Source organism: Apiotrichum porosum, assembly GCF_003942205.1.
Source record: "Apiotrichum porosum strain DSM 27194 chromosome Unknown scaffold_23, whole genome shotgun sequence".
Taxonomy (NCBI): Eukaryota; Fungi; Basidiomycota; class Tremellomycetes; order Trichosporonales; family Trichosporonaceae; genus Apiotrichum; species Apiotrichum porosum.
The window spans coordinates 1-129,007 of record NW_021167130.1 but is presented as its reverse complement, the minus strand read 5'-3'; the positions used below and the strand labels follow the sequence as shown (position 1 = coordinate 129,007).

The window sequence follows — 129,007 nt, the reverse complement described above, 5'->3', positions numbered from 1 at the left end:
GGATAGGAGGTGGTCATGGTACGTGGAACCGTTGGGAAGCGTATGCAGGAGGTCTGCTCGTACTTGGAACCCGTTCTTGTTGTAGAATCCGATCTGGGTGGTGTGAGCTTAATTTGGCGCCACAATCAGCTCACGTTCTTGGCACTCTGGGTGTTGAGTCCCACCGGCATACCGCCTGCCTCATCGGCCCGCTTCCTCAGCATGGTCAGGAGGGCCGATCCGACGCTCTTGCCCTGCATGGGGGGGTCGACACCGAGCATGCTGACATACCACCAGTCCCGTTCGGCATGCGGCTCGACCTGCTTGAACAGCGCCTCCATGCCAGGGAACAGCTGAACTGTCAGTTGTCCCGTTCATGCCATGAGCACAACTCACCTTCTCCTGGAGGTACGTTGACATGTCTGGGGACATTTGGGCAATGGCTGGGCCAAATATCTTGCCCAGGTCCTCCCTACGCGACCTTGTCAGCGGGCCATCATCCACGTCTGCAGCTCAGCATTGCTCCTATTGCTCACTCGGTACAGAACTCGGCACCGGGAGGTGCGACGAGGACAACCCCCACAACTTTCTCTCCCTCCTCTGCCACCCAAGCCTCATGATACTCGAGTGCGTGGTCGACAGTGGCAGTGAAGATGGCCATGTTGGGCTCGCGGGCGGCACCCCAAAGACCAACATACGGTGGGTCTGACGTCAGTTGATTGTGAGACCGTGTCAACTAACAGGTCATGAAGGCGTCATACAGCACTTCTATCATGCGTGTGCGCTCGCATTCTGCCATCAGCATGGTAAAGACTGACATGCACACCTGTTGCATCCTTGACTTGACGTGTGGTGACCATTGTTGATGTTGATGGGAGGAAAGACAAAGAGATGGATGATCCGAAACCGTATTCAGACTTTGCTTTAAGCCTATCGCATTTCGCAGATGCCGAAGCAGAGGCGAGCGGATCCGACGCGACGCGTCCGTTGCAAGTTGCAGTAGTTGGGAGCACGCGGGACACAGAACCATACAATGCAAACAACTGGTTGGGAGCACGCGGTACACAGAGCCATACAATGCAAACAACTCAATCTCGTGTGTCATGAACGCCCCGATAAGGGGGCATGGTCGTCGCTTCTATCAACGGATCGTGTCTACGAGAGAGCCTGCGAGTGACAGGCCTTGACTCCCTGGTTAAAGGCGTCGGTGTACTGCCACCCCTCGTTGCCGAGCGGGCCCGAGTAGTGCTCGTACTCCCACTTGCGGCGGCGAGCCCACTGGTCCACAAAGCCAAGCTCGTTCTGGCCCTCAGAAGTGAGGAAGAGCAGCGCGTCATCCCATCCGCGAGAGAATCCGGAGCTAAACGCATGGCCATTGGGGTTGCCGTTGTTTTGGCGCCAATAGTTGCAATGTGAGTCTGTGAAAGCGGTGTCAGTCTACGCATATCGGGTCATAGATAGACTCACCAGTCGCCTGGCGACACATGGTGTCGCGGGCGCCGTCGGGGGGCGGGTTGAACTTCTTGAGCACTACCGTGGCTGGTAGGATCTCGGCCTGGCCACAATTACGTGCGCTCCATCCCGAGTCCCAGTCGCGGTCGGTCTTGAGCGTCCAGAAGAAGTAGCCACCCGTGTTTTCGAAGAGCTGGAGCTGCGATGCAACAAAGGCGCGCTTCTGGGCATCACGCTCGCCAGCCGGGGTGTCGTGCGGAAGACAGCTCTCGTCGAGGCCAGCAGACCACTCGCCCACGACCACGTTGCCCCTTGCCTGCCCGACCTGGCCCAGGAAGGTTGACGCAAATTCGTGCTGCAGCTTGCCTGCGTGCTGGTAGCCGTTCAACTGCTTGTCCGGGCCGTCAAAGCAGCGGTACAGGTGGTGGTCCAGGACCACAAAGTCATTACGGTGACCAACCCACGGCGCATAGTGGTCCGTCGCCCACGAGTCGGAAACATAAATGGGGAACTCGGGTTCGGCGACCTGGCGCACCTCGTTGAGCGTCGACTCGTACCATCCCTGTAGGCGCTGGTTGTTGGCCGGCTCGTTGAGAATCTCGAGACCGATGACCGCCGGGTTTGGTGACAGCTGCGAGGCGAGGAAGCGCAGCGCCAGCGACGTAGACGCCAGGTTCTTGTTCGAGTCCCAGAACCTGACCTTGCCCTCTGACATGCCCGAGTGACCTGTGAGAAGCCCGTCAGCACTGACCCTCCGTACCTCGGTGCTAGGCGAGTCCCTATGACGCCGCCGCCGCCGCCCCGTCCCGCCTTGCGATGCTTACCGTCAGTGTTCTGAGCACCAGCCGCCGCGTGAAAGTCGACAAGCACGCCAAGACCAAACTGCGCAGCCTTATCGATGGCACCGAGGATACGAGGCCAAGCACCCGTGTACACGTCCGCATAGCGCTCATAGTCGGTGCCGCGAAGCACGTCTGGCAGCACACCAGCAAGGTGGTAGTATCCGATCTGGCCGTTAGAACGTGAAGGGGGAGTCTCACTCTACAGGCATCCCAGCAGAGACTCACCGGCAGGCGAACGCTGTTGAAACCGCGCTGCTTGATCCAGTGCCAGTCGTCGTCAGTCATCCAGGTGTCCCAGTGGTGCTCCATGGCCGCCTTTGCGTCCTTGCCGCGGGCAAGGTCAAAGTCCGAGCCCTTGGGGTCCACTGCTGTTGAGGCATACAGCTTGGTGGAGAGCCAGCTCTCAGTCACAAACCACGAACCCAGGTTGATACCTCGCTGCCGGCGGTAGCGGGCGAGGCTCGCTTCGAGAGGAGGAGGAGCCTGGGCTGGAGGGAACGCGTAGTTGCCCGCGGGCGAGCCTCCGTCGTTGCCGCTGTCGAGCTTGTTTTTGATCTTGTCAAAGAGACCCATGGTAGTGTGTAAGTGTACAATGACAAAAGCGGTGTGGAGCTGACGTGCACACAGAAGGGAGAGAGGAGCGTCCAGGCCACCGGAAGGGAGCCAAGAAGGTCAGGAGCAAGCCATGACGCCGCGCCTCGCAGCAAACATTTCGAGGTGCCCCGCAGACGTCATGTGTGTGAGTCCCCCTGCGGCGGGCAGCGGCGGCGTCCTGGAGCGAATAAGAGAGACACCCCCGGGTGTAACATGGCGTTTTGCCTTCCACTCTCTCACTCATACAGTCCACAATCCCTCGACGTCGAGGTCAGTCAACATGGCCGACATCAACAATGCGACTCTGTCGGCACACTTGCACCCGGGCGCAGAGGACCAGCTTTCAGTCACGAGCGTCTTCTCCATCCGCCCCGACCCCGACACTATCACTAGTGAGTTTTGGCCGGCAGCGCAGTGCGGCGGTCGCCTCCCCTCGGTGGTGCATCCACTAACATCCAGAGCTCGTCGGGCGCGTGCGTGCCATGGCCACTCGCCTTCTCCCCGTCGAAGTTGAGCTGGATGTGATCACCGACGCCACTGGCCCAGTCATTACCCCCGAGGTCGTCAACGCTTTCCGTAAGGCTGGCGGTGACTTTGAAGAGGCGGTCCCGTTCTGGTAGGTCACACGACCTGAAAGGATAAATGGAAACAATGCATCCAGAAAACACTGACCATCCAGTCTGCTCCGTGCACGCCACCTCTTTATTCGCGAAGGCATGGCCAACCCGACCGACTATGAAGAGACGCTCTGTCGTGCCACGGCCTGTGAGGTCATCGCTCGTCGCATGGTCCGCATTTTCCCTCATGAAAGCCTTCGCAGCGTCATGAGTGCCCGTTTCCGGTACCGTGACAGCGATGGCGATGTGTCGGCCGCGAGCTGTGCACTCGAAATGGCCATTGACGGTCACTGCACCGTATGTCTCACTCCCATTGCACATCTGGTACCTGACAATTCAGATCTTCCTCTCGTCCAACGAAACCCAGGAAGTCGTCAACGCACTCTGGTCTGGCCGTTGGGTGCAGGAAAACAACGAAGACCAGGACATTGACTACGTCGAGTACCACCGCTCCCCCGACCGTGCTGGTTCGTTCTGGGACCACCTGGACCCCCTCCGTCTCTCCGTCCCGCGTTACCAATCGTTGCTCCGTGTTATCATCTGGCTCGTTTACCTCTTCGTTTACTCGCAATCGGTCAAGAGGTGGGTGCCACACGTTTAAACCAGGTGCTGACTTGCCAGTCCTCTTGATGCTATCAACCGTAGCGAGTTTGATGGTTGGGAGATTGCGCTCTACATCATGACGTTTGCCTTCTTCATTGAGGAGAGTGTCAAGTTCTTCAAGAACTTGCGCCTTGCCAACAACCCCCTCAATGCCATCGTACGTGATAGTGGCTGTGGTTTGCGCTAATAGACAGAGTTTCTGGGTTGTAGTCAACTTCCTTATCGACGCCCTGCTTCTCACTGCGCTGTCCCTCCGTGTCGCCGGTATGCGCCTCGACCTTGACGACGACGCAAAGGCCAACCTCATGAAACGCTCGTTCCAGGTCCTGTCCTGTGCTGCGCCTCTTATCTGGATGAAGCTGTTCACCGTGTTTGAGGCATACAAGACTGTGGGAGTCCTTGAAGTAGTCGTCTTCCGCATGCTGTGAGTCACGTGTGCTGTTAACAAGGCTTGGCGACTGACATTGCAGGCGCGAATCGGTCATCTTCTTCATCCTGCTGGGTGTCCTCGGTCTTGGCTTTGCCCAATCGATGTACGCTCTTGACGCTGCAGATGGCGAAATCAACGAGTTTATGCGAGGCTTCACCTTCTCCGACGACCCCGACAACCCGGGGCAGGGAAGCACCACTATCCTGCTCAACAACCTTGTCCAGGCCTTGCTCGGCTCGCCCGAGTTTGGCATCTTCGAGTTTGACTCTGAACGCTTTGGATATCCTTTCGGTCTCATCATCTACTACTCGTGGAACTTCTTCACTACCATTATCCTGGTCAACGTCCTGATTGCCCTCTTTGGCTCGGCGTACCAGGAGATTTCCGATAACGCTACCGACGAGTACCTGGCGTTCTTTGCTGGAAAGACTATCGACATGAGTGAGTTTTGAAGTCGGGAACCGGCAGCTGACCACCAGTTCGCGCGCCCGACCAGTTTGTCTATGTGGCACCTTTCAACCTCATTGAAATCGTGTTCATCGTCCCCCTCGAATTCATCCTCCCGACCAAGGACTATGCCAAGCTCAACCGCGTCGTCATGTCGGTCATCTTCTTTGTGCCCCTCGTCTGCATCGCCATCTGGGAGGCCGGCGTCGTCCACGCGCGCCGCGGCGTGCTGTACGACTACTTTGCTACGCCGATCCCCGAAGACGACGAAGACCCCAAGGTTATTGACCCCGAGACCACCGACCCGGCGGGCGTGATCTCAAAGGTCCCCTTTGACGAGCTTGTCCAGGCCTTCCCCAACACTTCGGTTACGGAGAGTACTGTCATTCTTCGCGAAATTCACAAGATGCGCGAGGCGCTTGACAGCCTCGAGAAGAAGATTACTCGTTGAGCACACGTCGAAAGCAACAAGTGTTTTCCTATGAGTGTCTTCCTCTGAAAATCTGCGTAGTTTGTCCCATAACCATAAGTAAGCAAGCACACGATGTATTACATGGACGTTGCGAATGTTTGCCTTGCAAGCCCTGGTCGTCCAAGTGGCTGCGATCAGACACTGTCTGGCCCCGCGTTGACGGAATAACTCCACGTGCGCACCTGTGGCCTGTGGACCAAGTGCTCCCCCATGCATGGGCTACCTTGCATGCTGCACTTTTTCCCTTGGCATCGTTGCAGCTGACACATGGAGGACATGACACGGCGAACCGAGTTCTCTGGCACCCGAATTCGGCTGACCATGACATTCGCGGGGTTTCCATCCACGTTCCGCACCTGAGCGCGGAATGTCATAAAACGGCGGCAACAGGGGCCATACGTCATTGCCAACGTCCTTGTGAACACTGAATCAGCCGCGGTAGTCGGCGACCACGCAAGTAACACCCATATCTTCTCCAAGCTCTATTAATCTGACAGCACATCCATCGTCTGTACTGCGCTTCACAAACAGACCCCAATCACAACCGCTCGTCAACAATGTCTGCACTCAAGATTGTCATCTTTGGAGTGACCGGCAACCAGGGTGCGTCAGTCGCCCGCGCGTTGCTTGCCGACGGTGCTCGGTTCAGCGTCTATGGTATCACTCGCAACCCAGACAGCAATTCGAGTAAGAGTGAGTTCAACAATGTGCTTGGAGAGACGACGGCAGCACGTTTCGGGGTGACTACCTGACGTGGCTTACGCATGACGACACCAAGCTATGGCTGACGTGACAGAAATGGCCTCCGCCGGCGTCAACCTCATCACCGGCGACCTCGACAACCCAGCTACGTACGAGAGTGCACTCATGGGCGCGCACGGCGTATTCATCAACGCAAACTGTGGGTATCAGGTGGGCAAGAGTGCTGTACCATGCAGGCGCCAGCCGTCACCAACCGCGCACGGGGCTCCGGCGTTGCGCCGGGCCGGCGTCGGAGTGAGCTAGCATTGCTGTTCTGTCCCACGCCACCATTCAGAGGGCGAATCCCTGCTTGCGTTCTGCGTTCCGGTGATCCGCTGACAGTACCACAGTCTGGGCACACTACAAGGGCAATAACTCGGACGAGGCTGCCGAGGCCGAACAGCGCCAGTCCACCGAGGCCGTCAAAGCCGCCGTGCGCGCCAAGGTCCGCCATGTGGTGTACTCGACACTTGAGTCTTACCTCCCTGACCAGCCCCTCCCTCACTTTGACGCCAAGGCGAAAGGTGAGTCTTGATGCCTGGTGACAGTTCTTTTGCTACCTGTTGGCGGTAAAGGAGTGTGGCCTACATGCTGGCTTGCCTTTCCGGTCCATTTCCTCGCCGATTCGCTGACACCCTGGGCCAGTTACCGAGTACATGAAGAAGAACGACGTTCCCGCCACCCAGCTGTACACTTCATACTTTTTCAGCAACCTACTCATGGCCCAGACTAGCGAAAAGGATGGCAAGACGATCATCAGCTTCCCCCTCCCGGACGACACGGTGCTGCCGGGTTTCAACGTCGAGCAGATCGGGTTGTGGGTGCGCGCTGCGTTCCGTGACCCCGACACTTGGATTGGTGGGTAGCCAATGTGGGAGGACGATGCTCACCTGCCTAGGCAAGGACATGTACGCGTCCGGCGACAACATTACGGTTGCTGGGATAGCCAAGGTCTTGTCGGAAGTCAGCGGAAAGCCGTTCGACACGGAACACCACACGCGTGAGGAATTCCTTGCTCTCAAGGACAAGATGGACCATGAGTTGTGGCTCAACTACTTCGCGTTCCTCAATGGGTGAGTGTAAGAGCCACATAGGGCTGGCCTCCCAGGGGTGGAAAATGCCACACACGTGGGCGGTTGAACACCTTACTTTGGAACACGCTAATGAGCAGCAAAATGAAGCGCGATCCCGCCGAGAGTCGCAAGATTGTGCCGGAAGCACAGGACTTCAAGGCCTATGTGCAGTCCACACCTGCCATTCGCGAGCACTTTGGCTTCTGAAATGCCAGCTTGTTGGGAAAGTGATAGCGGGAGGCGTCAAGTAACAGAAGACTGAGTCTGCGGTGTCAGTCTCTGCAGATTCGTTCACTCTAGCCGTCGGTAATGCAGTCATTTATCGAATCTGCTCTACGCTAACGATGGGAAAACCTCGGGGGCTAGCCAGCGGTCAGAGACCATTGGCCAGTAGCCAGCTATACATAGGCCTGGAACAACATAAAAGCACTTGGAACTTCCGTCACAGACAGCGGAGTCACTTTCAAAGCCTTGGCATGCCACACTGGTCGTCAACATGCCCACACTGCCGAGGCAAAGTCAGCCAACATTCCTCTTTCCGCGCACTGCCGGGTCACCGGATCATATGGTGTTGACGTACGGCAAAATGCTAGGGTGATTGTCAATCTGCGCGAGCTGGCTGGCAAGGTGTCTAGGTCGGGGATCAGGTCACCCAGTTTGCAGTCGTCGCCGACGTTTCTGTGGTCTACAGTGGCCCGTAACCACTTCGGAGCGACGCCTTGCAGTTCGGCATACGATTTCTGTGCCGTCAGGGTTGTGATCTGCTGACACCGACGTGACGGCGCTTCCATGCTCCTGGCGAACAACTAGCTACGTTGACGTGAGGGTGCAACATACCTTTATTTCCCCTACTGTTGTGTTTCCAAAGCCCCATAGTGTGGTGGGAAAGAACTGGTTGTCCGTGATGCAGACTTGGATATCGCCTGGAGGGGACGAAAACAGCACTGTCATTAGCAACACAGCGGACGAAGTGCACGAACATCCTGCACGTCTTGGCGGAATGCCTGACTCTCCAGGCTCGGTGGTCGTTCGGAAAACGCTGGAGACGTCCGAAGTGTTTGACATGGTCTTGAGGGTGTCAGGCCGAGCAGTAGCGTCGTCGTCGACCGCTGAGCCGATCGAAGGGGGACATGTTGGTGGTAGCATGGTGCTAACTTGGGTTGCGTGATGTGCCAAAGCAATGGCCATGGAAAAGACATGTTTATTATAAGGCTGGGAAGATTCCAGAAAACAAAAAGAGGTGCCGCGGGAATCGCGGATGAGATACCAGTCTCAGAGATGTGCCACTTGCCAATTAGGCGTCCACGACAATATACAGTAGTCGGCGTGAAAACATGAACAATGTCAGATTGCGAATCACACAGTATATGTTTAAGAGTGTGTGTTCTCACTGCCTTGAATCGAGGCTCTTCATTCTGTGGGATGCAATGTGTTTCGGAGTGTCGCCACTGTGAATGGTCGGTTTACAATGTCGGCGTTCATTACGGCTGCATCAACGTTCACATAGCCGTAAGTGCCATCTGAACATGTGCTCCGTGCGAAAGGCCCACCTCAGACATCCGGTCTATACTTACTAGCTTCCGTACATGATTCCACAAACCAGTGGCCAGTCGGGTGCTGTTAACGATGATAGAAAACATAGGAAAGGTGCGGCAAATCCGTGGGACACTGTCTTAGTATCGGGAGTTTTCCCACCACATGGGGGCTGAAGCGAGTAATGTGCGCTGTGCCAGGAATTGTCTTCTCAATCTTTGGTTGGCCCGCGTAGAGTGTCCCGCTGTTGGTGGACGCTTCGTTTCGTGGTCAGCAACCCTGTGTGAGATGGGTGACACCTGGACGACTGTTATGGGCAAAGAACGACATTCGGCCGACTCCGAACCCCGTCTGGGTGTTACCAGCATCTATCTACCTCGGTCTCAATCTTGACTTCGGCAGCCAACTAGTTAACTAGAAAGCCAAGCAATGCTCCCTCCCTTCCCTGTAGTTCTGGGCCGTCTTGTACGTTTTAGAGGACGATTGTGTACAGACACAGGCACACATATGTACCACCATTCGTGTGCACCGTTCCGCAAGCCTTCCGCGAACCTTCCACAAGCCTTCCGCAAGCCGACACCCAACTCAAGACGGTCAGCGGCCTCGGCCAAGAAGTGCCCGTCTCCCCGAGCCGCGATACTTGTGGCGTGGGCTTCTGAGCCACTTTAAACTCGGCACACCTGCCCACCTGCAACAGCGGCAATGTTTGGGCCGGCACTGTCGCTTGGAAAGCCTGCTGTCGGTGATGGCCGAGTGAGATTCCGCATACCGAGATGGCGTCTGGCGGCAATGACCGGCGACAGGTTGTCATCCACCCGGGGGCCGGCGGCCCCGCAGCAGCGTCCCCGCATCCCCACCTCCCCACCAGCATGTGCTATGCTCTCTGGGACGTACCTGCTGCGTCTATTCGCATTCGCATCTCTCTTGTGTGTTGTCGCCATCTTGTGAGCTCGTGACATCCTTCACATACCTCAGCAACTACACAAGCAGTATCAACGACAATGTCTTGGCCAGTCAAGAACATCCCAATCACGGAATGTGGGTTGGGAACGCTGCCATGTGGGTCAAGCTGACCGTCAGGCGACCGTATGATGTGCCAACCGGGCACGTACTTTGAGCTGGAGACAGCGATGATTCAAGGTCGTGAGGAGAAGGTCTGGACGAATGTAAGGTGCCACATGTGATGCGTTGTGTCTGACGTTAGCTCGCGCCCTCCTTCCGTGTCTTCCTCCTCAAACAGTTGGAGCAGTACAGCGATCGCATTATGCTCAACGCACCTCTCGACCCTACAGGCAACCTTGGCGAGCGCGAGGACGTGACGTATGGTGAGGTCGCACGTCGCGCACTTGACCTTGCTGCATGGCTCCGCAAGCAGGGTGTCACTGCCGGCAGCTTTGTTGGCCTGGTCGGGTACAACAGCATCGAGTACGTTGATCTCGCGTGTGGAACTTGTGGGAATGAAACTGATGGGCCAAGATGGGTAGTTGGCTTTGTTGCGATTCAGCTCCTTGGCGCTGTGACCGTCATGGTTAACGCGGCCGTCAAACCCGACTCGATGGCTCACTGCCTCAACCTCGTCAAGCCCGTCGTTATCCTCGCCGACGGCCCCTGTTCATCGTCAATCACGTTGATTCAGGATGAGCTCAAGGACTGCGGCAAGGTACGTGGCGACAGGCTATACGAATTTACAAAAGTGCTAACTCGCGTTCCAGGTTTACGCTTGGTCGAAGCTTGGTGTTACAGGCAACGTCGAGGTTGGTTGTGGCACGAAAATCACGCTGACGCCAGGTTCTCGACTTTAAGAGCATGAAAGTATCGCCCTCGGACGCCGCCGACGTGAAGAATGGCGTCGGCATCAAGGACATCCACCCCGACAGCGACTCGACCATATTTTACACCTCCGGCACCACCGGCTACCCCAAGGCCGTGCTCTCGAGCCAGCGCGCTTCGCTGCACAACGTCATCTCGTCCCAAATCCGTGAGCAGCTCGCCGTCTGGATGAACCGCTCTAATCTCTACAGTTCTTGGCCGAGCCGCCCTTCGTGCCGGCGCCCCACTTGAGATGGTGATGCCTCTCATCTCCAACCCACCCCCCGATCAGCGCACCATTCTCATGGTTGTGCCCTTCTTCCACGCTACTGGATGCCTGACCATGCTCTCCAAGGCATTCTGGGAGGGCAGCAAGCTCGTCCTCATGCCCCGCTGGAACGTCGACGATGCTATCGACCTCATGATCAAGTACAAGGTTAACGTCATTGGTGGCGTGCCCTCCATTGCGACAGCTATTATTCAGTCGCCCCGCCTCCCCAAGGACCTGGACCTCCTGGGCTGTAGCTACGGCGGAGCGGCACCTGCGTCGCGCCTCCCTGGCGACCTTAGGAAGCGCTGGCCCGACTTGGTCTCGTGAGTATCTTGGTTGGATAAGAGCTGATCTGTTAGGGCCCATGGTTGGGGCATGACTGAGACCAACGCGCTTCACACCAGTAACGCCGGAATGGACTATGTGATGAAGCCCAAGAGCTGGTACGTGGCTTTGAATGGCTCCCCTTTGTGTGTTTATTGCTGATACGTCTTGCAGTGGTGTTCCTGTTCCCATCTGCGAAGTCAAGATCATCGACACTGATACGCGAAAGGAGCTCCCCACCGGTAAAGTCGGCACGATCCTGGCGCGCGGCTCCAACATGATGAAGGAGTATTACAACAACCCGAGTACGTGAACGAACCGGGGGACTCCAAGAGGACTCCAAGACAGGGCTAACGCTGGCAGAGGCCACCAAGGACGCCTATGAGAGTGGCCGTTGGCTCGACACTGGTGACGCGGGATACCTTGATGATGAAGGGTTCCTTCACATTTCGGACAGGATCAAGGACATTATCATCCGCGGTGGCGAGAACGTGAGCTCGCTGGCTTTTGCAGGCTGAGCTGACCTGTCAGATCCCCTCCGAGGAAGTTGAGAACGCCGTCTTCCTCGACGACCGTATTGCCGAGGTTGCCGCCGTGCCCGTGCCCGATGACATTCTTGGTGAACTGGTGGCCATCGCCGTCAGTCTCAGGGCCGGTGTCAAAGCCACCCCGGAGGACATCAAGGCGCAAGCTGCATCTCGGTAAGCGGCTCAAGAACGGCCTTGGAAATGGACTACCAAAACGCTGACCTTTTTGCTTAGCCTCCGTGGTCCTGCCCGTCCCTCGTTTGTGGTCATTTACGACGGGCTGCTTCGTGAGCATACACTTTGAAAATATCAGTGCTAATAGCGTCAGCGCGTAACATCAACGGCAAGATGATCAAGATGGAGATCAAGAAGACCGTCGGTGACCTGTTCGCGGAGACGAAGCAGGCCCCGAGGGCCAAGCTCTAGATGAGGTACCGTTTGGTTGTTAGAGGAAGGATTGTTGGGTAGCTGGGAATCTACGAAGACATGCAAATGCAGCCGATTTGATCACACTTTATACATGTGGTATAGACAGCATAGGTTCACAGCTTGCGCAACTTGCACAGCCATACAGCGACAGCGTTTACAGTATGTCTTGAATGGGTGATTCAAAGAATAAAAGTGCGGTTCTTGTCGAACGCTAGTTATCAGCTGGCCTGTTGTGTGACTTGGTTACATACCGTGCGCAGCAAACATGCGGGGACTCTCATTGGTTCCCTTATTCTCAAGAGCCTTCGTCAGCGCAATGAGGAGCTTGCGGTGGCTGAGGGCTGGACTGGTGTTCATGACGTGCATGAAGACCTGGGACATTAGAGGGGTTGGCCGTGGATCTGATGACTTACTTGAGCCAGGTAGCCGGGGACTCTGCGAACCGGCGAGGTACGACACTCCGACCACTCGGCATAGTTCTTTGCTCCGTCGAGGACAATGACGTCGTGGAGAGTGAGTTTACGCTCCTCAAAGTGCCATCCGCAGATGTCCTCGTCAAACGAAGCCTTGACCTTTCCGCCGTCCAGCTTGCGGAGTGCTTCGATCGCGTCGGTAGCGTTCTTGTTCTTGTCGTTGTACTCGTTGGCCATGTTGGTGAGTGTAGACTCAAGAGACTCGGCGTCGCGGACCAACGAGCCGTACGTGTAATAGTAGGGAAGGACAAGGGCCTCGTTTGGCTTTGTATCAAACAGAGCAATGAGGCGGCAAGCCCGGGGGATCGGGTCGATGAGCAAAGTGCGCCTATGTGGTCAGCGGAGCCGGATGGGAGGACATACACTGTAGCGAGGGTCAGCATGAGGGCCTCACTTGTGATACAAAACAGCAACGTACAGGTCTCCTGGGTAATCACGCCTTCGGTACGATGGTCAGATGGCCAGAAGCCTACAAACGGAGCGTGTCAGCATGACTTTCGGCCCCAAGAGCATGGACGTACAAGTCTTGCGAGTCCCCACTATCGTCATCAGCGTTTGTGTGTCTATCCCAGTGGCAATGTGTGCACCCACAAGTAGATGAACAGAACGTCATCGCGCTGTACATCCTTGGTGAGCCAAGCCAAGCCGGCCACAATGTTGGCGCGAGTCGGCTGGGACCAGTTCGGTCCAGCAGAATCTTTCATGATGTGAACATTGTACGGGGAGAAGGAGTGCTTCCCTGCGGGTCTCAATGTCAATCAAAACCAGCGAACCTACCAATAAGGAATTCCTTGAGGTGCTCCACATCGCTGTGACGGGTTTCGAGGGCGGGGAGACCGTAGGTGATGCCAATCTGACGTCAACCTTGCCCCACTCTTCTGAAACCAGTGTTCCGACTGTAGACGCTAGACTCTGTCCTTACTCACGAGAATGGCCTTCTTAGTTCCAGTACCTGCTGTAAGCTACTGCACGTGTCGATAACTCCTACCCTTCGAGTACTCGTAGTCCGTCTGGAAGTCCTCCTTGGACACTAGAGCGTCTTTTGAGCCTCCGGTGGTAGTTGTCGTAGCGATTGAGCTTGGGTTGCTGCGTCGAGTACCTCCCATGTTGGCCGTTGTGGAATGAAATGAAATGACTAGGTGTAGGATATTGTGGGCCCACAGAGAGAGAGGAGAACAAGAAGAAGGTGTGGTGGGAAAAAGAGAGAAGCGTGAAGCGTATGCGAGCCGCTACGACCTTCAATTGGCACGCGAGGCAGGCAACTGAAGCATTACGGTGAGCAAGGGCCTGTGCGCCCCAACCCCAACGATGCAACGAGCAGTATGTCACACACCCCGGACGTTGAGGGCGTGGGCACCGCTGCACAGAAGGCTAATGACGTCGATTCCCAAAGCATGGGTGCCCATGGAGTGGTAGTTGCAGCCCGTGCATGATCACCATGAGCTTTTTGCACACCCACACATCAGCTGCCACAATCGAGCCACATTCGCGCTGCTATTTCTGCTTCCGACCTTGCGACTGTAAGACTGTTATATGAAACTGTCTCACGTGACGTCAGTGAGCCAGTGCTTACGTTTCCATGAGCATGCACTGCGTCAGTGATCAGTGACGTTGGTACCAGTTGCCAGCTTGGGAGAAGTGTCAAGGCGATGATGACCTGAGCCAGTGGACGGGATTGACTCTCTTGCTGTTCCGTGCCCATCCGGCTCGTCAGCTGTCCTTGCACGATGATGAAAACGACGGTCCAAGAGACCCAGAGATGAGCAGGTCGACAGACTACGAGGGGCATAACCATGGGTTCTCAGCACACGATGCAACCCGTCTTTCCCGGCATCATTCTCCCGGCGACTGTTCATGGGTTCACCCACGAAGGTGTCTCACTTGCGTACTTCTCAGTACCACCATCTAGATTCCAGCTACCGTGGCCCGTGGCGTCTGGACCTAGCCTAAATGTTCTTCGCACTGCATAATCTCTGCAGCGTTCCTGAGTAGCCAATGTAGATTACTATAATGACCGGCTCAACAGGATGCCGGGCTAGGTTTTGCGTGGTGAGCCGAGTTGCCAAGGTCTCGCCCCCTGCTGCAAATAGTCCTTTCCTCCCCGCAAGTCAAACAACCATCATGGTAGCGTATCCAGACAGGAACTGGGGTCTCCGAGATTATCGGTCCATCATGTTGCGATAGCGGCAATCGATATTGAACAGTTGAGCGCTAGTTGCCGGTTGGACGACGACGGCATCTATGGAGACGACACCACGAGATCGTGAGGTTTGTCGGCGGCGTGCCACGAGTATCGCACATGGACCCGCCTGGGCCCCTCACATACGCGACGGCGCCTGCCGCAGTAACGCGCGATCGGAAACGTAACCTCATGCACGTTCTCAAGGGACGTTCGCAGTAACAGCAACGAGCAACAGAACCTGCATGTCCTGAAGGAAAGGTTAGAACCGCAAGAGGCCGTTGGACCTAACGAGGCAGTCGGTTGGACGTATCCATTCAGTGTACCACCGTGCACGTCTGAACCGCCGCAGGAACGGTTGACTAGGCGTCGCAGCATGTGGGGCTCGTCTGGACGTGCCGTCGTGGACTGCGGTGCGCGGAAGGTTCATGGGTTCGACTGCTGTGCATCGGGACTCCAGCCCACTCCAGCCCACCTTCACCTGCCCAATGGGCGCCCAGCCACTTTGCCCACTCTGGTACTCAGGTCTGGTGAGTGGCTGCCACTTGGCCCCACTGGCTGCCGTCGTACGTCGCGACTGGCCACGCACATCGCAGTTTTCGCAGCGCGCGCAGTCGCGGAACGGGGAGCCCAGCGCTGCGGCGTAGCTGCAGTATGGTTCGATTGTACTCTGCCAATTCCAAGTCCACCTACCACCTGACGAGACGAGGAGCCAGCGCGTGTCCGCAGACGCGTCTTGGCAGGGAGGTGCAGCCCACCGACGCGTTCTGACATGGCCGCCAGGTCCTGGTGTTTCGAACCGCCGCCACAGTCCCTTTGGTGGTCCGTGTTGATCCAGCCCTTTGCAGGAGGCGGCGGGCAAGAGCTAGCGCAAGGACATGAAGGAAACGCTCTCGTCGGTTTGACGAGCGCACAGTGGCATCCTAACGTCAGCCCTGCCTGGCACGTTGCGCCATGGAGGTTTTGATCGTGTGCACGGACTCGTGAACCGTTGCCAGCTGATGCAAGAGCCTTCTGCGTTTGACCAGCGGCAACCACCAGTCACCCAGGCCGTGGCCATCCAGGACGGCTGTGAGCGTACAGCACGGAGCTCCAGACGTCATCGTCATTGCATCCCGCTTCGCCGACGACGGCCGCCGCATTCCACGGAGGTGTGGTTGACATCCAAACATGTAGTTGACGTAATTGTAATGTACGACCTCTGGGATTTCATGGACGTCGACAACGGCACCGACCAAGTCAGTGGTAACAAGAAGAGCATGGTGCCTGCTCCTGAGGGACGGACGTCGTGCGTCGGGGGTGAGTCGGAGGTCAGTCTCGGATGTATCATACGTGTTCCAACGGAGTCCCTCATATCCTCAAAAGTACTCCATTTAGCATATACCTGCTGCTGTCAGCACCACCCCGGACGGGTACCACAGAGTGCTCACATGTTCGTCTTCGCTGCGGGGACGCCCATTTGCGAGATGCTATCCTGCTTGCTTTTCACTTCATTCACCTGGGACGCGGTCAGAGCCGCGATGGTGTGTCGACCGCACTGTCAATTTCAATGACGAGCTTGCCAAACTGCTTGCCCTCATGCATGTCGTTGAAGAGGCCCTCAATGGCGTCGAGGTTGTCGAGGCCCTTGACGGTCTTGCTGATCACGGGCTTGATCTTGTGCTCGCCGACAAACTTGAGCATGTCCCTAAACTCCTGGCGCGAGCCCATGGTGACGCCGCGCAGGTCAATGTTGGCGAGGACGGCGCTCATGAGCCAGTCCATCTTGGGGCCGACGGTCATGCCGTACTGCGAGATGACGCCGCCGGTGCGCAGGAGCTTGACGCCCTTGCTGACAATGGCGCCGCCGGCGCCGTCGATGATCGCGTCCAGGAAGGGACGGTCCTTGGGCAGCTGGGCCTTGAGCTCCTTCTCCCACGTGTCCGACTTGTACGACACGCCGCCCTTTGCGCCGAGCTGCTTGGCCCTTTCGAGCTTGTCGGGCGAGCCGGACGTGACGTAGACGTTGGCGCCGTGCGCGACCGCCAGCTGGAGGACAATGAGCGCGACACCGCCGCCAATGCCGGTCACGAGAATGTTCTTGCCCGGAGCCGCGGCGCCCGACTTGGTCACGAGCGCGCGCCAGCCCGTCAGGCCCACGAGGGGGAGCGCGGCGGCCTCGACGGCTGTCAGGTGCGCCGGGGCCGGCTCGACGTCGTCCTCGCTGAGGAGTCCATAGTCGCGGCCGGTACCAGAGTCCGATGCCTTGGTGCCGCCTAGGGTCTGTCAGCGGAAGATTCACACTGCGATGCACCCCCAAGCTCCCCACGTGCACTCACCAGAGACATGGAACTCGCTGCCCTCGGGACCAACGGGGTCGCTCGCCCATCCCCTCATCGGCGCGGCAATGACGGGGTCGCCGACCTTGACGCGGCTCACACCGCTGCCGACAGACACGACCACGCCATAGCCGTCCGCGAGCAGGGCCTTGTTAAAGTCGATACCGGGGTACAGGCTCTGGCGGATGAAGAGGTCGCGGTGGTTGAGAGCTGCGGCCTTGTAGCGCACGAGGACCTCGCCGGCGGCAGGTGTCGGAACGGGCGACTCGCGGATGATGAGGCTGGCGACGTCAGCAGGGGGAGGCAAACGGCGTGAGGCAGAAGCAACGTACGGGTAGTAGACCTTTCCAGGCTTGCCCTCGACGTGCTGGATGAGGAGCTCGCGCGAGACGGACATGGTGTGCTTGTTGGTTGGAGTGAAGTGGTTGGAAGTGCGATATGGAGATGGTCGAGATGGAACTCTGACTAATCCTGTTGGGGGTGTCGGTTATCCCCGTCGTACGAGTTGCCGAAGTCACCGACGTGCCGAAATCCGCGTCATATCATCGTGCGACCGGTGAACACGATAGTAATCTCTCGTCAAAGGACCTGCTGGTCGTCATCGCAACTGGCGTTTCTGGATGCCTTGGGACGTGGTGTGAGGATGTTGGGTGACTTGTCTGCTGTGTCTGGAGAGCATGCGTGTGGCAATGGCTGTTCTGATTTCGCAGGGACGGAATAACACGACTCCGCACGTCATGGTTTCGAGGACTGCCGCGAAAGTGAATGTCCACAGGCTCGAACGGTCTGCGGACGAGCATACGCTCCTCCTCACAGATCCAATAGCATCGACCGACTTGTGCACACGTGAGCGCCACGAGGGTTGGGAACCGCAAAGGCCACTCTGCCAACAAACCAAGGGCCATGGGCCACTTTTATGATCGACCCGGCCGATCTCTTGAGCTGCCTGATGACTCCCCATGTCGCCCCCTTAATACATCATGGTCATAGAGGACAGTCTCACCTGACGGTGATGAGATCCATTTACAAAACTGGCCCTTCTCTCAACCCCACACCCCGGGTCTCAAATGGGGTGGAGCTCAAATGAGGTGGAGCTCGCTACAAGACATCCAAACAGCCACGGTCTGGACATGAGCTCCACCCACTTGGCCCACTTGGCACCGTTTTTGGTGACATTGGCAGCAGCCTCGGTTCTCATTTACGTCCGGACACGAGGGGCACGGGTACACACTGGTACACTGGCACGTTTATGAACACCAGAACCCACATCCCGGGCCGGACTGCAAAGGCGTTGCTGGCGCCATCCATCGACGTCGGCCGAGGCGTGTCGCTGGCTCTAGCCCCATCCATCGTCCTGGGGACCTTTCCGGGGCCAACAGACGCCGTGCCGCCGCCTCCGCCGCCGGCGAACCTATGACCGCGAGACAGAAGCCACGGCGGTGAGAGGGAGAGGCGTGGGGACATGGGGACATCAGCCATCGCTGGCGTGGCGGACAACTAAGCGGCCAGAGCCCCAGAAATGGCAAAGTGTCGACCGCCGGGCCTGGCTTGGCTTTCTTCGCTGGCGATCAGCGTGGTTCCTCGCGTGTCCTCATATCGCCATGTCCTCATATCCTCATGTCGTCGCGTCCGCGTGTCCTCATCCAACATCGCCTCCGTGTGTGCGTGGGCTTCCTGTGCAACCCCCCCCCCCCGCAGTTATTCATTTTCCGAGGTGTCGAGCACCTCATCGTCATGTAATGTTCTCTTTCCCCGCTGCGGTGTCTCGGGGCCTGCCTGGGTTCCCAGTCTGTTCCCTTTTGCTGGCACGGACGGACACATGGTGTAATCCCGTGCACCGTGTCCCCGGGATCTGGATGGAGGCATGGAGTGAGTGGGTGGTGGAGTTGCAGGATTTACAGGATTTACAGGACTTTGACAGGGTTGGATAAAGAAGTGGGGTCCAGCAAGGAAATATTTGGAGGGCCAGAGATGCGCGTGCCGGCGGCACACAGTCAGCACACGGCGAGCACAGGATCCTGGCCATCCTGCCCATATCCTGGACATATCCTGGGCTGGGCCAGACCGTTGTTCGTTTCTAAGGGCGGTGTGGTCCTTGGCGTAGTGCTGTAAACGGGGGTGCTTGCTGGCTCTCGAGTCTGCGCTCTTTTGGCATTCGAGACCATGCGGATTGCGGGGATTGGGATTACGCGATAGTTTTTCGCGGCCGGTAGGTGTATTCGGCCGCCAAGTGAAAATTGTATTCGGCTGCGGAACACCGCCGCCGGCCGCCCTAATGTGGGCCGGCCGGTGGGCTAATGCTTTCTCGTCGACCCCGCACCCCAGATTGTGCTGTTGCTCGCGTTGCTCGCTTGGCGCGGTCCCAGTCCCAGTCCACCTGTGCTGCGGGACGCGGGACACTGCATTGAGATCATGTATGCCTACGTTGTCTAAGGCTAAAATGGTGGACGCAAAGTGGACATGTGGCGCGGGGACGTGTGGTCGTGTGCAGCCGATGGCGACGGGTTAATGGGGTGCTTGCTGAGAGAATCTGTGCTCGGTAGCGATGCAAAGACAGGTGTCCACGCCACAACCCTCAAGGGACGAGACGGCCGTTTCTTCAAAGTCACCACAAATTATTTGCCTATGCCTGCTTCCACAGCAGTGCCCCGCTGCTTCCTTTTGCTTCCATGAGTTCCTCGAGTTCCTCGACGCGTGTGCGTGTCGCCGGACCTAAGCCTGGACCTAGGAGCGTGCGACTGCGGGACGGGCGTGCACACAATGCTGTCTCAGCCCGGATGTGAAGAATCGGAAAGCCGCGTGTCGAGGAGCCAAACAGCTTAACCGCATGCCGCTGGTGTCTTCGTCTGAAACTCTGGCCGGGACTGCGGGCGCGGGTATGTGTCTAACTTTGGAATGAGGCAGCACAGATCCACAGAGGCATACGTCGATATTTGTGTTTGTCTATTTTCAAGTACAGTACGTACTGTATTTACTTACTGGTGCGTTTGCCGTGCAATGCACGCATCTGGGATCTAGGTCGGGCGCGCACAACACGCCCGCAGCCACGCTGGGCGGGCACATCCTTCGGGTGCCGTTTCCACGAGGGTCCAGCGCACGTCCAGCAAAGGTCGTCATGCACACGGGGTGGGATGTTGCACAGCACCATGGTCATATGGTTGGAACGTTGGGACAATAGGAACTGGGACAAACATTGCAATCAGAGATCTCTGGTCAGAGACAAACACAAACACTGCGCTTATTTTGGGCCTCGCTTGCTGCGCAAGTGACAATCCCGAGGACAGTGCAATCACCTTGTGATACATGATCTGTGATCTGTGACAAGACCAAACGTGCCCGTGGCCAAAGGCCAGAGGCGAGAACCTTGGGGTGGATCATGTATGAGGCGTGACGAGGCGGTGTTGTTGCATGCACTCTCAAAGCGCTGCATGCAGTGATCTCCGCCACACCAGAAGAAAGAGAGAGAAGCGTTCAGACGCGCTGATCGCAGGGGGGCAGTGCGGGCATCAGACGACGCTGTGACGTATACGACACGTCCAACGAGACGACCCAGAACGTATTGGGTTGGCGTCGACCGAGACGGATTGAATACTAAATGCGATACATTGACCACCGGGTGACACGGTAAAAGCGGTTTAGAGTGAACGCGGTGTCATTCGTCTGAATTAACCAGTGTCCGACACGCGTCGCGTCCCAAGGATGACGTCGATCTAATGTCACGAGTGGTTTCCATGTGCGCAGCCTCCCTTGGCCAATGCCAATTATGGGCGTGTGCATACGCAGAGGAAACCCTTGGCACAGGTGTGTGCAGAGCAGGTGTGCGTTGGGAGCACAGGGCCATGGTGCGCGTCTCTTGCTCGGCTGTGGATGCGTGCTTGGTGTGCGAATCGATTGATGGCGGATCGGGCTCTCGCCCTTGAGTGATCAGAGAGAGCTACCACCCCTGCCCAGCCAGCGCGTCAGCGGCCAGCGTGTGGGTCGAGGCCGTCTGCGAGCAACGAGCAACGTGCCACGAGGCAGCCGTGTGCCGTGACATGTCATGCATGTCGTCGTGCCAGACCCACAGACCACTTGTTGCTATGGCACTGCACGCCCCCGCCTGGGCGTCGTCGCATTAATCGCTCAAATGAGCGCAATAGGAAAAGCCAAACCCTTGTTGTCGAGGGACAGGGACGGTCTATTTTTTTTCGCTCCCGCTTTGAAATTATCCTTACAGCCAGCCAGCTTTTCTGGCAGCTTCCCATGCTCTATGCTTTCTGGGCGTCGCGACATGTGGTACCTTGTCGTCCCTGCGGTACCTGCGTGTCTGATGGGCCTTGTTCCCTTTGGATCCCACCCACACTCGCCCAGCGCGCGCAGTCGGACGCCTGCCCCCAACACCAAACCGGGGTGGTAGACCTATTTTTCGTTATTTTCCCGACAGGCAAAAGGGTGCAAGGTGGTTTTGTGTGTGTGTGTGTGACGACGCGGCGTGTGTGCCGTGCAGTTGACGCCGCCTGTAACCGTTGCAGCCTCTCTCGTTGCTGCGCGCATTCTTGCGGTCCTTGCGGCGCTCACCGTCCAGGGCCGGCTCAATCTCCGGCAGCGCCACTGGCAAAGGGTCTGCGCGGACCGAGGGGTTGGTGGGCCATTTGGCCATTTGAGACCCCCCCGGCGCGCGCGGGGCGGCGCCTACATGGATTGCCGTGCCGGGGCCATGGGCCATAGGTGGGCGGCGGCGGCGATCATCGAGACGCGCCAGCGTGTGCATGAACGTGCAGCAGTACTGCTAGTGCATGAGTGCATGCCCCAGTGTGCGTGGAAAAGGAGGGCCGTGGGGTGGGTGGGATCTGGACACAAGCGGCGATTGCGCAATGGCGGCCGCTCGGTGTCCTGCATGTCCTCGTTAAAAGTTGCAGCAACAGAGGACACACGCCCACGGTCGCCTCCTGGCTCTCGCTCCTGGCTCGCTCCTGCACAGCTGCGCGCGCCCGGGTGTGTCGGGCAGGTCGAAAACCGGCCATCTGTGCGCCGTAGCTCCGGCGAGCTCCAGCCTGTAAGTGGCAGCACACGCGCACGATGTGGCCCCGTGCGTCGAATGTGGCTGCAACGCCGTTACCGGTCACATCCCTATCGCCTGCGGATGGGAGAGGCCCACCGTCGATCGCTACATGGGACCTGGGAGGAGCAGGCTTATCGACAAGCATGGACCTATCTGTATCTACCTGCAAAGGTATCTCTGTAGCACTCTGGAGAGGTTGAAATGATGGCCTTGTTGCGTCTAATTCTCGGCTATTACGAAAATTCATACACACCTCCAATAGACGCCGCGTGTGCCGCCTCCATGTCGTCCAGAACACCGAGAAGGTGGAACAACGTCGGTCCCCCTCTACCTCCTCGTCATCGGCCCGGAGCACGATTGGGGTCTGTCTGTCCCAGCATGCTGTGTCGGTGTCTTACCTTGTCGGTCCACATCGTGCACAGGTGTTAGAGCGGTAGACGTCGCGGCAGCGGCCATGTAAGCGCTGCGTTGGAATGGAACACCCCACTCTCGGCCGAATAGAAGGGGTGGGTGGGTGGAATTATAATTTTATTTTTCTTAATAGTTTTTCTAAAACACTGTTGACGTCAGACACCGGCCTGCCAGATCTCAGTGACCTTGGCCCGGAGGGATCCTGGCCCGAACGGCCCATTATCCCGCCCACAACGTCGCGTTCGGGTATGCCGGAGCAGACGGAGTGCGTATGCATGGCAGCAGGGAGTGGAAACGAGCAATGGCACTGAATCAAGCTCCGGTTGCAACCAAACAACTGTGCTAGGCTGGCCCACCTCATAGCTCCGTATTAAGAACACCATGTGGGATACTGAGGGCCCAGGTGTTTGACTGGGAGGGGCTCATCCAAATGGACGGGTCGGGTGTGGTGTTCTGGGAAGGGGCCCGAGAAACAGAAAACTATGCATCCGATCAGACATGTCAGCAGTCACCTCACCACCAGCCGGTGACAGCAGAAACAGGCCCGATACATTGCTCGTTTACCCGCGTCGGGAAGCCAGCCTTCCGGCATTGTATGCTTGAGTGTGCCAAAATCTGCTGGGTGTGGCAGGCGCAGCGACGCGGTCTCGGGACAACGACGCGAGCTGTTTCTGTTTCTGATCCACCGCGCGCGCGATGCTTGGACGCATATACACTCAGCAAGGCCCGGAATATTTCGTCATAACAACAAACGTCGTACACCCAAACACTTTGTTAGTCGACAATGCATGCGAGCAAGGTCCCGCATGGCACTCCCGCCAAGGCCCGTCTGCCGTATCCGGGCACACCCACCCTCATTAACTGCAACTTGACCCATCTAGCCATGCCACAGAGGATTGAGGCCTAGTCGGCTAGCTGCTGGATCCTCCATGGTGTGGTGGACTGTTTCTCGGCCCAATACACACCCGTACACCCGGCTCCGTTGCTCCATGATCCATGAACACATGTGGAGCTGGAATTGGGGTGCCGGGGGTGGTTGCCGAGTCTAGCGGGAGAATATGGCTTGGGTGGCAGTGTTCTATGGCCGAGGGGAGGAGAGCGGTCTGGACCGAGTGGAGTGTCCTGTGGGCCTCTGAGTAATAATGGCGCCAGCAAGTGTGTGTTCCGAAGATGATCCATTCCGGCCGCGGCCGCATTAGAGAGAGAGAGAGAGTAGTGTGGTGGCAGATTTTGAGGGGGGAACGTCATTTGTCTTGCCCGCTAATTAGGAGGACTTTGTGGCATTAGGGGGGGGCCGACGGAGGGGAACATGTGCCCTTAGGAATGGACAATACAAAAGGAGGGGGGACCAAATAGGAAAATTGCACCCACACACCCCCTTTTACTGCGCAGAGGCCAACCCCCTGGATCCACAGGGATGGGACACACTGTGCACAGGGACGGGACGCGGCGCCATGGGTGTTCCCTGGTCGTCCCTGAGGCACAGTCGCGTAGTGTGTGTGTGGTGTGCGGCATGTAACCCCTGGGCACACGAGCCAAGGGGCGCAGCAGCGCGGGCACTGGGCCAGAGACGGCGACACCCAGTCCCCCCGATTCAGCGCGCGCAATCCCTCTCTCACTGTGGGCCATCGTGTCTTCCTTCTTCTCTTCCACTCCGTCTCTCTTTGTCTCTCTCTCACTCTCTCTCTCGCCTCCTCCTCTCCCACACACCCACACTCACTCACCCCCCCCCCCCGCCGTCCTCCCCCTCGCAGACCCCGAAAAACAGGGCCACTCTCACTCAACACCACCTCCCATCAACCACCCCCCCCACGCACTATATAGGACGGCCACCACTCGTGAGTTCAAGTCTTCCCCATCCGTCAAACCAACACACTCCCTCCCCACCCACTCTTCTCTTTACCGTTCGGAAAACAGCTTGACGCTGACCACCACCACCCTCTCTCGACACAGTCTTTAACCCGGTTCGACACCACCAAACAACACAAACCAACAATGTTCGCCAAGGTCTTTGTTACTGCCGCCATGGCCGGCCTCGCTGCCACCGCCGCCCCCGTCCGCAAGTCGGTCCCCTCGACTTGGGCCACCAACTACCTTGAGGACTACAACACCTACCACGTCCGTTACCTCGCCCTGGACTGCCACCTCCAGCACAACACCACCTTCTTCGAGGACTGCTGCCACCCCCTCCAGGCCAACGGCACCCTCGCTGACCGTGCCTCGTACTGCACCCCCAACGCGACCGCCCTCGCCGCGGCCTCGTCCAAGGTCGCCGCCCAGGCTACCGCTACCATCTCGGCCACCGGTGCCGCCGCCTCGTCGGACGCCGCCATCGAGTCGGACCTCGAGTCCGAGTGGTGCTCCGCCACCTCGTCGGTCGAGTCGTCGGCCACCGCCGCCGCTGTCGCTGCCTCGACCACCGAGGCCGCCGCCTACGTCGCCCAGACCTCTGCCGCTTCCACCGAGGAGTACTCGTACGAGTCCTCGTCGGCTTCGGTTGAGGCCGCCTCTTCGTCTGTTGCCGCCTACGCCGACTACGCCCAGGCCTCGACCACCGAGGAGGCCGCCGCCGCCGCTACCACCACCGCCGAGGCCAAGTACCAGAAGGCCGCCGCTTCGTCGTCGTCGTCTGAGGACTCGTGGTCGTCGTCGACCTCGTCGTCTGCCGAGGCCGCCGCCACCTCGTCCACCTCGTCTTCGTCGTCGTCGGGCTCGGGCACCACCTACTCGGGTGAGGCTACCTACTACTACCAGACTGAGGGTGCCGACGCTTCGGGTGAGGGCTCGTGCGGCTGGACCAACACCGACTCGGAGCTCATTGCCGCCATCTCGACCACCGACGGCTCCACCTGGGCCAACACCCTCTGCGGCAAGTACGCCGTTGTCACCAACACTGCCAACTCGAAGACCGTCACTGTTGAGATTGTCGACAACTGCCCCTCGTGCAACGGTGCCGACTCGCTCGACCTCTCCCCCGCCGCCTTCCAGGCCATCGGTGACATGGACACCGGTGTCCTTGACATCACCTGGCAGCTCCAGGCTTAAATGGTTTGCACCATTTGTGAGTAGCAAAAAGAACAAACCCGAACAGAGTGCGCGGTGTATGAGTGAAGGGCGAGTGCCACACTCGTCGTCATTCATTACACCCAGGTCCCGCTTTTGATGCTTAACGCACCAAAGCCGCCTCCTCCAACGGAAAAAAGCCTCCCATTTAATAGTTCCGACGCTGACTGTATTCTCAGAGCCAAACCCCCCTATCGGCTGGTCCTTTAGGTACTAGGAACTTTGTCAACCCCTAGTTATCGGTCATCGACAACACTACACATCCGACCTCCTCCTCATCCTCCTCTTTTCATATATATGGGTCGCGTATATCATTTCACAGTGAACCACCACCCACCCCCATCCCCCCTGTTTATAGAAAAATTCACCCCGTCTTGCTTTTCGCTCTCTTGTCGAACTGGGCTTTCGCTCTTCCCGCCCGTGCCCTAGTGGCATCGACGGCAAGGTCGGGGGGAGCAACGGGTCTTCTGTAGACAAATGGAGGCGTGGCTTCACGCGGCTGCGCTGCTCGTGAAATCAAATATGCATGGAGACTGGCTCTCCACAGGGTGTATCACTAGTCCTGTTGAGTTGCTGTTGCACGAGAGTCCAAAGGAGCTGACACGTTGGTGGGGAGTGAGCCTGACATGGGACTTGACATTTAGGGTCCTTGTGCCTGACACACCAGTGTTGGCCGCAGTTGCAACTGCGTTGGCCGCTGATAATGGTGGTGGTAGTACTTTGGCGGTGCTTTGGTTGTGGTCTGGTCCGCTCACTGGATCACTGTACCGCTGTCCAGCCTCTTCTCGCAACACAGGCCGCCTGCATTGCGAGCATCTTGGGTAGCTTCTCACAAGTCCGTTTCTGAGTCTTGACGTCACAGCGGCCCACACACACGCTCGTGTATACCGCAAGTTCCCCAGGCCCCAGCTGCCGCCCCAACCAGCTGCCACAACCACGTCCATTCCTTCTTCCCATACAAAGCCAGCCCTTCCATCGACACTTTACACTACACTACACTACACTACCCGTCCCCTGCCAGGTACACTCTGCTCTACACGTCGCCCTCGACGGTGAGATTGATGATGCCGAAAAGGGGGTACACGGGCCAGAACGAGCTCTCGTCGTTATCCTTGAACGCCATCTCGCTCGTCCAGTGGTGGTGCACCGACCCGTCGTCGAGCTTGCGGAACACGGTGAGGAGCGAGTTTTGCCCGCCGGCACCCCCGCGCGCGCCCTGTGCCTCTTCGGCGTAATAGTCCGCGTTGAACGTCGTGCCCGCCGACGAGAGCAGCGTGAGGTCCTTCCACCCCATCTTGGCCGCGTACGCGGCCACCTGGTCGTGGGGCGCTTTGGCCACGACGACAAAGTTGGCGTGCGTGGCGCCTACGGTGGCAGCGACGCCCTCGAGCCCGTTCACGACGTTGGTGCAGTGCGGGCAGGGCTTGCCGTCGGGGAACATCATCGAGTAGATGACCAGCGACGAGCCCTTGTCCTTTGCGAACAGGTCCGAGAGCTTGATGGGTGTGCCCGACGTCGTGTGGAAGACGTAGTCGTCCTTGATGGCGCCGCCGGGCGGGAGGCGCTGGCGCTCGGCGACGACGGACCGGGTGAGGGCTGCGAGCTCGGCTTCCTTCTCGAGCAGGGCGGTGCGGGCGGCGCGGTACTCGGGGGTCTCGTTGGGGAAGGTGCGCGTGGTGGTGGTGGTGGTAGTCATGGTGCTGTATGCTGGGTGGGGTTTCTGGTGGGTGGCTGTGGAGGTGGCGAGGAGCTGGAGGTGTGAGCTGGGACGAGGATGGGCCGTCAGCTGCTTCTTATGTACGATGAGTGAGAGGGTGATCGAGATGTATTAGCAAAGGTGACTGGATGTCGGTCAACTGCAGCCCATATGGTGCTCTGTCGCTTTGTATTGCGACGACGGGAGCGACCCATATGGTGTGTCTCCTGGTTGACTGGACTCGACGTCATGGCGCGGGGAAGGGCTCTCACATCTGGTGCCTGGATCCGGCGGGGTGGAGGTGGAAAGACGACTGCTGGTGTGTGTGCATTTCGCATCCGTCAACAACACTCTTCTCCTCCGGCCGCGACGCATGTCCCTCACGTCATCGCGCTCTTTACGATCACTGTCACTGCACATTCAAGCCCTGTGGACACTGAGCAGCATTCGCACCACAAGCATTCACACCACCGCAGCCGCTCCCGCCAGGCGCCGTCGGCATCTCCAAAACATGTGAGTCGTCGCCCTTCCCTCTTCCCAGTCCTCCTCCCTCGTCTCGCTGACATGCAGGCCGCCCAAAGCTGGATACTACGCCGTCAGCCGAGGCCGCAAGCCAGGAGTGTATCGTACGTGGGCAGAGGCCGAGGCGCAGGTCAAGGGCTTCAACGGCGCCAAGCACAAGAAGTTCGCCTCCGAGTCCGAGGCCCGCGAGTGGCTCGCACCCGACGCAGGGCCGTACACGGGGTTCATCCAGACGCCGACTCAGACGTCAGCGGCAAGCTCGAGCCATACCGCTGCCACTTCCACTCCCACTGCTTCGTCGTCGTCGGACGCTTGCGGCGTGCGCGGCGAGTCGCCGGTCGCCCAAGCCGACATGGCGCACTTGCCCCCCGACCTAGCTCGTCTCGCGGCGCAGGGATACACCTTTTCGCAGAGCACGCCCCACCGCTTGGTAGTGTACACGGACGGCAGCGGCCTGAGTAATGGCCAGTATGGTGCGCGCGCCGGCGCGGGTGTGTATTGGGGCTCGGTAGGCGAGGCGTCCCGGCATAACTTGGCAGAACGCGTGCCCGGACCGTTGCAGACCAACAACCGTGGTGAACTGCTGGTGAGTGCCGTAGCTAAGAACTTGAGGTCGAAGCTGAATGGTACAGTCCATCATCCGCGCGCTGGAGGAGTGTCCCCTGCCGGACCTTTCGCTTGAGATCAGGACAGACTCGCAGTACTCTATCAAGTGTGAGTTGAGGAACGTAACCGAAGGCATCCTAACTCTGCAGGCATGACCGAATACGTCCCCAAGTGGATCAAGAATGGCTGGCGCACAGCGTCCGGCGACGTCAAGAACGCCGACATGATCCGGCACCTGCTCGTCCTCCTCCGTCGGCGCGGGCCGCGCGCCCCCGTCCGCTTCAAGCACGTTCGCGGCCACGTCGGGCACGAAGGCAACGAGGCCGCAGACGCGCTGGCGCGTCAGGGAGCGGCCATGCCGGCCGTCACGGACCGGCGCAAGTGGCTCAACGAGCATGACGAGGACGAGGAGCGGGAGACGCGCCGCGCGCTGTCGCGAGCAGAGAGCCCAGAGGTCGACGTTGAGGTGAGTGGCCGCGCGCTGAGTGATAGTTTCCGTGGCAGCGCTAACGGTGTGTGCAGGTTGAGGAAGACTGGCTCATGACCGCGGACGAGATGGCTGAGCTCGAGAGGGAGCTGGCAGAGTAGACCGAGTCGCACATACCCGTTTGCATAGATAAGCGAATGTACGAGGTAGCTTGCGGAGTGTCGACACGAGGTTTCCTGATACCAACGACTTGCCCTCAGGCACGCGCGGGCTGGCACCATGCGGTCAGCTCCACTGCCGGCAATGTACAGTACTGTCAACTGGCGCTCTGGTCAACTTTTGGCAAACCGTGTATGAGGGCAGCAGTCGACATGTCAGCTGTCGAAGAGGTGTGCGAGGGCCAAGACCGCTCGCAGCACCTGGTCAGCTCGAGTCAACTTCGGTACCGATGGCCGGCGCTGATGAATCTTGTGCGCGCGGGCGGAATGTGGTCCGCGTGGTGCTAGGTGCTATCGAAACGCCACCATCTCGACGCGGGCCGACGACTTTGGAGGCTGCCGCCGACGGGTCCATTAATCTCTCAGTGTTGCAAACATTCGTTCCATCTTCTCTCACCTCACCTATACGTCCTCCTTGGCCTCTCCGTCAGAGAGCAGTCGTGCGTACTGGGCTGTGAGAACCTGTTGAACACCACAAGCACACACACTCTCTCTCTCCCATTCCTTATCCTTCCAATCACACGCTATCGCCTTAGGCCGTCGCAGGTCCGGCACACGACCACACTGCCGCCGCGCACCTGAGCCCCGGTCCCTCGGTATCGGCGTGTTTTCCCCTTTACACATCTTGCTTCCTCTTTTCCTCCCCACCACCAACCTCTTCCTTTGTGCGCTCAGTCATGGGTGTCATGGACATAATGGGCGTCGCCCAGACTGTCTTTGACGCGGGCTACCTCGCCGACTCGGTCAAGCCCAAGGCGCCGAAACCAAAGTACGTCATTCTCAACAAACGTTCTTGAGCACCATGCTGCTGATCGTTTGTGCTTGTGCTGACTTTGACAGCCCCCCGCCATTCCTTTTGAGGCACACCCTCTTCTTCCTGCCCATCCTCGTGATTTTGTCGTCTCTCTCGCTGCTGGCCCACTACCTCTGGCCCAAGCTTGTGCGGTTCGTCAAGGGCCGCCGTCAGCCCATCTTCCTCGACGACGATGACATCCCAGACGACGAGCCAGAGCCAGAGCCGCTCCCGCCAGCTGCCTACATGCCCACACAGGGCCTGTGGGCTGACCTTCGCGCCCACCTCTCCTCGCTTCGCGTGTACGGCACTGTCATTATCGCTCTCGACGTCCTGCGTACCTTGTGTCTGTGCGCACTTCTTGCTCTCAGCATCTACGCCACCATCCAGGCCGAGTCGCCCGAGGACTCGAAGGCTGGTGACGCCGACGGTGCCGAGAGCCTCCTGGACGCGCTCAAGAAGAAGAAGAAGAACAAGAAGAAGAACCGCAACACTGTCGGCGACTACTCGAGTCTCGAGTGGGGAGAGGCCGGCGCGTGTTTCTTTTATGTGGGTGGGGAATCCCTTCCAATCACTTACCCGCTCAGCTCTACAACCTTCTCTTCTCCTGCCTTCTGCTCCGTCTGAAGCGCGACAAGTTCCGTCGCCGCCTCACTCGCCACGTCGACATCCTCCTCCTCCTGGCCTTCTGCCTGTTTGCGTACCGCGACATCTGGCCCAAGCTCACCTACTACCTGCGCCCGTCCGACCTCGACAATGCCATCACCTGGTCGCGTATTGCCATTCTCGGCGTGGCGAGCATCATCATCCCCCTGCTCCGCCCGCGCACCTACGTCCCGGCCGACCCGCTCAACCCCACGCCGCCTGAGCTCGTCCACCCGGAGCAGACGGCCGCGCCCATCTTTTACATCTTTTACGAGTTCATGACCGGTCTCGTGTGGCGCGCGTGGAAGACCACCTCGCTCCCATATGAGGACTTGCACCCCATCGCAGACTATGACCGCGCCCAGTTCCTGTACGACAAGCACATCAACACCCTCGACCCTGTCCGTCGTCGCCAGGCCGGCAAGAAGCCCCTCCACCTCTTCTGGGGCATTGTCCGGACGTTCCGCTACGAGCTCTTCATTACTTGTGAGATTTGGCCCTTGTTTCTGCACTAACTCCCCAGGTACCATGTGTTTCTTCTCTGCCGTCTTTGAGATGATCCCCACCATCGCCATCAACCAGATCCTCACGTACATCCAGACCGGCGGCGAGGGTGCGCGCATCAAGCCCATTGTCTGGATCCTCTCGCTGTTCTTCAGCCCCACCATCTCGTCCCTCGCGATCCAGTACTATGTCTTTGTCATGACGCGCTGTCTCGTCCGCGCCGAGGCCCTCCTCACCCAGGTGCTCTTCGACCATGCCCTGCGTCTCCGCATGACCGACAAGGTTGGCGAGGAGGAGGAGGAAGACGAGATTCCCGACGTTCCCGCTATCCAGATTGACGACCATGACGTCAACGTCACCAACGACGTCGACCCCGAGGTCCAGGTCGAGGGCCATGAGGTGCCCGCGTCTGCCGACTCGGAGACCACGGCCGCTGCCGACGCTGATGCCAAGGAGGCTGCCGAGCCCGCCGCACCAGGCCAGGGTATCGCCGGCAAGATTAACGTGCTCATGGCTCAGGACATTGAGACTGTTATTGAGGGTGAGCTCCCGTTCGCACATTGTAGCTGACAACCAGGCCGTGACCTTCCCCTCACCCTCGTCTACGGCCCCACGCAGCTGATTCTCTGCATGGTCGTCCTGTACAAGGTTCTCAGCTGGAGTGCCCTCTTCGGTGTCGCGGTCATGCTCCTCACCTTCCCCATCCCGGGCCTCATCACCAAGCTCGCTACCGACCTCCAGCACAAGAAGATGACCGCTACCGACGCCCGTGTCGACGCCGTCACCGAGGCCGTTGGCGCGCTCCGCATCATCAAGATGTTTGGCTGGGAGGACCGCATCAAGGCCCGTATCTCGGTCAAGCGCGAAGTCGAGCTTGATCTCACTTGGAAGCGTCGCCTCATGAACCTGTAGGTTATGGCAGAAGGATCGTGCTAACCTGCCAGGCTCAACCTCATGGTCAACCTGTTCCTTCCCGTCCTCACCATGGCCGCCTCTTTCGCGTCGTACACTCTTATCCAGAAGAGGCCCCTCACCGCTGCCACGGTCTTCACCGCCATGGTCGTGTTTGAGATCCTCAAGAGCGTCATGGGTCTGATCATTTACATGATCAGCGCGTACGTGACTGCTGGCGTGTCGCTGTCGCGTCTCAACCAGTTCCTCCGCGAGAGCGACATGATCGACGAGTACTCGCAGGGTCAGCGCGCCACCGTCTCCACTCCGGAGAAGATTGAGGCCGAGAACAACGGTCTCGTCCGCTTCAAGGACGCCACGTTTGCGTGGGGCGAGGACACTGGCAACAAGAACATTATCAACTTCCGTCTCCGTGTCCCCGACGTCACGTTCGTCAAGGGCAAGGTCAACCTTATCACGGGTCCTACGGGCAGTGGCAAGAGTACGCTCCTCAAGGCCCTCTCTGGCGAACTTCACTTTGAGCCCAAGGACGAGACCTCGTTCTTCCACCTCCCCCGTGAAGGCGGTGTCGCGTACGCCGCCCAGGAGAGCTGGGTCCTGTCCGAGACTGTCAAGGAGAACATTATCTTTGGCAACCCGTACGACGAGGCCCGGTACAAGCAGGTCATCCACGACTGTGCCCTCGAGACTGACCTCACGCTCTTTGACGACGGCGACCAGACGGAAATTGGCGAGAAGGGCGTCACCCTCAGTGGCGGCCAGAAGGCCCGCATCACCCTTGCCAGGGCCATCTACTCGAACAGTGCCGTCGTTCTCCTTGACGGTGGGTGCCCTCAACCGGCGTATGTGCTGACCCAACAGACATCTTCTCTGCTCTTGACACGCTCACGTCGCGCTTCATCATTGACAACCTCTTCCGTGGCGACCTCGTCAAGGACCGTACCATCGCGCTCGTCACTCACCACCTGCATCTCGCTGCTCCCATTGCCGCCTTCGTCGTCACCCTCGGCGAGGATGGCTCCGTCGTGAGCTCGGGTTCGCTCGACTCCGCCGCCATCTCAACCGTCAACTCGTCCGTCGACATCCTCAAGGCTGCCGAGAACGGCACCTCGACACCCGCCGAGGCAGAGGACGGCAAGCCCGACGAGAAGGCTGCCACAAAGCTCATCAAGGACGAGGAGAAGGCCGAGGGCCGCATCTCGCGCCGCGCTCTGTACTCGTTCTTTGGCACGTTTGGTGGCCCCACCTACTGGTTCATCTACTTTGCTCTACTCGTCGGTGGACAGGCCCTGGCTGCGTTCCAGACGTTCTGGCTCGGTCTCTGGGCCAAGGCGTACGAAAGGGCTTCGGACCCGGCCGACGTGTCGCCCACCTTCTGGCTCGGCCTGTACGTCGTCTGGGTCACCCTCGGCCTCGCAACCACGGCCATCTCGGCGATCATCTACTACGTCGGTGCCACCAAGGCGTCGCGCGTCATCCACCGCCAGCTCGTTGACAGGATCTTTGGCTCGTTTATGCGCTTCCTCGACTCGACGCCCGTGGGCCGTATCATCGGCCGCTTCACAAAGGACATGAAGGCCATTGACGGCCAGTTTACCGACACGGCCTGCGTCGTCGCGGACATGACCGTCGCGCTGGTCGTCCGCTTCCTCTCTGCAGTCGCGTTCATTCCCCTCTTCTCCATCCCTGCCATCGTAAGTGAAAGCTGAGGTCATTACCGCGTAGGCCACAAGCTGACATTCAGGTCATCGGTGTCATTGGCGGTATCCTTGCCGAGCTCTACATGCACGGCCAGCTCAGTGTCAAGCGCGAGATGTCCAACGCCAAGTCACCCCTGTTCTCGCACTTTGCGTCGGCTATCAACGGCATCGTCTCGATCCGCGCGTACGGCGCCGAGGAGCAGATGAGGCTCGAGGCCCGTCGCAAGGCGGACAAGTACACTCGTGCCGCCACAGCCTTTTACAACCTCAACCGCTGGGTCACTATCCGTATCGACATGCTCGGCGGCCTGTTCTCATGCCTGCTCGCCATGTTCCTCGTGTACGGCCAGCACCTCGACGCCTCGACCTCTGGTTTCGCTCTCACCCAAGGAATCGCGTTCTCGGGCGCCATCCTCTGGTGGGTCCGCATGGTCAACGAGATGGAGGTGCAGGGCAACTCGGTCGAGCGTATCGAGGACTACCTCGTCATTGACCAGGAGCCCGCATATGTCGACTCGAAGAAGCCCGCCGAATCATGGCCCGCGTCCGGCTCCATCGTCCTCGACGCCCTCAGCGCAAAGTACTCGGCCGACGGCCCCACCGTCCTCGACTGCCTCTCGCTCAGCATCAAGGCGGGCGAGAAGATTGGTATCGTCGGCCGTACCGGTAGTGGCAAGTCCACTCTGGCCCTCGCGCTCCTGCGCATGATCCCCACTAGTGGCAGCGTGTGGATTGACGGCGTGCGTACCGACAAGATCAACCTGCACGACCTCCGCACACACGTCACCATCATCCCCCAGGACCCCATCCTGCTGTCGGGCACCCTCCGCTTCAACCTCGACCCATTCTCGGAACACGACGACGCGTGGCTCAACGAAAAGCTCCAGGCTTCGGGTCTTGGCCAGGTCCGCCGTTCCGAGACCGGCACCGCCACCCCCATGCGCATCACGCTCGACACGCAGATCACCGCCGGCGGCTCCAACCTGTCCCAGGGCCAGCGCCAGCTGGTCGCTCTGGCGCGCGCGCTCGTGCGCAACAGCAAGGTCCTCATCCTCGACGAGGCCACCGCCTCGGTCGACTTTGAGACGGACGCACTCATCCAGCAGTCGATCAACAGCCTGCCCCCCTCGACCACCGTCCTCACCGTTGCCCACCGTCTCGCCACAGTCATGAACTACTCCAAGATCCTGGTCTTGGGCGCAGGCAAGGTGCTCGAGTTTGACACCCCCGACGCGCTCAAGAGCAACCCCGACAGCTACTTCTCGAAGCTCGTCCAAGCCATGGACGGCTAGGCGGACCGTGGGTGTATCTTGGTGTAATATGTTCCAGAGAGGAGACATTATAGAGAGCATTTCTCCCCCCCCCACCAGTTTTTAGCGGCAAGGAGTTTGGTTCGGATTCAACTCGAGACTATGCCCCCAGGGTGTCTCCCCGCTCGCGCACGTCTTTTCTTTTTCGTGGCGCCGTGTCCCCGCCTACGTTCGGCGGGTTCAGTTTTGTTATTTGCTTGTCCACAGTAGTACCCACCGCCTCAGATGCATGAGTTTGGATTCTCACAGGACTGTTCGTAGGTTCTGCGCGCGAGTGATGGAGGAACTGGGCTGGCAAGTGATGCGAGGATGTCAGGTCCCATCAAAGTGGCAAAACCGTCCACATTCCGGCCTCGCCTTCCTACCCCACTTTCATCAATCCCCCTCCCTTTCCACCATCTTCCTTGTCCACCCATATCGCATCATGGCCCCCCAGCCCGCTGTCAAGACACCCAGAGGTAAACCACCTCGCGACAAGAGGGAAGCCGCCATCAAGTACAACGAACGCCGCAACTTCCGACGCCGCATGGCCCGCGTCGAGTCTGACAACCGCCGAGCCGCGGCCATGGAAGCGGCCAAAGTGGACCACATCACCAGCGCAAAACCACGTACACCACCCGTCCACATGGGCCGGGACTACTGGAAGAACAAGTCCAAGGTGAGCTGGTGGCGACTGACGCGACTGACCTGTCCACTTTCGTCGCTGATGTGTTCCAAAGCACCTGGAGAGCAAGCTCAAGGACAAGCACGTCTTCCCCATCATGTGCGATGGCTGTATCGAGAAGGGTGTGAGCGAGTGCTTCCGTGAGCGTGGTGGCAAAAAGCGCAAGTGCATGCTTTGCGGCAACAAGGCCTGTTCGCATCACATCAGAAAGTCTCAAATGTAATCATGACATCCATGTCATCCAATTGTAGAAGCAGAAGGCTTTCGTGTTTGGCGCGTACAGGCATAGTTGACCACATATAGGACCCTGCCTGCCACTACTGGTGGGTTATGCAATCCCCTGGCCGTGCTGTAGTATGTGGCTCACATGAACCCAACTGGGGATATGAGCCGATCACGATGCCGCTCAGCTCCAACGTGTAAGAATGGAACCGGCTACCTCTCCTGTGGTAGAGGGAACATACTCAATTGCCAGGTCCTGGCCATCATGGGTGTTAGGTCTCCGGTGAGATATCATTGGATGGTGGCGGGAATGCCTGTCCGGGGGGTTTTACGATCGAGAGCCCTCAAAAGCGAAAATGAAAACAAATCAGTTAAAACCCATTGTGAGCTGCCGTAGACTCAACGTAGAATCAACCAGTCCATTCATTAAAAGCCTATGCTGCTACTGGCCGGGACAACCTTGCTAACCAAACAACTACTCGACAACTTGGGAGAAACCCCTTTACTCTAAAATCTCCCAAACACCTAACCACCGCCCGTGTGATACAACCCAACCACGACTTTTTTACACCTCGGAAACCGTGACGTCGGTGAGGTCCTTCTCCTCGACGGGCGAGCGGCGGCGGAGCTCGCCGTTCTTGTCGGCCGCGCCGTCGCGCTGCCTGTTGACGCCTCCGGCGTACGTCTCGACCTCGTCCTGGGACCACTCCGCGAACTTGAGCCCCTTGTTCTCGAGGTAGCTGGTCTGCGGGAAGAAGCGGGCGAGGAGGTAGTACGTGAGGCCGGCACCGGTGCCCGATGTGATAAAGGCAAAGTAGAACGAGCGCTGGACGCCGATGCTCACGTCGAGCTTGCCCATGTTGTTAAGGAAACCGGCAAAGTTGATTCCGATGCCGACGAGGTAGGCGACGACGGCACGCCAGTTGATACCGTAAGTGTACCAGAACTTGCCGCTGCGGTCGGCCGTGTACAGCCACGCGAGGTCCATGCGGCCGCGGTTGATAATGTAGTAGTCGACAAGGAGAATGCCGGTGATGGCGAACAGGAAGATCTGGTACGAGGCGAGGAACGAGATGAAGACGCCGGCCGAGCCCAGGAGGTACCACGGGTTGATGGCGATGGTGAGGATCTGGCAGATGGCGAACGCACGCTTCATTGAGATGTACTTGGGGAGGATGGCCGAAATGTCGTTACCGGCAGGGAGGACGTTCTCGAACGCACACGAGAAGAGCGACGAGTAGGTGAAGCCGAGAGCGATGAAGAAGGCACCCGCACGGTACTTGGCAGAGTACGAGTCGGTGAGCATGCGGTCGAGGTAGGTGAGTGGGTTCCAGATGAGCTCGCCGTAGGTCTTCCTTGACGACGCGGCCACAATGTTGCCAAAGAGGGAAACAATAAAGTTGGACATGGGGAACCCGAAAAGCTGGCCAAAGATGGGGTCCGAGGGCTTGGTAGCGTTACGTTGCCAGTCGGAAGCGTTGGACGCAAAGGTTGAGCACGACGCCGCCGAGAGGAGGGTGAAGCGCGCAATGAGCCACACGCGCTCCGAGCCGTGAACAGTGGACTTCTCCTTGAGGATGTCGGACACACCGCCCGAGTGAACGATAGCCATGGCAAGCATGGCGCACGACGAGATCACGTAGGCAGCGAGCTTGATGTGGATCAAAATACGCCACTTGGGCACAGACAGGAAGAGGATGGCGGATAACAATGCCCAGAAGATGACAAAGCCCATCATGTTGGCCGTGTCGAGCGCTGATGAAGCGGGCATCTTGTTTGGGATCCTGGCAGCCGAGGGCCAGATGCAATGAATCATGATGTAGATACCTTGGCCACCGGTGACGCAGTTGACACCGTTCCACACGACGGCACTCATGGCACGGTTGAAGGCGGGCCAGAGACCACCAAAGACGCCCCAAGAGCTACGGGCGTAGACAGGGAAGGAGATGTGGTAGACAGCACCGGCACGACCATTGAGGACCATAAACATGGCGATAATCAAGTAGCCAAAGAAATTGACAAGGAGACCGTCCCAGATACTGAGACCGTACTGTTAAGTGTCAGCTACAAATTGAAGGGATGTTTTGAGTGGATTGGAAAAATGAACATTTCATGTCCTTTTTGTGTCCAACCATGTCCGCCACTCACACCAAGATAAGTTGCACCGCCCGTCCAGTTAGCTACTGTTCCGACAGCACTAAACCAGAATATCGTGAACGTCCAGAAGTCCCAAGTACTGATGTTGTGTGAGCACAAGGTCCGTCATGGGGGGACAGCATAACTCACCGGTTCTCAAGTGGGATCGGCAGCAGATCGTCGTTTTCCAAAGCTGCTTCACGCGACGGTGCGCCTTTGACTTCAAGGGACGGAAGACTGAACTTCTTCATTGTAGAGCTTGAGAGATGGGTTGTGCGAGGAGGGGGTGAGATGGGTGGTAATGGGCAGGACGAGACGTCCTTGACGGGTTGTGGGGGGGATGGGCGATATGATGTTCCTCTTCACCGCGGATGTGCCCAGACTTATATGCAGACAAGGAGCGCACTACCAAGCCAACCGTGCGGCAGGCGAGTGCGGGGCTGGCTGATCCGCTGGCCGGCCTGGCTGGGCGCGTACCGGGATATGGTGGCCTGCGCTGCCGAACTCTGTTCGCTGGCCAGAGCAGTGGCGCCGTCATTTGGGACCTTATCGCACCATGCTATCACTTGGTAAAAGGGTGCTGCGCCCGGGGTTGCCTACTCTTCCCTCTCGTGGATCCTAACATGTGCTCTTCACGAACGACACAGACTGGCTTACCGGGGAAATGGTTCATGACCTGCCGGGGATTGCCGAGCCACACACCGCCGGCAAATTGGGCACCGCGTGGTGCAAATGATAGCAGATGCCAAGCCCACTGCGGGTGCCCTGTTGACCCAGCAGGAGGCGTTGTGCTCGTCCCTTGCAGCAGCTCTCTTTTTTCGGTGCAGCACCGAGGTTTGGTTGGAAGGGCAGATGGGCTTGGCACGACTGCGGAGGGGGCCGAATCCTCAGCTGTCCGGCGGAAGTGATGGTGAGAGGGGCATAACAGCATCTGCTCTTGACATCTTCAGGACAGTATCACAAGATAAAATCGACCCAATGAGCAGGGGCCTGTCGTTGCCCCTGGTGATCGCCGAGCACTTGGTTGGTGGAAGACACAGACGGACTGAGACGACTCGACACGGGGCAGCGAGGAGATACATATCGAACAGAGCCGTGCCTCCTTCGTGATCCGTGCGACGTCTGCCACCTCCTCACGAATGCCTATCGCCAACAGTCACGGAGGGTGAGGGTGGAAGGCGGTTCGCATCCGCGGGCAGTACGAGGCACCATCCGCGACCCACAAGACACTAGGTTACAAGCTAGCCTTCCCGCGTGAGCCTGCCAACAGATATTTGGCATGCGAGCTCAGAGATGAATGACCTACACGGCATGACTCAAGCATGTGGCGGTCGACTTCTGCCACACGACTCACTCTGTGGCGCCTCGCACTACTCTAGTCACCTGCCCAGAATCTCTGCAGCACACCCACCGCAACATGCGTGATACGGCCGTCGGAATGCCACAAGATAAAACGGACCCCGAGATACTATTCAGCTATCAAGGACATGTATCGGCGATGTCGACGACGTTCAAGACCGTTCGGCGTACCCTTGGCGACGTCTGATCCGATGAGAACGGATCTCGAGGCAGTCTCCCCGGCTGTCTCCACAATCATCAGAACACCGACCGTTTGTTATCCTAGCATCTATGGAGGCCCCACGAACGTACAAAGCATTCTCCTGTCTGTCCCATGACGTGCTTATGGTACGGTGGTCCGACCCCATCGGACCTCCGCACCGCATGTGACATATCTGATCTCGAAGCGCACGGCGATGCTTCTACGAAAGCGGAGGTGCAGGCGGGTGCGAAGGTTCTCTTCGTATAAGGGGGTCATTGACAATTGGTCCTGCAGCGACTTGACACGCTCGCACCATGTACGCAGCATGCATGTGTTCACCTGTGAGTCGATGGTGATCGCCCATGGACAAGGATATTACAGTGTTTCGCCGAGAACCAGCAGCCTGCCACGGGGGGGGGGGGCCTTCCCTTGGCAGGGATCGCAGCACGCCTCGGCCCTTGTGGCGGCCGCATCACCTGGTCCCACCGACGATGGCAGCACGCTGCACCAGCATCAGCGCTTAACGAGATAGTGAGAATAGCCGCCGACACGTCTGCCGAGTCGAATCACGGCGCTCGTGCATGTCGTGGTTGGCCAGAGACAGGCAAGGGCCGCGGAACCCGTTCGGCTGGTCGACATGGGGTGGGCTATCCGTTCTTCCAAACCGCCGGCGTTGCGGTTCTTCTGGCACTGCAGACGGACGATCGGCCAGCACCGATCGGTGGTATCTGGTATGTGCTGTGTGTTGCTGTACATATGCGACACGACGTTTTCGTCCTTTTCTTCTCTTTTCCCTAAGCTCTTACTCTTCGAGTCCAGTTGCATACGCGCTGCATAGGGCATAAACACCCCACACTCACATTTTGTCCACCTCGTTATTCACAGCCCTCCCTCCCTCCCATCGCGTGTCTTGACCCCCCATCTCCAGCCAGGCATTAGCTACCACCCAACCAACCGCTATTTACAACAACAACAATCTCACTATGGCCGCCGTCATCAAGTTCACTCTCCCAACCGCGCGTCTCGACCACGACCCCGAGATCTACCTGACGTACGACCCGACCATCTCGCGCCCCACCGAAGACCTCAGCCTTTCGCTCACAGACCTGCGACCTGAGCTCGAGGGAGTCGTACCGGCTGTCGCCGTGGCCGACCAGCTCAACAAGCGCGGATTCGCAGTGGCCAAACATACGAGTGGACACCTCGATGGCCTGCCGCACGTGGAGGGGACCAAGCTGTATCTGGCGGAGACTGCAGAGTGAGTGTAACGTGCGAATACATCAGTGTGTAGGTGTTCTGGATATGGGCCCAAGGGTTCGGTCGGTGTCATCCATCCGAAGATAGCACTGCTGTTCACTCTGGTCCACCAGTCTGCGGTGTCACTGCCTCCTCCACATTCCATTCTTGGCCTTCTGCTCTCCCTACCACGTTCCCCGCAGCGCTGGGCGCAATGACGACGGCATCTGCGGACCGTATCTCTCGCGATGGCGGACCACATTCCTTCATGGCTCCACCCAACGACACAGCGTGCCTGTGTCACTTGGGAGACCACCCACCCACGTTGGTTGACAAGATCAGCGCCGAGGTGCTCGGCGCTGCGCAAGGCAGTGTACTTGCACAAGTGGACGCCGAGGCCTTATCTCGCGCTCCACTCCACTGCGGCCGCTATCAAGATCACATTCCTTGAATGTCAGGGAGAGGGATCCCCCAAGTCCTTCCCTGCGAGTCTTGACGGACCCCCTCCACCCACATCTCACACACGTGCCCCGACCGACCGACCCCACCCACCTCGCTGCTTAACTACGCCATCCCAATCCTAAGCTGACATGCGTGCAGGCTCCTGCGGACCCAACTCGGATGTACGCGCGTGATTGCGTGGAACTCTGTGTGCCGCAAAAACGACGCGAGCGTCGAGCTCAAGGACGTGCCCAAGCAGAAGGGGCCCGAGGAAGGGTTCGTCCCGACCGAGCGCAAGCAGCCCATTGCGGGCGTGGCGCATGTGGACCAGGACGAGGTGAGTGTGGGGGGGGGGGGGGGGGGGGGGACGGGAGGCGAATGGAGAAACGTAAGGTATCGGTGACTGTGGACTGACAAAACGCAGGTCTGGGGAGCCGAGCTCGTCGACAAGGCCACGGGCGGGACGGCGTACGTCCGCGCGCAGATTGTCAATATCTGGCGCCCGCTCAGCGGACCAGTGACCAACGCGCCGCTCGCCATGCTGGGCTTTGGGGATATTGGACCCGACGACCTCTCCAAGCACGCGAGCATGTTTGGTGTCGGCATGGACCTGCACCATTCACAGGGCCAGCAGTGGGCGTACATCCACCACCAGCTGCCTGACGAGGTCATCTACCTCAAGTGTTTCGACTCGTTCCAGGGCAGCGACGGCAGTGCGCTGTACTGCGGCCATGTGGCGGTCGAGATTGACGATACGCCAGGTGTGGACCCGGACAAGGTCGTGCCCAGGGAGAGTGTCGAGGTGCGCCTGGTCGCGCTGTGGGAGTAGGGAGTAGGACGAGTTCAACTGAACTCTTATTCGGTAGAATCCTAGATTGCGATGCAGCAGTACACTTGACCGACAGCGTGAACTATCGCTCGACTCGTCGCCACAATGATCCGTGCGTGCGAGGGGGGGGCAGGGTGGTTGAGACGGCTGTGCAGGGAGAGGGTTAGCTGATACAGAGGGAGGAGGAAACATGGGCGTCCACTCCTGCCTGCCACAATCGGGCCGCCGTCCATCTCTTTCTGGTTTCTGTGGACCGCGTCACCCAGTGTGAGGCAGCCCAACTGCAGGCTGCATGTACCAGGTGCCAGAAGGCTGACCGACCAGCCAACCGAGCTGGAGCACATGTACTGGAAGACGCACAATACACTCGCTGTGAAACACATCCACTCTGCGCGTGGTCTGTGGCGGCGGCACGGTCAGCTGTGTCAGATGTGGTTGTGGTTTCCAAGTTCCGGCGCGCGCCGCGCGGCGTCGGATGCTGCTGACAAAGGCTGGCTAATGAACGATGCCTCGCTGTGGCAACTGTGGCCTCTGCTGGGTCCAAAAAAAGTTGCACTCCACCCACACTAGTGCACCCACTTGTGGCGAGCCGGGGGGGCGAGGAGGCGCGTGCGTGCACGCCTCCGAGATGTGTGGCGTCCTCGCCGTGGCTGGCAGGCAACAACATAATGTTCCGGCCAACCGGACCGCAAGCACCAACGCAGCGTGGTGGCTGCGTAGGCTACGCCATCGTCCACAAGCCCCAGAAGCGGTGGGCGCCGGGAGGCGTAGTCATTTTGAACAGAAGACTGTGCGATTTCAGAACGCGAGGAACAGAAAAAAAAAGTTGAGAACGAGCAGTGGGTTGCGTTATGCCGAGGTGCGTCCACTGGGATGTTGCAGCTTCCGCCACCGTGTCTCTGACGTCTCTGACGTCTTGGCTCGATCGCTCTCGCTCATGCGCACCCGAGTAACAAGAGTCCTCTCGAGCCGTGTTTTACAGTCAGTTGCGCCTCTTTCGGTGCCATTGGGCGTTTTGGGCGTCCAGTCAGTCATTTGTGCGCGGTGTGTCAGAAAATACCTCACGCTTGAGGACACACGCAAACGCAGTTCGCAGCCTGTTGCAGGCACGACCCGCACAATGTTCGGTGCGGATTTGTGGAGTGCCATGCGCCATGGTCGACGGCACGGCGCCAGGAGGCGTTTTGTGGCAGGGGCCTGAGACGGGCCACACCAAGAGCAAAAAGCAAGATGTTGGAAAGGAAAGAATGAGCGGAACAACCCAGGCTGCGTCCATCTCTTTTACGCACCCGCAGCATACGCCAGCTGTGTGCCCACCGTCGGCAAGAGTGGGTGGTGCAATTGGCGGCGCGGGTCCTCCCAAGACGTTCCAACAGGGGTCAGCGGCCGTGGCCCCGTGGCCGGTCAGGTCCTCGCTCGTCTGTGTCGTCGGCATGTCCTCGTCGTGTGGCACGTGACGGCCTTCGGCATGAGGGTTTCGGCGCGCAAGCGTGTTCTTGTCTTTCTGGGACACGGCTGTGGACATGCGCCGTGCGGTTGCAGGACACACTGCGAGGCGAGGGGCTGGAGAGATTCGCCATCTGTGGTTCGTGGCGGGGTGGCGGTTGGTCACCTGGTTGGCGGTCCTCTTGCAAGAGTCAAGACCAGGCCAAGAGGCCAAGAGCAATGAACGATTCCGGCGCGCCTGTCCCCGCCATCTCCGTTCTATAACGTGGACGGCCTGATGTCATAGGGGCCTGCAAGAGACCCGTTCAGTGATCAGTAGGGCCTGGCCGCGGTGCTGGTTTCGCACTATGATATGCTGATGGTGCAATCGTGCATTCTTGTCCTGGGTGTCAGTCTGCTTTGCAACTGGGCCCTCAACCGCAGTTCTGAGATCTGATCTGGGCCTCTCGGCGTGGCAACAAGTCAACGCGTCGCGCCGTGCCGCACCATGCTCTAGCGGCAGCGGCAGCGGTAATGAGATACCTAGCGTGGGTCACTCACTTGCCTCTGCGATTATTCTGTCCAATGACGTTGGAAGCGTGGTCTCCGCAGTAAATGACGCACATTACACAATTGCACAAAGGGGGCTCTCTCCGCGCCGCCGCCAGCGGAGCGGAGCCGTTGTGTGCCGAGGAACCTGTTGGTGGGCCCGGAGCGAGGTATTGAGCATGTACGGCGGAGGAATGCGACAGGGAAGGACGGCGACTAACTCGGCATTGCGTTGTCGGTGGCTCTGACCCCCCACGGATGAGCTGGAGGTGCGAGACAACGGGAAACAGAAAGCAGTACGAAGGTACGCAGTGTGTACAAGAGTGATTGGGAGTCGTCGTTGCGCAGTAAGCAGCATGGGACGTTTTGGACAGAGTATCGTGAAGGAAGGCATGGAAGGTGGGGCTGGCGATCATTGTCGCAGCAAGAGCGGGTCTGTGCACCCAGTCGCCAGCGGCCAGCGGCCAGCGGAGCGAGTACGCCCCGGCCAACGGACCGCGCGGCTCACGGACCCGAATAGACTCTAGGGGAGGTGGGGGTGGGAGTGCCGACTGCAAGCGAGAGTGAGGCTATTGCTCTCTTGTGCTGGCGATCGCGCAATGAATATGATGCTCTCTCTCTCTCCGTTGTGCGGGGCGGGGGCCGGTTTGAAAGTATATATTCCAACGGCTGCTGGGTTATTTGAAAGAGCAGTGAAAGAGATGAGGTTTGGGTCCACATTCCCCCCCCCCCCCGGCGGCGGCGGTGGGGGGTGTGCGCTCGCAGTGACGTCGGTTGTGCCTCTGTGTGCCTGGGCGACAGCGTCTCTCTCCCTGTGTCTGAATGCGGGTCACGGGGCCAGAGTCTCTCTCTCGTTGCATTGTGTGTGGGTGGGTGCTCTGGGCAGAGAGCAAAGAGCACACAGTTGCCCGTAGAGGCAAATCCATGTTGCATGCTCCCCCCCCAACGGATCTGTACACTTGTGTCGCCTGCACACGGATGCACACAGATGGGGGGGCCAGACACAGACACTCATTTTGAGCCGGCCAAACCCTACAGAGCGTGGGCAGAGCCTGCAGCCTGGCCGCAGAGACTCGCTCTCTCTCGCCCTGGGACATTTCCCTGGTCTGCTCCTCCTCTCCCACAGCCCACAGCCCCCGCCCCCCATCCTGCCTCTCCTCTCTCTCCCATCCACCCTCCGCAATAGCCAATCTCCATCCACTCACCGCGCCTTGCACACCCCACCCCCGTCCTCTGCCTTATCCAACATCTCTCTCCATCACACCCACACCACCCCCTCTCCCCTCTCCACATCCTCGACGCGTCCATCCTCACCACCAAGCAAACACATACACATACAACACACCGTTTCTCTCCCTGCAAGTGAACGCCACCCAGCGCGCACTCACTTCGCACCACCTCCGTCGTTCCCACCAGCTCCGATCTTATTCCACCTCCTCGGGGGCCTCTACCTTCTCTCCCCTCCATTTGGCCACCGGCGCTCCCCTTTCAACCCTCTCCCCTCTCGTCACCCACACCTCACTCGCCCCATTCTCGCTCTCGACGTCTCCTGGAACGTCATCGACGCAACCGCCTGAGCTCTCTCCTTGACAATCACCGATCGAGCCGACAGAGCCCCCCAACCCATCCCCCGGCCCCCCTACCTTCCCTTGAACCCTCAGCCGCGACTCCACAACCCAGCCGGCCCAACCCACCCAATCCACACGTGCCGCTTGCTTCATCTCCAACCACCTCATTGTTGCAACCACCATCACCACCATGAACCCCCACAAGGCTGTGAGTACAAACTGCATGGCGGGGTGTACCTGTGCCCACCTGGTTGTTGCGATCATATTACATTGCCGGACCAACGCCGCGCGGAACTTGGGAGCTGACACACCGTCCAGAACAAGATTGACACCTCGGTGCGCCTTCCCTCCACATTCCCCCCTTCCCCCCCTTCCTCGCCTCCCCTCCCAGCCTTCCTCGTACTGACCATGCGACAGCAAATGAGCGAGCAGGAGCTGAAAGCGTTCAAGATGTACGGCAAGGTGCCCGCCAAGAACCTCCTCACCAAGATGCAGAAGGTGAGTCGCAATGGTCGCGTCGTCAGAGTCGTCAGCGGCGACAGGCGACAGTCGACAGGGCAAGATCGGTGCGACTGCGACTGCGCCGTCGTCGTCGACGACGACGGCTGTGCTTTGAGCTGCGAGGCGCGCGCTGACCCATTCACGCAGGAGAGGAAGTACTTTGACTCGGGCGACTACATGATGTCCAAGGCCGGTGTCTCCCCGCCCCAGCCTCTGGGCACTGCCATCCCGACGCCCGAAGGGTGAGTGTGTCCGTCGCAAGCGGCGATCATCGGCTTCTTCTTGTAAAAACGCGCTTCTGCAACGCCGAACACCGAAGAGCAGAGCTGACTCTCCCTCCCTACAGTGTCCCTCACGCCTCGCCGCCCCAGAACGGCCACCTGTCGTCGTCGCCCACCGGCCAGCCCATCCCTTTCCCCATGGGCGACCGCCGTCCCTCTGTCGCACTCGTCGGCGTGGGCATCAGCCCCGACAACACCAGCGACCCCATGGCCATCCCCAACAGCCACCAACGGCGAAGCTCCGAGAGGCGAGTGGACCATCATCACCCCCTAACCACTCCGCGTAACCTTCCTCTGACGGCCTTCAGCCACATGCGCATCTCCCCACCCGGTACCCTGCGCGAGCACGCCCAGCCCCCTTCCTCTTACCCTATCCAGCACGGCAGCTTTGGTTCGTCGCCAGTCAAGACGTCGGCCCTCGCCCGCCGTGTCGACGAGGACATCGAGGTCTAGATCCACCCGACCCCCTGCCGCTGAAGAAGCCCCCTCTCTCGCAAGAGAAAGTAGTAGGCTCTCGCAGCTGGTATTGGGGGGAGGGGAGGGCCCTAGACTACTCTTGGCGCAGCATACCGAACGGATATACATTGGCGAACATTGGCGGAAAGCGACTTGGCGAAAACGAGCTATGACGAAACGGGCGGACAGGGGCAAACGAAGCGATAACAACCCAACCCCCCCTCTCTCGATTGGGGGGTGACTGTTACTGCCACTCACCTGTCCCCCTCCACCCAGCCCTCCCCCGCGGTCCTTGTAGTTGAAGGGCTGCGGGGGAGGGAGGTGGAGCCCTTCGCGAGCCAGTGTCCCGGGCGGGGGAGGTGCATGGTGTCGTTGCCGAGGAGAGCAGGAGGGAAGTTGGGAGGTGGGAGCAACGATTGCTTCAAAACTGTCGAAAGCCCCAGAGGAGAAGCGTGTGTAGGAGAAGGCGTCCCAGAGTCTCAAGAACCTAGCATGGGAGGGATGGAGGAGAGGAGGGGTGACGGCCAGTACACGCGAACACGAGAGACGACGTGGGCTCTGTGTGTCCAGTGGAGTATGAGGGTGTGTATGGGGCCTGAGCATCGGGCATGCGGGGGAGAGTGAGAACGCGACAGCACCTCTTTCCCCCCGTCTTGTGCCCTTTGGTCTCTGGTTCCCCTTGTCTTTTTAATGTATCATCATGGAAGTGAACCCCACCCACACTCATGTTCGCAACTGACCAACGACGGAGCTGCCATTGGAGCTACCACTGACCATCTCACGCGGCGGCTCGTGGCTGCGACCATCAACGCCCGAGGTCGTCAACCGTACCCGCGTCCGCCACCAACATGCCACATCGGCAGCGCAGGCAGCGACGGTGCGACCCATGGGCTCGGAGCAGGACACAATGTGCATAGGGAACCCATACTCACGCGTGTATGGGGTGGGGGGGGGGGCAATGTACAAAACAAACAATAAACAGCGTTCACTTCTCGTCTTCTTTTATCTATCGTCATCAACAGCAGCGTCTCTCTTCGTTTCGCCAGGGTTCGCCCCAGTCGTCGTCATGTCTCAACAATGGCAGGATCTGGTCGTTTTGCGGTTTTGGGGGGTGGGTGGGGGTGGGATGGCGTGCATTGCGTTCGTGCGTGCGTGCTTACGTGCGTGGGCGGGTGCGTGGCAGAGCATGTCCGGCATGGCGGTGCTTGGGGGTCGTATATGGTACGTTTTGGTGGGCATGACGGGTGGTCGGTGGGCATGATGGGGGTCGGTGGGAAAACGCGCGGTGTTTAGGGGAATGTGTCACGCTGAGGCAGCACAGGCATGGTCACCGTCTCGACGACAGCGCCAGCGCCAGCCTCGACCTCGCTTCCGATGGGGACACCGCGCACACTCGCCGGAGCGCTGGTGGCGGTACTACCACCACCGCCACCGTTGCGAGACTGGGACTTGGGCGTGCGCGCACCGGGACCACCGCTCTTACGAACGGGGATGTGCGACTTGGAGCTCGCGCTCGCATTCGAGCCGGCACTGGAACCCAAGGTGGTCGTTGGCGACCTGGGTGAGTATGCGGCCGAGGGGACGTTCATGAACGACGAGTTGCGGGAAGGTGCAGGCGACAGCTTGGTGTTGCTGTTGCTGCGCGATCGCGACGAGACTGCGGTCGCTGACGCTGAGCCCCAGCTGTCCTCGTTGTGCTTGGACGACGGGGTGAGCGCCTTACTGCCGCCCACGGGGGCAGAATGGGGGAGGGCAGGAGTCTCGATGACCACCTTTGGCAGTGTCGGCTTGGACTTTGCCTTGTGAGGCGTGGGGCGCGGGATACGTGCCGAGGACACTTTGGCCGATGGTGTGGCGGGCCACTTGGACGATGTCGCAGCGGTGGGCGAAAGGGGAGACTTGGCCTTTAACGGCGTAGGCGATTCCATGGCCTGACTCCTGGTGAGAGGAGGGGGAGTCATCCTCTTGGGTCGCACACGCTTGTTCACGAGCATGGGCGACAGGCGCGACGGGAGGTTGGTAGGTTCAGAGGGCGAGCGCGCATGGCCTGGCGTCTGGCGTTTACCCGGAGTCGGGGGACGACGCGGGGTTGCTGGTCCACGACGAATGAGCTCCAGCTCAAGCTGCTTGCTCTCAAGTGCCGAGTTGAGGAGATCCCGGTCGCTAGACATGTTGGTGACCTTGGTATTGAGCTTCTGCAGCTCGAGGTGGTTACTGGCAACGGCACGACGGAGGTCGTCATTCTCAGCACTGAGCTTGGCGCGGGTGATGTTGAGGCTGTCAATCTCGGCCAGGTATGTCTGGCAGCGCGAGTAGTTGTCCGCAGCACGCTCGCGGTGACGTTCCTGCTCCACAACGGCCTGCCTGTGGTCCACCTTGATCTCGTTGTTGGTCGCCGTGAGCGTCTTGAGGTCCTCGCGCAGGCGGCAGAGTTCAGCTGTGCAGTCACGAGTGTGGCGCTCAAACTGCTTCTCGACGTCGCGGACCTCCTCGGTCTTGTCATCCAACGCGCGGCCGAGGTGGTTGATCTGCTCCTGCTGGCTGATGAGGGTGTGCGTAGACTCGATAGACTGAATGCTGAGGTCGGCCTCATCTTCCTTGGTCGCGGCCTGAAGCAGGTTCTTGAAAGTCTCGAGGTCCTCCTTGAGGCGAGGAATCTCGACCTGCTGGCAACGGTAAAGAGCAGTTTCAAGCTGAGAGTTAGCGTATATCCGAGAGGATGAGAAACTCACCTTGGATTGGTTGCCACTGGCAGACCAGACTTGGGCCGTGAGGCGGGCCACCTCCTCATCGAGCTTGACACGATCACGGCCCCAGTTGGCCCACCTCTCCTTGTTCTCGGCGTTGTTCTCGCGCTCAGAGTTCAAGAGCTGCTTATACTTGTCGGCCAGGGTGAACATGTCATCCTTTGTCTTGCTGGCCTCGCGGAGCTTGGCTTCGAGTTCGGCGGTCTTGCGCTTCTGGACTCCAAGCTCGCTCTGGAGGTCAATGACCACTTGGGCGGGCGCAGCCTCGGTCTGGACCTTGCACCGCAGCTCGTCCAACTCAAACGTGGCCTTGCTGACCTTGTCGCGCAGCAACGAGATGGTCTTGTCGCCCTTGTTAACCTCGCGGCGTAAACGCAAAATCTCGTCGTCGCGCTCCTGGAGGCCGACGTCCTTCTCCATGAGGGTGCCGTTCATCTGCTTGACAGCCTCGGTGGCATCGGCGGCCTTGGTTTGCGCAGTCATGACCATGTGACCAGCCGCCATCTCCAGCTCGTTAAGGCGCTCCTTGTACTCAGCCTCAATCGAGAGGCGAACCTGCTCCGGCAGCTCGCCATGGTGGAGAGCTACTGTCAGTTCCAAGTGCCACAGCAAGTGCTCAAAGAACTCACCATCCTGAAGCTGGATGACCTTGTCGTTCAAGTAATGCACGCGACTGTCCCGGTCCTTGAGGAGGAGCATGAGGTCGTCAAGCTCGTACTGTCTGACGCGGGCGCTGTGATCGGCATCGCGCTTGGCGACGACCAAGTTGTCAATCTTGGCATACGCAGCGGAAAGCTCGGCAGTGAGTAAAGGCGACTGGCTACGCTCATCGAGACGCTTGCCGGGCGAACCGTCGGCAGGGGCAGAATGCGTGCGTAGGTGGCCGGAGCTGCACCCCTGGGTCGTGTTCGGGGCGTCGAGAGACTGCGTGACACGGTGCTTGGTTGACGTCGTGGTCGGAGAGTTACTGATGGACTCGGTGACGAGGGCAGGCGAGGCAAAGGGAGGAGGTGAGACCATGATTGATGGGGTCTCGGAAGACGAGGTGGCCGCAATCTGGTGGGTGGCCGGTGTACTGTGTGAGGCCCAGACCTGGCTGACGGGCATATCAGGCGTGTGCTGTGGAGTAGTGGTGGACCGATGCGAGTGGTTAATGGATCCAGTACGCTGCGGCGTGGAGGGGGCAAGGCTGTTGCTGGCTGACCCAGTGACGCCGTGGCAGGTACTCGACTCCCTCGACGCTTCCTTGATGGTTGGAAGGATATGGCCACCACCAGGAGAGATGGGGTATGGGCAGCCAAACGACTCCTCCGATGTAATGGAAGCCATTGACTGGTTGGATCCCAAGGTGGAGAAGGATTCCGTGAACAGCTCCTCCATGCCCATGGGCTCGTCGACGGGGATGAAGTCGTCGTCCTCGAAATCGTCAAGGTCCATACGACCAAATGCCTGCCAGCGGGCCTGGTGGTCCTCGTCCACAATGGTGGGGGTCAGAGGGTTGACTGGCGACTCGGGGGTCGACGAGTCGAGGACCGAGTCGAACGGGATGCCCATCTCGAGGCTGGGCAGGTCGGGAGAACGAGCACGGCTCGAACCGTCAATGGCTTGAGGGACCCCATAGACGACGTTGTCCTTCTCGTAGTCGTCCGCAAACACAATGTTCTGGTAGTATCCGCTCACGTCCGAGTCGCGGTCGCGGCTGCGCTCTGTCTCCTTGGCCTCGTCTGCCTCGTGGTCCGAGTCTTCTTGCGAGTGGTCCGAGGCCTCGGCTGACTCGTTGTCGTCCAGCGTGTCGGTCGAGTCGGCGTGGCGGATACCACTAAGGCGCGGGGGGTTGATCTCGACGTTCACGTCAAAGGCCGCCCACGCATTGCGTGTAGGACTGGGAAGGCCATCATAGAGCAAAGGCTCGACTGAGGGTCAGGAACAGCCTCGCTTGCAAAGGCACTCACATTCCGATTCGACATCGTCCAGAGCGTCCTCCGGGGAGACGAGTGCGTCAACAGACATGTGTCCGCCGGGGGACATGTCGGTGTCGTACTCGACGGAGAGCTTCTTGGGGCTGGCGGGGTCCAGGGCCAGACTACTGGCGTCGGCATCTTCCAGCTCTTCGATAGAGTTGCCGATGGAAAGACAGTCATCGCGGTCCATGCCCTGAAGCCCGGCATTCTCGTGAGCCAACAGCTCGTCGAGGTAGTCGATGTTGTAGTTGGACGTGGACGATGCGGTCCGGGGGTCATCGCTGAGCTTGTTGATGTTGAAGGGGTGGCTACGAGGGACACGAGGGACGGGTGGGATGTCCTGGGTGTCGGCCTCAGAGGTGGACCCTTCGAAATCCCAAGCAAAGTGCCGTGACCCTGGTGTGCTCGAGGCCATGTCGGCGCTCTTGTGACGGCGGTGGTGGAGAGACGGTGTCTGAGCACGAGACTTGACACGGTCAGACTGGGGACTCGGTGTGTATCCCAGGTCTAAGCATACTTCCGTTGGGACCTTGTTCTTGTGGGTTCCTAACACGGAAGTGGTGCTGTCCGTGGCGTTTGTCATGGTGCGCGGAGGCGGTAACGACTTGGTGTTGGCCTTGGGCTTTGGTGGCGTCGAGGTGGTCGAAGCCCCCAAGGCCGATGCATCATGAATGGTCGTACGCGGGCTCCTGCTGAACGAGGCTGCCACAAGGAGGGGGCCGAACGACGGACCGAACGAGACGTCGAGCGGGGTGTGGTCCGGAGAATTGCTGGGTTCGTCGGAGGTGGTTGGGGGTTGGGCCATCTGAGCGGCCAGCTTGGTGGCAGCTGATGGAAGTGGAGGCACCGACTCGCGCTGGGACTGTGCCTGCAGAGCCTTGGCCATGGAGGGGTTGGAGCGCGCACGCTTGACCGTCTTGAGGCGCAACCGAGGAGTGAACGAACCCAGTGTACGCGGGGTGCTTGGAAGCAGACTGTGGCGGTGGTGGGAGCTCGAGTATGGGCTACGAGGCCTGTTGGGGGTGGCACCACTTGCACCAGAGGTGGATTTGGCCTTGTTCCGACGTGCCAGCTTTCCGATGGAGAACTTGCCGATCAGGCTGTTACTGCGCTTGAGCGTGGGCGTGCGAGATGTGTCACGTCCAGACGGAGTGGTAGGTGGCAATGGCGTGGCTGGCAGCGTAGGCGGGAGAGTGGCCCAGTTGCCCTCCATACTCATCCTAAGAGGAGTCTGAGACGTGCGGTAGTGCAAGGCTTCAAGCTGGGCCGCGGTGGGTCCGGCGGCTTGGGGGAGAGTAGTGGTCGAGCCATTGTTTGGTAGCAGGCCAGGTGCGCTTGCAGAGGCGATCATGGAAGTGGTGGTCGGTGCGCGCCTGGTGTTGACGGAGCTTGCAGGGCGGAGAGGAGCTGGGGAGCCGATTTGAGAGAGGGTGGCATGCGAGGAGCTGGGGGTGAGGCCGGTGGATGTCTGATGGCTGTCGATGCTGGGTCGGCGGGCGAGGAGGCCCAGCGTCATCTTGTGAAAGAAGTCCATGGCGACTGGAGGGTGGGATGACCGCTCGCCGCCGCCACGGGATGGGGATGGGATGCGTGCACTCATGGCCACCAACTGGCTGTGCTCGAGAGGCGAGCGAGAGCGTGGTATGGTGGTATGGCTGGGGGGAGGTGCAAGAGTGTATGGATGGAAGAAGGCAACAACTGTATGGGCGGTGTTGGTGATGAGAAACAGCTGCGTACGGCGTTGGGTGGAACTGGCCGCTGTGGGGGAGGGATATGAGAGACACGAGAAAAAGGTACCAAAGTTAGTCGCGTACGTCGGTGGCGAACGGCGAAAAGACACAACAAGCGCTGCGGGTCCAACATTCCTCTGGCCTCTGGCTGTGTCTCTCTCGCCAACACCCGCGCGCGCTGATGGAGCAGTGTCTCTGCATCAGAAGGGTGAGAGAACAATGCACACTCCGCCCTTTGTTGTTGGGGGGTCACCTGGCTCGTGCACCCGTAGAAGAAGCGTAAACATGCAGTAAACATGCAACGCTCCACGACGCCACCCGCGCACCGCGGTGGGCGCCATTGCTCAGGCAACGGGGCAACGGTTGGGGTACGGTGGGAAAATCCGTATCGTCATGTTCGTCGCATGCGTGACGTCGTCAACGGATCAAAGGCCCACAGACATGCACGAGGCTCTTGGCGGCGTCAACGTTGGCCGTCATCCGAGACCTTGGACATTCATAATGCCTGTTGCCCTCCATGCGAGTCCTGCCTCGTGGCCAAACAACTGCGTGATGCGGGAGTAACAATGCACAGGTGCATGCGATACAACATAGAACCCTATCCTATCCTCTCTACACAGGGTGTTTAAAACGTGCACACAATGGTTACACAATCACGCTCCCCATTTCACGCACAAAGGGAAATGCTAATCATCGCTCGGAGACGGCGACGACACATGCTCGACGCGCTCAGCTCTTGTTGCGCTTAGACCCCCAAGGGGCAGGACGACCCATGCCCAGGCGCTTGGTGCCTCGAGCCAACGGGATCCCCGGAACACCGGTCGAGCCGGATGCACCGAGCCCACCAACACCACCGTCACCACCACTACTAAGAGTCGGTGATGTGAATGCACTGCTAGTTCGGTTGCCGCCGATGGAGTTGGTGCCTGGTGCTTCGGACCTGCCCAGCGCCACCATGGCGGCCAACGACGAGTTGCTGTTGCTTGTGAAACGGGATAAACTTGCACCGGGCGACGGATCCGGTTTGCCAAGTGACTTCATGGCAGCCAAGCTCGAGCTGCTGTTGCTGGCGAAGCTAGCCAAGTTGGTTTGCGAGCCTGCACCAGACTTGGAGTCGGGCAGACCGAGAGATTTCATTGCAGCGAGTGCCGAATTGCTGTTACTCGTAAAGCTCGTCAAGTTCGCCTCGGGCCTGGGCCTGGACGAAGCGTCGAACGTGAATGGTAACGGTGCCGGCAAGTTTCGATTCGCAGACTTGATCGGGGCCGGCGGAGATTTCGGTGCTGCCGGCGCGGACATGGTCACGGGGCGACCTAGCGAGCGTGCACTCGCAAACGTCATGGACGAGGGTCGTCCAGATCCATTTGCCGAAGGGAGCGCGTACTCGTCCATGCCAGAGTTCCAATAGTCTGCTGCTCTGGACATTTGGCCAGGTCCCTCGCGACGCGCGAACCTGTTCTTGCCACGCGGCTCCGGTGCGTCCCAAGTCGACAATGGCGGGGCTGCACGGACGTGCTTCATAACAGCGTCCTTGGTCGCTGCCTCGTTGGGCAGTGGACGACCAAGCATAGTCGACATCTGGTGACGAACGTTGACGTCGATGGTGGGCAACGAGGACGAAAACAGGTTCTGCACGTCAGCTGGCTTCGGAAGTGGCCGCCTTACAGGGTCCTTTCTCATAGATTTAGCCACAAACTCGCTCAGGTCGCGGTCCTCGTCCTGGCCGGCCCACATGCGCGTTGCTGAGTGAGACAGAGACTAAGACCGTCAGCGTTACAGAGTGGGGGTGACTCACAAGGAAAGATTGCGCGCGAGTCATCGCCACGTAGAGCAAACGACGCTCCTCTGCAACCTCGTGTTCCTCTGTGCATCGGTGAAACGGGAAGGTGCCTTGCTCGACTGCAGAGGTAAGCGCTGAAACTGAGCTTGTCCACAAACCAGACGGTATGAACACCACTGGCCACTCGAGTCCCTTGGCAGCGTGTACAGTTGATATTGTAACCTTCTGAGAGGGTTAGCGAGGCCGTTCGTACCTAACGAACCCACCGGCACTTCAGCACCTTCCTCCTGAGACTCAGTGTCGGTGGAGAGCATCGACGTCTGCAGAAAAAAGCGCAGTGGTGTCAACCTGGTAGTCAGCAATCCGCAAGCTTGGCATTACACGCACCCTTCAGTCTCGCTAGACGGCGGGACGGAATCGCGCTTCACAGGCTTGATGTCGGGCTCGTCCAGCTCGTCTTCGCTCGAGAGAATCTCCACAACGTCATTCTCAATCTTGACGCGAACTTGCTTCTCAGCAGAGCGCCTGCGAGATGGACCCGAGGCTGCGGCGCCCTGGAACATGGGGTGCAGTCGCACGTCGCTAGCAAACGGTTTGGCCTCGACCTTGGGCTTGATGTCTTCCAACGGTAAGGCCAAGGCGGACGTGAACCCGCCCGCTTCGGCAACGTCTGCATCGGCAGCGTCCTGACGGCCCTGCTCATCCGAGACTACGACACTGTAGTTGATCTGCACAGTCAGCGGTAGTCAATGATGGAGAAACTAACAAGTTCTTGAACGTTCTCCCAACGTTGTTCGTAGTCTGGCTGCGAGCTGCGGAGGTACTCCTCGTACTCGGTCTTCTTGATAGCGAGGAGGATGATGTCTCCGACAGTAGAGCCCTGCTGGGTCAGCATGACTGAGGGAAGGTCCACCCACCTTCAAGGCAGCACGGCGCAGTTTGCGGACCACGCCAACAAACGAGGCCAAGTTTCTCTTCATAGCTGGCTTGATGCCTGTAGGAAGCTTGTCGCCATCAATGATACGCTCTGCGAGTTCCATGGGAGACACATCGGCCCTCTTCGCTGCGGCAACAAGATCCGAAACGGACTGAGTCGGTTAGTGACCCGTCGCGACGGCCAAACCCCACCTTGTCGCCAATACCGCGGCGAGGGACATTCACAACACGGAGGAAGGCGGGCTGCGGTGTCAACGATCAGCTCAAGAGTCGGCCACTTGCAGTAAAGTTTGGATTGTCCGCGAGCTGAAGGTATGCCAACAGGTCCTTGATCTCCATACGCTCAAAGAACTTGTGTCCGCCGATAATGCGGTTCGGGATTCCGTCCTTCTGGAGCGCAGACTCGATCACGCGGGAGAGGGCATTGTAGCGAACTGGTAGGTCAGAACAGAACACGTTTTGCGAGGCTCACGGAGGATGGAGAAGTCGTCATAGTTCAGGAGGCCCCCAGAGTACGCTATGAGGCGTTTGATTTCGGTCGAGATGAAGCTCGCTTCGATGACGGGAGTGGCAAACTGCTTGAGAATGGCGGGGGTGCTCTTCGGGTGAGAGGTGTAGAGGTTCTTTGGAATACGCTTGGCATCTGAAGCGTTAGATGGTACACCTCGGTAACGCACCTTGAGAAACAATTGAGTGGGAGGCGGCGAGGATGGCGCCGGTCGAGCGATAGTTGTGCTCGAGGTAAATGGCGTCGACACCTTTGAAATCCCTCTTCATGTTGTCGAGGTTCTCAATCTCAGCGGAGCGCCAGCCGTAAATCGACTGGTCTGGGTCGCCGACAACGCTAACGCCACCATTCGCCCTGGCAAAGCACTTCATGAGCTCGTACTGCGTCGTGTTGGTATCCTGGAACTCATCGACCAGAATGTGCAGACACTTGACGAGAATGTCTGGGTGCTCCTTGAAAAGGCGCAGACCAAACACAAGGAGGTCGTCAAAGTCGAGAGCGCCAGCGTCGCGGAGTGCGAGTTCGTACTCTTTGTACAGCTGGGCAATAACTGCTAGAACGTTTGAGCCGACCTCTTGTTTCGCGGCGCGCACAGCCATGCCTTCAGGCGACTCGCCCTTGGCCTTGGCTTTGGAGATGTCGTTGAGCACTACGCCTTCTTTCAAGCTGATGTGGGCTTGTGCGAGCTCCTCTGCCCGGGCCTTCAGGAGGCGTGACATGATCTTCTTGCTGCAAGGTCAGAGCTGGCACAGCCGTTTCAACTCACCAGTCATCGGCGTCAGAAATGGCAAAGTTGTTGTCGAGATCGATGCGCGAGCCATGACGGCGCAGATATCGCGCACACGTTGCGTGGAAGGTACCTGGGGCGTCAGCTCTCCCGTACGTCAGATCCACGTCTACTGCACATACCAAGCACCAACTGGCCAGCCTCCTTCTCGCCCAACAGCACCTTGAGACGCTTGCGCATCTCATTTGCCGCCTTGTTCGTAAACGTCACGGCGGTGATCTCGTATGGCTTGTACTTGTGCTTCTTGACAAGATGCGCAACGCGGGAGGTGAGCACACGGGTCTTGCCAGAGCCCGGTCCAGCGAGGATCTGGAGTGGTGTACCAGGAGGTGCGGTCACCGCTGCGAGCGTCAGTCGAGGGAACCTTGCCACCGTAACTCACCCCGTAGCTGTGCAGCATTGAGAGACGAGAGGTATGGGTACCTCTCGCTGTCGCCGTCGTCACGCATGGTCGGTGATTGCTTATAGGGCTTGTTGCAAGGCGGTGTGTGTTGATGTATGATGGAGGAGGGTTGGTTGTGCGAACGAAAACAAACTGGTTGACGGTGTTGCCGGCGGAAAATACTCGGATAATTGCGGGGAAGTGGGGTTCGGAAGGGGAGGGGACATCGGTTTCAACGAGGACGAGATTTGACGAGACCACCATCTTGCTATCTCTCCATCTCTCTCCCCATCTAGACACGATGCCGGTTCGCGTCCTCTCTCTGTGCGGATTCACGCAAAACTCGACCATCTACTCCAAGCAGGTATGCATCACGGTGATACTGCCAGATCCCGCGGGTGTGGTGCTGACAAACCCCTTTTCTTTCCCCAGCTCGGCGCGATCCGCAAGACATGTAAGAACGCCGAGTTCGTCTTCCTCGAGCCTCCTATCATCGTCCAGAAGGCGGACATGCCATGGGCCCAGACTTCCCTGGACGATTTTGCGTCCAACGCTACCACCGAGACCGAGCAGCAAACCCCCGAGACAACTCCGCGTGCTTGGTGGCTTACTGGCGGCGACAAGAGCGTCTACAAGAGTGAGCATGCCGAGGTACACCGTCTACGCCGTCCAGCTGACTTGTACAGGGTTTGACGAGACCCTCACTTATATTCATGACTTTATGGTTAAGAACGGCCCCTTTGACGGTATCATGGGTTTCAGCCAGGGCGCCTGCATGGCCTCGATCCTTGCTGCTCTCGTGGGTTACATGCTACATGCTCTAATTGACCCATCGCAGCTTGAGCAACCCGGCCTTCACCCCAACTGGCCTGCAGAGCCAGCCATTCCCAAGTTCAAGTGTGAGCAAAGCCACTGCGGCGTGGTTGAGCTCACTTGCAGTCGTCATTGCCGTCGGTGGCTTCCTTCCTCAGCCCAATGTGCCATCGTTTGAAGGATGGTTCCCCCTCCCTGCCTCCCTCCCCGTTCTACACGTCATCGGCCGTACCGACGTCGTCGTCCCCGAGGAGCGTAGCAAGACTCTGATCGAGGGCTGCAAGAACTCGCGTGTCGAATACCACACTGGAGGTGAGCTTCGGCTGTGTTGCGGACCAAGCTGACTGTCAGGCCACTTCACCCCGTCCAAGGCTTCCTGGCGCCACTTTTTCAAGTGAGTAACGGCCTGCACAAAACTCCTGTAGCTGACATTCAGTGCGTACATCACTGGTGTCTCCGCCGGCGAGGACCAGAACGATATCGCCCCCGTCAACTCGTTCGGCCCCTCGGGTACCAACACGCCCGCCAGCACCAGTGGGGCCGGAACCCCTCGTCCGGCCTCGCCCGCCGTGCCCTCCATGTCCGCTCCCTCTCCCCTTGCCACCACTTCCAGTACAACTGCCGACCCGGTGGCGGCTGCGGTCAGCGCCATTGACCTGAACGGCACCAAGACGGAGGAGGATGGCCAGACCAAGGCCAAGGTTTAGAGCAGCGTGGCGTGTAAGTTATTAGTTGTTCTGCTAATTAGTCATAGATGCAAGCCTGAATATCTTCCGCTTACTACTCACGCACCAGTTTGTGCACATGGTGGAACACTGTATAATCACGACGTCACTAATTCATTCTTTTTTTGGCTTTTCTATTTTTCTAGACACTCAGGTTTTAGCTTGCTCGATTTCTCACAGCATCGCTAGCGAGACGACCGGCCTGCAGCCGTCGCGCAATGAGGATTTCACCCTGCTTAGTAGTAGCAGCCCGAGATGGTGACGCCGGCGTAAGGTCCAAGGTGGACCGAGGTGCCAGTGGCGGCAGCAAGGCTGTCCTGGCAAGCCTTGTTCTCCTGGCCGGGGCAGGCAATGTACTTGGTGCCAGCAGCGTTGGCGATCCAGATCTCGTTACTGCTCTGCTGGAAGCCCATGGCCTGCGAAGGGGACTGGGGGACGGCATCGTTGTAGTTGACAATGTGCTGGGCGCGGGTGCCGAGCTGCGTGTGTGTGAGCCAAGCTATTGAGCAAGTTGTCGGTGACTTACGGTGCTGTCGACGTAGTCGGCCCAGGCCTGGTTACCAACACGAGGCGACGCGAAGAGACGGCCGTACACGGTGGCGCTGGTGAACTTCTGCTGGAGGTAGGTAGCGAGCTGGTGTCCGATGGCGCCACCTAGGAACAGGTTAGCTAGTGTCCACCCGATGGGTTTTAATAAATTTCCAGTACCAACCGAGCGAGTGACCAATGACAATCACGTCCGTGATACCGGCGTCGAGGCCAGACTGGACGCCAGTGGCGACGCCGGGCGCGATGCGGGTGAAAGCCGAGTAGAAGCCGTGGTGAAGCTTGGCGCCGCTGAGGTTGGGGAAGTAAGTCGAGTCGGGAGCGGTGGGCGTGTAGTCCATGTCGACGGCGATGCTTGCGTACGACAGAGCGTTGGTGCCACAGACGGAGACGATAATGGCGCTACCGTTGTTGAGAACGTACCCTGGTGAAAGTAAGCATATGCCCAGGTCAACGCCGCGGTCGGTCTCCCGTGGGGTCGCCGATGGCCACCGGGGGATGACAGTGGTACCCTGGCGCAGGGTGTGTACGTACAGTACGGAGTCTGGGCATTGTCGCCGCCGGTGGCGTACACGGTCTGCGGGGTGGCGAGGTTCTTGCATGCTGTACCACACGACCAGCTCTTGATCTTTGAGCTCGCGCAGTAGGCAGCGCTAAAGAAAGCTTGTCAGTGCAATGTTCCTCTGGTTCCAAGGCCCAAGCATGTACGTACGAGGCATAGTATGCCAGGTTCTTCCAAGGTGCGATCTGCTCGGAGGTCAGAGTGACGACACTGTCGCGACGCTCCGGCGTGGGCGTGGCGAAGGCAGTCGTGGCAGCGAGAGCGAGGGTGAGGAGCTGGAGCATCTTGTAAAGCTGTAGCTGAGTGTTGTCTTGCGAAGAAAGTGGTCTTGTCGGCTCAGTCCTGCCTGTTTATATAGCTTGCATTTGCGACCCAGCTACGTCGCCAGTGTGCCACTTTACCACTGCGCCACTGCTCATGCTCGGCAACATTCCTGCGTTGGTTGCTTAACCGGTCGGCTCGATACTTTTGGGGAGACGACCGACAATCTCAAACACGTTGGAACACAGTTGGACCACCGGGCGTGTAGGCTCAACGCATCGGGGTTGAGTGAAACCGCACGTCAAGCACCTGCAAAACGCACTAGTGTTTGACCTTCCTTACCTTGACCTCACCAATGTCCCAATGGTAGCCGAGAACCGACATGCCCCGACCCTGGTATTTGGGGTTTACACTGCTCGTCTTCGCGACGGTTTGAGCATGAATGAAGTCCTGGATGGCTTGAATGCCGCACACAGCCTGTTCAACATACCTTCAACCCCACTACCCCACTTGCCAAGCTTTGTGTGGCGGCATTAGGCGCAAAGCATGCCACAAACGATGCATGGAGGCACGGAGGTGAGACGAGGCACTCCGGAACTCCGGCGTTGTGCCATGCGTGTTGAATCGCCCGCACGCGTCTTGTGCGTACCAGTGTTCAATATCCATCCAGAGAACGGTGAATGCGGAAAGTAACCGGTCGACGCCATGTCCGCGAGAAGGCCAGTTTCAGAAGCTCATCCACCACACATTCCATGCTTGCCCGCTCGGCCACACGCGTCATGTGCGCATACCGATGTTCGATATCCACTCATTGCCACTCATAGAATGGTGGATCCGGAAAGTAACCGGTCGACGCCTTGTTGGTGAACAGGTCAGTTTCAGAAGCTCCTGCAACTCGGCCTGGACCTTTTGCAAAGCCCCGGTTACTGGGAGGCTGGGAGGCTAAGTGGAATGAAAGGAACGGTGAACCGTGCAGCACAGACCATTTAGTCTCGTCCTGGAGCAGTCTCTGGATCTCTGGTCTGGCGTCTGGCGCGTCTGGGCACAGACTGGTCAATGTGCTGAGTCAGAGAAAGGTGATGGCCATGGTCGAAACGTTGGGGCAATTGGGGGACACGTGACAACGGGGGTAAGCCATGAACCCTCGATTCCCTCAAAAGACCCTCGGAGATCCTCGAAGATCCTCAGAAACCGGTAACTTGGACCACGGTTGGTCCGGAGGCGGTGGTCGCCCTCACTTGCCATGAACAATCTCGATATGCTGGACGCCGCCATGCTGCAACGGTTCTTCCCCTCCTGTTGTCAAAGAATAAAAGTACACCTCGTCTGCCAAATCGACCACCACCTGCGTCGCCACACTGCGTGGCCAGCTGCCAATCTTGCCACCTGGCAAGCTATCGCCAACTGCCACCTCTTTTGGGATCGACGGGAGCAGATAGGTGGAGGAAGGATCGACCATTTGCCAACGGAACCAGATAGGAATGCCAACCAAAATAGGCGTGCGCTGGCGTGCCTTTGGTGTTGATTGAATCTGATCAGGCGAGCGGACTTTGTCCTCTAAATCAACAACATCCCCTTCCTTTTCGCATATACCACTTGAACCTAGACCCTTGACGATAATGGTGAGCTAAGCGGATATGAGGTCGCCAAGCTAACATGTCAGAGCTCCCTCGCGACCGCCCGCCTCACCGAGGAGCGCAAGCAGTGGCGCAAGGACCACCCCTTTGTAAGTGTCATGTCGCGTGGACGAGGTCTTCTGTGGCGACAGCAGCGCTGCCCAGGTTGCGTAGCCTGAAAGGCGGCGGTCGTGCGCCGCCAGGAAGGTTATTGCGTTACCGCAATACCTTCCTGGTGCTATGTGGGTCACTCGGATGGACATCTGCGAGCTGCCCGTCCCATTTGCTTGTGTCCCACCTCTTGATAGTTAATCCTGCTGATGAACAAGGGTTTCTACGCCAAGCCCATGAAGAATGACGATGGCACACTCAACATGATGAAGTGGGAGGTGGGAATTCCCGGCAAGGAGGAGGTGGGTATAGCTCTGCCAAACGAACGAGCTGACAAGCAGACCGACTGGGAGGGCGGCGTCTACGTCGTCAAGATGGAGTTCCCGACTGGTGAGTGGCGAAGACGGTGCAGCGTGTGAACGTCCGCGGGGGCGTGGGACTGTCCAGTAGTCCAGTGATGAGAGGCGAAAACTGTGTGGGAACGACGGGACGCAGCTGACACTGTACAGAGTACCCCACCAAGCCCCCCAAGTGCAAGTTCGACCCTCCCCTTTTCCACCCCAACGTCTACCCCTCCGGCACCATCTGTCTCTCGATCCTGGACGAGGAGAAGTCGTGGAAGCCCGCTATTACCATCAAGCAGGTGTGTACCTGGCTGTCGATGTTTTCGCTCCTAACACATCCAGATTGTTCTCGGCATCCAGGACTTGCTTGACAACGCCAACATTGGCGACCCCGCGCAGATTGACGCCTACCAGATGTTCAAGTGAGTGCTAGCAGCTTCGCGGTACCGACTTGCAGCTGCGACGGCGCTGACATGTTTGCAGGAACGACCGCCCCGCGTATAACAAGCGCATTAAGATTCAGGCCATCGAGCGCAGGCAGAAGTAAAGCTGGCGCCTGTTGGTATGAGCCTAGACCATCCGTCCCGTTTTTGGTTGTCCCCAGCATAGTTCCGTACCGGCTCAGAGGGGCCGTCACCATGTCACTGTAGTATAATACTCTCATGTGTGGCACGGTGGATACTGACGTGAGAGGGGAGGGGGGCTCAGCGCCGAAGAACCGTTTCCAACGGGCTATGCCTATACGCTGCATCATGCCTGTCTAGTCCTTACTGCGGACCGAATAGTAGTCTCTTTGGTAGTGAATGAGCGAGTCTTCGCCCTTTGATTTTATTGCGTCCACGACTCTGCAGATGAACAGCTCGCTGCCCTCTGCGGTGCTTGTCGTGTCCTTGCCGCCGACATGACGGAGGGGCACCGAGTAACACACCTCGCAGCGGAGACAGCCCACTGCGCTCGTGAGCGCTGGTGGGTCCCCGTCATCCCAACACTCCTGAACCGCAAAGATGGGTGCTTGGTCCTGACCCGGACGAGCGAGGGCGTCGGCCACGGGCTGGTTGGCGCCAGACAGCAATGACACTGTGACAGGTGTGGGGGCCGTCTGGTCCGGCTGCGGGCGGAGATAGTCTGCCATGCGGGAAGGGAGGCGGAGAGAAAAGGCGACAAGGGGGTGAGGCTCGAGTGTCAAGCTCGCAAACGACGTGAGCGTCGCGCCGTGGTATTTTGACGACGATGCCGCTGGTGGGAGAGATCCGGGCGTGATGGATGCGGAGGAAGACGGAACGTCTCGTGTCCGCGCCACGGCAACAACAACGGGCTGCCAGTCAGTAAAAAAAAAAAAGTTGACTACCCCTCTACTACAGCGATCCTGTTGTCTTATCGCTCACCTGGGCAAAGCTGCGGAGCACCTCGCGCATCTGCACGCCGACCTCCGCCTCGGACGGCGCCACCTGTCGGGCCGTCGTGGTCGACATTGGCTTTGCGGCACCCGCCGTCGTCGACGAGAGCACGCGCACGCCGCGCGACACGATTCGTCCTCCGCGGACGAGCATGGCGGCGTGAGGCGGGGATGCGAGGCTTGCGATGGACGCGGTGAAGCGGCGGTGGGAGAGAGATGTTGTTCGGCAATGTCCCAAACCCAAAGTCAACTCGGCAATGGAAAGCGTGGCCTAAAACACGGACTTGAAGTCGAATCTCCGTTTTCCCCGCATGTTTTTGCAGTCGCACGCGACGTCAAGTGGATCATCGACCTGTTCAGCTTGTCCATCTAGACCACGTCCCACCCCGCAACCATGTCTTGTGAGTGCTGGCCGTGCTGCCTCCCTACAGTTCTTTTACTGACATCCAGCCGCCATGAAGGAGCAGATCTCGGCGCTTGCTGCACGCAAGGCGACCGTGCAGACCCACCCTGGCCAGCAGAATGCGCTCGTGCCAGCGGCCAAGCTCGCCAAGAACAAGCGTCTCCCCGCTACCATGATCACCCCGGCGGGCAAGATCGAGGTGTCCAAGAAGATCAAGTCGAACGGCGACAGCTCGAAGAAGAAGAAGCGTTCCGAGGCCGGCAAGGAGAAGGCTCTCGAGCGCATGGAGCGCCTCCAGGTCAAGGTCCAGCACAGCGAGGACAAGAAGGTGAGTGGCGAGCGGGAGTGCAGCTATCGGATCATCGGTGGACAGCGTAGCTAGTGTATTTCCATCTCTCGCCATGGGTGTGCTGTCGTCGACGGTGCGCTGACTCTATCAGGCCAAGAGGAAACGCGCCAAGCTCGCCTGGGAGTAGACACTTCCTTGACCTTTGTTTCCCCTCTTGATCCCCACCACCCACCGACACCGCCGCCCACGCGTTACGACCGCCGCTGTATGTATTTGATAACCAGTAGACTGCATGGATGTGTCTGGAGTAGAAGACTGTGGCTACGAGGCCATCGGCTACAGGTCCGCTGCGAGGCGAGCGCAGGTGTGCGGCCAGAAAGCCGACAGCAGCGAGGTACATGACCGGGCCACACGTGCCACACCACGGGACCTCGAGATCCCCATGTACTGTACACAGATCACCCACAGCTGTTGCTTTGCGGAGACTGGACAAGTGTCAGAGGCAGCGAGCGGTTCACGCGTTTGCCGCTGTAGTGGCCACAATGTGTGGCAACCGGAACATGCCGTGTCGGGATTTCTTTTCAGCAGACCCCCTTGACCATTCTTTGATTCCAAGCAACACGAGGCTGGCGACTGCATATGACTAAGGCCCTCTTCTGCACGCTGCCTTTGAACTCGGATGCATGCATGGGATGGACACATTGCCGAGTGGCCAAAGCAGTGGCAACGACGGCCCAATCCCTCTGCTCCGATTAGTCCGACCAAATGCGACTCCCCCGTTGCCCCTGTGCTTACAGAGTGACTGACCCCGCCGCCGCCTCCCACCACACAACTCCACTCGCAACAGACACACAAATATAATCTCCTCTTCCACCTCGTTCGTCATCTGTCCAACCAAAACACCCACTGTCCCACCATGCGTTCAGCAATCGCCTCGTCATCTCGCTCGGCCCTCGCCGCCGCCCGCCCCACTGCGCGCCCGCTCGCCCGTGCCGCCGTGCGCACCCTCGCCACCTCGGCGCCTGCTTACGCACCCCGTCTTGCGCTGTCGCGCAGCGTCGTTGCGCCCATGCCTCGTCTCGCTGTGGGCCAGCAAGGTGGGTAGTCTTTCTTTTTTTTTCGTGCAGCTATTCTACCCGCAAACCACTGACTGTCCCAGCGCGCACAATGTTCATCCAGACCGAGACGACCCCCAACGAGGCTTCGCTCAAGTTTATCCCCGGTGTGCCCGTCATGGAGAGCGGCGGCACGCACGAGTTCCTCGACCTGCGGTCTGCGCTGCCGTCGCCCTTGGCCACGCGCCTGCTGTCTATTGAGGGCCTTGTCGGTGTCTTTTTCGGCCCCGACTTTGTCACCTGCTCCAAGGACGAGGCGTACAACTGGTCGATCCTCAAGCCCGAGGTGTTTGCCATTCTCATGGAACACTTTTCGTCGGGCGCCCCCCTGTTCAAGGAGGGCCAGGAGAGCTCGGGTGCCGAGGACACGCGCGTGCTCGACACGGACTCGGAGGTGGTCGCCATGATCAAGGAGCTGCTCGAGACGCGCGTCCGCCCCGCCATCATGGAGGACGGCGGCGACATTGAGTACAAGGGTTTCATCGAGGACACGGGTCTCGTCATGCTCAAGCTCAAGGGCTCGTGCCGTGGCTGCTCGTCGTCGAGCGTCACCCTCAAGAACGGTATTGAGCGCATGCTCATGCACTACATCCCCGAGGTGCAGGGCGTGGAGCAGTTTATCGACGAGGAGGAGCGTATCGCCCTTGACGAGTTCAACAAGCTCGAGGCCAGGCTGGCCAAGGAGAACGGCGGAGAGAAGAAGGCCGAGTAAGTCGTCTACCTCCTCCCGAGAGCTCGAGGCATAGCCGACGGCGCTGACACCAACACCAGCATGAGCCAGTACATGTCCCACTAGTAGTATGCATAGAACCCCATCTCATCGGAAACACATGTCGGCGGCTGCAGCTTTACACTGAGAGGTGCTTGCTTTTCTTTCTTTCTTTCTTTTTGATTGGAAAAAATGCTCAAGTCCATGCAGAATGGCTACATACGAGATTACACAGTCCAGCTCCAGCTCCAACAATGCACCGTCTCACGACTCTGGCAATGTCGCTAGTGGCCAGACCATCCGGGCGGCGCAGGGCCAAACACCATCTCCGCGACCGACTCGATCGTCTTGATCGTCGCCTCGTCGGTCCAGATCGTGAGGAGGATGCGCTCCTCGTTCTCGTCCTCGACCGGGTAGACGATACGTGGGGGAGGCGGGGCGGGAGTGCTGCGAGACGACGATGACGAGCCGGCGATGGGCGGGTCGACGACGGTGTTGAAGGACGGTGGGCGGGCGGACGCAGACGACGACGACGACGGCTCTGGCTGGTCGGCGCGCTCGTCGTCGTCGTCACCGTCATCGTGCTCTCCCTCTGCGTCTCCGTCTGCTGTCGCCGCCGAAGCTGAAGCCGCCGCTGCTGGCTTCTTCTTTTTCTTCTTGTTCTTCTTCTTCTTGGGCTTGCGCTTGGGCTCCTCGAGCGTCTTTGTGAAATAGTGTGTCTGCACGCCGGCGCGCAGGGCGAGGATCGAGTCTGGCGTCATGGGAACGCGCGTGTGCAGTTGGGGGAGGAAGCAGTCGATGATACTCTCGCCCGTCACGTTGGTCGGCGGACGGCGGAGGTTGATGAAGAAGGCGTACGAGTCGCGGTCGTACTGTTTTCCCAGTTTGTAGCTGTTCCCTGTCAGTGACAAAGTCGCAAATGGCCATATTCCCTCACCTGTCATCCACGCCAACGTCAATGGTCACCATGGTACCCAGCCCGGCAAGTCGGAAGGGGTGCACGTCCGTCTCCTCGGGCACGCCGCAGCGCGCCTTGACAGCCTGGGCGGCGGCCATGAGTTCCCCGCGGTCGATATCCTTTGACCCGTCCGCGTCGGGCAGGATACGCGTGAGCGTCGCTGTCCGCAGGGACGCCCGGTCGAGCTCGGCGAGCGTATCGCGCGGCGACCAGCATGCTTGCCCCTCGCACCCGCCCCAGCCGCCCCACGCCTCTGCCGGCGACACGGCGTTGGGCTCAGACTTGAACACGCCCATGTCCTGGCGGTCGCGGTGGATCTCGCCTCCGCCGCCCAAGATGAGGTCCAGCGTGGCCATGAACCGCAGCGCAGCGGCGCGCGCGGCGGGCGGGTGCGCAGCCTGCCGCTGGAGTGTGCCCGGCGACACGCGCGGAAAGCGTTTGTTGGCCGCAGCAGGGTTACGGCTCGGCCCGGCCGTCGCTGCCTCTTGCGCAATGGCCTCGTCGTTCGAGTCGTACCCGCCATCCTCGCCCGAGCCGGACCCGCCGCCCTCGCCCTCGGCGGACGGGTCGCGTTCCATCAGGCCGCGCCGGCCGAGGCTCAACGACCATGTCTTGGATGCCGGCGGCTCCTTGTCGGGAACGGCAGCGTGCCGCAGGTCCGTGAATGCCGCCCAGAGGTGCGCCTGCATGGCCGGCGTGAGCGTGCTCGACGCCCGGAACGACCAGTATTTGGGTTCCATGGCGAAGCGGCCGGGACGGTAAGGTCGTGTGGTGGTGGTGCTTTTGATTGAAGAGTTTGGAGGGACGAAGTTCATTTCAGTCGAAAACGTCATAAACAAAACATGGCAAAGTGGTGGCGAAGTGATAGGCGCGGGCAAAAATATCTAGGCTTGCCATGGAACATTGCTGTTTCGTGGCAACTTTCAAGTGTATGAAAGCCCTGCCCCCATGCATATCCTATGCAGGGAGCGGGTGTTGAGGCTAACTGTTCGCTGGCAGATGCATAGTGGCTCGGGCTCTTTGGTTTCAGCAGTAACTCGGCAGGGAAGGCGCAAACGTGAGCATAAATGTGGCCAAACGGCAAACCATTTTTCACCATTTTTCTCGTCCGCTCCTTGACACACCAACACACAGAAGACGTAAATGCCTAGATGTCGAGGGACGAATATAACTCTATATGTACATCTACTTGAACCTCGCCTCGGCAGCCCTGGCACGCCTCTCACGCTCAATCTGCATCCTCATCTCGGGACTGAGGCCCGAAAGACCGCCCTCGGAACCGCCAGGACGTCCTCCGAGCTTTTGCGGACCAGACGGCACGCCGAGGTTTTGGAAACTGGCCGCAGGCTTGGGTGCAGCGGCGGCGGCGGCGGCGTCTGCAGCCTCTTGTGCTTCGCGCTCGGCGTCACGCGCCTTTTCCTTTTCCCTCATCTTGTCCCTCAGGCCACGACGGCGCTCGGCCTTTTTGGCGCCTTGCTCCGCCTCGGCCTCCTCGGACAGGCCGGAGGGGACGTGCGCGGCGGTCCAGTCACACCAGTCCGGGTGATCAAAGGCGACACGGCGGAAGATGTTGCGCACACCCTTGGTGGACGCGAGGTCGTAGGGGCGCTTGCCGTCGAGGTCGGCTGCCGGGTCCAGGCGCACCTCGGTAAGGAAGTAGCGCACGACGTCCTCTTGGCCCGCCGCGGCAGCTGTACCGAGGGCAGCGGGGGTGACCTCGTCGCTGTACTTGGTGACAAAGGGACGGAGCGCGTCGAGGCGGCCCTTTTTGATCATGTCAGCCAGACGACGTTGGCGGTCGAGCTTGGCCTCTTCCTCGGGAGAGAGCTTGGGCACCACTGGAGCGGCCACGGGTGCAGGCGCGGCCACGGGTGCGGCCTTGGCCTGCTTTTTGGGCTGGATGGATGCAATGTATGCGTCGTCCTGGGCCTGCAGCGCCTCTTCGGACAGGTGCGACACCTTGACGCGAGTGAGTTCGTGCCAGCAGCGGAGGAGCTCCTGCTGAGTCGGCCGACGAGTAGGGAAGGGAAAGGAGACGACGCGTTCGTCATTCTTCTCCAACACGGCGCCATCATAACCCCAAAAGCTCTTCTTGCCGTGCGTGCTTGCACGCAGGAAGATGCGCTCGGACATGTTCAGGTCCTCCTCCCACTCGGCCATGAGGGCGCGGATCTCCTCCATCAGCGCCTGCTCGCCGTAGCGACGCAGCATGGCACCGGCCGACACGGCCTTGGACTTTGCATTGTCGTTCAAGGCCTGCGAACCACCTTGCTTGCGACGAGTAGTGTAACGGTGGAACGTCTTGTGCTTGAGGATCTTGACCTCGCCGGCACCCTTGACATCCTGCCTGTCGCGCGGACCGCGAGGGCGCAAGCTCACGACCATGCCGGCAAAGTGACCGCCAGCGACCATGAGAAGCGTGATGCGTCGCTCCTCCTCTTCTGGGACGGGTGGGCCCAGCTGGAGTCGCCTCAGTTCGCCAAGGTAGTCGCCTGCAGTATCCAAGGTGCGGAAGAGGGCGCGGATGACACCGAACTGGGTGTTGGCTGGGAGGCCAAGAGAAGCGGGGGCGTTGGGGGCAGTGAACCAGATAACCGCAGTGCGGAGCTGGGCACGCCTGCGCAAGTCGGCGAGCTCGGCCTCCTCGTCCGAGTCGATCTCGTCGTTGGCATTGGCGTTGGCATTTGTGTCGTTCACCTTGGCCTTGGCAAGTAGACGGGTGATGCGGGAGCGCGACGACTCGCCCGACGAGCTCGATGATGCTGAGCCAGAGATACTGGAGACGCCTGCGTCGCGTCAGCATCATGCTTTCCGTCTCCCAATGACATCATGGCTACTCACCCTCGACCATGCCCTCCCACTCGTCAGCGGTGACCGGCTTGCCTTGCAACCTGGCCTTTGCGTTGTATCGGTGCCAGTCCGACTTGAAGTGGGCACGCTGGTCTTCTGGTGTCTCAAAGGATGCGCCGGGACATGCCTGGCACCCGAGGCCAGAAGACGAGGCTGGAATGGGGTCTGCTGGCACTGGCTCAATGGTGGCCGTGACTTCTGCTGTTTGTTCATCCTGGGCCTGGATAGAGCGGACTGTGAGGGCGGCGAGGAGCTCTGGAGGGATGGCGTATACGCTCAACGCTGAGCGCAGAAGAGACATTGCGAAAACGGATGATGCGTGAGGTAGTGGATTATGGGATGAAGAGTATCGAGGCAAGGCGAGAGGCTATATACTCGCTGGCGTCCTTGAAGAAGTCCTTTCTGCCGTGCTCGAGTCGAAGATATGTGGCCAAAAGTCCAAAGCAAGAGAGTAAGCAAAACGAGGCGGCGCGTACGTCACTTTCCGTCGTAAATTACACTTACGTAACCTGATTTCTCGGATCCGAGACCACCCCCTACCCGCGGCGGGCCGCTAGAGCTCTGCACGCTTCCACGCCATACCCCCCCTGTGTGCGCACCGCCTGTGCTCGCCCCCGTGCGCGTCGTCGTTCCACACCGCTCCATCGTCCTCACTCACCTCTCCAATCTACTACTCCTTTATCCCACTACACACAATCCAACATGGCTGAGCAGCTTGTAAGTGTCGCCCGCCAGGTCCTGCAGCCAGGCTCCCTCCAATCGTCTCTTGAGGCGCCGATGCGCCGCGCTTGTTGTGGCAATGACGCGCAGTTGGCTACTCTATAGTCCGCAGGCGCGAGTGCTGTCGTCGCGTCCTCGTTTGCCATCAATGCAGTGCGCTGACCTTTACAGACCAAGGGTGTGTAACCCTGGACATGACGAGTGTTGCCCGAGGACTCTAACTGACATGATCCCCCGCCTACAGAGCAGATTGCCGGTGCGTACTTTGCTGGCGAGCAACCTGAGAAAGCAAACTGACGCGCCGCAGAGTTCAAGGAGGCCTTCTCCCTGTTCGACAAGGGTGTGTAGCTCATCACTGATGGCATGTTGGAAGCGAGCTGACACGTGCTCCTCTCTCTCTCTTTGTTTCCATCGGTCTCCTCTCGCACCCGTTTACTCTCCATCTCTCTCGCCTTCGCCCACCCTCCACCATGATCCTTTGTCGTTGGCACGTGGTTGTTACCTGCAGACGGCGATGGAACCATCACCACCAAGGAGCTCGGCACTGTCATGCGCTCGCTTGGCCAGAACCCCACCCAGGCCGAGCTCGAGGACATGATCAACGAGGTGCGTTTGGTGTCTTGTCGTTGCTCTTGCGTTCTCTCGCATCCAGTCGTTCGTTCCCTGGCGCTGACGGACCGTGCCCTTTCCTTTGTTCCCGTTTTATCTTTGGCATGTCCTTTTACGGTGCTCTCTCCACTGCGCATCTGGTGGCCTCCTCGTTCCCCCTTGTGACTTGACCTTGTGCTCCACCATGCCATGACGACAGGTTGACGCCGACGGCAACAACTCGATCGACTTTGCCGAGTTCATGACCCTCATGGCTCGCAAGATGCACGACACGGACTCGGAGGAGGAGATCCGCGAGGCCTTCAAGGTGGGTCTGGTTTTATTTTAGATTTGCTGTGCCACGGTGGTATAGACTAACGCCTCAGGTCTTTGACAAGAACAACGACGGCCACATCTCGGCCGCTGAGCTCAAGCACGTCATGAGTGAGTACCGATTGCTGGGTGTCTGTCAACAAAGGTATCAGTCAACTGACACATGCCAGCCAACCTCGGCGAGAAGCTCTCGGACGACGAGATCACCCAGATGATCCGTGAGGCCGACAAGGACGGTGACGGCATGATCGACTACAACGAGTTTGTGTCCATGATGATGGCCAAGGTAAGTGCTGCTTTACATAGAACCGCGCCCACCCCACACCCACATCACATACCCCCCCCGGATTTTGGTGGCTTGACCGCACCCGTCATTATTGCTGTGCAATGGTGCTGCTGGTCGGATAACATCGGTCTTGCGGTGGGGTGTGCGGCGTGTGCCAAGTGAACCCTTACTGACACTCTTGGCAGTAAACATGCTTCCTTTCGTCGTCGCGGGTGGTCGTCCCATCAAATCAGTCGTCCGATATCCCGGTGTCTTTTGTGTGCGCCTGGTGTCAAGTAGTAGCCGTGTGAACGATAAAGCAGATGTAAAAAGCTTGCGTGGAGCATGCCCAGTTCCAGCGTGCGGACCTGCCAACAGTGTGTGCGATCCGCGATCCGGGGTGCGCGCCAAGGTGACGCCAGATGCCTAATCTGTTAAAGGGCGTATTCTGATACACGAGACGAAGTGACCACGCCACCGATGTTGTCTGCGTGGCCCCCCCTTGCCGGCCTGTCCATCGCTCCAACACACATGTGCCCGCCGCAGCCGCACGACGCATAGCAACGATGCATGATTGGGCGACCCGGTGAGCTGGCCGGGAGAGCGGTGGTGCACATATCAATGACCCCACTTGCAACTCGGGTTGGGAGGCGTGGGCGGCTTGGGCGGCTTTCGGGGCTGTGGGTTTCAGGGGCGCGGCTGGCGCGGTGTGAGCGAGATGGGATACTACGTCATTGTGAATCCCACAGGCTCTGTGCATCTCTTGCATCCGACACCTTGCCCAAGGTATGCAGTCCCCAGCTCGCTCTAGCTCTGTCCATGTCATACTGCTACTGCATCTGCGAAGTCTAGGAACACTCCGGTCGTCGTGCATCATATCATGCTGGCGGGACAAGTCTCATGACTCGGGGCATGGAAGTAAGTCGCCAAGTGGCCCGCCGGCAAGTGGGGCCTCTTTATCCTGCTGTTTGATACGCGCGCGGCAGACGAGGAACGATGGGTGCCCATTCTCTGCCCTCCCCTCGGAGCGGCCCCCCGTGGTGTCTCATGCAACGGCGCATGCACCTGGCGTTCCTCGCAACCTCACATGCGTTTTGGTGCGGCAATGCTCCGTCGTGACCCTCTCTCCCTCCCCCCCACCCCACTGCGGGCACCACACTTGGCACCCCCGCTTCGCCCACCAGCCCCCCGCGCGGGCGACTCTGTCTTGTCCCCTGTGCGTATCATGGCTCCCCCCCTCTCTGCCGCGGCACATCTCTCGCTCTGCCTACTTACTACTTAAGACCCACTGGCACTCACTCACACCCCCCATCTCCACGTCGTTCCATTCTGTTCTTCTTGAACCATCAAAGTCATCCACCCAGACCCTCTACCTCACACATTCTACCCCACACTACACCCACAGTGCGTACCACAGCCACCACTATCTCCATCTCTCCCCCCCCCCCCTTGTCCCAACCCCACATCTCCGTGACCCTCAATCTTCCCCGCGCCGTCATGTATCCCCTTATCCCCTGCCACCACCAGCTCACACAAGCAGTCTCAAAATGGTCTCTGGTACTATGAAGGCTCTCGTCTACGACGAGGTGAGTACTCTCGAGCTCGTGTCGCGCGTCCTCGCGGATCGCGTTAAGCATGGTGCCGTGGCACACCGGGATCCCGGGCGGCGTCCACGCCGTCCCAGCGCCCCACATGTGCCCAATCTGTCCCACCACTTGCCGCCGGCGAAAGCCATTGCACCCACCCACCTACCCGCACCCACGCAACTGACATTTTCGCCTTGCAGCCCCGCAAGTTCTCGGTCAAGCAGGTGCCCATCCCCCAGATCAACGACGATGAGATCCTCCTCAAGATCCTCATCTGTGGTTTCTGCGGCACGGACGTGAGTGGCTTGCAGGACACTGATAACATACGCGGCATTTATGCTGACGTCTCCGACAGGGCCACATCCACGAGGTGAGCCGCCGTGGCGGTGGCGCGCAATGTGTTTATGCTGACGCTGGAAAAGGGTGACTTCAACCCCAAGTTCCCCCTCATCCCTGGCCACGAGGGTGTCGGCACCGTCGTCGAGATGGGCAAGAACGTCGAGGGCTTCAAGATTGGCGACCGTGTCGCTGCCGATGTCGGAAGTGAGTGAAACCCCAGGACATACTCGAGACCTTGCACTGACTTTGCTAGCCAACTGCGGTCACTGCCACTACTGCCGCCGTGGCGAGCCCCTGCTCTGCACCAACTTTGAGGCTGCCGGTGTGCGCCTTGACGGCGCGTTTGCCGAGTACATCAAGTACCCCTTCTCCAAGTGTTCGGTCATCACCAAGCTGTCGGACGAGGACGCCACACTGCTCGAGCCGGCCTCGTGCGCCGTGCACGGCATGGACAAGCTCAAGATGCCCTTTGGCTCCAAGTGTCTGCTCATCGGCGCCGGTCCCACGGGTCTCATTCTCGCCCAGCTGATGAAGATTGGCGGAGCGTCGTCGGTCACCATCGCCGCCAACGCGGGCCTCAAGATGGACCTGGCGCGCAAGATTGGCGCCGCCGACCACTACATTGACTTGGACCGCACCAACGCCACGTCGCAGTGGGCCCAGATCAAAAAGGACAACCCGTACGGCTTTGACGTCGTGGCCGAGTGCACCGGTGTCGAGAGCATCATCAACGACTCTATCAACTATGTCGCGCGTGGCGGCACGCTCCTCGTGTACGGCGTGTACGAGGACGACGCGAGGGTCAAGTGGAGCCCGTCGCAGATCTTTGGCAACGAGCTGCGCATCATCGGCTCGTTCTCCCAGGTCTACTGCTTCCCGCGCGCCGTCGAGCTCCTCGAGTCGGGCAAGGTCAACGTCAAGGGCATGGTCACGGACGTCTACACCATCGACCAGTGGCAGGAGGCCCTGGACAAGATGAACTCGCGCAAGGCGCTCAAGATTGCCATCCGTCCCAACTAGGTGGGCAACAAAAGGCGCAACGTGAAGAAGCAAGGACGACGTGAAACAGGATCAATATTGTATTAGATCATGCGTAGTGGAGATGTAGCCAGTTGTGAAGTCACCTGCAGAGCTGACTGGGTCTTCTGACTGAGCCTGAGCCTTCTGACGCCTGACACTCACACAAGGACTCTGGAGAAGGGACGTAGGGTGAGGCCGGCGTGACGTGCCAGAAGCTTCAGAAGCGGCCCCGGACAACGAGGCACAGAGGCGTACCATGACACACAGTAGAAGGTTACACGCGAACGAAACCGGCTAAGCAGTCAAACGACGACATACACGCCAAGAGTGTGTGGGGAGGGGAGGGGAGTGGGCGAAGAAGACAAGAGGACATGAGATGGACGAGTACACAGCAACCAGACGGAAATGGAAGCTGCATCCCGGTGGAGCATGGGCCAATCCCCCACCTCCCACCCCCGGCCCCCAGCCTGCTCGCTCATCGCTCGCGGTCCTCGTTGGCTGACATGCTCGCCCAACCATGTCCGGCTATAGCGCGGCGTCTGCCTGTGATCCGATGAGCGCTCCGCGCAGTGCCGGCGGTACCTGCCGGGTGCGAGAGGGCCCTCGTTCAAGCAGCAGGCAAAGGACCTAGGACCTAGGACCTAGGACAATACGACCTGGCGCATGGGTTTGGCTCGTTCGGCGATCCGCGGGTCGGCGGTCGGCGGCACCCGATGTCCCGCGAGGCCGCGAGTGTGCGTGGGGGGGTTCGGTACTGCGGTGGCACTGAGCGCCGGGAGGGGAGATGTGTCTGTCCTCGCTTGCGTCGACGTGTTCTCCAGAACGTAGAACACACACAACAGGCGCGTTTCTCGTCGCTTGTGCTCAGCAGTAGTGTGTAGCTCTATGATGGACGTGTCTATTCATGCCTGGCTATCCTGATACTCGTCGCCACGCACTGTCATATACCCAACCTCCCAGAGAGGCATCTCACGCGACTCGCACGACGCGGCCCACCCACCACCACCCACGGCCACGACATTGGCCCATGGCCCACACTGTTGCGCCCATTCTCGCAGGGCCGACACGGACCGGACCGTTGTGCCCGACCGAGGAGCGCCGAGAGACACACACCCGCGGGGGGGGGGGGGCAGACGCCGAAGTGTGGCGGCGCCACAGGGTGGGTTCCGCAGGGCAAGAGGCCCGACTGCGCGTCTCTTATCGCGGCAGTGGTCGCCCCAGCCCCCGCATCTCCGGTCACCCCGGGGGGCAGAGCATGAGAGCGAGGACGAGGCCACGCGGGCCTCCCTGTTGGCCTCGTGGCTCGCACCAAAGGGGCGGGGCATTAAGGGGGGGGGGGACATGGTTGCAGTGTGCGCACCATCAAAAAGTACAGGTGTCTTTCTGCTGGGGCGTGCTTTTGGGTGCGTCTGCGTGCTGATACTGGGCCCGAGATTAGATCGTGTAAACAAGGTTCTCATGCATATGTGTATGCTCTACTGCTGACAGGGGGGCTGGGTTGAGAAAGGTAACCAACCCCCCCTTCTCGGGTCGATGGGCTGTGATGATGGTCGCTCACTGATCACTGAAACCGCGTGCTCGCGGCCCAGCCTTTTTTTTACTTGTTGTGCTTGGCCATCTCCTCGGCGCTGAGCACAATCTCCTTGCCGCCGACAGTACCCGTCCTGCCCGAGACGCCAAACGTGAGCGCGTACCCGGGGGGCAGCTCAGAGCCCACAGGGGGCAGCTCGAGGACGGGCCACGACGCCGCAGCAGGCTTTTGCAGCGTAATGTCCACCTTGGTGCCGAGGATACGGTACGCCGACTTTTCGGGGTCGATGGGCCCGTACAGCGTCAGGTCCTTGACGACGCGCTTGTTGCCCGGCAGGTGCAGGTCGAGGTGGACCAGCTGGGTCTCGAACGTGACCTTGGACTTTTCCTTGTCGCAGCTGCAGGCGTCAGTTGGGCTATCCTCGGACTTTCAACTCACCCCTTGGCATAGGCGCTGACGTGGACCTGGAGAGGTGTCTGGTAGTGGTCGACACGGCAGTCGACGCGCTCCTCCGTGGTCTCGTCCTTCTTGGCACCGACAAAGAGGTGGCGGCCGTCCTTGCAGCCGGCAATGTTGAGGAACTCGTCAAACTCGAGCACGCGGCGCTTGCAGCAGAGGTAGCCCTTGGAACCCTCGTGGAAGACGGGCTGGGGGGAGTGAGCACAAAGCTGCGAGCGCCATGCCCACGGGCACAGTTGTCCATACTCACGGCCATGGGGTGGTAGTGACACACGGCCTCGGGGCCATCACCACGGCTGACGGCCTCGCCCTTCCAGTCGGCACCGCAACCCAGGCGCTTGCACTTGGCGCCCTCGGGAACAGGGACCGAGAGGTCATCCTCCTCCTCAACCTCCTTCTGAGGAGCTGGAGCCGGGGTCGGGGTGTGAATGGGGGCTTCGTTAGCAGCAGCAGCAACGGCCGCGGGCTTGGGCTTGGCCGAGCCATACGTCTCGACGCCGCCAGCGACAGTCGAGGGAGCCTCAGTCTTGACAGCAACAGGGGCAGGAGCGACGATGGGGGCCACATCGGTATGCTTGCCCTTCGTGCAGCCCTAGGAAGTTAGCGAGGAACCGTTGCGTCATAGGCAGCGGCGTCCAGCGACAGCGTCGAGCTCGTCAAGCCTGTCGTTGAGCTCGACAGCGAGCCGCGAGCCGCGCCTCGACTTACGGGAAGGGCCATGAACTGGTCAAACTCGAGCACGGGCTTGTTCACGTCCTTGCAACAGGCTAAAGTCAGCAGAGGATAGCTCCGGGATAGCTCAACATACACCACGACTTGAGACCCTCGTGGAACACCTATGAAAGCCGTCAGCACAAGCACCCAAGCAAGCTTCGTGCGGGAACGTACCGGGCCACCACTGTGGTACGAGCAGCTGTCCTCGGCATTGGTCGCCTCGTCGTAGTCCTTTCCACAGCCCTTGTGCGTGCAGCGAGGCATCGTGAGTTGGTTGTTGTTGTTTCTAAGCTGGCGCGCGTTCGAGATGGATATTGCGTCGATGACTTTCTGGAAGGGTTCGCGCCAGACCACGTGACCTCCACCGGGCGGGCGCCGGCCTCTGTGTCCGCGACGAGCCGATCTGTATGGGCGGGCGATCTGCGACATTCTACGACATGCATGCGGTAAGCTGGCTGTATGCAGTCCGATCCCGGTGCCATTCTGCGGCTCTCGGTCTTGCTTGGAGAGCTATAGCACCCGGTTATCAGCCGACACGCTGTGAATCGTGATTACGACTTGCAAATAGTCAAACTGCTAATAAACACCATTTTTCTTATATAAGCTACCTATACTACCTAATTGTGGCGGCCTTTCTAATTGACCGCTTGAGGAAATGAGCTTGTCAACGGTTGTCCGGGTCAGCAATCGACCACGTTGTTGACTGGAGACGCTGAGGGAGAGGTGGAGGGGGGTGATTAATTACTGCTTGCTACGCTGTCTTGTAACTGCATGCGAGGCCCACAATGTCTACAGATATGATATAATAATATATTCTTGTCGGAACTCCAACGTACTTTAATCGTTGTTTGCAACTGGTCATGATGCAGCAGCTGGAGAATTATTTTTGCCTCCAGCAACACCATATCCATCAACAAGTTGCTCAGATGCTCCAGCACGTTGCAGGACGTGCACCGATTACTCGAGCGTGTGGAGTGGCACTTATCGGTGGGATCGCTCTCCGCCAAGCCCGAGTTTTCTCCGTACAATCGCTGATGAGAGCAACCTCGGCGTCTACCCCATCAATACACACTGTTCCTGCCCATTGTAGATAATCTCGTTGTGCCCTCTGCGATGCTGGAGAACACACATCACGCCTCATCTAGCTCCCCGAGATCAACGGCTGCTGCGACCGTTGTCCCCCGTTGACCAATAGGGTGTCGCCAATTGTCCGAACGCCTCTTGCTCGCCCAGCCTCGCCGCGTATCCCCTCATGCCGGCGGCATTTGTCCCAGCACAGACTTGATGAATTCCGCTGCCCCTGATCCCCCCCATTTTGACAGGCAACTTGGTTCAGGCCAGACACGGCTTGGGGCCTCATGCATGACGCTGGCATAATGCAGCCCAGTTGTACAGTCTGTAACACACTTGGTCCATCCACCAACGTCTCTCTCCCTCCACTCATGGTTCTTACACCCCCCCGCAGCCCTCGAATCACACGCGGTGTGAACCTTGGATGCTAAAACGAAGTGCCTACCAGTGCCAGCGAGGTCACTATCTGTGACGTTGGAGCCAATGAGGCTCTGAATGCTGGGGCAGAAGCAGCCCATTCGTCCATGGCGGCATGTTGCGGTCCATTTTTTACAGGGCACCAGAACAGAAAGGCCTTTTCTTTTGCCTGACTCGCTGGAGGCCCCGCGGCAAACTTCCGGCACCACGCGGCAGGCGGAGCCAGTCGTCCGCGTCTCGCCCGCCTCATCCGCCGGAACGGTCGGTCGACCTGTGTCGGCCGTGGCCGGCGTGCTGGCGTGTGCTGCCTGGAGAGGCACAAGCTCGAGGCAGAAGCTGGAGGATTTGCGGGGCCAACGGCAGGGATGCGGGGCGGGCCGACCACGGCGGCAATGCGTTTTTCATTGCGTCGGCCCTGCAACGCCGCACCTGCTCTCCTGACCGTCCAAAGCCGCGAGAACAGGCCATGATTGGTGGGTTTTGCAGCTCGCTCCCCATTCGCTGGCGGTGGGCAGCTGATAACGCTGCTGCAGCGCTATCGGTGTGCGTTATTGGGTGGAGCCGTTCAGCGTGCCGCTGGTGCGTCGGGCCTAGTTCGTCCGAATGAAGCCGGGGGCGCCGGTGGGACCGTGGATCGCAAGACGTATAACTACAGCTCCATCCCGCTGCTCTTGGCTTTTTTCTCATCCCATTCTCTCCCCGCAAAAACACCTAGTCAACATGTCCAACCTCCCCTCCGAGCCCGAGTTCCAGCAGGTGAGTGGCCGCGACACACACACACACACATCCGGCTATACGGGCCGGATGAAACATAAAAAAGGCCTTTTGGCTGACTTTTTTCTTCCCAGGCCGTCAACGAGATTGCCTCGACCATCGAGCCTTTCCTCGCCAAGAACCCCGAGTACCGCCGTGCTTTCGAGGTCGTCCAGATCCCCGAGCGTATCATCCAGTTCCGTGTCACCTGGGAGCGCGATGACGGCTCCATCGCCGTGAACCGCGGTTACCGTGTCCAGTTCAACTCGGCCCTCGGCCCCTACAAGGGCGGTCTTCGTCTCCACCCGACCGTCAACCTCTCGGTCCTCAAGTTCCTCGGCTTCGAGCAGATCTTCAAGAACGCTCTCACCGGCCTCTCCATGGGTGGTGGTAAGGGTGGTTCGGACTTTGACCCCAAGGGCAAGACCGACGCCGAGATCCGCCGCTTCTGCTACGCCTTCATGCTCGAGCTTTCGCGTCACATCGGTGCCGACACCGACATTCCCGCTGGTGACATCGGCACTGGTGGTCGTGAGATCGGTTTCCTCTTCGGCGCCTACAAGCGCTACCAGAACGAGTTCTCTGGTATCCTGACCGGCAAGGGTGCCGACTGGGGAGGTTCGTTCATCCGCCCCGAGGCCACTGGTTACGGTCTCGTCTACTACGTCACCGAGATGCTCCGCGACCTCGACAACACCGACTGGCAGGGCAAGCGCGTCCTCATCTCGGGTGCCGGCAACGTCGCCCAGTACGCCGCCCTCAAGGTCATCGAGCTCGGCGGCCACGTCCTCACCCTCTCGGACTCGACCGGTGCCCTCGTCGCCAAGGACGCTACCGGCTTCACCCCCGCCGACATTGCTGCCATCGCCGACATCAAGCTCCGCCGTGAGCCCCTCACCACCCTCCAGTCGGAGGGCCGCTTCGAGTGGCACGCCGGTGCCCGCCCCTGGACTCTTGTCGAGAAGGCCGACGTCGCTCTTCCCTCCGCGACCCAGAACGAGGTCTCCGCCGACGAGGCCAAGGCCCTCATCGCTGCTGGTGTCCGCTACGTCGCCGAGGGCTCTAACATGGGCTGCACCCAGGAGGCTATCGACATTTTCGAGTCCACTCGCTCGGGCGTCGCTTCGCTCTCGTCGTCGCAGGGTGTCTGCTACTACGCTCCCGGCAAGGCCGCCAACTGTGGTGGTGTCGCCGTCTCTGGCCTGGAGATGGGTCAGAACTCGCAGCGTCTCAAGTGGAGCTCGGAGGAGGTCGACCAGAAGCTTAAGAACATCATGGTGACTGCGTACGAGAACTGCCGTAAGTGTTTTAAAGATCGGCGTTTTCTTTTGCTGACGTGATCAGGTGACACCGCCAAGGCTCACGTCGCCGACTCCGCTGTCCCCTCGCTCGTTGCTGGAGCCAACATTGCCGGCTTCAAGAAGGTCGTTGACGCCATGCGCGACCAGGGTGACTGGTGGTAGAGCACCACCTTCAATTCTTGTTCTCAAGAGCCAGTTTAGACCTCTTGGGACGATAGACCGCGGGAACACAGGTGTGCCCCGTGTGATTAGCATTTTTAGCCGGTTTGCCAGTTTCATGCAACTGTTTGTAAATATCAACTATTGTCCGAGCTTCAGCAGTTGCAGGAGAGCTGGGAGAGCGAAAGAATCGAGGCAGAACGTCGTTGCAGATGGAGATTGTTGTTGAGGACACGGACGTTGAACATCAGGGATGGATCGACGAGTGGAGTGGAGTGCCACTCCCGGTTAAACCGGATAAATTGTATTTGGTCCCGTCGATGTGTTGTCTTGATCTGGATTCATGGAACGTCTTGCATCGCGCATCGTCAACAACAGCAACAACAACAACGAGCACCACCTGGAACATACACAAAATGTGACGTTGATCATCTCAGGATCCCAGGATGGCTAGGATTCCCAGAACAGCACTGGGTACGATAAGGTGGCACACAAAATAGACAGCCGCATGGCCGTGCGATGATAAGCCCCGACCGTCCTGAGGAAGATGATAAGGACATGGACCCCCATGGGCTCAAGGCCCAGGGAGAGCAAGTTCCCAGGTCCTCAGTGAGAGTTAGAGCTGAGCGATGAGGCAGTGACTATCGGGAAATGCTGGGTCACGAGTTCAGCGCGGACCGGGAAATTCACCTGAATTCATGTGTTTTTCGGAAATTGTTTGGTTCGGGACGTCGATGGAAATCCCCACACACTATTAGCAAGAAAGCCAGTAGTAGTATCTCCCCGCGCAGGAAAGGGACAAACAGGACAGATAAACAAGACAGCCGATGCCCGTCTCATGCGCGTGCTGGTGTGGAGGATACAGGATATATGCCCTCCTCGCCTCCTGCCTCCTGGCTGCGCCCAGGTCACGTGACGAGACCCCACCCACACACCTGTGGCGCTAGTCCAAACACAGCAGTGGTTTAGATGCCAATGGGTGCACACAGCTGAATACCGCATGAGGATCTACAACGTTACGAGGGAGAACTCTACTGTCTCTATCCGACTACGACCAGTCACCCTGTTATGGCAGCAACCTAACCTAAACAATGTCCTTTGCTTGATCTTTTCACAGCATTCGCAACCTTTGGAGTTAGGACGCACTGCTGCGCGCGGTAAAGCAATGATGATGGTGCTGAAGCTAATCACATGACAATCATTTCACTTCTGACGTTACTACTTGAAACAGACTTATGAGGCGGACGGACTACAAACGGGGAAGTGGCAAAGAGGCGTAACCTGGTTCTTGGACAGGCGAATGAATGGCACAGAATGTTCCACAGACGAGAACGATTTGACGAGAGGGGCCCCTTTCGGCCAGGCAAACATTCCGAAGGCATGTGTTTACACCCGTGGAAGGGAAGCGAGCATCTCCTCGAGGCGGGGACGCAGAGCCGCACAGTCCATGGTGAGCCACCGGTTCTGGTGCTTCTCGATGATGGTGTGGATCTGGGCGACAGTGAGGTCGGGCATGAGATTCTGGATGACTGGGAGAAAGCCGCGGAAGCTGCCCCGGGTCACCCATACCATGTCCAAAATCTCCCACTCGAGGGGCTGGAGAGGCCGCGACATGCGAGGGGGGATGCGTTCGAGTTCGGTGTGCGCCGTGGCAAGGTGGCGAGGGAGGACCGAGGTGCGTGCGCCGCACAGCGGCACGGTGCAATCCACATGAGGCCTGCCCTCGTGCTTGGCGATGGTGGCAACGGGGCCGACCCTGTCGCATCCGTCGTGGCGACACTCGCGGGTTTCAACAATGACGGCGCCCTGGGCAGGCAACGAAAGCGGAGGAGGGGTCGGAGTAGATGACGACGACGGAGTGGCGTAGTCCGTCGTACCAGCAAGATCGACGTCCGGAGCTTGGTCGCGGAACTTTGGGACCGTCTCCGCTGTGTACCCGAGAGCAGGGAGCACCTCTTCAAACGACTTGCAGTGGGTCTCGCCCAGGTCGATTTCGCGGTCCTCGGCCTCGGCGAGCAAGAGTCTCATGAGCTCGGCAGAGGTCAGGGGGATCTGGATGTCAGACGACGGAGCTGCCGACTTCAACTCACCCTGATTTCCAGCAGCTCGGCCATCTTGTCCATCTCGTTCATCCCATACATCTCATCCATGTTGGAAATCTCGCCCATATCGTTGATAGTCTCGGTCGATGTGGGCATCTTGACGTTTGGGGAGCTTTCACAAAGGTGGAGAAGGTGCGCCAGGTCGAACTCGGTGACGGTTTGAGCGAGCACCGGCGAATCTGCTGTCAGATAGCACTCGTCTTATACACGAACAGTAGGTGGTGGGCAGAAAATGAGCAGGAGCCTTGAAGAAGGAAGACATGTTGCACAAGTGCTGTGTGCTGAAAGAGATGGTAGTGAGACAAGTGGTGAGAACAGAATGAAATGTTGTCCGTGTGTTGACATGTTTGGGCGGAACCGTTTATATTGATATTTTGTCCCGTTATTCTCCCTTTGTGTGTGTGTGTCGGGTCGTGTCGAGTCCAGTCACCCTCTTCTCTAGCTTCCCCTTTTACTAATTCACACAGCGGCCGTGTCCGAATACCCAAATACCCATGCACCATCAGGCTCATGCTTACTCTCAGCGACTGCTTCAACAACCATCTGACCCTGTTTGCCGTATTAGATGGTTAGCTGATGGTGGCGGATTGCAGACCCCGATATCACTGTATCACTGTGTCCAGCATACCCAGAACACCACCAAACGACGAGGAAAATAAAGTCTTCCGGTCGTGGGGCGTGTGCAACTCAAGGCTGCCACAGACCTTCCCAGCCCCGCTTGCTTCTGATCTTGCGGCCTCCTTTTGCGCAAGGGCCAGCAGTTCGTCATACTGGACGCCCTCACATCGGAAGCCCCGGGGCGTAGCCCCTCTTGTCGTGCTGGAGGGTGTTGGGTTGTCGTCGTCGTCTCACCTTTCAGTTCACACAGTCTCTACAACAGAACACTTTATCTCGAACCAATGCCTTCTACGCACAAACGCAGGGCTTCTTCTCCTGACGCAGCAACTGCCAATGCTAGCAAGGTCACAAAGGTCGTCCATGCAGAGACTACGTGAGTACAGAAACTAAGCGTCGGTTGTTTGCAGCTGACAATCCAGCGGCGACAAGGTGAACGACGACCTTGCCGTATCGCCATCCACTCGCATCCGTCTGGACACCGATCACCCTGGGGGTTCCTCTGAGAATAAAGACCTCGATGGCAGTAACGACCTCGAGGATGAAACCACTCTCCAGCTGCACATGGAGGGCGACCATCCTCCTCCTCCCCCTACCGACATGGAAGAGCGTTGCAAAAAGGCCTGGATCGCCCTCTTCCACTACTACAACGAATGCGTGGCGAACTGGAGGAAGGGCCGATTTGCACGTCCTGGAGCTTTGGAGCTGCCTCTGCAGGCCACCTCGTTGCGTGAGTGTCACTGTCCCCCAAACAGGTGTCACCTTCACCGCTAAGGGTTTCTAACCTACAGCCCAAATGATTTCCAGCCGTATCATCAAGGTCTTCCAGGACTCTGCTCTGTTGAAGGGCGGCGACCCCAAGGAGGAGACGGCCGAGCTGCTCTATTGGATGTTCCGTCTGAAACCGATTGTCCGCAACGACGAACTGGTGCAAATGCCACTGTTCGACAAGGTTCGCGACGCAATACTCACATACCGCATTCCGGGTTCTGCTTTTCTCCCCGATGTGAGTGGCCTTTCAGGCATCAAATGGTTGACAATCAGAACCATGAGCGCGGCGCCAAGGCGATGCTGGACATCAAGTCACCTTGGATGATTGAATGCGAGGGAGGTATTGTCGATGACCCCTCCCAGCACCACGAGCCAAGCAAACTCACCCTTGGCGACGGAATCTCCAAAAGGTCACCCGAGGAAGAAATAGAGCTGGCTCGCGAGATTCTATCGCTGGCACTGTACATTAAAGACCTTCCTCCCAACTAGTCACCACATATCGTGTTCACGATGTATAGCATGTTGATGGACGTGTTATGGAAGTTTGCTCGGGCAGTCACAGCCACAAGATCGGGTGCATGTGCATGTGGACAGTAGTACATATGTACATCTCAGTCAGTCCGCTTCCATCGATCCTTAATGGGTAACGAGACCTGTTTTCACTGAGGAGTACCGTGGAAAGTCAGGGGGCTTGGGTCGACCTGTTGGTTCCTCCTCGGGTGAAGAGACTCTCCTCGCATGTACGCGTGTTTACGCGCTTGGTGGCATACCTATAATTCCACATTGTGTCACTCAAGCGCCCGTAGTTGGTGCCCGAATTTGTTGGTCTCGAAGTTGTTGCTCTTGGCTCGCTTGAAAGCGTGTATCACAGTTCACAGTCGTCGACATTGACACGACAAGGCGAATGTATGGACAGATGGGGCTAAGTCGATGAAAGGAGGGTGAGACGTCACATCTGAATGTTGTCAATGGCGGAGCAACGGTGTGAGCATTGGCACGTACCTTGCCGGGCTTGCGCAACGATTCTTCAAGAGAAGCAACACGCCGCTCGCGGTCAGACATGTTATTTCTCTGGTCTTGTACATCGTTCTCCAACTTTGTGATCGCCGTCTCGATTTCGTTGGTCGGGACCACGGCCAACCGAAGCACTCCAGAGTAGTCGATAGGCTCATATTGGCTCGGGCCACTGTCCTCCTCAGGTTCGTCGGTGGCGCCAACCAGTGACCTGGCGTTGGCCTCGCGCCTCCTCAAAGTCCTGTCCATTGAGTCCAACGCTCCGGCTTGCAGTGCCACGTCTGTAAGGCGAGTCCACTGCTCTGACGTGAATGTCAGAATCGGGTCTGAGGCGACGGTTTCGTCAGGTGACATGGCATAGGCTGGGAACCGTCAGCATCCACGGTGTTGTAGGCAGAGCTCATGGGTTCCCTTCAAGGGCTGGTAGTGGGGAGAGGGGGAACCGTTCAGAACGCTAGGTTGCCTACGCACTGTTCTCCTGGTTGTTCTTAGTCTGCTTGGCCTCCTTGGGTGGTTTCGACTCCCGATCGCCGAGCGTCATGCCAGCGGGCAACTTGATGTTTCCTTCGCGGACAGCGGCATCATTGCGGCGCTGGCCGAGAACGGCCTCCCTCCCCATGAGCTGGAGGAGACGTTGGATGGTAGTCTCCTTGAGGGTGACTTGAGAAGCGGGATTGACGGAGGAATTGGTCTCTGCAGAGACGCCTGTCAGGTACGGACGAGTGAACACTGCCCGACCGCCATGGCACTTACGAGTATACGTGTAGTTGGTTTGGTCCGGCTGGGACGTAGAGGCAGTTGGGAGCAGCTTGGGTGGTGGGCGATGGCTAGTGGGCACTCTTCCATGGAGTTGCTCCCCCCAACAGTCCAAATCCTGCTCCTCTTTCGTAACGGCCTCCCCTCCCTCTTGAAGTCCCTGCTCACGCTCGGCGAGTAGCGCATTGACGTCGTCACCCTCATCCAAGTGAAGGACGGCCTTGATGCGTGTGGCCATCGGGGATTCCGGGACTCCTTGAGGTCCAGCAGCAGGAGGAGGATGGTTGTCGCTCATGGTGAGGAGTGGTGTTGTGGAAAGTGTTGAAAGCGGTGCCGAAGGAGGTGACGAGAGAAGACGGACAGTTGACGACCTTGCGCCCATTTCCATCGAGTTCCACGATGGCCCAAGTGACGTGGGTACGCGAGGGTGTTGCGCCCGCTTCCGTCGAGCTGCACGTCACCACCTCTCCTCAGTCTTCTCACGTCCCCTTTCCCATTCTCACAACAACCCTATCCTCTGACTCACCCACGTCCTTCCCACCCAAGACATACCACCATGAGCGACAGCGAAGACATAGGCGATGAGATCGACAACGTTATCATGAACATAGGAAGCTATACACTCGACGAGCTCAAACTGATTACCGACGAGTTCGACGAACGACTGGAGGCCCAAAGGCAGCGCCTGGATGTCCAGCTCGCTGCAGACGCCGAATACTTGAAGAGTACGACGGCGCAGCTGTCTGCCATGGGCGCTGGCTTTCAGCAGCCACGTACCGAGCCCTTGGTGCCAGCGGATCTTGGGCCTATTGTCAAGCCACGTCGCATTGGCCGCCATCGCTCCAAGAAGAGGTCAAAGAAGGGACCTGTACGTGTAACTACGTTGACAATGGCGATTGATCTTCCCTTTCAGACCTCTGTCGTTTCTGCAGGCATGGATGGCCGGAAGTACATCGGTCTGAACAAGTGGGTAGCCCTGCAAGACGGCAAGTTCAAGGTTAGTATCGTCCACCTGTTGACCTGGGCTGACAACACAAGAGCAACATCTCAGCTCCTGTCTCCAGCGTCCCTATCGGCCGTGACAACGGCCAGATCGTCTACCTGCCCCTCCTCCACCAGGCTGCCAGCAGCGTCCGCCTCCGTATTGTGGACCACGACGAGAACATTACTCCCGGCTCAGCCAAGATCGCGGTAATTGATGACAAGACGAACACCCAGCTCTACCAGATGAAACGCTCTGACTTCGATGACAAGACCAAGGACCTCGGGACTCCCAAGGAGCAATGGGATGACTCGTGCAGAGTGCTGCGCAGACTCCTGTTCAAGGCCCGTTACACATTCCTTTGAGAACTCGATACGTGCAGAATGACCTCAAGACGCCTGTTTTCTTGTACATTCATCTATGCAATCATGTAATTGTTTCCCTTGGCCATTAGAAACCAAGGAGAATGGATACATGACCCGCCGCTGAGAGATCCAAATGTGCTGGCATGTCTTGGTGGCTGGGATGCCCCAAATCAGTTCACACAACCACCACATCACCGCCCTGCGGCCCCTGGCCCAACCACTCACGAATTCACGCATACCGTCGCGAACGAGGGCGTAACCTTGGCTTCTAGCATGCTTCTGTTGCTTCTAGCGAACTCTTGGCCACACGCGCCAGTGTGCCCCAAGTGGCCAAGTGTGGAGGGTTGAGCTCGCGAGGGCGAGGCTATGCCCGGAGCTCTCCGTCCCCCCAGACCCTGAACGTGCTAACACTCGTACATACAATCCGCCTTTCGGTGGATCTTCTTTTTCGGCCTTTTGCTAAATCCTCTTTGCATAAGGGGCCTGAATATCCGGTGCGAGATGCATGATTCGGTAGGCATGTAAGTGACAATGCTCTTGTTCAAGACCCCAGGCTCGCGGCCAGCCGGTGCTGAATCCGCCACATCCTGTTCTCCCGGGGCAGAAGGTTGGAGGCCGCCGCCGACCGCGTTACGTGGCAAGCTGGGTGGCAGACCATCGCGCCCCCATTTATATGCAAGTCACCTCCACCTCCACCCCACCATCCTGCCTTCTCTCCCCATCCCACTCACCACCTTCAAAATTCTCGCCATCAAGGCACCCCTCCCCTCCCTCTGACAATGGGAGCAATTCCATGTGAGTGTTGGGCATGTCGTACCCAGTTCTGAACCCCCTTAGGGCTACGGACTTCTCTTCTGACGACATCAGCGTCGTCACCATCGACGCGACCAACATCGTCCAGCTCGAGAAGATCGACATGACCATGACCATGGCAGAACTGGGCCGAGCCGACGAGTTGGCGGCCGCTGTTGATGAGTGGAACAAGGCGTGGGTGAACAAGGCGTACGATGGCTGCCATCAGGACATCAAGAACGTGGTAAGTGGAACAGATTCCGTTTTAGTGGCCATCACCTTAGTCTCATCGCTGACTGAAACAGGCTTTCTCCGTCCTTCCCCGCATCAAGCTCTTTCTTTCGGAGGACTCGCGCGGTTTGTTCGTCTTCGACGCTGCCACAGGATTCGTCAAGAAGTCGTTCCCGTTCGGCTCGTCGATGCGCGACGTGTTCCTCAAGACCACGCATGTGGGCCATGACGGTCAAGAGCACCAGCTGCTCGACAAGTCCTACACGATCATGCTCCACGCCGGAGGTGCGGCTGTCCGCAAGGACCACGAGACGTTGCGTGACGACCCCACACGCAACGCCCTCCCCTTCAACAACGTTATCGCAGCTGCCAGGCGTGCCAGGGGCCTGCATGCTGTCGGTCTGTACCTCCGCGTGTACGAGTTCTTTGGAATGCTTCTGCTGTATCTGGGTCTCTCCATCGACATGGGGACACGCCAGTACAGCCATGACCGCGATGGCGTCAACGAACTCATCCGTGAGTTCTGCGCGGCCCAGGGCGTCAGCGGTGCCGACTGGAGCGCCATTGTGTATTGCCACTTTGGCAACCGCAACTTCACGGACATGCCCCCACCTGTTCTGGCATCCATGGAGAACCTCGTTGTTGGCGGCGGTCGCTTCACTAGCCGTCTGAACAAGATGCAAGTCAACGTGGTGAACACGTACTTCCGTCTCCTCCCCCGCGCCCTCACATCGACCAGCGGACTCACCGCCCCGCGTAGGGACGACCTCCTCGCCACTTGGAGTATCCTGTTCCACGAGTACAAGGATATGGGCCAGCAGTGGCGCGACGCAAACGTGTTCGGGGCGGTGCCCAGCTCCCACTAGTGGCCACTGCCTCGCCACAGCCAGTGAGCCACCGGCTCCTCACCTCTTGCCCCCCCCCCCCCCCCCCTCGTAGCAGGCCACACCAAGCCCAGGGTCCGCGCCGCTGCCCTTATACGCGACCTGTTCGGCACGAGGGCACAGGTGGTCGACGAGCGCTACTAACAGAAGCTCAAGGACCTGCGCAACGAAAAGCCCCATCCTGACTTTGCCGTTTCCTGTGGTCATTACCACGGACAACAAGAGGCCATACGCTTGGTGGACACAGGTCACCCTCATTTTTCTTGGAAGCATGTCCCTGTACCCGGAGCCGACAACCCCCGAGGCCCGTGGAGCACGTCCTCGGGGTCAATACATATTGGCCGTATCGTGCTTCACCGCACCAGACTGTAACTTTGTACACTTGCTTTTACCTGCAGCAATTGATTCGTTGGACGATTGACCTCTCCCAGGAATGAACAACTTTGACTTCGGTGGTTTGCTGTAAAGTGGGGTAATGCGGGGATTTTCGATTATTGCTGAATTTTGCGATATTTTCCGAATGGTTTAACGATGTGACTTGTGGTGTGTCTTCAGCGATCAGCGAGTTAGGGAGCCACGTCTTGAACACTCCACCCAGGAGGCGCATAGGGTAGTGTAGGAACATATTTTTATTTACATTTGTCACATTACATACAGTATGGCTAGTCGAGGGGAATAATCAAGTAGTCTTTGCTTTGCCCTTGCCCTTCTCATCCTTCTCATCATCGGCGTTCTCTGAGTCTTCAGCAACAGCCGTCCTACGAAGGGCTCCATATCCCATACCCATTACCTGCTCCCTTGTCAACATGCGCCCCTCATCTTCCATCGTCTGATACATTTGCGCCAGACGCGGACGAAGTACTTCCACGTTCATACGCCGCCAGCGGTCAAGATTGGTGTTGATGAGGTGCTTCAACGTTTCGGGATGGTACTGGGGCAGTAAATTGTGAATGAATCCGAGCCGTCCTTCGAAGGCTGTTGGTCCAAGCTCAATGTAGAATGCATCGAGAAGCTGGAGCTCGTGTTCGCTGAAGCCACTGCATGGGTCAGTACTAGAAGTACATGGCTCGCTGACAGCTGGTCGTGGGAAGGGGCGGTACCATGGTGGCTGGAGAGATGGTCCTCTTGCTCGTGGAGGTCGCTCGTGCTGTTAAGGCTACAGTCTCTGCAAGCTGTGTGTGGTTGGCGTTCATGTTGCTCCATCCACTGTCTGTTATGATGGGTGACAGGGCAGTCAACATGACGGCAGGTTATGGATGGCGGAGGTTGTTGAGTACTCTTGCGGGAGACAAGGCCTGACAGGTCGTTGGGCATGACGCCATCTTTACAGATGTGACGAAGAGAGTGTTGCTGGACAAGGTGGCCCATCAATGCCGTCGGAGAGAGGTCGTGCTCATTGCAGGATGTGAAAGGGCATGATACGGTCTTGTCGTCCTCCATAACGGCAATGTGTTGGGCGGTGTGCAGGCCTTGTTCCTTCTGGTCGGAACTGCCGGTCAACTTGGCGCCCAAAGGGAGTCATTATGAAGCGGCTAAGCAGCCTGAGACTCACAAGGTGCGAAGGCGATCAAAAGCAAAGAGCGTCGTATCCCCCAGACAGAAGGGACAGAGTCGCCTCATGGGGATAGACCCGTCACAGCACTGGGAGTCTTGAAGCAGGGTCGGCACAAGAGGAAGATGAGAGCGCATGTGATCGTTTTGCAAGGCGGTGGAACGACCAAATACCCTGCACGTCAGTACGCAACCAACGCTATGGGAGATAACATACCACTGGTGGCAGAACTCGCAGTACCGGACCACCGTCAAGGGCATGTCGTGACCTGTGTAGGACAGGAATCCATGAGAGCGCTCGAGGTGCTGCTCAGCCAAGGGCCGTTCGTGCAGTCTAGCAAATGAGTTAATCGTCATTGAGCACTGACTGTAGAACATACTGAACACCGAAAACTCCATGAATTGTCTTGATGCCACAGACAAAGCCATTCTTGCTCGTAGCGGTGGCACAGTGCTTCGCAAGGTGCCATGCTAGATCGTCGACATTCTGGAAGGGTCCGTCTTCGCAGTCGACAAATGGGCAACGAGACACATTGGTAATCTTGGTGTACTCGATGTGGAAGAGCGCGGCCAGGTTGCGGCGTGCATGGAGGAGGATGTGGCCTGGGTTGGCCGCCGCACCTTTCAAAGGACAGCCCCTCAATGGGCACCGACCGATGTTGGGGTGTAGTCCAACCCGTGAGCCGGCTGGTGGAAGTCCAACCGGGAATTGCGGTGGCGGTAGGAGCTCGGGGACCAAGCCCATCGTGCGCACTCGCTCGTAAGGCTTGCACTGACAGGTGATTTCCATTTGAAGGGGAGTAAGGAGGAGGCAGGTGAATGGGTTGAGTGTGAGTGCAAAAGGAAGTTATGTTGTGGACGTCGTGGAGTTGTTGTGTGTGGGCTAGCCATACCCGCCACCCGCTGCGCACCCTCCCACTTCTTGTGCGCCCTTTGAACTCCACACGCTCCACTTCTCACACCTCCTTTGCCCCTTGCTGTCCCCTGTTCCACAGCTCCACACTTCTGCTCTTCTTTTCACACTTCTGCTCTTCTTTTCACATTTCACACGCCCTTGGTGTCCTTTGTCGTTCCGCTCGACCTGCTTTTTCGCCACTTCCTACCCTCGTCCCATCGACCACGACAATGGTTAGCCCCAGCCCTTAGGGTAGTCAAGTACGAGCTGAACGCCCCGTGGCGGTGCAAAGATGCAGATAACAGAAGGCGCTTGTGTGAGCGCCCCAACACGCGCCCGTCGTGGAGACACGCGACACGAGTGGGCACCGCGCACCGCACAGGCGCACAGGCGCACAGAGATGCAAGAACGAGACTTATGCCCGCTGCTGTGACCACTGCCAGTCTGACAAGCACCTGCTCGATGACGACCCCTGTGGTTGCGACCCCACTTTTGTTTGGTACAGCGCTCCCTCCTACAGCCTGAACAGGACGGTACCCACTTTGACAACCTTTGCCGCTACTCAAGACAGACATACCAGCCGAGGACAACAACGCGCAGACTCAGACTTTGAACGGCCGAATGTGACAACGACTCCATTAATAACAGCTTGCGCGCGATTGTGACATCCAGACTGTGTACAGCTATGCATCAAGCAGACCCGTGCTGCCATTGAGATCCATTGTTCTATGGACATATACTACCTGCTTCGTTTCTTTTGGCCTGGCCTGTCAAGGAGGGAGCGCGACGCTCAAGATGCTGGCCTGCTTGTTGCGTTCGCCTACTGAGGCTTGCTGGTTGGCGAAAGTGCCGCTGTGTCGTTCACATCGGGCCCACTCGTCGTAGGCTCGCTTAGATCTGCAGATTGTGCCGCCTGTCTCCGGAAGTCCGCCAAGGAGGGCAAGCTGCCTAAGCAGATTGACAGCGTATCCTGGGCAGCATTCACCACGGCCACCTGCGAATCCGACAGCCGCTGGCATCCAGGGGGCCTGGGAATGTCGGGCGTGTCATTCTTGGGAGACTGGGGAGCCGGAAGCGCAGCATTGGGAGCCGGGAGCGCAGCGTTGGGAGCCGGCAGCGCAGCATTGGGAGCCAGCAGCGCAGCATTGGGAGCTGGAAGAGGAGCGTTGGGAGCCGGAAGAGGAGCGTTGGGTACTGAAGGGTCGCCCAATTGCTTCATGTACTGGACGGCACTGTCAAAGCGGCCCATGTTCACTGATCCCTGGAAGTCCGTCCTGGGCATGGTGTACAGGAAGCCGTTTTCGCCGTCACAGGGACAGGAATCCTGGCAGTGGCACTCCTGCGTTTGGGTTGACGGGCCCGCACAAGTCGAGGAAATACACAAGCACGATGAGGCGCCACCATGGACGCTGATGTGGAAGACGACGCTTTCAGGGGAAAAGTCATCATCGACCTCAGCGACCTTGAGCAGGATGTGCCCACGATCTTCGGTGGCTTGGTGCAGGAGAGGGAGGTGAGGTCGGTGCCGTTCACGGTTCCGAGCCGTTCATGATTTTTGCGAGCTGCGTTTCCTGTTGAGGTAAGCCTAGCTGTCATTGTTCTCCGACACATCCTCATGTCTACCTTCTGCGACTTGCGGGTCCTCTTCCGTTTCCACACGCGTTGAGGTCGGGCAGGAGGGATGGCGTCGATCAGCCTCTTTTGTTGCTCCAGTTGCTGTTCTTGGTACTGGACACGAGCCCTGAGACCAGCTACCCTCATAAAAGCTACCATGACTTCTATAGACACCTTTACCGTCGTGGGTGGTCGCTGATCACACCATACGGGTGGCCACGGTTGGGGTCGGGAGCCACTTGCGGCGTCGTCTGTCACTTGCGACTGGGGGGGTTCGGCGGGAGGGTGCTGGCTGTCTGTTTCCATAGTGAATGATGATTGGTGGAGATATTAGAGGTGAAAACAAGATGAAGACGTTGAGGTAGTGGGCGAGGAAGAGAAAGAGAAAAGCTGATCGCTGAGTCTGGCCAAGCGGCGGGGGGCGCCTGTTGGCCTGTTGAGCCGCACACAAAACTACGCCCACTCATCCGCACTGACGGCACCTGCTCTTCCCACCTGGCCACCTTCTGTCCAATGCTCCAAGGACTGCGCAGTTCGTCTGGACGCCCTTTCGTCGTGCTGGCCGTCGTCATGCTCCAAGCTCGACGTCTTATGTGCTATCGTCATCGCCATCTGGAAACAGGTGGGCCTGGTCCATCTTGGCTAGAGCTAGCAGCTAGCTAGCAACTCGTTGTGCCTTGTGTTGGGCCTGGGAAGCGGGCGTACAGAGGAAGCCATCATGCGACATGCGCAGGGGACGCCGTAACCAGTACATACCTCCTTGCTCGTGAGTGTCGCGGAGAGGTTTGGTCTTCACCTACTCTCCCATTCGTTTCGCCACCTGCCAACACTACTCCCTTTCTTTCACCATGACCATGAACGCCTCTGACCTTATCGACTGCATGGCTGTCCTGAACGCAGAACAAATGCAGCCTGTGATCGACGCTTTCAGGAAACAGCTCGAACCTGAAGCTGCCGACCTGGACCGTCGTCAGCAAGTTCTCGACGAGCGTGCGCACTCCAACGCCCACCACCACCGTGTCTTGTCTGATCCTGGACCCTCTCAGAGTATCCATGGCACGTCTGCAAGCATTCCCCACAAGACCGAAATCGCGTTCGTCGTGTAACGTGCACCTAAGACTACCTAGTGACAAGGTCTCCATCGCGATGAGGATTGGACGAGGTTGGTCATGAAACTTGCGGTTTCCAAAGTGCGCAAACACAACGGCCTTCCAAGCCGGGTGGTGTTCATCGTTGAGGGCACGCACCAGATGCACAGATGGTTGACGCCTTTGGGGCTGTGGCCGGTTTGACGTCCTGCAATGTCGACCGAGATTCCGAGATACTTGTACAGGATACCGTTGATAATGACCCAGCGAATGTAGAGGCCTGTGACGTTTCGGGCAAGCTTAGCAGCCGAACCCTTTGACAAAATCTCGTCCAGGGGCAGACAGTCCAATCCGTTGTCGACCATTTTCTGGTATGCTTGACATACGACAGCAGGGGCATTGTCGAGCAATATAGCGTGCACCGCAACTAAGAGCTGCATTGGTTTTTCCCCAAGTCGATGTACTTGTCCAAAAACATGTCCCGGAGCGAAGAACCAAAGCGGCTCGTCTTGCGGAGGAAGTTGTTGTCATCGAGGGCAAAAATGCCATTACCATCGGCCACAAGAAATTTGAAGATCATAGCGGAGGAGAGGACAGCCTGTCGGTGAGCTGGCTGTATGTACTATATGGACGCACCAGATTGATGATGGCATCTTGGCACCTCTCGAGACGGTCCTTGATGTAGTCTTCGCAGTGGCGGTCCATTAGGGTCGCGACCGTCGGCGTCGCCGCAGCCGGCTGTTCGTCGACTGGACACATGTCGGCAATGTTGCTTTTGTTCAGAGGCACCTCATCATCTTCGTCGTCGTCGTCCAAGTGCATCTGCAGAACGGTTTCGGGCTCTTCATCTTCATCAAAGTTGTCGGAAAGAACGGACAAGGACGATGACGGGGTGCGCTCCTTCTTCGCAGGGTTGGGTTCAGCCAGGGAGAGCTTGGTCGGCTTGATGTCACCCCCTTCATTGGATCATTGGAGGAGGAAGACAGCTTTCGCTTGTGGGTAGCAGACATGATTTAGGCAAACGTATATGTTTGTGTGTGAACTGCAACGGCAAGAGAACGTCAACCAAATGCATCCAGCACGACGTCGACGACGACGACCAACAAGGTCCATCAACCACCAGGGGGCACACGGCGAACACTCCACGAGGACAGAAGCAAGCAGGAGGTCTGTGAGTCCAAGCAGGAGGTCTGTGAGTCGGTGGTCCGTGATGAGGAGGCTCAACCGTGAAAGAGTCAAGCTACCGCACGAGTGTTTCCCGGATCGGGAACGTGGTATTGGGGGACGCGATGCGCTGTTGGCGTTGTTACATGGCATGCGCAGCGTAGTGACGGAAGTACGCCGTCCTTTGGGATACTGTCGCCTGTGTTCTTTTGGGTACAATGCGAGAGACGTAGGAGACTGTGGTATGACGATGACTTTGGCCGCCTACCCGTTTTGTGTGGCAGAAGGTGCTTGGGCACGCAAGTGACCCATGCGTGCTCGACTAGACTGTCCAGACCTGTGGAGCGGGCGCACTCGTGAATTCTAGCTGCTTCACAACCTGCCAGAGGCCATAGGGCGCAGCTGTTGCTTCTCATCCGCCAAGTGTGCGGCGTGGCATGTAAGTGCTGCCCGCGTCCCCATCGATCTCCCCATCTCCCTGGAACGCTCTTCCCCCTCCGTACTTGTCCTCCATCATAATCCTTCACGAATCATGAACTATGAGTAGAACAACAGCGTCTAGTTCACAGTTCATTGGTTTCAGTTTGTCTGTGGGTCGCTCAACCCAAGACAGCCGTGGTGCGCTTGTATTTACATGGGCTGACGGATAGTCATCTCAAATAATCAGTCCCGCCAACCTAGCTCACGTAAAAGACATTATGGTGTTGGCCCAAACGGATCAAAAGCTCTCCGACCGCGAGAGGGACATTGAGCGCCGCGAGGCTCTGCACGCTGCACGTGTTGCCAAGCTCCCTACACCCCCATTACTCCAGCGAGTCTCACGGTATCCCCAACGACAGCAGCGCCGCCCCCCAACATCACCAGAACAGCCCAAACCAACCTTCCCGTCGGTACCTCAACGTCGGCTCGTGTTATCGGTCAGAGTGTGAGTCTCCTCACTGGGTTTGAGTAAGAGCTGACTTTCTAGTCTGCCCCCATTGTCTAGTGGCAGTCATGGGTGAACACGGCCGTTGAGGTATGTGAATGTCACACGTCTTGTGCTGACCGACAGCGCGTGGTCGCGCAAGGCAGCTACGTCTGCCGGATCGTGGCTGAGGAGGGACAGGATCGGATCAACTTCCCACTGCGCCACAAGGGTGCAGGAGAAACACTGATGTTTGGCCTCAAAACCTACAAAGTGCCCCTCGCAGCGGAGACCACCACTTTCCACGTCCACAAGAAAGACGGCGACAACATGACGTACCTATACGACGTGTCCCGCGGAGACTTCCAGGCTACCACCACCACTACTGGCACCGACATGAGGGTCGTGTTCGATACCCTGGTCAACTACTTGAATGATTTGCGCAACGCAATCCAAGCTACCAGCACAGCCCGGCCACCTCCCTTCATCGCCTCTGCCTTTGGAACGGCCCCGCATGAACCTTCCAGGCGCAAGAGGGCCGCCTTGAATCAGGCTTCACAGCAGGTGTTGCCGCCCCCCACCCCTCCTCCACAAGCTAGCTCGACTCCCCCCTCTGGCTACCGTTGCTCGACGAGGGCCGCGAGCAAGCAAGCAAGGAGTCAAATTGGTACATATCCTGTATAACACGTCCCACTCTGACGAGGAATAGGTATCATCCTTGTATACAGCTTCTGACATTATCATGACGTCGCTGGCGGTGGCTCGTGTGCTGGCTGGATATGTCTTTTGTCTTTACAAAGATCTTTTCCCAGGCCCCCTGTACTGTACTGCATATAGTGGTCTGCACATATGTATCTGGGTCTGTACAAAGATGACCCTGAAGCAACATCATCCCATTGTAACATTGGGAAGAGCTATTCGCTACTGGCTGGGACACCTGCACATGATCACACAGCAACTCTTTGATCTGGTATCTGATATCGAACGGCATCGTGTGTGCATATCATGTCGCTAAATCTCTATCAACAGCCACGTTTTAACTTGTCTCGCAGCCACCATGGGCGCCGAGCCAACAACCATGCTGCAGCGCCACATCCTAATCTCATTCGGTATTCTGAGGAACAAGCACAGCTACAACAGACCCATTCGGCCCATGCAACCCAATAGAGAGCGCAAACGGCGCTGGCGAGCTGTCGCGGACAATTTCAGGTTTCGGAGACCCGGAATGGCCCAAGGGTGAGCTCGTGCGTGGCACTGGTGAGCCGGTACGGTCGCCGAGGGAAGGAGGCGTCTCGCCCATCGGCCCAATGTCCTCGTTGGTGAGGGGCTCCCGGATATCAGCGGAGACACGCAAAGGAGTGGGGGAGAAACTTACAGCTGTAAACGAAAGCTCGGGGATGGGGTTGGTTCGCTTGGCCTCTGCAAGCCGGTCATAGGGGCTGGCAAGCACCTCGGTCCCGTCCAGGCTCATGCGGGGTTGGTGGAGAAAGAGGTGGGCTGCGAGGCGCTGCATCTCCTCGGGAGCGGTGGCACTAGGGACTTCGGCCACTTGACCGCCATCTGCAAAACGTTTGCTCAGCAAAGCTGCCTGCTATGAAAGACTTACTGCTCGTTCGGGACCACATAAGCCCAACGTCCTGGTCACCCGATACCTGGATGCGCTGCAGCGCATCCCACGCAGACAGGAGCTGGTCCTCAAACTCGACCACGGACGCCGTGTGTCCGTCAAACCCGCGGATAGCGTCGATGCGATAGCCGTTGAAGACGTCAAAGTAGCCTCCGTCAGAGGAAATGTAGGAATCGAGACTGCTGCTGTGTTGTGATGAATAGACCGAGTCCAAGCTCTGTGCGACGCTGTCACGAGGCTCGTGGTGGGGGTAGTTGTAGTGGATGTGTTGCTGCTCTGTGGGAGACTCGACAACTTGGGATGGCGCATGGCAGTTGTAGCAGTAGGGATCGGGACAGTGCTCGCGGTCATGAAAAGTCTCGACGTGCTGGTGGCCGTGATCGTGCTGGCAGTCTCGCGCGTTGACCCGTTGTTGGTACGCGCGGTACTCTTCCGCGTGATATGGGTAATGCTTGTGAATGGTTTCGTGGATTGGGCGGTGGCAGGTACATTCGCAAGGCCGACCGTCACGCGTAATCGAGGGCGTGGTGCGGGGGGCCAGTCCCGATGGCGGCGGTTGGACCGGGGACGGCGAGGGGCGCTGCGGGGATCGGGGCGGAAGGGGTGGGGGAACCGAAGGCTGGGGCGTGTGTGTAATTCCTTGGGAAGCCCGACAGTCCGACTTGAGCAAGTCAAGGACACCATTGGGAGTCGGGTGAGGAGTCGGAGCGTGAACTGTTTGGTATGGCGGTGTGTACTTGGGAGCCTGGACCGGTGGGGTGAGAGCAGGAGGGAGTGATGGCGGGATAGGCGTAGGGGTACGCGGGGGGTCGTCGTACCGCAGGCGAGGGAGAGTCTCGTCCTCCTCCCAATCATAGGTGCTGTCACGAGTGGGAGTGCGGCCTGGCTTGCAAGGTGGAGGCGAGCTGGCGACGTCCATAGAGGGTGGACTCTGCGTCCTGAGAGGCGGGGGTGAAGGCAGGAACTGTGCCAGGTGAGCCGGGTCCATCGGTACAGATGGTGAGTAGAACATGGTACCGAGGGTGAGTGGTCGATGGGAAAATGGGGCAAGACAGTTATATGTCACCCCAACAACGCGCCCCTGCACACTCATGATGTCAGTATTGGTCAGTCGTTCCCCCTCCTCTCTACGGCAGATTGTGCATGATATAACCCCTCTACTCGCCACGGCCGTCTCGGGCGTCTGCGGCGCCTCGGTGCCACACGCCGTGGCGTTCTCAAAGATCCTCGTCGAGACAATGTCTCGTCTCAGGACAAAAACACTACCACTCTAGAGGCGCTGCTTGAGGTACTCGACGACCTTGTCAATCTCGACCTCCTCGCCGTTGTCCTGGCCGGCCTCGCGCTCGACACCCTGCTCCTTGATGCGAACGATACCCTTGGCGAGCTCGGCGGGGGCAAGGATGGCGACGTAGCGAACCTGGTCGTTGTCGGCGACAGCCCACTGGGCGGGGGCCTTGGGCTTGGCCTTGTACATGAACTCGGCCTTGATGCCGGCGTCCCAGAGCTGCTTGGCAAACTTCATGCGCTCGGGGAGGAGACCACCACCGAGAGCCATGACGTACACCTGGGTCTCCTTGGAGCGGGGCTTGGCGGCCTCGGCGCGACGGCGCTGCTCGAGGATGGCGTACACGCGCTCGACACCGATCGAGACGCCGACACAGGGGACGAGCTCGGAACGCTTCGAACCAGCAGCCTCGGCGAACATGTTGACGAGGTTGTCGTAGCGACCACCGGCGGCGATCGAGCCGACACCCACGGCGCTCTCGTCGACACCGTCCTCGTTGACGACCTTGGCGGCCTTCTTGCCCTTGGTCTTGGCGTCGCCCTCGGCGGCAGCGGCAGCAGGCGCGGCGGGGGCCGAGCCGTCGGTGACAGCCTCGTAGATGATACCAGTGTAGTAGTCCAGACCACGAGCGAGGGACATGTCAAAGCTAAAGCGGCCGAGGATGCCGTAGCAGTTCTCAAGGTAGTCGAAGAGGATGGCCATGTCGTCGAGACCGGCCTTGGCCGAGGGGATAGAGTTGAGCTTCTCGTCGCCCTGGAGCCTGGCAAGGACCTCGCGGCCCTCACCCTTGATGCCGACGTACTCGCCAATGCGGTCGGCGATGACGGGGTCCAGACCCTTCTCGACGGTCATCTCCTTCTTGACGTCGGCCCACGGCAGCTTGTCGAGCTTGTCAACAGCCGACGAAATGGCACGAATCTTGTCGGCGGGGACACCAGCGAGCTCAAAGATACCGTCAAGGATCTTGCGGTGGTTGATCTTGATGGTAAAGTCACCAATCTCGAGCTGCTCGAGGCACTCGGTCAGGATGAGCATGATCTCGGCGTCGGGGACCATGGCGTCGTAGTTGCCGGCAATGTCAAAGTCGCACTGGTAGAATTCACGCATGCGGCCCTTGGACATGACGGGCTGGTCGCGACGGTACACCTTGGCAATGTGGTAACGCTTCATCGAGGTGATACCGTTCATGGCGACGTAACGGGCAAAGGGAACAGTCAGGTCGTAGCGGAGCGAGCAGAGCTCGCCGCCCTGGTCCTGGAGGTCGTAAATGAGCTTGGAGTCCTCGCCGTACTTGCCGGCGAGAATGTCCTTGAGCTCAAAGACGGGAGTGTCGATGGTCTCAGCGCCGTGGGTGGTGAAGATGTTCTCAAGGGTGTTAAAGATCTTCTTGCGGAGCAGAGCGGCAGCGGGCTTGTGGTCGAGGGTACCCTTTGGCACCTTGAGCTGGAAGCCGGCAGGACCGTCCTTCTTGTCCTTGGTCTGCTGAGCCTTGAGGGCCTTCATCTCGTCAACCTCCTTGCTGGCATCCTGCTTGGCGACCTTGAGGGCCTTGATCTTCTCCTGCAGCTCCTTGATACGGTCGTCGACGGGGGACATGGTGGGAGTGGATGTGGGTGTGGTGTAGAGCCGAAGGCGTGGAAGGGTGGTGGGAGCGAGCGAGAAAGGCAGAGAGGTGGTTAAAAGTCGTCTAGAGCTTCGCACAAGCATACAGCTGCCCTAGTGATGGCCGAGGTTTGCGCGTTGTGTGTGTATGTTGTTGTTCGAGTCAAATGATGCTCTCTTGGCCCAGTGATCGTCAGAAAACTCGGAAGATGACCCAACCTTTGGGTGTGGGTGTAATTTTGCTTCCGTCGTTCCTTTCCACCCCTCACACTCGGATCCGCCTGTACAGGTTAGAAGAAAGTCGTCGACGAGAGGGCCTCTTGTAACAATCCCTCTCCCCCACACAATCACCATGACAGCCATTGCGAGGGACATTGTGGGTCAAATACAACGTCGTGCTTCCGCTGACCACCTTTTAGCGCAAAACCTTCCCTGGTACCGACGATGTGGTCGTGAGCTACATCGCTGGTCTGGCGGACGACGAGGACGAGGAGGTCGATGACATTGTCGAGATGACCCGCGGCATGCTCCAGGCTGGACCATCCAGCAGCGACAACAAGGCCCTGGACGATTTTATGAACCGTCTTGTCGAGTACCTCGAGTCGCAGTCGTCCAAGCGCGTTCGCCGCACGACCCAGGCCACTCGTCTCGACAAGACTGTCCACATGCGCTCCCAGCAAATGTCGGCCACCATTGCCATGTCTGGTACGGTCGACCTCGACTCGGTCAACAAGGGCCAGGCTTCGCGTGTCGACATGGCCAAGCTGGCCAAGGCTGAGGCCAAGCTCAAGGCCAAACTCGAGAAGCGTGCCCGCCGTTCGCTTTACGAAGGCTCCAAGCTTATCGAGGCCCAGAAGAAGCAGCAGACGTACGAGGAAATGTTCATGAAGGTCAACCCGCTCGACCTGTCGGGTGCTGCCAAGGGCAAGTCCAAGGACATCCACCTCACCAACATCGACGTCTCGTTTGCTTCCAACCGTATCCTCGCCGGTGCTACCCTTACCATGGCCCACGGCCGCAGGTACGGTCTCATTGGTCGTAACGGTGTGGGTAAGTCGACCCTTCTGCGTCACATTGCGCTCCGTGAGGTGCCCATCCCCACGCACATTTCGGTTCTCTATGTCGAGCAGGAGATTGTCGGTGACGACACCACGGCCATCAACACGGTCCTCAAGGCCGACGTCTGGCGTCACAAGTTGATGCAGGACGAGATCGAGGTCAACGCCAGGCTCCAGCAGATGGAGAAGGAGCCCCTCCCTGCCGACGCCCCCGAGGCTGTCAAGACCGAGTTTGCACGCGAGCAGGACGACCTGTCGGTTCGTCTTGGTGACATTCAAAAGAACTTGGTCGACATGGAGGCCGAGACGGGTCCTGCCCGTGCCGGTGCCCTTCTTGCCGGTCTCGGTTTCTCCGAGGAGGACCAGCAGCGTCCTACTTCGTCATTCTCTGGTGGTTGGCGTATGCGTCTCGCGCTCGCCCGTGCGCTCTTTGTCAAGCCCGACCTTCTCATGCTCGACGAGCCTTCCAACATGTTGGATCTCAACGCCATTGCGTGGCTCGAAGACTACCTCCAGACGTGGCCTGGTACCATTCTCGTTGTCTCGCACGACCGCGCGTTCCTCGACGCCGTCGCGACCGACATTGTGCACCAGCACTCGCAGCGCCTCGACTACTACAAGGGCAACTTTACCAACTTTTACGCCACCAAGCAGGAGCGTGCGCTTGCCCAGAAGAAGGAGTACGAGACCCAGCTCGCCTACCGCCAGCACCTGCAGGCGTACATCGACCGTTGGCGTTACAACGCCAACCGTGCCCCACAGGCCCAGTCGCGTATCAAGATTCTCGAAAAGCTCCCCGAGCTCGAGCCTCCCGAGGAGGAAGACGCCAGCGAGCGTTTCCGTTTCCCCGACCCGGAGAAGATTTCGCCCCCTCTCCTGCAGCTCGACGAGGTTACCTTTGGATACACTCCCCAGAAGATCATCCTTGGCGGCGTCAACGTCGATGTTGGCCTCGACTCGCGCATGGCCATCATCGGTCCCAACGGTGCGGGTAAGTCGACGCTCATCAAGCTCCTCACCGGCAACATCCAGCCGCAGAAGGGTACCGCGACGCACAACTCGCGCTGTCGCATTGCCTACTTTACCCAGCACCACGTCGACCAGCTCGACCTGACCATGACCTCGGTGCAGTTCCTGCAGCAAAAGTTCCCCGGAAAGACCGAGCAAGAGTACCGCTCCCACCTGGGCCAGTTTGGTATCACGGGTCTCACTGGTCTGCAGCGTATCGGCACCTTGTCCGGAGGTCAAAAGTCGCGTGTGTCGTTTGCCGTCCTGTCCATGCTCCGCCCGCATATCCTGCTCCTCGACGAGCCCACGAACCACCTCGACGCAGAGGGTCTCGATGGCCTCGCCGAGGCCGTCAAGGCGTTCAAGGGCGGTGTCATCCTCATCTCGCACGACGAGCGCTTCATCAACGCCACCGCCGACCAGCTCTGGGTGTGTGCCGAGGGCACGCTCTCAAAGTTCAAGGGCGACGTCGCCGCGTACAAGAGTCTTATTGTCAACCAGCTCAGGGCAAAGCTCAGGCCGTGAGCGTGAGCGTGACTGTGGAGTTGGATTTAGTCGTGTCTGCAGCATCTTATTGGATCAATCTGGCGTAGATGGTGGCATGTGTCTATGGTACTGGTACTGACTCCTTCTGACGAGTGGTGGGGGTTCCGTTCCGACGGGATTGGTTGTTGGTTATTTTGGCTATCCGTTCTTCGTCTACTGTTTTACAGACTAATCCGTTGTTGCCTCTCCTGCCAGCTGCGAGACGCACTTCACAGGCATCATCACAGCGCTCGTTTCTGCGAGGCAACGAACCGCCTAGCGCTTCCTGGCTGCAGCCTTGGCGTACCGCTGCGCCCCGCCCGCAGCGGCCCAGTTGGCCGCCGCAGTGGACACGAGAAACTCGTCCATGCTGTGTCCCCAGCCACTGGTCCAGAGCGCAGACTCGGCATCCTGGAGCCTGGCCTGGTGGGACTTGGCCTGGGTCTTGGTGGTTTTGGTCCTGCTGTACTGGTGCTGTGCGGCGTAGCGTGCAGGTGTGGGCGTGAGTGGTTCGTCGTCCAGCTCGTCCGCCTGCTGCCTGGGCTGTGGCTCAGGGGACAGCGAGGGCGTGTTGGAGGCCGACGACGAAGGGTACTGGGCGTATCCGTACGGCAGGGGGTGGTTCTGATACTTTGCCCTTTTGGACGGAGGGAGGAGGCTGGCATGCGTGTTGTCCGGCTCCAGCTCCTGGGTACGCTTGACTGGTGGGGAGAAGAGCATTGCCTGTGGTGGACACGTGAGCCAAGAGCTGAAGGGCAATGAGAGGTGTGAGTCACTTACGCTGACCTGACTCCGCTCTTCCGGGTTGAACATGCTCAAGATGGCCTCAATGTCCACATCGCCTGCGCCCACGCCCACGCCCACGTCGCCACCCGGCGCACCAAGGCCCATCCTTCCGAGCTCCGAGGACATGTGCGCGTCCATCTCCTCGTCCGCCTCGATGCCCATTTCCGACGCGAGGCTCGAACACGTCTCGCTCATACTGTCCTCGGACGTCAGGTCGCCCTCGAGCGGGTCATACAGGCGGTCGGTGTAGAATGCCGAACCGTATGGGCCGTTGTGTGTGCCCTCGATGGGCGAGCCGTTACGGGATCCAGGCATGCCGAGCAGGCCGAGACCCATGGCAACCCCGAGGCTGAGGTTGACGCCGTCGGCCGTTCCGGCGGCACCCGGCCCAGATCCACATCCAGATGCCACACTGCCGCTGCCGCCATACCCGACCATTGGCACGATACCGGCGAGATCAGCCTTCGTGATCCCCAAGTGGGCCGGGACGTTGAGCCACCGCTGCTCGTCCTCGTCCCACACCAGAGTGCGCTGGTATTCGGGGGGGATACGCGCCGCGCCCCATGCGGGCTTGATGGTCTCGTGGAAGGAGGCGTGGCCGACCTCGTGGTGTGTCGAGGCCGTGTGGATCGTGGGGCGGAGGCCGCGGACCATGATGCGTGTGTGGGGGAGGTGTGGGCGGTGTACGTGATGTATGTGTGTCGGTGGTATGCGATGCGCCTGATCTTCTTGGCTTCTTGCTTCTTGCTTCGCTCGAGTCTGGGTCTGGAGAAGCATAAGCCACTTGCGAGTCGGCTCGAATTTTGTACTCGCATTGCCACAACGCGGCCAACACAATGATGGACACACCCCTGCCACCAGGGGCCTGCGCTTGCCCCCGCCCCCATCGCTGCACACTGCAACGGGACCACTGATGCGGTGAGGCATGCTGAACGGTCCTGGCGACGTGTGCGCGCACACATTGTCTGGATCTGGGCCAGAGGGTCACATCCGGAGGTCGCGGACGAGGTGTCATCAGCCAAAAACGTAACAGTGAACGGGTGGGTGCCACGGGGCCACAACGAGCGGACGGTCTGATCCGACTGATCGAGATCCAGCCCCCCCGAGGCCAAACCGCAGTCGCAAAGGGTTAATGTCAAACGCGCTGGGTCCTCTAGTTGTCCAAGCGTCGACTGTCACGACTGGTAATGCCACCCGGGGCCACGGAATGAGAGTCCCAACGGGGCAGTTGGTGCAGCTGGTGATGGGCACTGTCCTATATACTTGCTTCATGTAAATACCTCAAAACCAGACACCTGACGTCGCACGCTGCAACCGCCCATCACCCACCCAAGCACCACGCCGCCGTTGATGCGGTGGCTCCCTATCCCGATCTGTTCGCAGGCATTTGACTGCATCAAAGGACTATCAAGAAAGGCCACTTCCAAAACGAGTGTGAGCGAAAAAGGAAAGTTTACGGAAACCTTGAGGGACCGGGGTCCTACCAGACACGAGTGTCAAGGAGGAGGTCGGCCGAGTGCTCGAGACCAAGGCAGGCCTTGAGGAACTGGTCGAGGCCGTTGCGCTGGCGGTTGAGCGAGTTGACGACGTCGGTGCCAGGCTTGACGAGGGGGGCCTTGAGCATGTAGCTGAGGAGCGAGAGGACCGAGTACAGGGGCTGGAACTCGGGGGCCTCGCCCTCCTTGGGGACCTCGCGGTAGGTGACGCGGGTGAGAAGGTCGGCAAGGATGGCCAGGTCGAAGATGAGCGGCGTGGCAAGGAGCGAGTCCTCGCACTCGTTGAAGATGTTCATGACGTTGCGGCCGCCCATGAGGAGCTCCGAGTAGTACTCGTCAATGGCGCGCTTCGAGTCACCGACAGCGGGGACGTGCTTGATGACGACAATGTGGTCGGGGTGCTCGCCCTTCTTGACAACCTCGCCAGTCTCAGCCGAGAGGTCGGCGGCGGTCTTGAAGAGGACGGGGTTGGCAGCGACCATGTCGTCGACGACCGACGACTTGGAAATCTCCTTGGAGCGGAACTGCCTGGCCGACGAGAGGTTCTTGCCGTCGTTGTTGCCCAGGTGGTTGTACGACGAGATCGAGAGGGGCTTGATACCGGCGTTGACGAGGAACTCGGCAAGGACCGACTTGACCTTGGTCTGGCCCGACTTGAAGTCGTCACCACCGATGAAGGCCTTGTGCTGCTCGGCGAGCTCAATGCAGCCGGGAACAAAGGTGTTCTGGGGCGAGCCGTTGATGAAGGGGTAGCCCTCAAGGATGGTAGCGACGGCAAAGATGGTCGAGGGCGAAACCTCCTCGTGCGAGTTCTTGATGGCGTTGAGGAGGTTCTCGGCCGTGTCGTTGACGCCGGGAATAATGTCGGCGTAACGCTCAGTGTTGGCGGTCCAGAGGACAACAACGTTGTCGAGCTGGTTGGCCTCCTTGAAGTCACGAATGTCCTTGCGGATCTGCTCGAGGTGAGCGAGCTTGTCGTCGCCAGGGATGAGGTTGTCGGCGCGGTCGGCCTGGTTGGCGGCAATAAAGTCCGGGTAGTAGATGGACGGGAGGGGCTTCATGCCCTCCATGTAGGGGACAAGCTGACGCTGGAGGTCATAGTCGAGAACCTTGCCGCGAGCCATGGCCTTGTCAAGGGCAACACCCGAAATGTCCCAACCACCAATGACAAAGTCGTTGGGGTGGACCATGGGGAGCATGTCCGAGATGGGGACGTGGACCTGCTTGCCGGTCTCGGGGTCGACACCAAGCGACACGGTCGAAGCACGGACGAGCGAGCCAATGTAGTTGGGCTGCTGCTCGCCGTTCTTCGTGTGCCACGAGATACCGTGCTTGTTGGCGAGGTTGGTGGCCACGACGGTCGTACCGTTGTTGCCGCCAATGCCAACGAGCATGAGGCTGTTTTCCCTGTCAGCGGAGAAAAACAAACGTGTGTGGGGGTGGCCCTGAGAGATGCTGGGCGCACGGTAGGACTTACCCGACGCGGCCGACGGTGCTCTTGGTGAAGAACTCAAAGTTCTTCTCGGTCTTCTTGACCGTCAACTTCCCATCCGCGGTCTCTGGAGAGGGTGGTCAGCTATTGCATGAAAGAAAGGTCGTATAGCTGGTTGTTTTGTTACTCACTGACCACGTCCGCGCCACGGTCGGTGAACCTAGCCTTGATGCCACCATCCACGTAGGAAGTAGAGTCCGACTCGACCTTGATGAGGCCGCCGGCAGGAGCACGGCGGGCACTCGGGTGCACCTTGGACTGGTCGGCCGACCCGTTAGGGAGGGCAAACGAGTCGTGGTGACCGTTGACGTGAAGAGCAGTCGGGGACATTGTTGGAGAGATTTGAGATTGAGAGGTTCCTGGGGTGGATGATGGCAATTACTGGGATATGAGAGTGGGCGCGGCGGTGTGGGTGATGCCGCTGGGGAGAATCAGCAGTGTTCACGGTGGTTGAGGTGGGTCGAGGGCGCTGCTGGCACGCGACCAGCAGCAGTGAAAGAGAGAGACACGCACCGGTGGGAGTTGTGAGCGCTGCAAAGAGAGTTCGAGAACATAAATTCCTTGCCGTGGGCGAAGGTGAAAGTGGTAGTATGCGCAACGGGTAGAGGTGCGCTGGATGCTTGGGTGCTATAGGAGTGTGTTGGTGGGGAACAACAAAAGAGATGACGGATCGGAGTCCTTTTAAAGACGCAGACTGTGTGGGCCGTACGAGAGCGATGAATGCCAAGGCTGGGGCGGGCGGACGGGCGGACACCCGCGTCTTTGCGCATTCCCTGCGCTGGCCACGACGATGCAGCGGGGGCTATCTTTCTGTGCGCGTGTGCGTGCAATGAGATAGAATATTGCCTGTACGGGATGCATGTGTTCCACCCATCCTGCGCGAGACCACCGCCGCCACCACCCACCCACCCAAACCCACTCGCCGCCTGCCTTGTTCGGGACATGCCGCGTCAGAGAGTGGACCGCGTCGCCCGCGCGCGCTGTATGGGTGGGTGGGCCCTGTTGAACCCTTTGCCCGTCCACGCTGCCCCCCCGCCTACGGCCGCATCTCCCTCTCCCCCAAGGCCTAATACCCACAACCACCACGGTTATCGCGCGCACGCAACATCCATGGGGCCATGAACACAGATATCCTAATGCTGCCAAATACAGTTCTGCCATGGCTCCATGATTTCAAGGCTGACGCGTCGACCTTACGGCATCCCCATCGCGCACCGCTTTTGTTGACACCCAGGTCCCAGGACATGTGATTGTGTGATTTTGGCTCCAGCGGCCAGTGGGATCTGATAATCGTAATCTCTCTCCAGTCCATCATTGATCCAATTCTTCTGTCCTGCTTCCTGGCCCCCCCATACGCCACATAGGGCAACACCGAGCCCCGAGCCCGAGGCAGAGAGGGCTTTCCAGGTGCTGTGGAGCCCTCGAGCCGCGGAGCACCGCCGCAACATCGGGCTCACCACATCAACGTCCGCCGGCCGCCGACGGCCAGTACACGCCGCCCGCTTGTTCGTCGCCGCGCGTCGCCGTGGCCAACGCAACGTGGAAGACGGAGGATGGAGGATGGCGCGCATGGCTCTTCTTTTTTTGGCGGCGTGTATATGCGTGCTCTGGCGTCAGGAGCTGGTCCTGCTAGTCCTGATCTGGGCGCGCCTCGTAAGGAAACCTAGGATCCTAAGCCTGGCCGTTGGGCCTTGGCCACCCCTGCTTCCCCACACTGTTCTGCGATGTTATCTCCGGTAATCGGGGATCGCGAGAGAGTCAGGCGGAGCACCCACGCAATAGCTTTTTTTGACGGATGACGGAACGCAGACGCGTTCCAGGAGGCGGTGTGTCTCAGCGGCAGCCAGTGTCCGCGCGCTGTAACGACCGGCCCACAGGACGGGGGTAGGTTTCGTGGCGAACGAGGCTGGATGGCGCCGCCGAGAGGCGTGCAGGCGAGCCAACTGCAGCTGGACATGGCCGTTTCGGCGACAGGAATGCAAACGCCAGAGAGGATTGTGTGACAAGGTGAACGCATGGGCCAGCCGGCTGGGACAGAACCGCGGCACAGGCTGATACTTTGGTCAAAGCGCCGGCACACTGGCTGCTCGAATGCGATGTAGGTCGTTGCGTCGTCCGGGAAGACGCGTGATACCACTGGTCACTTTGGGCGACGTTGGCCAAAGCCGGTCAGGTAAGCGGCGGCGGTGACTGCGCAGCCTGGAGTAGGCTGGAGTGTGCGGAGAAGAGACCTGGGGCCGACGGAGGCGGGATAGCCCCTGGTTGTGGCCCGGTGGGGGTTGATTCAATGGATGTCTGCTGCATGAGCTGGTGCTTGCCATCCCTGGAACTGGAGCGGTGCCGGCGGTCCGCTCAAGTCAGCAGCTCAGCAGTCCGCCGGGTGGCTGAGAGATCAATATCGACAGCCTTGGGTTGGGGTTGAGCATGAGGGCCAGATGGAAGCATCTAGCGTGTGGGCATGAACGTTCGGACATTGGTGGGTTCCTTCGCCTCATCGCCTGCGTCCAACATCAGATTCTCGTGGTCGTCCTGTGGTCGTCCAAAGTTCAGAAGGAACAGCAGACAACTCGTATCTGGGAGGTTCATCGTTCGTCCCTGGCGCAAGAGCGTGCATTGAAATCAGCCAGAGCGTTCGTTCCAATGTCACCAGCGTCCTGGCACCAAAGCTCGTTGCAAAGCTTCTTAACCCACGTCTCTGTGTACTGGCGAGTTCGTGGACGTCCAGTGCGTGTCTGACACCGCTGGACTATATGAAGCAGTATGGCTTCTTGCCGCAGCATCTTTTGGACGAAACATGGTGTGGAAAGGAGGAAGGTGGACGGCAGGTGTTTTACGAAACCGATTGTTGTGCTGGACCGTGGTACCGTGAGCCGCTGATATGTTTCGTTGTGCTACTCAATTTGCGTCTTCCTTCTCACCATCCAAGTCACTTATCGCGCATCCTTTACGGCCGCATATACAACCCATCTCCATCGCCGCCGCGTATGGCCCCAGTCACAATGGCGCCAGGACTCGACGGCGATGAGCCCTCATTGTGCCGTGCATCCACCAACCCGTCCCTGCCGGCCGATCACAGCAACCAACACACCGCGTACATCACCTTGAGCGATGCATCCAACTCGGACACGATACCCACCACATGGTTCTCGCCAGACATCGCCATCCTGATCGATGACATACGCGCCGAGCGCACGAAACTCGATGACCAAGCTACCTTCCTCGTCGACAGCATGCACTCAATGTGGGTAGCGGTGGATCAAGTGGAGAAGACCCCGACGCGTCCCAAGGTCCAGATCACCCGTCGAGAAGACAATCTCCGCCCTGGTCGTTCACCCTTGGCCGCCAGTCGCTACGAGATCGCGCTCAAGATGCGTGTCATTGCCACTCTGGTCGTCATTGTCGCCACCGCGGGTTCCAGTCGCCACCGTGGTATCGAGACCAAGTGCTGGAAGTCAAGACTTGCAAAGCTACCACCTGGGACTGTGACGCGTATTCTTGAACTCCTCCTTTCGGCCATCACCAGTCTCGATCCGGTATGAGCGTGTGTTGCGCGGTTGTGGACGTTGATCGTCCGTCCGCGGCCGCCTTCTCCCGTCGGCATACCTCTCGCACCGACTGTATCTGCGCTCTCCCGACCTCCTCTCTCCCTCTCCGAACACATAACATTGTCACCTAGCCCTGTCACTCCCACCTAGTTCCTTGTAGACTCTAAACATAGCCTGTCCACGATATACGATGTATCCTGCCTTGCCCACGACCGCCACCACGCCGCGCATCTCCGATCTCCGCCGCTTTTGAATCCTCCTGACGTCACAGTCCCAAACCGCAGCAACATCCACCTTCCCTTCCACTCTCTTCCTCATCTACCTTCTCCGCCATGCCCACACGCGTCGACAAGCTGGAATTTCTCGTCCTCGTCGACAACAGCATTGAGCGCCTCCAAAAGCTGCCGCCGGGCTTCATCCACGAGCTCCCACAACACATCCATGCTCCTGGAGCTGAACGCGACGAGCTGACGGGGCTGCCGCTCACGCGGTTCGCAAACTTCTGCTGTGGCGCGCATGGTCTGAGCATCCTGCTGGTGGGTGTTGCAGCTTAGCTGTGCGGATCCGAGCAATCTCTAAGCTACATCGTGCTGACACCTGACTTTGCAGACCACCACGATCGGGGACAAGTCCTACAAGGTGCTCTTCGATGCCGGGCCAGAACACCTCAGCATCGACCGGAACGTCCAGGCGATGAAGACGGACCTCACGGACGTGGAAGCTATCGTGCTGAGCCACTGGCACGTAGATCGTGAGCTGCGGGTGCTGTGCAGATTAGCTGACACTACGCAGACTCTGGCGGCATTGTGCGCGCACTCGAGATGCGCCAGGAGCAGGCCGCGCGCGCCGGCAAGGCCCTCCCGCCCCTCCCGGTCGACGTCCACCCGGCCAGACCTATTCGGCGCGGCCTCGCCCCGCCGCCCAAGTACATACCCATCACAAACTGGACTGCCGACCCGACGTATGCCGAAATGGCCGCGGCCAACGGCGTGGCCGTGCCCAACGACCAGGCGCACGAGGTCACGAGCGCGGCGGGGGACAGCACGGGAGTCCACGTCTCGGGCGAGATCCCGCGTGTGCACCCGTACGAGCGCGGCCTCGTGGGCGCCGTTACGTGGATGGAAGGAGAGGACGGAGGCGCCGGCGAGTGGATGACCGACGAGCAGATCCGGGACGAGCGATACGTCGCCGTGGACGTAAAGGGCAAGGGCCTGGTCCTGTTCAGCGCCTGCTCCCACGCCGGGATCAGCAATGTCGTCACCGACGCGATGGAACGCTTTGACAGGCCAGTACACATGGTCGTCGGCGGCCTGCACCTCGTCCCCGTGGAAGTGCAGCCCGTGGACGAGACGGTCGATTTCCTCGTGCGCAGGGTGCAGCCGCGTCCGGACTGGGTCCTCCCCTTGCACTGCACGGGTATGGCGCCGCGGGCAAAGCTGGTCAATGCGTTTGGGGAGAAATGCGTGCCTGCTGGAGTGGGTATGAAGGTGGTTGTGGACGGAGATGACGCCCGAGAGGCGGCACTGGACGATGTGGATGTCGGGGTGGTGGCCTAGGTGATGGGGGAGGGGTTGCGGCAGACCTCGTGGGTTGTCTAGGGGAGCAAGCTGTGTACTTCATGCATTGGACTGCTCACTTGCGAAACTACACCAGTCAATCGGCACCAGCAATGGGTAAGGCTTGGCGGCAACTGCCCGCCCCTGTCGGCGTATAACGCAAGTCGGCCTCCACTTGACCGCAGGAGAACGACCGTGCACGCGAGAACACTGCTAAAGCAAAGCACGCAGCTTGGAAGGGTGTGACTCTCTTGGGCATGCTTGCTGACAAACTTGGGGATGCACTTGCTACGCATCAACTGCTGACTCGAGAGCCCGGGTCGACGACGACGACGGCTGCGTCGCTGCTTCGGCGCCACTTTTGCGGGGAAAATGCGTAAATGACTGCGCGGTCTTGACCGACAACGTAACTACGGTAACTTTGTCAGAACCCAACATTAACACCGCCTCTCACCAACCATTCAATGACCATCTAAATCCCCCCATCATCCTCCTGGCCATGCTTGCCAAGCTGAAGAAACGATCGTCGATGTCGGCTGCCCCGGCCGCGCCGCCGCCCCCGCCGCCGCGCCGTGCGGGGACGGTAGGGGCGGTTGGTAGCAGTAGCCCTGCTGGATTATCTGGATCAGGACCGACCTCGACGCGGTCATCTACGGCTCCGACTCCGGCACAGTCTCCTGCTCCACTGCGAGTTCCCTACGCCGCTCGACCAAGCAAGGCATCTGCTCCTCCTGCTCCTTCCACACCTTCTGCACCGCCCTCGCTTCCGCCCAGACGCACCAACACTGTCACCGCTCGTGGGTCAGCGGCATTCCCACCTCCACCACGTGCACCGCAGCTGCCGGCTCGCGCGTCGTCTGTGTCCAGCAGCACCAGGAGCACCCCGCCGCTTCGTGCGGCTGGGTACGAGGCGAGGTCCAAGATGGGATCGGGTTACGAGGCTCGTGAACCACGATTACGGGTTGCGTACCAGACTCGAGACGTCGTTCTCGCTGCTCCCCAGTTGATTCTTCCCACACCATCACCTGGTCTCGAGGCGAGGGAAGACCCGTTCACACCGCCATACACACCCACCGAGTCGCCGTTCGTTCCCCCAACGCCGCCAGGTCGCCCGACACCACCCGAATCGTTGTCCACCATGGCCCCCACACCCGGACGCTCGCCATTCCCCCCTGTTGGCGAGAACCCGGAGGACCAGCTAGAGATTCCGCCACTACGCAGTGTCCACCAGCCGCCGCCGCTGCCTTCTCGCCCGCAACAGGTGGACACGCAGTATCCTCTCTCGCCTTATTCCGAGGAAGAGGAGCCAGACGCGCCGAGCCGTCCACAGCGAGTGCTCAACTTGCCACAGCCATACAACATGACCGAGTCGCTCCGCCGGTTCCAGTTTGCCCTCACGACGGCTTATGACGGCGACGAGCTCGCCGAGTTGCTGCTCAGCACCAAGCCTGCGCAAGTGGGCGACATCCACACGCTGTACGCGGCCGCAGCGTACGCGAACGTGTGGATCGTGCTCGACCGCGAGTTTCTGGAAACCATGCGCCGCGCCGAGAAGCGGTACAATACCGATTTCTGCACCGTCGTCGCCATGATCCATCTGGTGCTCCACCGCCTGGTAAGTTAAGACCGCTTTGCCGACACTAACTTTACAGCCAGTGTACGAGTTTATCGAGACGGAAGAAGACGACGGGTACGATGTCGACCGGCCCGTGTTCCGTGAAGAGCTCGAGGAACGGCCGCACCGTATCCAGAGCACGGCCCGGCGCGGGGGTAAACATATGACAAAGGCAATCTCCAAGCTGCACCGGTCCAGCACGCTCATGGTCCCCCGTGGTGGCGGTTCTGGCGGTTCTGGCGGGGAACTGTCCCATGCGGCCAGTGCGATGGCTACGACGGCGGGAAAGTGGCGCAAGGGCCTCAAAGCCAAGGTCGCGGCGATGTGAGCGAATGGGAGAGGTGTGTGCAGGGAGACGGTAGATGTGTAGAGGACACTGTGGCGATTTATAATCTGGCGTCGTGGCTGTGGCGCGGTGTAAATAACAAATCCCAAACATATAACAATGTACGCATCTGACTCGCATTGGTACCGGGCGAGCAGGCATGACATTGCCGCTACCTGTGGGTAAAGGGCATTGGGCCACTGGTGGGTGAGAGAACGGTAGACGATGAGCACAATGGGTATGACCTTGCCTCTCTCAATTAGATAGAGGATCACCTGCGATCCCATCTTTCTCGGTCCATTTCTCGGTCCATTTTGATGCTGGAGCTATGCAATGTGCACCGTTGGATAGCCTTTCAAAACGTTCACCGTCATCACTGGTGAATACAGAGGACACACCTAAGCGCTTTTAAAAGCACCTCAGTTGCATTTTAGGTAGGCACATCCGTATAGCCGTGCGCCTACCACCCCGCGTAAATAGGCCGGATGGGTCATATACGGCACGTCGACACGGGGGTGTGGTTGGCCATTGGGTGGGACAACTGCCGCGCGTTTACCTCAGTTACATTCACACTCCCTTTCATACTTTCGCCCGTACTGTCTGCAGCAGTATCAGTGCACCTTCGTCGGCCTGCGCTCGTTATGCTCACAGGTGGAGATTCGCAGCCACAACTCGCATCCGCGTTTGTGTCTCGCTCTCGACACAATACTCAGCACAACCAGATCTTGTCCAACATGCAGCGCTTGCACAACGCCCGAGTCACCGGGATCCACTCTCAACTGGAGCGGGTATGACTGACCATGTAATACACATTAGCATGCCTTCGGCTTCCTACAACACATAATCGGGGGCAGTATACGCTCCACCCGAGCCCTCCCGTTGCTTCGTTTGCCAAACTTGGTATGCCCGCCAGAGGAAGAGAATTGCGACGAGAACCTCATTGTGGATAACAGAGACGCTCCAGAGATCGACCATCGGTCCAAGAATCTTCTGGATTTCGGGGCGAGAGAGCGGAAGTTGGGAACCGTGGGATCGCACCTGCATGGCCACCGATAGCGACGGTCCAGGGCCGGCGAGGGGTCCGTGGTAGTCGACACCTTTGTGACCGAGGAACTCCTCCTGGGTCACGTCCTTGGAGAAGCGGACAGCGATGACCACTCCGCCATATGTGTTTTGCGGAGCCATCGCTGTCTTGACCGTCTCGATGGACTGCGGGTGCATCGTTTGTCCTGTGCGCTTCGTCCACTCCGCTACCATGTCGTCGACATGGTGCGCGATCCTCTGTTCAATGCCCAGCATCATGGATGGTCGGTCGACATCGGGCGCCGGCAGGGGGAGAGGTGGGGAGAAGAGGGCGTCTTCGGGTATGTGCTTGAATCCGCCACGCGCCGAATTGAGCGACAATGGCCACAGGCAGGACACCATTGCACGCTCTACAGCTTGCCAGTCTTCTTTTGCTCGGTAGGTACGTGCGTCCATTGACACCTTGACATCTGACGTGTAAGCTAAACGACTGAAAGGAGAAATCCCAAAAAGAACCTACCTTCAAGGACAAAGATGTCCATCTGCTTGCCCGTATGGTGAAGGAAGTTTGTGATAAAGGAGCCCCTCTGCTTCGAATCTGCCTTGTCGCGGTCCTCGGGGGTAGATTCGCACGTTTGTCCAGCATAACGCAGCCAGACGCGATTGGTACCGTGGTTGATGTGATGCTTGATCTCCTCGACGATGACGGACACACGAGGTCGCAGCGCTGGGTAGTGCGTGTTGGTACGGTCTTGAACCAACGAGCGAAGACATGAAGGTTGCTTACCAGGGTATGGTTCGACCATTTTCAACATATCTGCCAGCAGGTCAACGGGCTTGTAAGAGACCTGGCGGACGTAGAACTGGAGGTAGCCAACTGCGAGCTCGGTAGAGTCGACCTTGATGAAACAGTTTGGCAGGTCTGCGCCCAGAGGGTTACGCGCAAGCGCCAGCATCTGGTCGAGGTCTGTGGAACTGAGCTGACTGTCAGCTCATGTGCGCCAGACAGGTACTCACAAGGGCAATCTCCTCTGGACGCAGCAGGCGCTCCCGGTTGGCCTTGCGCGAGATGTCCACGAACGCAGCAAGAGTGGAAGTCGTCTCGGCCGCCGCTCGGTGAAGGGTGTGTTGTGATCGCCACTTTGCGAGCTTGCCTTGACCGACGGTGTACGGTGTCGGTGACCGGCACGAGAGAGTCGGACTGAGGGCCCTGGCTGCTCATGCTGACTGGAGGTGTAGGTGCGGGCAAGTAATGATGGGGGGCGAGAAACAGGCAGTACGAGGTGGTTGAGTGGACCGCGGTGGGGCGCAGCATGCAGGCAGGAGCTAGGCCATGGGCCATGGGCCATGGGCCAGCCATGTGGCCACGTGGTTTTGGGATCGCCACAACTCCCTGCGATCCATACTGCAGGCATCGGTGGCTACAGGTAGAACAAACGTCAAACGTCTTCTCGTTACTGATGCCACCTACATGTCGACGGACAAGGCCACCTTCGCTGCCACCAGCGGGACCGAGGCGCTTTTGCGCAATTGGAACATTGCATAGAAAGGCAAGCGTCATCGTGGCAGTGGTGTTGTGTCATGTTCCTTCCGGCCCTTTGCTACTGCCGGCTTCATCGCACTTCATTATATAACCAGGTCCATTGAGGATAGCACTAACAATAAGTTGACCCACGACGATGAGCTCCTTGGGTAGATTAATTGTACAAGGCCTGTCGTAACCAAAAAGCTCACCGACCACACTCCGGCTTCGAATCCCTCCGCCGTTTTTTCCTCAACCTGTTTTCTTGTTGGGATCCATTTTCACCCGTTTTCTCATCAACTACAGCTCCAATCGTTCGCAAAATTTGTCTACACATAGCAGAGATTGTAAAGAGGAGACTCGTAGCACTCTCCAGACGCTGCAAGCGGATGCGTAGTAGGTTGGAAAGGTCGATAGAGGATAGAGTAACGAGAACAAGTCTGCATAGCACGAATACAAAGAGCAGAACCTGATAACGAGCTAGAGCAATAGAGACGGTCCAAATAGTCTCTATCCTAATGTTAACAGAGATCAGCAGCCTTTATAGCTCAGTTGGTAGCAGCGTGCCCTTCGTAAGAGGAGTGTTCTCAGTAACTGAGGGTAAGGTCGGCAGTTCGACTCTGTCTGGAGGCACTGAGCGTGTTCAAGCGTTCGTTTTTGACGGTTGGGAGGTGTCTGGGGACGTCAAAGTGGTACCGGGACATGGGGGGGCATTGGCGACAAGATGGCCATGATGCGTGGACATTGCCTGACCACGACGGCGAGCTGTGAAGCTTGTTGTGGCGTGGCAGATGGCACCGTTTTCTCTCCGTGCTTCTGAACTTTTGACCCTCCACATCGAAATCCTCAAGACTGGAACCCAGACGTGTTACGTTAATCAGACGGGCATACATGACCTGCTGGCCGTCGCCGTCCGCTGGAATGTCACGCGGCGGGTGTAACCACGGCCCTCGGAGACGACGGCCGTCGGGGCTCTCGGGCTCGGACTCGGCGCACTCGGTTGGCGTCGCTTCCGAGGCAGCCACTTTGTGGCTGCGCCGCCTTGATTGTTGGGATGACAACTAGACCAGGATGCAAGTGTGGATACCAGGACACCTTTCCCCCAGGCGTACTGCTCGGACTGGCGCTGGGCCGGAGCGGCAAGAGAGACCAAAGAGACTAGAGGGGCCGAGTGCACGAGTCGCCGATGCAATATCATCATAATTAAGGGGGACGGAAAGCACTTGATGTGAATGCGGGAACCTGAATACGCTCAGAGTGAACACTCTGCCCCTGACTACAGAGAGCAAAGTGCGCCAGAGCACCACTGCTAGTTCGGCCCTCTCCAAATAGCTGCACGAGCCGGGCACGTCCACCATGTCCAACACATTAATGACAGCGTTACATGTCTTTGAAGGGGGGCACAGTTTCGGAACACACGAAACGAGGTGGGGGCTGGTTGCATCACTTTCATGGCGATACGAGGGTGTCCACCAAGGATCCACGGTGGGCCACTACTGTGTCGCTGTGTTTCCTTCTCCTGCCGCCCCGTAAAGCACGCTCCGCAAGAGGGGTAATGTTTAGTGTGTGAGAGGACCGCCGGCGATGCCCACCTGCAAAAGTCTCTGGAGCTCGCCTGCTTGCTGCCTGGCAACGACCACGCCATGCACGGAGTTACGGAGCCCGGGTTGCATGAACGCTTCACGCTACCTTCGCTACCACGCTCGCTCGCTCGGAGGAAAGGAGCAAAAGCAAAAGCCCTGTAGGCACGGCGCAAAGCCACGCTCATATACCGATTGAGCTAGTGAGCAAGCCCTGGGTGTGTGGTGTGTGGAGAGTTGGGCAAGGTTAGTAGCCAGCGAGCGACGTAGACGTACTACGTCAGTCGGCCCGTCAGGGTGGAGGACACGAGGAGAGACCACGGAAAAAGGCAAAAACACACACGTCCACTACGCGACACGGTCCCGAAAACACACTATGGAGGTAAGATGGATCCTTCGCTCAATCATAGTGCGTTTTTCGCCGCTCGCATGGGGGCAGACGTTGCATAAATGTCAAAAATGTAGCATGGCATGCGCTGCACACTCTCTGCAGCTAGGTAATCACTCATACATGGGGGTCGTGGAATCGTTCAAGACAAGGGTCCGTGCAAGTTTGGGGGGAACTGGAATGCGAGAAAGGAAGGGTATTGTTCGGGGCAGCCGGGTCGGTGCAATGGGGATGGGTGGAGGTCGGTGAATGGGAAGGTGGCGAGAACATGAGAACACCACTCGGCGACGGCGTGGCGTGTACAACAGCAGGGCTCACAGGGTGCGCGCGCTGGCTACACCCTCACGAGTACCTCGTCGTCGAGCGACGGGCCAGAGCTCAACCTCTTGGCACCGCCAGGCGCGCCGTCGGGGTCGCGGACGCGGCTGGCGTCGTCCTTGCGCTTCTTGCCGGCCGACTGGACGGGGACGACCTCGGCGGGGGGAGCCACGGGCACAGCCACGTTCGAGACGACAGACGATGTGGACGAGGGTGAGGCGCTGCGGGAGCCGGCCTTGGACTGGAAGAAAATTGGAGGTGAGCGGCGGAGGCCGACCAAGGGGTTGGGAGGGACAGGGAGCTCGTCAACGTGCTCGCCGTTGATGCCACTGAGCGAGTCGCTGACGCTCGAGAACGAGGACGCGATGGACTCAGTCTTGGGTGGGCGCAGGTCGGAAATGGTCGAGGTGCGGCGGAAGCGGTCGGCAATGGGCGTAGGGGTCGAGAAGACGCGAGCACGCGATGCGACAGTGCCGGGAGCGTACTGGGCGTCCTCGATGACATCCGACGCCTTGGCGACGTCGGTGTCGAGCGACTCCATCTCGTCACCTTCGTCAATGTCCTCGGTCATGCGGAACGAGGGCAGGTCGACCTGGACAGGCTCTGGCAAAGCCAGACGAGGAGGGACGGGCGAAACAGACAGCGCCTGCTCGCTCTGGCTGCGGCGCACCGATGCACGGCCGCCACCGAGAAGGTTTGAAAACGAGTTCTTCTTGGCCAGGCGCGGGGCAGGCTTCTTGATGCTGCTCGCGCTGCTGGGAACGGGGCTTGGGAGAGCAAGGTCCTCGTACGTGGGGGACAATGTGAGGAGCTCGTCGGAACCAAAGTCGATCAAGTCGGAAACGGACACCATGGGCGGGTTGGCAAACAAGACCTCGCGGTGGCGGAGAAGGAGGGTGACGTGGTCGCCCGAGAGACGAAGCGTGGGCCCGAGCGAAATCATCAGAGCGTTGTGGCTCATGCGGTTGACGTCGGCGTGGCGGGGGATCAGGTCGATGAGGCTGATGACGTCGGCAAGGAGGAACCAGTTTGCACTGGGCAGCTCGGCGATCACGCCAACAAGCAGGTCAACGTCGTCCTTGCGCTTGTGCAGGTACTCGTCCAGCTGGGACTCGACATATGGCGGCAGCATCTGGTCGGGAAGCTCGCGAATGTACGACTTGAACGTGCCGGCAATGGCGTGCGGGTCAAGGTCTCCCGGGTCGGACAACATGAGGTCCAGGTCGGCTCCAGCGTCAAACTCCTTGCGAAGCTTTTGCAGGTGACTGGCACGACCACTGATGCGGAAGATGCCCTCCTCCTTGGGACCCCAGGTGGTCAGGTACTCGACGCAGCGAACCACCACGGCGGGCAAGCAACGACGCCGCCGCTGCTCGTACTCGCTTTCGCCAAGGCGCTCCTCGGCGGCATCGTAGACGCCCCATGTGCGTCCAACGGTGTCGATTGGGCGGCCAAACACATGGCCCTTGGGGTATCCCACACGGGCGCGGCGCTTGACAATGCCTTCCTCCCAAGTTGCGACCTCGATAGGCGCAATGTCGACGTCGCGCGACAGCTTGCGCGACAGAGAGGAAGGTGGAGTCGAGTATGAGCCCGGGCCAGTAAAGTCTGGCTCCATGCCGCGGACTTGGGCCAGAGACCCCAGCCCCGAGATGCTCATGCTGCCGCCGACGCCGCGGGCGCGCATCCAAGTCTTGGACACGGCACTGCCGGCCTGGCCAAGGACACGCGAGGCCGACGACGGGATCCGCTGGTGCGACACAGTGCTGCTGATGCTGTTGCTCGATGCCGAGCGCTGCACACCTGCGGTGCTCTGTCCCCATGCCCATCGGCTACGCCCACTCGAGCTGAGCGAGTTGTGGTGGTGCGAGATGGACGAGATTGACTCTGCGCGCCCAGGGTGTTGCGGTGGTGGTGGTGGGGTACGGGACGGCCCTGCTGTCATTGGAGTGTCGAGCGGGCCAGAGGGAAACTTGTTGCGTGGGGGGAGTGGCGGGGGTCCAGCAGGCTGCGAAACGGTGGCTTCGGCTGCTGGCAGGTCCACAGACAACCCGGCCGGCGAGCGAGACGACATGGTTCGCAGCGCGGGGGTGATGGAAGCGCGTCGCAGCCACTTGGGCTTTGACTTGGGGTAGGGCTTGCTGAGGTCCACCGACGACCGGGATGAGTCAAACGAAGACGACGCAGACGGTGGTGGCGATGGCAGCTTGTCTTTGTCCTCTTGGCCCTGTGAGACGCCACCAAGAGGCGCTGGACGAAGGGCGGCGCGAGTCGCCATAAGCAGGGGTGAAATGCTGTCTGATGGTTCTCTGAGGCAAAGCGGTCAGTGCGTTTTCTCAATTTCTGACGCAGGCACAACTACTGGCTACTCACGACGACAAGTCGACCACGAGCTCGCTAGACACCAGTGGGCGCGAGGTGAGCTCTGCTGGCTTTTCGGGCTTTGGTGGGGGTTCCGACTTGCGCTTGGTGGTCGGTGATGTCGGTGGGTCGACTGTCGGCAGGGGCACAGTCGCTGCTGTAGGGGTGGGGGTTGCAGGCGGCGACGCCGCCGCTTGGACCATGGACGAGGACACCGGGCCGGCGGACACCGTTACGGCCGAGGCCGAGGTCGTGGCCGCCGCCTTTGGCGTTGTCGTAGGCGAACCTGTATAGTCGGCGAGGTTGAGCGTGATGGTGTGCACAGGCAGGGAGACGCGCTTGGGTTCGTCGCCGCCCACTTGGCTCCCTGGACGGGACAAGCGCTGTTCGCCGCCCTTGAGGGAAAGAGTGGAAGAGTAGCTCGACACGCGAGCGCTCGCACGGCGCAGGTCGTCGTTCTCTGACAGCTCAGAGAGAGCCCTGCTGGCCGGGCGCTGCGGCGGCGGCGTGTCGGCCATCGTCTCTGTAATGGTCGCTATGGTGAAAGATGCGATGGGGGTGGTAACCGATGTAGGGAAAAGCTGCCTCCGACGGACCGGGCGCGCCGGGAGGGATTTGCGCGCTCTGATGCAGAGGAAGAAGAAGTAGTGATGGGGAGGGGCGTGATGGGCGTGGTGGTTGGTACAAGTGAAAGCAAAAGTGGGAGTGGAGCGCGAATACGCGTCTTGCGCGGGGGTCGTGAGGAGTTTGTGAAGATGTGGGTGTTAGGTCGGTAGAAGGGCCGACGGCTGGCGGGTGGGTGGGGTAGGTGTGCCGCGTGGACTAATTGATCACAAGCATCGGCTGTTTCACCACACGGCAATGTCGTTCAAGGCCAGAGAGGGGGATGCGAAGCGACTGGGCGTCTTGAAGGAAAAGTGTGCAATGCAGACACGGAACAGTGTCGGGAAAGACGAACAGAGGTGTGTGTGTGTGTAGGTGTGGGGGGCGGGGAGGGACTCTAAGTGTTGGAGGGGGGGAGAGGGGACCAAGAAGATGTGGGTGGGAATGGGATACGACACGACGACGCAGTGACGAGCAAGACGAACGAGCGCAGGAACTCTTTCTGTTGCGAGGAATGGGTTTCAGTCGAACAGGTCTTGTGCGTGGTCTGTGCGCAGGCCGCCGGTCGGTGGGGAGCAAGGGAAGTGTGGAGACTGGGGAGGTTGTGGGTTGGGATGATGGGTCGATGACACGGTGACGCTGGGGGGTTGCTGGGCAGGGAAATGCGCGCTGCCAGTAGGACACTACTACTGCTTATGGCCGTTTGCGCGCTGTGCACGGCCTGCGGGCTGCGTTGCACGCTGTGTACAGGGAACTGGAGGTAGAGCGAGGAGCTGGTGGGTTGAGAGGATGGGAGACAAGTGAGAGAACAAGAGCAAGAGAGTGAAAGAACAAAGCCTCGTCGGTGGATCGGTGGCCGGCCGGCCGCGGGCTGGTGATGACTGGTGGTGGTGGTGTCAAAGAGTTGCTTTTGCTTCTCTGCTTCTGTGCCGCCCCCCGGGGTTCGTAGTGGTCTTCCCTTCGTGTGCACGCCGTCGGACGAGCTGCAGCCCGTCGTCGTCGTCGTCGTTCCCGCTCTGCCCGGTCTCTGCCTGCAGCTTGCAGCCTGTGGCGTCCACAGTGGCGCCCTGATGTACTGACGTCGGCCCGCGCAGCCAAGAGAAGCCCTGTCCCCCCCTCTCCCATGCTTGCCGCTCTGCCCACCCAGGGAGAGCTGGGGAGAGAGGGGGACATTGGTGTGCATATGCTCTCTCTGGCATGTGCCGTCACCACACGTCGCACAGAGACGGCCAGAGACGGCCAGAACGAGGAGCCCACACGCTTGAAACCCGGGGGCTTACCTCGATTGTTGTTGGGACCATGAAACACCTGGGACTCGTTCTGCTGCTGGTGGTTTGCTTGGACCCACGCTGGGAGGCGTCTGTGCCACCTCCTGATGGTCCTGATGGGACCTGTACTGCATGGGACTACTGTGGCCACTGGTCGTGTGCTGCTGCCTCGTCCACCCAGCCCACTCGTGCAACAGACAAGACGGACACTGGCTATTGGCATGACAACCCCCCGTCCTCCTTTTGCCCCCCCCCCCGAGGTACTCACTCTGGTCTGTTCTTCTTCTGTCATTTCCCCAACATCCACGCGCAGCCGCGGGCCGCAATCGTCCCCCCCTTCCCCCCGTTACCCCGTGTGTCTTCACTGCCTGCACTCGTTCTCCTGCTGTCGCACACACATTCCACCCTTCTGTAATCAAAAGCCAACACGTCGGACACTGACCCCGCCCCGCACACCCTCGGCCGTGAAACAGGGCACATTGCGGGATCCCACGGTGCCGCAGGCAAAATGCTCCACGCGCGTCAACAGAGTTTGGTGCTTCTTTTCAAGGACATTATGGACTATCTTTTTTGGACTGACAGACACCGGACGCGCTAACATTTTGTCAGCCAGACATGTATTGGCATGCACATCAGACATGTTGCATAATCGAAAAGGGTCGCTCTTCGGGTCCCCGCCACCCTCCCACGCGCCATGCCTCGCCAGTCGCGCCGCCACCTGGCACGGCAACACGGCAACACGACGACGCGCTGCGCGTAAAACCGTGCCGTGCCGTTCGCGCGTATGTGGGGCAACAAGTCCCCGGTTGGGGGAGTGTTCCTTCCTTCCCCTTGGACCTTTGGGTTTGCTCATGACCCGATTTTATGGATTGTCGGAGGTAGTGTTGCCTGCTCGTCGCCGCTCCTATCGTGTATCACAACCCGCCAAAGCTTTCGCGTGTTAAGCTCGCGCTCCACACGGCCTTGTGTTAAGCTCCCCAGATGGCACGCCCTGTCCCACAAACGTCAACTCTGTACTGCTTACTCACTGGCTTTGGCCAATGTCTCGAATTTGGAGCACCACACGCGCTCAGGCCCGAACCGTATCTCCCACGGCTCACTCCTTCCCGGTCAAAGTTACAAACAAGGTACGGGAATCTGCCTGACAAGGAAGGGCCTGGCAATGGCTGGAAAGGACCGGCTGTTGATGTGAACATTTTGCCCACAAACTGCCGCCACTACTTTGGTACTGCCGTGGCATGGTGCATGGTGGGCAGAAAGCGTAACTGTATAACTGTACAACAGGTGGCCTCGCCACGCCCAAAAAGCACGAAACTGAACCTGAACGGCTTATTGAAGCCAAAAATACCCATACCGCCGCAGCTGGTCAGTGACGCGTTGCCGACGAAGGGGGAGTGCCACAGCCACAATGCTCAATAACTGTATGCGTGTCAATTGTGAAATGGTCCTCTGTCTCTTGCATAAGCCTGATCGCGTGGGTGGTAGTACCCTCGGCTCCGCGGGAACCACGGCGCGGCCGGAACACGGCAAGACGAGCAAGAATTACGATAATGGAAGGCCTGCCGACGCTGTAGCACGTACGTCCACGCGACGACGTGTTCTGAGTACCTCAGCCTGAGCATCTGCTCCCCACCTCCCACATCACCTCTCTGCACAGCACAGTACAGCACAGCACAGCACAGCACCTGCTCAGCGCGTCTCTGCGCTCTGCCCACACAGACAGACCACAAGCCCCCCCGGTCAGTAGCAGGATGTAGGCTCTCGTCGGTAAATAGATCTCGCAGTGGCGCCGCGACGTACTGCCGAACACGTGTGGCGGGGCCGTATTCCGCACCCCACAGGCGTGGGGCTTGATATTCACTTGAACCAAAGTCGCCACACCATTCAAGGTGTCCTCCCTGCTTCCCTCTGATCCGCATGTTGGCGTTGAGGGCTTGGACCTGCTTCTTTTCTTGCTCCGTTACCGTTCCCAGATGAGATCAAGACCAGATCAGATCGCGCCCCGGGTTCTCTTTTGTTGTGAGCATGCATCGCGACGTGTGGGTATGGGCTGCGCACACGACGTGTTGCACTTTGCGCTTTCCGCACCATTCATGGTTCATGGACATGTTCAAGGTGGCCAAACGTGCGGCCGTTCGGCGAAAGGCGGCACACGCCACAGCGGACGCCTCCGGCCACCAGTAGAGACACAAAAGCAGAACCATTGAGCGAGGACATTATATACCGCGTTATCCGGTGTGCCGTGCTGCGGGCCAACTCCAGCATACCTTGCAGACCTTGGAGCTAGGGGAGCAGGGATAGATGGACCCGGAGTGGTCGTCGCCACCACACACACCGTCGACCCGGCATTCAGCGTATTTCTACAGCTTTGGGTCAACACGGAGAGCATCATGCGCAGGTACGCACCCTATGGTGCTGCAGTACCAGCAAGACGAGGGGAGGAATGCGGCGTACACATGATCGACCACTGGAAAAGGTCACTCAAGGGTCTCGCTTTCTAGGGCTGGAGAGACAGTATGTACACAACATTGACATGTGGTCAGGACCCGAGCGACAGTGGGCTACAGCCGATGGGACCACGACTACGGTGCAGCACAGGCGCTAGACTCATTCTAGCGAAGGGCCGGACGTCTTGCCAGACAGAACAATAAAACAAACACCGTCCACTGCATGACTCATGGCTCCTCTCGGACGACTCCTCTCCGGCGTTGCCATTCAATTGAGCAGTACCTTTTTTCACTTCACCGTTCAACCTCTCCCTGTACCATGTATGTGCGCACACAGAATATGTATGTTGACCTCCTCCCCCCCACACCGGAACCGAGGTAGACCCTAGAAATTCTGCAACCCGAGTGCACCGAATTCCAGCAGCAGCGCGTCCAAAGGCCAGAAGCGTTGCCCACGCTACCGTAGGATATGTTCTGAAATGCAATGTGGCGTCGAGTATACTACTGTTGGGGTGAAACACGCGCTTGTCGATCACATTGGACTATCCTCCTCACACGGATTACCGACATGGCGGAGTGTGGACTAGCCGTAGCCATAGCAGGAGACGTAGTGTGACCGTAGACATAGCCATGGCCGTAAACATGGCCGTAGCCACAGCCGTTGACCGTTCACAGCCGGGGTACAGTATCAAGATGTACACGTTGTCGCTGGCTGTTGGGCTGATCATACAAGCCCAACCATGTGTCCCACCGCCATTAAGCAACCGCACTCACACACCCCGGTGCTATGAGGTATTCAAGCAAGCAGGGAAACATGGATAACCCTGTGGCGGATGCCATCAAGTTACTTTGATGGGTACATAGATGGAGCGTTACGAGGAAGGACTTGGTGCGGTGGAGAAATGTGAGCGAGGCCCTATGCCATCGTAAAACTGAGAAGTGTAGTGTACAATGGGGATGCGGCCTTGCCTTTCGGGGTGCTTACCGTTGCGGTAAGACGAGGGCGAGGCCTCTTCTTTTAGGCGAGACAAAGGGGGGGCCCATTGTGCATGTCTCCTTGTTCTTCCGGTCGGGGTTCCTGGCTGGACTAGTGGCGACTCAAATGTCGGTGACTTGGGACTGTGGCACTTGGCACACTTCAAGCCAAGTCGGCATGGTTCGTCTCGGCAGATGTTCTGCACGTCCACTTGTATATACGCAGAACTCGAGGCTGCTGTACACCCCGTATACAGGGTACAGTGTCAGTCAAGAAAGCTGACGGAACCAGTCATCCATCGCTTGTGGCTGTTGTTCTTGACGAAAGGAGCCTCTGCCACAGGTACGCCGCATGCACATGCCGCCACAGCCACGACCCCCGCTGCTTCCCTCGGTCACTGGTACACTCGGCCGAGACCTGGCTGCTACGGTCTACCATCCGGTGCGTGCGCCAAAACCCCTCTAGCTCAAAGCCACACCATGCCTATATGTACATGGGAAGTGCTGAAATTGATCAGAGGAGGACTGAGAACCGGCGCCGGCAAAGGGACGAATGGGCCGGGTAGGGAGAGAAACACAAAGACAGAAAGACGGAGAGGTGGCTCAAGAGGTCTTGCATTGTTGCAGTCATTGCCTTGCTATGTAATATGTGAGCCTAGGATTTCTTAAGGACAGCCGATATCAGATACACCACCCGAAGGAGAACTGGTAGTCGCCAACGCACCCGAGCCAGCACCCATATGAACACTGCCAATCGGCTACACACTGGCCACCGTTGCAGTAGCTCCCAGGAGAGTCGCGCTTCCCTTCGAGAGAGACAGCGTCACGCTTGACACTCGTCGTGGGCGGAGTGAAGCTGGTCCAGGCAGACTTGACGTCTGAGAGAAGGGGGTCGCCGACTTGCCAAAAGTCATTGGTGCCGACATCGAGGGCAATGAAGTTGCCGTTATTGTGCACTAGGCGGTGGTTGGCGTGAAGTGCGAGGTACTCTGCCTTGGTGGTGATGGTCCCGAGAGACTTGCCACTACTGTCGTCGCGAGTTTCGGCCGTGGGGGCGGCGAGGACCTGGTGACGAGCGCCAGGAGGGCAACTTGAGCGAGCTTCATGGTTATGTTGCTGAGAAATTGTTGGTGGTGAGACAGTTGTGTGTTGGGGAGCTGTATGAGTGTGGGTGGGGTTGTGGCAGTCTTTTATGCCTCTCAAGAGCATCTCATTACGTCAAAAGTGTGAGGCGATTCGGTGGCATTGTCACATGCTCTTGTGCACACCAACGTTGT

At 58.9% G+C, this 129,007-nt stretch overlaps 50 protein-coding genes and 1 non-coding gene across 51 annotated transcripts in view; 25 read left to right on the top strand and 26 right to left on the bottom strand.

The window, feature by feature from the left end:
- The window catches only part of EHS24_005506 (uncharacterized protein), a gene marked incomplete at both ends in the record, with an annotated part of 820 nt that extends 36 nt beyond the window's left edge, over positions 1-784 (bottom strand). The window contains 5 exons of the mRNA XM_028621029.1: positions 1-93; positions 135-332; positions 376-451; positions 516-684; positions 721-784. The exon at positions 1-93 is cut by the window's left edge and continues 36 nt beyond it. Of these exons, the coding sequence (XP_028471768.1) occupies positions 1-93; positions 135-332; positions 376-451; positions 516-684; positions 721-784 (600 nt within the window). The remainder of the gene's footprint in view (positions 94-134; positions 333-375; positions 452-515; positions 685-720) is intronic.
- A 350-nt stretch (positions 785-1,134) lies between these two features.
- Positions 1,135-2,846, bottom strand: EXG3 (Glucan 1,3-beta-glucosidase 3; the record flags this gene model as incomplete). Its single annotated transcript, XM_028621028.1, has 4 exons — positions 1,135-1,397; positions 1,447-2,157; positions 2,256-2,439; positions 2,499-2,846. The coding sequence occupies 4 exons, from the start codon at positions 2,844-2,846 to the stop codon at positions 1,135-1,137; spliced, it is 1,506 nt and encodes a 501-aa protein (XP_028471767.1).
- Positions 2,847-3,147: 301 nt separating this feature from the next.
- Positions 3,148-5,415, top strand: EHS24_005504 (uncharacterized protein; the record flags this gene model as incomplete). Its single annotated transcript, XM_028621027.1, has 8 exons — positions 3,148-3,259; positions 3,327-3,483; positions 3,547-3,781; positions 3,825-4,066; positions 4,106-4,244; positions 4,282-4,511; positions 4,558-4,958; positions 4,997-5,415. The coding sequence occupies 8 exons, from the start codon at positions 3,148-3,150 to the stop codon at positions 5,413-5,415; spliced, it is 1,935 nt and encodes a 644-aa protein (XP_028471766.1).
- A 578-nt stretch (positions 5,416-5,993) lies between these two features.
- EHS24_005503 (uncharacterized protein) lies at positions 5,994-7,457 on the top strand (the record flags this gene model as incomplete). The annotated part of the gene is made up of 6 exons (XM_028621026.1): positions 5,994-6,129; positions 6,233-6,337; positions 6,528-6,701; positions 6,823-7,035; positions 7,076-7,250; positions 7,349-7,457. 6 exons carry the CDS (start codon positions 5,994-5,996, stop codon positions 7,455-7,457), a joined length of 912 nt encoding a protein of 303 aa, XP_028471765.1.
- A 2,028-nt stretch (positions 7,458-9,485) lies between these two features.
- EHS24_005502 (uncharacterized protein) lies at positions 9,486-12,140 on the top strand (the record flags this gene model as incomplete). The annotated part of the gene is made up of 13 exons (XM_028621025.1): positions 9,486-9,709; positions 9,759-9,891; positions 9,988-10,208; positions 10,260-10,443; positions 10,496-10,537; positions 10,572-10,761; positions 10,805-11,186; positions 11,223-11,306; positions 11,362-11,492; positions 11,551-11,678; positions 11,719-11,888; positions 11,949-12,001; positions 12,043-12,140. The coding sequence occupies 13 exons, from the start codon at positions 9,486-9,488 to the stop codon at positions 12,138-12,140; spliced, it is 2,040 nt and encodes a 679-aa protein (XP_028471764.1).
- Positions 12,141-12,322: 182 nt separating this feature from the next.
- MCA1_2 (Ca(2+)-dependent cysteine protease) lies at positions 12,323-13,320 on the bottom strand (the record flags this gene model as incomplete). The annotated part of the gene is made up of 6 exons (XM_028621024.1): positions 12,323-12,354; positions 12,395-12,515; positions 12,557-12,944; positions 13,035-13,055; positions 13,138-13,155; positions 13,208-13,320. The coding sequence occupies 6 exons, from the start codon at positions 13,318-13,320 to the stop codon at positions 12,323-12,325; spliced, it is 693 nt and encodes a 230-aa protein (XP_028471763.1).
- Positions 13,321-16,304: 2,984 nt separating this feature from the next.
- On the bottom strand, positions 16,305-17,510 carry EHS24_005500 (uncharacterized protein; the record flags this gene model as incomplete). The annotated part of the gene is made up of 3 exons (XM_028621023.1): positions 16,305-17,050; positions 17,114-17,394; positions 17,446-17,510. The coding sequence occupies 3 exons, from the start codon at positions 17,508-17,510 to the stop codon at positions 16,305-16,307; spliced, it is 1,092 nt and encodes a 363-aa protein (XP_028471762.1).
- Positions 17,511-24,560: 7,050 nt separating this feature from the next.
- Positions 24,561-25,610, top strand: EHS24_005499 (uncharacterized protein; the record flags this gene model as incomplete). The annotated part of the gene is made up of 1 exon (XM_028621022.1): positions 24,561-25,610. The coding sequence occupies one exon, from the start codon at positions 24,561-24,563 to the stop codon at positions 25,608-25,610; it is 1,050 nt and encodes a 349-aa protein (XP_028471761.1).
- A 1,051-nt stretch (positions 25,611-26,661) lies between these two features.
- On the bottom strand, positions 26,662-27,324 carry EHS24_005498 (uncharacterized protein; the record flags this gene model as incomplete). The annotated part of the gene is made up of 1 exon (XM_028621021.1): positions 26,662-27,324. The coding sequence occupies one exon, from the start codon at positions 27,322-27,324 to the stop codon at positions 26,662-26,664; it is 663 nt and encodes a 220-aa protein (XP_028471760.1).
- Positions 27,325-27,697: 373 nt separating this feature from the next.
- EHS24_005497 (uncharacterized protein) lies at positions 27,698-29,040 on the top strand (the record flags this gene model as incomplete). The annotated part of the gene is made up of 5 exons (XM_028621020.1): positions 27,698-27,837; positions 27,895-28,432; positions 28,479-28,560; positions 28,602-28,918; positions 28,975-29,040. 5 exons carry the CDS (start codon positions 27,698-27,700, stop codon positions 29,038-29,040), a joined length of 1,143 nt encoding a protein of 380 aa, XP_028471759.1.
- Positions 29,041-29,774: 734 nt separating this feature from the next.
- EHS24_005496 (uncharacterized protein) lies at positions 29,775-34,943 on the top strand (the record flags this gene model as incomplete). Its single annotated transcript, XM_028621019.1, has 8 exons — positions 29,775-29,866; positions 29,938-30,439; positions 30,478-31,021; positions 31,059-31,580; positions 31,617-31,947; positions 31,984-32,774; positions 32,813-33,645; positions 33,696-34,943. 8 exons carry the CDS (start codon positions 29,775-29,777, stop codon positions 34,941-34,943), a joined length of 4,863 nt encoding a protein of 1,620 aa, XP_028471758.1.
- Positions 34,944-35,385: 442 nt separating this feature from the next.
- EHS24_005495 (uncharacterized protein) lies at positions 35,386-35,848 on the top strand (the record flags this gene model as incomplete). Its single annotated transcript, XM_028621018.1, has 2 exons — positions 35,386-35,619; positions 35,681-35,848. 2 exons carry the CDS (start codon positions 35,386-35,388, stop codon positions 35,846-35,848), a joined length of 402 nt encoding a protein of 133 aa, XP_028471757.1.
- Positions 35,849-36,412: 564 nt separating this feature from the next.
- On the bottom strand, positions 36,413-38,234 carry EHS24_005494 (uncharacterized protein; the record flags this gene model as incomplete). The annotated part of the gene is made up of 3 exons (XM_028621017.1): positions 36,413-37,897; positions 37,996-38,083; positions 38,134-38,234. 3 exons carry the CDS (start codon positions 38,232-38,234, stop codon positions 36,413-36,415), a joined length of 1,674 nt encoding a protein of 557 aa, XP_028471756.1.
- Positions 38,235-40,506: 2,272 nt separating this feature from the next.
- EHS24_005493 (uncharacterized protein) lies at positions 40,507-42,029 on the top strand (the record flags this gene model as incomplete). The annotated part of the gene is made up of 3 exons (XM_028621016.1): positions 40,507-40,781; positions 41,360-41,537; positions 41,625-42,029. 3 exons carry the CDS (start codon positions 40,507-40,509, stop codon positions 42,027-42,029), a joined length of 858 nt encoding a protein of 285 aa, XP_028471755.1.
- A 3,732-nt stretch (positions 42,030-45,761) lies between these two features.
- EHS24_005492 (uncharacterized protein) lies at positions 45,762-46,806 on the top strand (the record flags this gene model as incomplete). Its single annotated transcript, XM_028621015.1, has 5 exons — positions 45,762-45,779; positions 45,890-45,907; positions 45,989-46,069; positions 46,220-46,314; positions 46,419-46,806. The coding sequence occupies 5 exons, from the start codon at positions 45,762-45,764 to the stop codon at positions 46,804-46,806; spliced, it is 600 nt and encodes a 199-aa protein (XP_028471754.1).
- Positions 46,807-48,098: 1,292 nt separating this feature from the next.
- EHS24_005491 (uncharacterized protein) lies at positions 48,099-53,051 on the bottom strand (the record flags this gene model as incomplete). Its single annotated transcript, XM_028621014.1, has 4 exons — positions 48,099-49,502; positions 49,542-50,140; positions 50,186-51,469; positions 51,509-53,051. 4 exons carry the CDS (start codon positions 53,049-53,051, stop codon positions 48,099-48,101), a joined length of 4,830 nt encoding a protein of 1,609 aa, XP_028471753.1.
- A 925-nt stretch (positions 53,052-53,976) lies between these two features.
- On the bottom strand, positions 53,977-56,067 carry EHS24_005490 (uncharacterized protein; the record flags this gene model as incomplete). The annotated part of the gene is made up of 8 exons (XM_028621013.1): positions 53,977-54,876; positions 54,913-55,005; positions 55,043-55,146; positions 55,186-55,252; positions 55,294-55,375; positions 55,415-55,755; positions 55,794-55,907; positions 55,945-56,067. The coding sequence occupies 8 exons, from the start codon at positions 56,065-56,067 to the stop codon at positions 53,977-53,979; spliced, it is 1,824 nt and encodes a 607-aa protein (XP_028471752.1).
- A 154-nt stretch (positions 56,068-56,221) lies between these two features.
- Positions 56,222-57,707, bottom strand: EHS24_005489 (uncharacterized protein; the record flags this gene model as incomplete). The annotated part of the gene is made up of 6 exons (XM_028621012.1): positions 56,222-56,397; positions 56,436-56,606; positions 56,641-57,200; positions 57,238-57,331; positions 57,381-57,599; positions 57,641-57,707. 6 exons carry the CDS (start codon positions 57,705-57,707, stop codon positions 56,222-56,224), a joined length of 1,287 nt encoding a protein of 428 aa, XP_028471751.1.
- A 234-nt stretch (positions 57,708-57,941) lies between these two features.
- On the top strand, positions 57,942-59,160 carry EHS24_005488 (uncharacterized protein; the record flags this gene model as incomplete). Its single annotated transcript, XM_028621011.1, has 7 exons — positions 57,942-58,004; positions 58,073-58,277; positions 58,327-58,439; positions 58,479-58,539; positions 58,580-58,765; positions 58,805-58,847; positions 58,890-59,160. The coding sequence occupies 7 exons, from the start codon at positions 57,942-57,944 to the stop codon at positions 59,158-59,160; spliced, it is 942 nt and encodes a 313-aa protein (XP_028471750.1).
- A 254-nt stretch (positions 59,161-59,414) lies between these two features.
- Positions 59,415-60,570, bottom strand: EHS24_005487 (uncharacterized protein; the record flags this gene model as incomplete). Its single annotated transcript, XM_028621010.1, has 5 exons — positions 59,415-59,657; positions 59,705-59,832; positions 59,891-60,148; positions 60,259-60,377; positions 60,437-60,570. The coding sequence occupies 5 exons, from the start codon at positions 60,568-60,570 to the stop codon at positions 59,415-59,417; spliced, it is 882 nt and encodes a 293-aa protein (XP_028471749.1).
- Positions 60,571-62,166: 1,596 nt separating this feature from the next.
- UBC9 (E2 SUMO-conjugating protein ubc9) lies at positions 62,167-63,165 on the top strand (the record flags this gene model as incomplete). The annotated part of the gene is made up of 7 exons (XM_028621009.1): positions 62,167-62,169; positions 62,211-62,273; positions 62,338-62,439; positions 62,493-62,664; positions 62,784-62,917; positions 62,961-63,040; positions 63,102-63,165. The coding sequence occupies 7 exons, from the start codon at positions 62,167-62,169 to the stop codon at positions 63,163-63,165; spliced, it is 618 nt and encodes a 205-aa protein (XP_028471748.1).
- A 213-nt stretch (positions 63,166-63,378) lies between these two features.
- On the bottom strand, positions 63,379-64,168 carry EHS24_005485 (uncharacterized protein; the record flags this gene model as incomplete). The annotated part of the gene is made up of 2 exons (XM_028621008.1): positions 63,379-63,933; positions 64,004-64,168. 2 exons carry the CDS (start codon positions 64,166-64,168, stop codon positions 63,379-63,381), a joined length of 720 nt encoding a protein of 239 aa, XP_028471747.1.
- A 240-nt stretch (positions 64,169-64,408) lies between these two features.
- On the top strand, positions 64,409-64,893 carry EHS24_005484 (uncharacterized protein; the record flags this gene model as incomplete). Its single annotated transcript, XM_028621007.1, has 3 exons — positions 64,409-64,415; positions 64,465-64,745; positions 64,858-64,893. 3 exons carry the CDS (start codon positions 64,409-64,411, stop codon positions 64,891-64,893), a joined length of 324 nt encoding a protein of 107 aa, XP_028471746.1.
- Positions 64,894-65,622: 729 nt separating this feature from the next.
- On the top strand, positions 65,623-66,617 carry EHS24_005483 (uncharacterized protein; the record flags this gene model as incomplete). The annotated part of the gene is made up of 3 exons (XM_028621006.1): positions 65,623-65,803; positions 65,866-66,529; positions 66,593-66,617. 3 exons carry the CDS (start codon positions 65,623-65,625, stop codon positions 66,615-66,617), a joined length of 870 nt encoding a protein of 289 aa, XP_028471745.1.
- Positions 66,618-66,814: 197 nt separating this feature from the next.
- Positions 66,815-68,228, bottom strand: EHS24_005482 (uncharacterized protein; the record flags this gene model as incomplete). The annotated part of the gene is made up of 2 exons (XM_028621005.1): positions 66,815-67,421; positions 67,468-68,228. 2 exons carry the CDS (start codon positions 68,226-68,228, stop codon positions 66,815-66,817), a joined length of 1,368 nt encoding a protein of 455 aa, XP_028471744.1.
- A 445-nt stretch (positions 68,229-68,673) lies between these two features.
- Positions 68,674-70,639, bottom strand: EHS24_005481 (uncharacterized protein; the record flags this gene model as incomplete). The annotated part of the gene is made up of 2 exons (XM_028621004.1): positions 68,674-70,274; positions 70,330-70,639. The coding sequence occupies 2 exons, from the start codon at positions 70,637-70,639 to the stop codon at positions 68,674-68,676; spliced, it is 1,911 nt and encodes a 636-aa protein (XP_028471743.1).
- A 401-nt stretch (positions 70,640-71,040) lies between these two features.
- EHS24_005480 (uncharacterized protein) lies at positions 71,041-72,427 on the top strand (the record flags this gene model as incomplete). Its single annotated transcript, XM_028621003.1, has 8 exons — positions 71,041-71,055; positions 71,230-71,236; positions 71,303-71,314; positions 71,366-71,398; positions 71,567-71,664; positions 71,867-71,974; positions 72,033-72,090; positions 72,150-72,427. The coding sequence occupies 8 exons, from the start codon at positions 71,041-71,043 to the stop codon at positions 72,425-72,427; spliced, it is 609 nt and encodes a 202-aa protein (XP_028471742.1).
- Positions 72,428-73,791: 1,364 nt separating this feature from the next.
- Positions 73,792-75,189, top strand: ARD1_1 (N-terminal acetyltransferase A complex catalytic subunit ard1; the record flags this gene model as incomplete). Its single annotated transcript, XM_028621002.1, has 5 exons — positions 73,792-73,830; positions 74,031-74,126; positions 74,186-74,200; positions 74,253-74,373; positions 74,423-75,189. 5 exons carry the CDS (start codon positions 73,792-73,794, stop codon positions 75,187-75,189), a joined length of 1,038 nt encoding a protein of 345 aa, XP_028471741.1.
- Positions 75,190-76,786: 1,597 nt separating this feature from the next.
- Positions 76,787-78,157, bottom strand: EHS24_005478 (uncharacterized protein; the record flags this gene model as incomplete). Its single annotated transcript, XM_028621001.1, has 6 exons — positions 76,787-77,117; positions 77,159-77,367; positions 77,430-77,771; positions 77,888-77,946; positions 77,988-78,015; positions 78,068-78,157. 6 exons carry the CDS (start codon positions 78,155-78,157, stop codon positions 76,787-76,789), a joined length of 1,059 nt encoding a protein of 352 aa, XP_028471740.1.
- Positions 78,158-80,101: 1,944 nt separating this feature from the next.
- EHS24_005477 (uncharacterized protein) lies at positions 80,102-81,597 on the top strand (the record flags this gene model as incomplete). Its single annotated transcript, XM_028621000.1, has 3 exons — positions 80,102-80,137; positions 80,230-81,433; positions 81,479-81,597. The coding sequence occupies 3 exons, from the start codon at positions 80,102-80,104 to the stop codon at positions 81,595-81,597; spliced, it is 1,359 nt and encodes a 452-aa protein (XP_028471739.1).
- Positions 81,598-82,980: 1,383 nt separating this feature from the next.
- Positions 82,981-83,792, bottom strand: EHS24_005476 (uncharacterized protein; the record flags this gene model as incomplete). The annotated part of the gene is made up of 2 exons (XM_028620999.1): positions 82,981-83,646; positions 83,685-83,792. The coding sequence occupies 2 exons, from the start codon at positions 83,790-83,792 to the stop codon at positions 82,981-82,983; spliced, it is 774 nt and encodes a 257-aa protein (XP_028471738.1).
- An 803-nt stretch (positions 83,793-84,595) lies between these two features.
- On the top strand, positions 84,596-85,571 carry EHS24_005475 (uncharacterized protein; the record flags this gene model as incomplete). Its single annotated transcript, XM_028620998.1, has 4 exons — positions 84,596-84,687; positions 84,734-85,041; positions 85,103-85,317; positions 85,356-85,571. The coding sequence occupies 4 exons, from the start codon at positions 84,596-84,598 to the stop codon at positions 85,569-85,571; spliced, it is 831 nt and encodes a 276-aa protein (XP_028471737.1).
- A 460-nt stretch (positions 85,572-86,031) lies between these two features.
- On the bottom strand, positions 86,032-87,147 carry EHS24_005474 (uncharacterized protein; the record flags this gene model as incomplete). Its single annotated transcript, XM_028620997.1, has 4 exons — positions 86,032-86,037; positions 86,085-86,458; positions 86,568-86,789; positions 86,850-87,147. The coding sequence occupies 4 exons, from the start codon at positions 87,145-87,147 to the stop codon at positions 86,032-86,034; spliced, it is 900 nt and encodes a 299-aa protein (XP_028471736.1).
- A 261-nt stretch (positions 87,148-87,408) lies between these two features.
- On the top strand, positions 87,409-88,199 carry EHS24_005473 (uncharacterized protein; the record flags this gene model as incomplete). The annotated part of the gene is made up of 3 exons (XM_028620996.1): positions 87,409-87,720; positions 87,766-87,849; positions 87,891-88,199. The coding sequence occupies 3 exons, from the start codon at positions 87,409-87,411 to the stop codon at positions 88,197-88,199; spliced, it is 705 nt and encodes a 234-aa protein (XP_028471735.1).
- Positions 88,200-89,007: 808 nt separating this feature from the next.
- Positions 89,008-90,088, top strand: EHS24_005472 (uncharacterized protein; the record flags this gene model as incomplete). The annotated part of the gene is made up of 2 exons (XM_028620995.1): positions 89,008-89,235; positions 89,297-90,088. 2 exons carry the CDS (start codon positions 89,008-89,010, stop codon positions 90,086-90,088), a joined length of 1,020 nt encoding a protein of 339 aa, XP_028471734.1.
- A 697-nt stretch (positions 90,089-90,785) lies between these two features.
- Positions 90,786-92,402, bottom strand: EHS24_005471 (uncharacterized protein; the record flags this gene model as incomplete). Its single annotated transcript, XM_028620994.1, has 5 exons — positions 90,786-91,134; positions 91,182-91,595; positions 91,659-91,832; positions 91,875-91,991; positions 92,038-92,402. 5 exons carry the CDS (start codon positions 92,400-92,402, stop codon positions 90,786-90,788), a joined length of 1,419 nt encoding a protein of 472 aa, XP_028471733.1.
- A 970-nt stretch (positions 92,403-93,372) lies between these two features.
- Positions 93,373-93,834, bottom strand: EHS24_005470 (uncharacterized protein; the record flags this gene model as incomplete). Its single annotated transcript, XM_028620993.1, has 1 exon — positions 93,373-93,834. One exon carries the CDS (start codon positions 93,832-93,834, stop codon positions 93,373-93,375), a length of 462 nt encoding a protein of 153 aa, XP_028471732.1.
- Positions 93,835-95,681: 1,847 nt separating this feature from the next.
- On the bottom strand, positions 95,682-96,264 carry EHS24_005469 (uncharacterized protein; the record flags this gene model as incomplete). The annotated part of the gene is made up of 3 exons (XM_028620992.1): positions 95,682-95,852; positions 95,891-96,157; positions 96,208-96,264. 3 exons carry the CDS (start codon positions 96,262-96,264, stop codon positions 95,682-95,684), a joined length of 495 nt encoding a protein of 164 aa, XP_028471731.1.
- Positions 96,265-96,957: 693 nt separating this feature from the next.
- Positions 96,958-98,006, top strand: EHS24_005468 (uncharacterized protein; the record flags this gene model as incomplete). Its single annotated transcript, XM_028620991.1, has 3 exons — positions 96,958-97,036; positions 97,207-97,343; positions 97,404-98,006. The coding sequence occupies 3 exons, from the start codon at positions 96,958-96,960 to the stop codon at positions 98,004-98,006; spliced, it is 819 nt and encodes a 272-aa protein (XP_028471730.1).
- A 418-nt stretch (positions 98,007-98,424) lies between these two features.
- Positions 98,425-99,961, bottom strand: EHS24_005467 (uncharacterized protein; the record flags this gene model as incomplete). Its single annotated transcript, XM_028620990.1, has 3 exons — positions 98,425-98,649; positions 98,698-98,882; positions 98,929-99,961. The coding sequence occupies 3 exons, from the start codon at positions 99,959-99,961 to the stop codon at positions 98,425-98,427; spliced, it is 1,443 nt and encodes a 480-aa protein (XP_028471729.1).
- A 258-nt stretch (positions 99,962-100,219) lies between these two features.
- Positions 100,220-101,833, bottom strand: HTS1 (Cytoplasmic and mitochondrial histidine tRNA synthetase; the record flags this gene model as incomplete). The annotated part of the gene is made up of 1 exon (XM_028620989.1): positions 100,220-101,833. One exon carries the CDS (start codon positions 101,831-101,833, stop codon positions 100,220-100,222), a length of 1,614 nt encoding a protein of 537 aa, XP_028471728.1.
- Positions 101,834-102,191: 358 nt separating this feature from the next.
- Positions 102,192-104,530, top strand: EHS24_005465 (uncharacterized protein; the record flags this gene model as incomplete). Its single annotated transcript, XM_028620988.1, has 3 exons — positions 102,192-102,215; positions 102,259-104,426; positions 104,473-104,530. The coding sequence occupies 3 exons, from the start codon at positions 102,192-102,194 to the stop codon at positions 104,528-104,530; spliced, it is 2,250 nt and encodes a 749-aa protein (XP_028471727.1).
- A 176-nt stretch (positions 104,531-104,706) lies between these two features.
- Positions 104,707-105,870, bottom strand: EHS24_005464 (uncharacterized protein; the record flags this gene model as incomplete). Its single annotated transcript, XM_028620987.1, has 2 exons — positions 104,707-105,153; positions 105,211-105,870. The coding sequence occupies 2 exons, from the start codon at positions 105,868-105,870 to the stop codon at positions 104,707-104,709; spliced, it is 1,107 nt and encodes a 368-aa protein (XP_028471726.1).
- Positions 105,871-106,696: 826 nt separating this feature from the next.
- On the bottom strand, positions 106,697-108,534 carry INO1 (Myo-inositol-1-phosphate synthase; the record flags this gene model as incomplete). Its single annotated transcript, XM_028620986.1, has 3 exons — positions 106,697-108,110; positions 108,190-108,271; positions 108,336-108,534. 3 exons carry the CDS (start codon positions 108,532-108,534, stop codon positions 106,697-106,699), a joined length of 1,695 nt encoding a protein of 564 aa, XP_028471725.1.
- Positions 108,535-111,203: 2,669 nt separating this feature from the next.
- On the top strand, positions 111,204-111,743 carry EHS24_005462 (uncharacterized protein; the record flags this gene model as incomplete). Its single annotated transcript, XM_028620985.1, has 1 exon — positions 111,204-111,743. One exon carries the CDS (start codon positions 111,204-111,206, stop codon positions 111,741-111,743), a length of 540 nt encoding a protein of 179 aa, XP_028471724.1.
- A 338-nt stretch (positions 111,744-112,081) lies between these two features.
- Positions 112,082-113,305, top strand: EHS24_005461 (uncharacterized protein; the record flags this gene model as incomplete). Its single annotated transcript, XM_028620984.1, has 3 exons — positions 112,082-112,285; positions 112,359-112,500; positions 112,542-113,305. The coding sequence occupies 3 exons, from the start codon at positions 112,082-112,084 to the stop codon at positions 113,303-113,305; spliced, it is 1,110 nt and encodes a 369-aa protein (XP_028471723.1).
- Positions 113,306-113,804: 499 nt separating this feature from the next.
- EHS24_005460 (uncharacterized protein) lies at positions 113,805-115,248 on the top strand (the record flags this gene model as incomplete). Its single annotated transcript, XM_028620983.1, has 2 exons — positions 113,805-114,920; positions 114,958-115,248. 2 exons carry the CDS (start codon positions 113,805-113,807, stop codon positions 115,246-115,248), a joined length of 1,407 nt encoding a protein of 468 aa, XP_028471722.1.
- An 828-nt stretch (positions 115,249-116,076) lies between these two features.
- EHS24_005459 (uncharacterized protein) lies at positions 116,077-117,490 on the bottom strand (the record flags this gene model as incomplete). Its single annotated transcript, XM_028620982.1, has 5 exons — positions 116,077-116,738; positions 116,789-116,995; positions 117,056-117,248; positions 117,286-117,380; positions 117,433-117,490. The coding sequence occupies 5 exons, from the start codon at positions 117,488-117,490 to the stop codon at positions 116,077-116,079; spliced, it is 1,215 nt and encodes a 404-aa protein (XP_028471721.1).
- An 837-nt stretch (positions 117,491-118,327) lies between these two features.
- EHS24_005458 lies at positions 118,328-118,423 on the top strand. The gene has a single exon. It is a non-coding gene; the product is annotated as a tRNA-Thr (tRNA).
- Positions 118,424-120,092: 1,669 nt separating this feature from the next.
- On the bottom strand, positions 120,093-122,955 carry EHS24_005457 (uncharacterized protein; the record flags this gene model as incomplete). The annotated part of the gene is made up of 2 exons (XM_028620981.1): positions 120,093-122,385; positions 122,450-122,955. The coding sequence occupies 2 exons, from the start codon at positions 122,953-122,955 to the stop codon at positions 120,093-120,095; spliced, it is 2,799 nt and encodes a 932-aa protein (XP_028471720.1).
- Positions 122,956-128,395: 5,440 nt separating this feature from the next.
- Positions 128,396-128,887, bottom strand: EHS24_005456 (uncharacterized protein; the record flags this gene model as incomplete). The annotated part of the gene is made up of 2 exons (XM_028620980.1): positions 128,396-128,435; positions 128,497-128,887. Coding segments are annotated over 2 exons (431 nt in total), but the record flags the coding sequence as incomplete, so codon positions are not given.
- Positions 128,888-129,007: the final 120 nt, after the last annotated feature.